Genomic DNA, 139,384 nt, shown 5'->3' on the forward strand with positions numbered 1-139,384 from the left:
TTTACGCAGCGTCATCGGGGATGATCTGGTCGCTTTTGCTTGCGCCGTGGCACCAGCCACGTTTAATTACTACCGCCCGCTGCTTCCCCGCCTACGTTGAAATTGCTTCGAAGCCACCTGCCCCAGTTCATTCCATTTGTTCTCTTCCGTGTGTGGTCAGGTTGCTGCCGTAGCCCGATGCTCTCAACCGCTCCGTTATCGACCTTTCTGGCGCCCTTCCCGATTAATCTGCTATTACTGCGGAATCCGCGGTCACATTTCCCGCGTCTGTCGCCGGCGCCAGCAAGACGAACAGCGTGGTTATACCCCATTCGAGAGTGGCCGCCTGCTCCAGCCACTCTCGTACTACGCTTTTTCCCGTCGTTCTCTCTCAACGCAGGATTCCCAAGATATTTCTCGGCCCTCTCATTCTACCCGACGCCGCCCCTTCGCCCACTCTCCCAATCCTTCGTTCGTAGCCCGGAAAACTGACAGAAGCAGGTTTTGGAGGGAAAGCTGCCTTACAAACAAACTGTACAATTCCTCCCGGACACCCGCCTGACATGCTGCAAGTACTGATCTGAGGAGTATAGGTTAAAGCCCTCATCGATACGGGTGTCGCTTATTCCGTCATTCATCGCAACGTGTGTTATCGTCTCCGCAAAGTGACAACACCGTACATAGGTCCCCCTCTCCGTGTAGCCAACGGTACTATCAACACACCCTTAGGGCAATGCACAGTGCGTGTATCGTTGGCCAGAGGCATCATGTTGAGATTATGGTGATTCCGTCATGCGTTCATGAACTGATTTTAAGGCGAAAGCCTTTAAAGCCTCACAGTTGTCAGCAGGAGCTTACGGCAGCGGCTGTCGGCAGAGGGTATCATACTTTCGAGGGAGGTAGTTAAAAATAAATAAATAAACCTAGTCTCTATGTTCACCTGTTTACCTGCTGTCCAATGCATCGATGATGCATTGGACTTTCTCCAATGAGCTGAGTATTTCTCGAGTCTCGACCCGCGCTCGAGATATTGATAAATTCCCATGCATGAATCTGACAAGGACAAGAATGCTTTTGCTACTCCCGATGGTCTTTATGAATTTATGTGACGCCATATTGGGCTGTGTAATGCTCCTGCCACATTCGAGCGCTTATGATCGACACCGTGCTTCGAGGAATGAAATGGAAGATGTGCTTGTGTTATCTAGACAGTATTATTATCTTTTCGTCAGACTTCGCCCAGCACTTGCACCGTTTCATAGTTCTCACATGTCTGGCACAAACTGGTCTCCAGCTCAACACTAAAAAATGCCACTTCGCAAGCAAAACTATCAAACAATTTGTTATCAAGGCGGGCATATAGCTTGATTCTAACGAAATTGCAGCTGTAAATAATTTTCCTCGGCCCAAATACCAGAAACAACTCCTCAGCTTCCTTGGGTTTCCGTCGTACTTCCGACGTTTTATCTGAAACTCTGCTTTTATTGCGGTCCCTTTACACAACGTCCTGAAGTTTGGCACGCTTTTCTTATGGTCCAATGAGTGTGAACAGGCCTTCTAACCCCTCAAGCAAGCACTCACTTCAACTTCTGTGCTTCGACATTTTGATGAGACAGCGCCCACCATTCTCCATACTGACGCCGGTGGACAAGGCATCGGTGCGGCTCTTTTGCAACGCAACGCTGCGTCTGAAGAGCAGGTTGAGGTATACGCTAGCCATTCTCTGACAGCAGCTGAGCCTAACTACAGCATTACGGAACAAAAATGCCTGTTTAATGCCTGCTCTAAGCACATGTACGCATTTTCCATTGCACGTTTAAGACAGCGAATAAGGGTATTTACGTTTCTATAAGCGTTTTCCAGTCTGGCTAGGAAAGTTTCTTCATTAGATCTTCAACGTTAACCTACCTGAGAATCTCGCGTCTCCACTCCAAGTAGAAACAAATACTAAGGGGTCCGTAAGCTATGAGCAGTCATAATCTCTGAATGACAATTTATTGGTTTTGTCGCAGCCTTCACCGCTTACACAAAGTTTAATAATACAGTACTGACCTCGACAGCAGTAATGACAGATGTCAGATGCTTTACCGACTGTTACGAGCTGACTCCCAGCTGAAAGCCAGCTAAACCCCATTGATTCTACTTGACCACAAATTGGTACCAGCTGACTTTTAACTGGTGTGCACCTGGAACCAGTTAATGCCAGTTGAGTACCAGCTTGGACCAACTGAAACCATTTAGAACCAGTTAAAATCATTTTACATTTGCTTTCCTCAATGTGGGCGAGTACAAATGTGTGTGCTTTGACTGGCAAAATATGAGACTGGTTTTGGGATTAACCTTACTGCACGACGAACAGCTTTTAAAGCGTCCGATATTGTAATGCATAAGCTCTAACTTTAATCATGGGAAATCAGAAAGACGTTTGACTATTTTTCGGACCAAACCTATAAATCCGCCATTTCTTCCAGCTCTCGGGGAGCCCTTCAGGACGGAGGGCTCGGTTAATTTGAACCCTTTGAACCCTGGATAATCCGGCCCTGAGTCCGCAGCACGCCCGCGGCAGTGCGCTCTGGGGACAAGTAATCTCACGGCCCACTCTCGCGGTCGCTTGCCTTGGGAGAGTATTCGTTTTTTCACCGAGCCCACGATCAACTCATCGTTTTTCCTCATCTTGTACGGCCCCCGCTAGCGATCAACTATGCAACTACGACGCCTCATCGAACAAGAAAGCCGTGAGAATTCTTTTCACCACAGACTGTCGGTTAAATGAATATTGTTTTTGCCTTTGTTTAAACCTCGATCTGGCTTAGTATTTTACGATGTGTTTTCTGTGTAACTCTTGCCCCTACTTTCTATATCTGGAATAGTTGCTTTGTTATCTTTATAGCCTTCTTTTATCGTAATGTTTGTTCGTTGTCGATTTTCCCTCTTGTCATATATCGAGTCATCTTTTATCCCTATTGTGTCTTGGTGTTTTCTTTTCTGTTTTGTAATATTATTACGCAGTGTAATTTTGTCTACTAGCTATAAATATCAAATTGTTTTAAGAAAGTGACTTTCTTGAACTTATTCCGCAATCACAAAACTACATACGTACTTCACGGGTTGACCGGCCTGACTTTCAACTGTGTCCTCAAAACTTATAGAGGGACGGCGGGTAACCGTATCGGATCCCGCGCCTCTGCTGACTGTAAGGGGGGGGGGGGGGGGGGGGGTTGTGACACACAGGCGTCCGCAAAGGTCACAATATAAAATTATTATAGCTCTAAAACATACTAAAACAGTCTACAAAGATTTCGATTAGCCAAGATTTACTGACATTACAAAATTGAAAACAAAATTTTGAAACAGACAAAATCCATGAGGTGTGGTGTAAAAAGAGTCTATAGTTTTGCACTAAAAATATATCAGGTGTATATTGTTACTATGCATGACGTCAAACGCGGAGGGAGTAATTACATCACTTTTTTCGATATCAGGTGACAGCATACATAATATAGGGCTTATTTAAGAGCTTGACCAGCCACCCTCTTGCATATGTGGGACCAGCATTCATAACCCTTACTCATTTTATCGCGGCATGTAAATGAAAGAGAAACACGTTCATCCCGAACAGTGTTATTTCTCATCACTGTTGAAATACGAATTATTTCACATACGTTGAGTGACGCTTTCGGTACTTAAACATCCATGTGCCCTTCGATGCATGTGTCTATGCAGTTCCCAAACAATAGCAGGCAGGCCAATTTGAATTACACTTGTCGGTTCTTAAAACACCGCCATGCGCCGTTTCAACATAATCTTGCACTGAAACCGTGGAGCGGCACCGAACTGTACACAAGCCTGCGCAGAAGCAATGCTTGGCATCGCAGCTTACACCACCGAGTACCGATAAGCGGGCACTTGTGGTCTAACCGCCAATGCGTCAAAAGACAGCGTAATATGGGTTTGATAAAGATTCCTACACAATGATTTCCTGCATCCTCACAGCAACGTTCGCAGAGAGAATGTGATGAAGAAAGGCCATGTTCCCCCCTTTCGCTAAAATCAGTCTCCTCGGTCCAGAGACCGTACTCTCGCCCTCAAGTGCCCTCTTCCTCCTGTAGAGAGAAGAAAGAAAACGAGTACAAGCTCGCCGCCAATACACCTGCTAAAAACCATTAACTGCTATGGGGGCGGGGAGGGGGGAGGGTGCTAAACCCTGCTTCCTCGCTCTTACCACTGCCGACAAGAAAAGTGGGGTGAGAGGGCATTGTGAGGGACCGGGTGATGACGATGATAATTATTATGATGATAATGATGTTGTAGCTTCGCCCTTTCTATCGGGTTGGTGCAAGAATGTAATGGAATGTACCCTAGCCGTTAGCTGGACGCGTTGCGCCGCCTCTCGACGCTCGGCTCGTTGCTGGAATGCACTGGTGCCAGCCGGCGCATTGGAGAGCGCCGTCTATGGTTGGTTCGTGTGAGAATGCTTCGCTGCTCCCATTTTTTCGAGTGACGTTGTGCATGATTATGTTCGGTGAAACAAAGTCTGGGCAAACACGTCACGATGTTGGCTGCTCTAGCAGCTACTCAAACTCGTGGGACGCTTCTAAGTCGATTCGTTTCTACCAGTTTTCACACAAGAATGAGCGGCGGGTGACCTGGACACGGTCGTTCAAAGACAGAGGCCCATATTTACTGATTTGGTTACTGTGTGGTGGTGAAAAGTGCGAAACTATTTAAAATTTTAGTGCAACCGAAAGCTTTGTGCCTTCTGTTTCCTTGGAGCGACGGCATGGTAGACTCAGAGCCAAAACCGCACTCCAGAACCCGTAATCGTCATTTTGGAAATCAAACTAGCGCACTTCAAAACAAAGACACAGGAAGAGAACGACAACACAGCGCTGTGTTGTCGTTCTCTTCCTGTGTCTTTGTTTTGAAGTGCGCTAGTTTGATTTCCAAGATGATTTACCAACTAGCCCGTTCTTCCACCCTTGCATCATCATTTTATCGGCAATTGTAGATCAGAAGAATCAGCCTAAGTTACAACGCCAGAATGTTTCCGCCTGTGAACAAGTAAAGGCCGGCATTGAAAAGAAAAAGACAGCCACCATCGTCGTTCGAGCCGCATACCCTCCTCAGTGATGGGAAAAAAATAATGTTTGCACACCTACTTTAGTTAGCATAGTTATAGCATATTTATATTTTTTTTTTACAGAAAGAGAAGATAGGAGACACGAACACTGCTATTCTCGCGAAATTTTTGTACTCTTTCTTCTCTTCTTTCGTCAACCAATGCCAGCGTGCTAACCGAGTCAGCGTTGTGACTCTTCGTATTTGTTCAGCTTTGCCTGTGACACGCCCTTCCTACACAATAAAACACTCATTTCAGAGCTCATTCAATACTATACGTGACCACAAAGGCTGCTATCAGCTCTATATAAAATGCAAAAAGAAGAACAACGAAATTTTAGTTGATAAAAACGAGCAGAAACTGACTCTCTATTTTTTGTTTCATTTCCAAGGTACGAGGTCTCCGTTTGGAATGTTTATGGGCCCCGCGCACATTTTTTCCCGAGTAGAAAATATGTCTCAGTTGTTTACCAGATATTAGCATTGCGCGTACTTGACACCGATTTATGCAATTTCTCAGCTACGCCCTTTTCCTGGCGCGTATAAGTACGGTGTTTCTCATCAGCCTTTTAGTGAGCGTGAGATTTCCAGATTAGGTATTAGTAACACAATGCCTTCTTACCTGGGAGAAATTTCAAATATGACTGACGCTATAAAAAAAAAAAAAAGGTTTAACGGCACTCCAACAAGCCACGGTTCATGTGGTACGTGCAAATTCATGGAACGCAGAGAAAGCAGAACACCTTAGCGAACGATTCATTACGCAGCGAGTAATTTAGCAACAAAATGCTCTTTTAGTTTTTGGCGGCCTATCTCCAACACATCGCGCTCTCTGTTTTTATTCGATTGTAGTCTACGGTTTTGGCAGTACTGGATTACTGCCTTCAAATGAGACAGGTGCAGTCAATCGCGATGAACTTCCTGCGCTTGGAGAAGGCCTATGAGTAAAAGCAAAATATTCTTAGGAGGGAATCTGTCACAGTTAGGTTTCAGGAAAATATTGTCACTCAGAGTAGTAAAATTACCTTTTCATTTTATAATCTCCGCAGCATGTGGAGAGAAACGTATTCATATTATAGCATCTCCAAAGTCAGTTACCTGTAGCAACTCAGAAGTGTTCCACCGGACCATCGTATCTGTACAGATGATGCTTCACTTCGTTCATATGATGATTAAGTTTGGTGGTCTCAAGGCCGGGTTCAGTGAGCCATGGTAGCATAACCGTGCAGGGATGTCACTGAAGTTTGTTGCTTCACTTTTTCTGCCAAAAAAGATCTATACGTCTGCCTTGTTTGTTCATTTTTCAATTTTTCCAGCTCTTGATGCTAGGCTGAAGCTAAAAAATAATCGGATATCGCTCTCTTAGGAATCGTTTGAGCCTTTCTTTTTTCATTTTTCATAAACTAGCTCCGGACCATTGTGACTACCACTACTACGGCGTCATCGCTTCATGGACCGGTGGTATTTGATCTTCTGGTGAATTTCGAAAAAGAAAACAAGATTGCCGTGCAGTGCAGGCGCAGTTCGTGTCACCGAAGTAGTCTTCAAAGGAGTTCTCAGCACATGGCGCGCAATCGCCCGTGCGGCGTATCCGAGTATGTGAGAGAAATGTCATGCACTGGGCAGTTTCGAAAACATTCGTTCCCTGCCAAGGACCACTTTTCTATTTTTCAGGAATATCCTGGTCGAAAAAACTCCGTGCGATTACTTCAGCTTTGAAAGCTACACTGAAGAACAATGGGTAAATACATGCCTACGTATGCCTCGTCGAACGGAACCGGCTGCGCCGCTCCTCGGCATTTCGCTAGCGTGCGTTTCCCTGTGGGCGGCGCTGTTCCACCGACGCGACAATGGCGCCATACAACGGGCGCCCGGTCCCTTAAAAATGCGTGGCTCTTGGTTGGTTGGTTGTACAACTTTTAATTCAATCGGAAATGGGCGTCCTCTTACTCTAGGCCTCAGGTCATCCTCATGAATAAAGGTTTATGAATCAATGAACTGCACGGGAGTTTGGCAGTGCTGGGAGATGGCACGTCTCCGACGCGCGGAAACCGCCATCAGAGGAAGCGTGCTACCGGCAGATGCCGATAGGCAGCCTTCAGAATTAGCAAACTCTTTACTTATTTATTTACTTCTTTTACATACTACAAAATGATTAGAGAATATGTGCGATCACGTATAAGATACCAAGGAAACCAAAAGTAAAAATAGGAAGGGCGCTCTAACCCGCCAGCTTGCAATTTACTTTTGATAGTCCTCAGTAGAGCACTGCATGGGCTCGGGCCAGCCCGCGGGCCGGGCCGGGCTCGGGCTGGGCTCGGACTTGAAGTGGCGGACCCAGGCCGGGCTGGATCTAGATGTGTACAACTTTTGGAAATCAAGAAATCCCGGGGATAAAATCGTTTCAGTGGTTTATGAATAAATCACTACTAGTATTTGACGCCGAAAGAAAGCGACTTTGTAGACCGAGTTTAATCATCGCCACTCAGATGTTTGTCGACACGAGCAAAAATGTTAGAAGGAAAAGCGCAAAACTTAACAGCGCGCTCCGTTAGACTGTAGATCACACAGAGAGCTGCAACGCATTACACACGTCTCGTTTGCACGAGCACGCGTCTTCTAAGTATGCAACAGTGACAACACCACTAGCGTGAGATTTTTATGCTCTCAGTGAGCACACTGCGTTGGACCTAGTAGAAAGGGCTTTATATTTTCTCGGTTTTGCAGCGAGAGTTACACTGCGTCAGCCGCTTCGCCTCTTCTCCGTGATCGCACTTTCGTCGAGGTCGCACCTTGGCCGTGGTCGCACTGATCATGAGCTGTTGCCTAGCAACTGCTAGAAGAAGGAGAAAAAGAAGAAGAAGAAGCCTTAAGACAGACGTCATGGTAGGCGTAGTATATCCCCCGCTAAACTCGTGCACTAGTCAATTCATATCTGATATGGAACCCATTGTTCTCCCTTATTATATTGACCTATCAAAAAATGACTGTCCTGATTATATATTCTTGTTGGAAACATTCAATCTCAAGAACGTTATCAACGTGTCCACAAGAACTACTGATCAGTCTGCAAAAATTATTGATCCTATTTTATGTAACCGTAATATGAATGTCTGTGCTGGGGTTTGTGACCTAAACATTACTGGTCATTGTTCAACGTTTTTGTTCCTGCCACGTTTACTGGAATCTATTAATTTCGAAAATTTGTCCACAGTGACGTTCATACAGAAATTGCTAACTGCGTATCTGCTATTTCTGATGCAATTACAAAGTCAACACGGGAGATTTCGTGACGCAACTATAAGCATGTCAGACGTCCTTGGATTACTGAGGAAATACTCACAGTGTTAAAAAGAAACTGCAATAAACTTAAAAAATAAACAGAACAACGTCAGGCAGTTTAAGTACTACAGAAATAAGTCCGTGGCTCTGATGAGAAAATCAAATAATTCGTATTATACTAGGTTGGGTAATCGTCAAGCAAATGGTACTAAGCAGGCATGGAATATTGTAGAAGTCACTGGAACAGTTAGAAGAAAACAGATTGTTCCTGATAATGTCTCAGTAGAGACTGCCAACCAGTGTAATCAGTCTTTCACAACCTACGGTCTGAATAGAGCGCAACCTACTTCTTTATCATCAGTAACATCAGACATTTCTCGAGTTGTTAATGAATTCAAGTTCACGAACATTACCAGCGAATAATTTAAATGTATTGTTGCAAATGGCCACGAATAAAGCGACCGGACCAGATGGCATACAGGCCAAGATAATCAAGGACAACGTAGATTTGATTAGTGTCCTATTATGCAGAATAATCATTCATGTGATAGACTCTAGCTTACACCCCGATACTTTAAAAGCTGTGAAAGTTGTGCCGATACACAGCTGAAAACATTTCTGTTACTAATCATATTATTTGTCCTCAGCAGCATGGATTTGTCCCTAGCAGGTCCACGTGCACGGCTGTATTTACTCTATCACAACTTTTTTATCTGCTCTTCATAACCATAACATAGCTGTAACATATTTATAGAGATAAAGAAAGCTTTCGAGACTGTTTCACACTCCATGCTTTTAATGAAATTGGAAGCATATGGTGTCGTAGCAGAGCACTTGAATTCTTTAAAAGTTACCTATCCTCACGACAGCAGCAAGTCGTCTTTAAGCATTTCAAATCTGCATACCAAAACATAACATGTGGTGTACCCCAAGGCTCAGTTCTGGGAACTCTTGTTTTCCCTCTTTATTATTGACCTCCCGAATGCATTACAGAGTTATCAAATTTTGATGTAGGCGGATGATGGTAACTCGCTTCAGTCAATGCAAAATGCAATAAACAGTGAACACCTGCGTATCTCCACTTGGTTTCATATTAACCATCTAGCTTTAAACTCTGAAAAAAAAAAAACAAACAAACCAAATATGTTATTTCTTGTTCAAAACAAAAGTGGTATTGATTGAAGAATTTTTTTTTTTTAGATTTGTGTAGATAGAAGAGTGTGTCTTTCTTCAAATATTTAGGGGTTATGTTTGATTGCCCCTTGTCTTGGAAGGAACATGCGCACAATGTGTGTAAAAAGGTTCCGTACTATTGTTACACTTTAGCAAAGGCATTGCAGCACTTTCCACGTGCTATTCTTAGATCACTGTACTTTTCATTATGTTACAGTCATCTCAGTTATTGCAGTAAATCATGGGGAACCACATACTAAACGTATTTATCTCCATTGTTGAGACTACAAAAACGCTCCTTCTAACAATAAAATTTTGGACGCACTACAAATCGTGCCGTTCGCAACTTACGCGACTACAAAATATTTCTTATTGTAAATAATATTATAAATATTAGTACATTCAGTATTCCCGTCCGCAGCAGTAGGCAAGCCAGCAATGGCAATTACAATCTTCCCGTTTGTCACAATGGGTACAGAGAAAGATGATTAGAATTTGCAGCAGCGAAAATTTGGAACTCGTTGCCAATTCATATAAAACAAGCCAGTCCAACTGACATGCAAGAGACATACGAATTTCATTTTTCTTCAGTGTGTTTGCAATGGCTGACCTACATCTCGTTTTGTATTGGACCGCTGACTAGCCTTATTGGCTATCGGTTCAAAAATCAGTGTATAAATTTTTATTTGTATCATTGAATAAAAACTTCTTGATCCTTGAATCTTGAAGAAGATGAAGAAGAAGAAGAGTTGGCAGAAGCTGCCAATTCGGGTATCTCCTTTCATATGGGAGTGTGATATCAGAATCATCCTGCCAAGACCCTTGCATTCACTCTATATCTAGGCCACGCAAGCACGTTTGTACGGCTCGGTTAAAGCGGGGCTTTATATGTTGGCTGGTAGCTTACGCTATCGCGTCATCGCGAAGGTGGCAGTGAAAACAGAGAAAGAGGTGGTGTAATGGAAGGCTTCGGGCCACAGCGCAACAGACGCTTTCACCTCATCGCACTTTAGTGGTCAAAAGTGCTCCCATATGTATAGAAGGAGGGCAGACACCAGGACGCCACTATAGCTATCTTTATTTCCCGGCTGCTCACACGATTCTCAATGTGACAACATGGCGCTCAGTCTCTATCTCGCCCGCTCCCAGTCCCTCAAGCGACTTCTTCCTCCTCGTCCTTCTGCTTGCTGATTCCTATTTCGAATCTGCAACATGCTCCGCGCCCTGAAGTAAGACAGCTCGAAGCTGGAACAGTGTCACCATACACTTCACTTTAATGGCCACCATTATGAAATCGTTACTGACAACTCGATCGTGGCTCTCGTCAGTCAGTGATGGCATGCTCCACTAAGACCGGTTTCCAACTTCCACAACCGGACACCACACTGTAAACAAGATGGATCCGTAGCGGCATGGCGGCACTGGTTCGAATCACACTGTAGCCCACACAGTGAGTCCAAATTCTTCCGAGTATTCTTCTCCTATATGCCCTGAAACAGACTGTGCTGATTAGTCGGCGCTGATCGACCACAGTACATCAATCTCTTATCGCTGATCTGTTTGATCTGCAGTGACAGTCTCAATGCCAGCAGCACTGATGCTTTCATCCAGTTCCCGCTGAACCTCTGGCTTTAGGCTCACTTCGTAGAGCTCCGGCTCACTCTTCTACTTCTTCGTGGTGGCCCCCGTGTAATGCTCGATGACGCCAAGGTGGAAAAATCCACCTTGTTCTTTTTATGCGCCATGGCTTTATTTTTTTTCTTTCTGGGCTTCTCAAACTGTTGCCACCACTTTTCTAGGCTGTTCAGTGGTTCGTTGTCTTTCTTTCTCTTCCTTGTGCCCTGCATAAGTTCTTGCGGCATTGCCCGACCTCGTTCTTTCGGTTGTGCAATAACAGTGATGACAATATTTTCGTTTGCCACCTAGGCCTCTCTCGCAAGCTCTACAGAAGTCGGCGTGTCTGATAGAATCATTGTCGAGGCGTCTTTCTTCTGCACGTTATTTTCAAAAGTTCCACTTGTGAGTTCTTCAAGGTAGGCTCTCTGCTGCTGGATTTCTTTGTCTTGCGCAGAGGCATTGAATACACTTTTGTCTTTCGCTATTGTTTGCTTCTGGATTACTTTCGTTGGTCGCTCCGAGGGTATAACATCAGGTACACGATAAACATGTTGCTCTCCTTCACAGTCTTCTTTCGATGGCGGTTCGAAAATAATCTCGCTTGTGCATGAAACAGAAGCGTCAGCCAGCCGTTCAACGCTTGCAACTTGCTCGATGCTTTCTTTACTGTAGGAGAGCCTCGTCTGGGTAGGTTCGAGATTGTAATACGCTTCTTCAAAAGGTCGATCCCACAGTACGACAGCCACTCCTTGGTTACTGCTGACGTCGCTTTGGGCCCACGTAGAATCATCACTCTTATCAGTCACCATCCGCGATGTTTCGGTGTACTGGGCCTTCTGAGCTGGCTCGTAAAACGGAAAGTCAGGCATTAGTGTCATCGCGGTGGTGCTTTCGACTTGTGTCTTTTTAGGTACAATGTGAGAATCGGCGGGTGAGTCTATAGGTGATTCGGCGAACAGCGATTCAGGCTTTGAAGGGCTTCTGCGGACTCCAGCTGGAAGAGGCTCGGTGGCTGAAGTCGTCTGGAAAGATTCGAAATCTCTCTTCGCGCCGTTACATAAACTCTCAATACGCTGAGTCACTCCTCTGAAACTTTCCTTGCAGCTTTCTAGCCATCCCGAGAATGACTTCTGAACGCAAGCATTGTTTTCCCGCAGTGAGCGGAACGTTTCCGTGATATTCGAACGTGCTGCTGCTTTCGTATAGGATGCGGCTTCTGCAGAAAGCTCCACTCCCGTCTTCATGAAACAAAGACTTTGGACAGCAGGCGCCTTAAGGGGCCTCGATGTGGCGGCTGAGGAGACTCATTGTCCGTGTGGCAGTCTCCTCGTACTCTTCCTCGTAGACGTCGACTTCAAAAGCATGCATTTTCTCGTTAAGTACACGTAGGCTGTCATTGCATGTTCCCAACCTCGCCTGCATAAGCTTTAATGTAAGAATATCTACTGCGTAATGAATACGCTTGTGCTAGCAACACATATGATTTTTCTTTCCCCGAGCAGTAAGGGAATGGAACGCCTTAGATAAATCTGTAACTGTGCAGCATTCGTTAGAAAAATTCATGGAGCTCGCAGCCTCAGCAGTTCTGTCATCAAGCCAGACTTGATGACCATCCAGAGTCTGTATGGTCTTATGTTTTTTCTCACTCGATCATGTACCCAGTGTATGATTACATTAAGGAATGCTTTGAAACGTGTCTGAACGCATGCTTTGAAGACCAGAGTTGGCTATCTTTTATTTGTTTCTCACTCGATGTTTCCGCATATGAATGCTGATTTCTCGTTTTTTTAAACCTCATTGTTGGCTTTTGTATTATTGTGTTGTTGCCTTGCATCTTTGTTGTCTATAAATACACTCCTGTAACGGTCCAAAAAGAGGACTAACGGTATGTTCAAATAAAAATAAAAAAAAATTAAAAATTCAAAAGTTCGCTGCCTCATGTAATAGCCGGACCAGAAAAGCGCGTTGGACGACGCGTTTCCTCATGATGCGTTCCATGGCGTACCGCTGAAGCCCTCTTTTCTCTGTCCGGCGAGGTTCGATGGCGGAGCTCCTGGTATCTTCTTGGAAGGTCATTGTCGTTCCTCTTGTAACCTCCAGGAAGGATCGATGGAGGTGCTCACATTACCTCCCGGGTTTCGGCACCATAAACTATAGAAGAAAGAGGGCAGACACCAGGACGCCAATTTATGGTAGCTATCTTTAATTCCCGGCTGCTCATACGATTCTCAACGTGCCAACATGACGCTCAGTCTCTATCTCACCCGCTCCCAGTCCCTCAAACCACTTCTTCGACCTCGTCCTTCTGCTCAAATAAAGCTCTAATCATAAACTACTATGTCTTTACTTTCAAGACGAATCTAAGCGTAGCCATGCAAATAGCACTCGCGTAACTCCAGGTTTAACCACAAGCTAAACCACAGCTAATTTTTAGGTTACCGCCAACGACTGGATATTTGAAGCCTCACAAGAGCCGCTGTTTACCAGAAGGTAACATAGGACGTTCCAAGTCCACCGCTACGGTTGAGGGTGGCGCTGGTGAACACTCTCAAGGTTCGTATACAGACAACATTAATACCCAAGAAAGTAGCAGGGGGGACAGCGGCCGATGTAGCTCAGTTGGAATAGCACCGGACGCGATATTCGGAGGTCGTGGGTTTGGTTTCCACCATCGGCACGTTGTTTTTCTTTCTACTTTGTCGTTTTTTATCTTTTCCCTAAACCGATTAGATTATGAATTTATGTGATTACCAAAGTAAAAATTAATAAAAAAAAAAAGAAAAAAGGCAAAGTACAATCCCCACTGCTTTCCTTGATATCTCTGACTGTTGGCTTCTTTCATTCATGTATTATAACGAGCACCCTCATTTCCCCTTCATTTATCTGCTTGTAGCTTACGGGGGTCTCGGTTCTGGCAGTCTTGAGGCCATAGGTAGCTTAAGAAGTTTCTAGCACAGCTTTCGCCCTCGCTCTTGATCACGTTCTACGTGATGCTGGCGGTAACACAGGATGTTCCACGTCCACCGCTATGGTTGAGGGTGGCGCCGCTGAACACTTTCAAGGTTTGTATACAGACAACATTAATACCCAAGAAAGTAGCAGGGGGGACAGCGGCCGATGTAGCTCAGTTGGAAGAGCACCGGACGCGATATTCGGAGGCCGTGGGTTCGGATCCCGCCATCGGCACGTTGTTTTTTCTTCTACTTTGTGTTTAATTATCCTTCCCCTGAACAGATTACATTACTAATTTATGTGATTATCGAAGTAAAAATTAAAAAAGAAAATAAGACAAAGTACAATCCCCAATTCTTTCCTTGGCCTCGCCGACTGTTGGCTTCTTTCCTTCATGCTGCTTAGTATTGGAAATGGGTGATTGCACTCCCCTTGACAGAATGACGAGGCGGCGGTAACAGAGCAATGCTGATAACGCGCCTCTCTGTCGCTGAGCCTCGTTGACGACAGGCGTTGGCGGCGGCGTTGCGCGACGGACCGCTATTGGCTGTCTCCTCATGCGGTTACCGCTTTAGTGTGTGATGAGGCGAATAACTTGCCTCAAGAGCTAATTGCTGATAAGAAGCCATATTTAAAGTGCATATAAATGCTCCAAGAATTTCTTCCTCAAGCCTTTGTGCTTTAACTGCGCACTTCTTTGCTTAGAAGAATATGTTGTAAGATTTTTCTCTCATCTTGATTTGTTCTTTTGTACCACATTGAAAACATTATTTATTAATTTAAAACGACAATTAATATTTTTTAGTACTAAAATGGGAGTGGGTTGGTTTCGTCAAAAGTACACACGTAATAATAATTGTCGTGACGCTGGGACTAAGTCGACCCGGCCTTCACTTGGTAGCGTGCAGAGACTCCGGTTTGATGAAGGATTGAATCTTCGAAGTTGGTAAAATATATACAAGCAGGTTTAATGGCACACCCAGAAAACTCATTTACATGAAAAAAGGGTATATCAGCAAAATGGCAAGCGTTAAAAGTTCATAGCGAGAAGCGTCTGGAAGAGCCGTTTACCCAGGGCTCAGAGCGTCATTTCGTGCTCTGCAACGTCTTTAAATCCCACTATGTCCAGCCCCTCTCTGAAGATGCTGACCAATCAGTTCCAGGGCACACCCCTCAGATATCGGCAACCAATCGAACACATCACTGCACTGATGGTCTGATGCACTGACTGGTCCAGTATTGTTTCGTCGGGCGTGGTCACTTGTTGGCGGGTAGAGCTTGGGAACGGCGAGGATGTAAATTTCGATTCTTCTGTAAAGATTCGCTATGTTGGTTCCGGCAAGTGGATTTCCTTCTCAGAAACCCAAGTGTACGTGCGCACCACGAATACTGCTCCCAGCATTTTCCCTTTCCGACAATTACAACTATTTCCTGCATTCCCGGGAAATCCTCTAATGGCCGTAATCCTCATGCTCATTTCTTCTCCTGTACGTCAGCGGACGTGTCACTCCGATCGTCTCCTTTGGACAATAGGCATTCCTCACTTGACAATAGCGCCTCTCGACGGGAAGGGTGAACAGTTTAACAAAAACAATTCCGGCTATTTCTCACAGGGCGACGTTTCTTTGTATTTTTCTTGACGTTCCCTTGACAGGGCCAACTTGGCAGTTGTAGGGTCACGACAAAGCAAAGCATGCTCCCACAAAAAGATTCATGAGAACAGGCTCACTTAGAGCCCGTGCACCAACAGCACATATCAATACCATGCCCACAGGCGAACAATAATGCGCGCAAGCGCGAACCATGCACGGTCACAACAGCCTCCTCCCCCGCCAGAAGAGTCACGGAGGGCAGCAGTCGCAGCTGCTGCATGAAGAGACGACTTAATGACCTGCACATGAACGCTTGAAGCTCGCTGTCGCTTGTCGCGTTGTCTTGATTGTCGTAGGCCAAATTGTTCCAAACTCACCTTGTAGGTGTCGGCCATCTCGAGAGCTCGGTGGACGTTCTGCACCCCTATGCGACCGTGGAGGGGCGTCTGGTAAGCGACGTCCATGATCAGCTCAAGGTTGTCTCTTGATATCTGGGACTACCACGCGTATAGGTGGCAACCTCTTCTGCGGCTTCTGACCGTGCTCTGTGGCCATCGTAATCTTTCTGGCAGTAAATTCGTTGTTGATGCCGGCGAACCTAATGGAATGACGGGGCGAGATATGCGTTGAAAAGACACCACTTCTCGCAATAACTCAGGAAGCATTCTAGGTTGATTGAGCAGAATGAAAAAGTTTAGTAAAAAAATAAATAAAACAAAGGATAGCGCAGACACGCTGAGGCTCAAGAATTGTGTGGTACCGAAGTTGGTCCACGGAATACGTACGAACATATATATATATATATATATATATATATATATATATATATATATATATATATATATATATATATATATATATATATATATATATATATATATATATGCCGGCACAGTTCTACACACGTTTGCCCACTAAACGCGAACATGGGCCAAATTTTGAATGGGCTTTAAAGCAACTTTTCTGCTCCCACCTAAACACTTCGTCTTGCCAACGTCGCCTAATAATGGGCTACCATAACAGCCACGACACTATGTTTCCTCTATCGCTGATTCCCCACTCATTCGGCTAATGTGGTTTCACGAACGCTCATGTGATTCTCGCCTGCTGACGCCCGAATGCCAGGCACTACGAAAGGAAGAAAAATGGGTCCCTGATAACCGAATTAACAGCCCATAGACGTACTGAGCACGCCAATCCGAACACCGTGAATAGGGCCTTACTCATCGACACCACGTATATCAGTAACAGACACTAACAGGTGCACAACTACTGACTGCGTAAGGGATTTTGCCGCTAAAAGGCACAAAATTTTCTCACCCTTAACGCGGAGCCGGCGAAGAACATTCCGTCACAAGGAGCTAAATTGGCCGTTATTGAGCGCTTCACTTACACAGAATCAGTCATCATGCAGTTAGTCGCATGCTGAATCAGCTATTTCCTGGTCAACAGACGTGAACGGTTCCAAAAGGCACTACGTGTTTTCCTGAACCCAATGCGAAAAGAAAACTGAATTTGTCAATAAAGGGCGAAAATATGTGAGTTACCGGGCGCATTGATCAACTTGACTACCGCTGCGTTTACGAATGATGAGCTCAGAATATTTCCGTTATACCGGCGTATAACGTTTGTTCTTACTGACAGACATGAGGCCCTAACCGACATTGAGCTAATAATGAGGAAATAATGTGACCGTTATTGGGCACGCAACGCAGCTCAACCACTTGAATTACGGACTCTCGGAGTATATAATGACGGCCACATCCTGTGTCAGTTAAAAAAAACATACAATGTTCTCACTGGGAGGGGAAATCCTAGCAAGAAAAGAGCGGTAGCTCACCTGGATGCCATGACAGACCGATGAGCCCACACCTCGCCTCCATCCGCAGACTCGAAGACGACGTCACATCTATGATGCTCCTTCCTCTCTTTTTTGAGGCCGGCGATGGCACGGGAAGCGGCCCCAGGGGCGATTATCGGCGTACAGTCATCGCTTTTGAAGAGCAGCCTGGCCTCGGACGTAATGGTGGTGAGGTTGTCGACGTCCGCGTAGGCGCAGTCGGTAGCCACGGCCGGACAGCTCATTTCGTATGGCGGTGCCCAGCAGTGGGCCAGAGAGAAAGACGGTGAGAGATCGGTAGGTCCCGGACAGCCGGTCAGAGACGCAGGTCCTGAGCAGCAGGGCAGAGAATAGCAGGTCAGAGAATAGCAGGTCCCGGGAAGCAGGTCCCGGGAAGAAAGTACCGTGAAGTGGGTTCCGGGCAGCAGGTCCCAGAAAACAGCTAGAAGTGATCACGTGAGAGTGCGCTGATCGCAAAATGCCGCTGATAGGCAGACAAACTGACCAAGCGGTTTCAGAACCGCGCTTTTATACCTGGGAATGTGCGTTAGCCGTTTGCACAGCTGACAATGTTGATGTCTTCCGCGATCCTAATGCTACTGAAGCCATTCGTCGCTTGTGCTCGATGGCGCTAGGACTTCCCGTATCTTCCTTAACGCAGCGCGCCCCATTGCATCTCGCGATGATCAGATTTCTTGCCGCGGAATATAAAAAGGAAAAATGGATGGGGGAGGCATCGTCGTTGAAATGTAATACAAAAAGAGGTTACTTTCTTCTTACCAATAGGAAACTCCATTTGAATTTAAAGGAATGAAGTACTTTCTAGTTGATTGCCATTACATTGTCTGATCGTTTGAGACTGGTCGGCACTGCGAGTGCCTTTTGTTTCTCCGATGAAGTTGTACTTCGCATCGTGGATGTCTTCTTCGAATATGCATCAGAAAAAAAAAAAAAATCGTCCTCTGAGCTGGCAGAAAGGCCTCCCGATTTCGGCCTGCCCCCAGTGCGTGTATTTGGCACTGTATACCCTGTTCCCTTAATGCACATCTTTATATGCCTTATCAACAGAAGAACTTTACTTGCTCTGATGCTATGGGAGCTGCACAGCTGTAAAATTGCGCGCTAAAATGCTGCATGCAATGTAACAATTTTTCCGTAAAAAAGACAGTTTAATGAGTAATTCGAGATGCAAATTTTCTGTGATCTAGGACCGCCATTTTTGGGAGGTGTTCATGGTTAGTTTTCAACACATTACTTCCGTATAGATGCGTACAACAAAGCTGTCACTGAGGACTTTTTTCTTCAATTGCAAATGAGAGATGAATTTCAGCAAAAGAGTATGCCTCACTTCAATGGTGTACATGACGGTAAATGGCACCTAAGAAAAATATCTTCATCTGTTGGTGATTTTTTTGTGTGTTGATCAGTGTGAATACAGTTGATCATACAGTAGAAGAAAACAATCACATGCTGCTGATGTGATGTGATGGGGTTGTTTTTATTCGAATCTCCACACACACACACACACACACACACACACACACACACACACACACACACACACACACACACACACACACACACACACACACACACACACACACACACACACACACACACACACACACACACACACACACACACACACACACACACACACACACACACACACACACACACACACACACACACACACACACACACACACACACACACACACACACACACACACACACACACACACACACACACACACACACACACACACACACACACACACACACACACACACACACACACACACACACACACACACACACACACACACACACACACACACACACACACACACACACACACACACACACACACACACACACACACACACACACACACACACACACACACACACACACACACACACACACACACACACACACACACACACACACACACACACACACACACACACACACACACACACACACACACACACACACACACACACACACACACACACACACACACACACACACACACACACACACACACACACACACACACACACACACACACACACACACACACACACACATACATACACACACACACGCACACACACACACACACATACATACACACACACACGCACGCACGCACACACACAGGTCCCTTATGCTTTCCTTGGTGTCAGCGGCGGTTATCTCCCTTTGTACGTAATCATAACGAGTCTCTTTTTTTGACTACGTCTGTTTGCTGATCCGGCATTTCGGATTACCTTTAATCACTGGTTCATGTTTGAACGAATTAAATGACTTAAGTCAACTTGCACGAGTCTTTCAATTGTTGGAACTGTCTCGGCTAGGTCGAGGCGCACGGCGCGTGGCGCCGGCAGAATGCATGCGAACGACGACGAAAACGTCGGTCAGCGGCAGCCATTCGGGGAGACAGCAGGACACGGCGCAGACATAGCAGCTACGACCGAAGAGTCATGGGGTTAACCAAATCCACCCAATGGCGCCTCCCCGGTGACGAAATGGTCGAACTGGTGGAGTGCACGGGACTAAATCCGAGCATCCTGCGGCGGTGGCACCGCGAGTTCCTCACGGACTTCCCTCGCGGGTTCTTCACACGAGAGGAGATGAAGGTAGTCTTTGGATCCATGTTCCCCGACGGCCACCCTAACGCTTTCATGGACATCATTTTCAACGCCATGGACAAGCGACGCATCGGGTGAGCAATTTTACGCGTCCAAGAGCGCTGCACGGGGGCTCAGCCAAGCAAGGAAGGAGTGGGGCTTTTCGAAAAGCCAAGATAATTGAAGTGTTAAATATGTGTTACAGCTTGTCGCGATGCTTGTGTTGCATGAAGCGAAAGGAACGTTCGGGATAAATATCGCTTTCAAAATAGTAGAGAACATCGGGGTGCTGTGAAAATTCGTCTCAGCTGAACCATTCCCTTGATGCACTTTGTACAAAAATTTACGAATCGGATAAGATGAATATGTCTTATACTGTGTTTCATAAAGCTGTAGCTGAGTTAACACAAAATATTGATTGAAGCAGAAAAAGCATACTTATCTCCGCTATTTTTAAATCAAAGTATTCGTTTTTAAATCCAGGCTGATGAAGACTTGCTATCAGTTTACTAATTCGTTTCTGACTTCTTCCGGTCCCTGCCCTACCAACCATGGCCGACTGTTAGGGCGGCATACTGCCGTGCATAATGGCAACAGTATGGGGCTTAACCTTCCAGAGCGACACAGGCTGCACGACACCTTAGTAGAGGGTTGCGCAAACTTTGACCACCTCATGTTATTTAACGTGCACCGACATAGCACGGAACACGGGCGCCCTACTTTTCGCCTCCATCGAAAAGCTCCCGCCAGGGCCAGAATCCAAACGGCATTATAAAAATATTGACTCGTGCATCATTTAACCGGCCTAAAATCACGGATTAAACTTCAAATCCTTAAAAAAGAAACATGTGCATTAAATGACTACAATTCGACCTGCCAATAGGAATATTGTCATATTATTTTGTAAAATATTTCTTTAACTTATTACGTTCGATGCCTCGGGCGCTGATTTTGTGGCAAGAGTTACGCGACGAAAGAAACGCTTTTGAGTCATGAACGAATTCTCAACACATTAGCACCGAGCTTTGAAGGCGGTAGGCTTGTGCAAACCAAAGTATTTAATGGTAACTGTTAGAAAACATCGCTTTGCTGGTAACCCGCTTGTCTTTCGGGAATCGCAGTGATCTCTAACCAGGGCAATAAAACATAGGTAGCATTTCCGTTGCTGTGTCAGGGAAAATGCAAAAGCATTCTCCGATGCTAAGCGTATCGGATGTTTTCGAAACGCTGCAATTGAAAATAGGGAGGTGTCAACGATGTTGTCGGGAACTAAGTTCGAGGACCATACAAGTGTCACCTAAACCAAACGATGTTGCAGGAGTTGCGAACATATCAAAAGGAATCGACCGATATGTGTGCACCCGGCCTTTTGCTGCCATCAGTGGCGCGCTAACATATGTTCAGTAACTAATACCTGCGGCAACCTTGAAAGCCGATGTGCACGTTAATCACCAAAATGGCCAACTGAGCTTCAGCAACCATCATACGTCGTTTCCGTCCTTTTATTACCATCAAAGCGAGAGAGTAAACATCCGAACAAAAGCGCTAACTTCTCTTTCCCGCTTCTCCTCTTGATTACTTGGTTCACATCCAGAACTAAAAATCTCTCGATTCTCAGTCAGGCGCATGAGTCCAGTGATCTGACTGTGAATGCATTCCATGGCACGTACTGATTCCTAGAGACAGAAACGTTTGAGAACCCTTGGCCTAGAAGTTACACTGGAAATTCTGTGCGCTGAAAAAAAAAAAAAAAAACACTCAGAATAATGGCATTTTCATTCGTTCCTGTATCAACCACAGATACGTGACATTTCGAGATTTTGTGAAGACGATCGCCATCACGATGAGCGGGACCGCTGATGACAAGCTCAACTGGGCTTTTGACGTCTTCGACCAGAAGGGGGACGGCTTCGTGACGCTGGACGAGATGATCAACGTGGTCGAGGCCTTGTGGCAGCTACATGGCGAGTCAACCGACATGGAGGACTACAAGGTACAGTTCATACGGCGCCGCACGCGCAGGATATTCCAGCGCCTGGACGCCAAGAAGGACGGCCGAATCAGCAGAGACCAGTTCCGAGAGGTGCTCAAGCAGGACCCGTGGATCGCGAAGAACGTGCTCCACGTCTATTCCTCCGCCATGGGCGCCTTCTCGAGGGTGGTGCAGACCAACTGAGGGACGGAACCGGCGCCTGCAACTGCTCTCTGTGCCTCAAACATCGGCCTGTGCGGAAGAGGCGTGCAGAAAGGGCGCGGTCCGGTGCCGCTTCAGGCGTCGCCTCCGGTCCGGCGCACTGACGGGGGGAGCAAACCACTGAGCTCACCGCACCGGTTGGATCTTGCCTTGGCTGTAATTAACATTAAATGGTGCCGACGTTATGAAAGTAAAGCGTATCGACAGTTTCTAGGGATGATTCGTGGCATGACATGCTCGGCCATTGTTACAATCATTAGCAAGTAAAGTGCAAAATCGTTTATATTGGGCTACTTGGCGGAGACAAGTGGGTGATATCGATCGCATGAAAGCTCGTGTCGCTCAGTGTCGATGTGTAAAGTAAATCGATGAATTATCAGTATATATTATTCTCCATGCACCAGACTTTTACATCTCGAGAACTTTTCCTTTCATTAAAATTACTGTGACGGGCATTTTGCTACATTCGTCGTGAGAACTTGACGGTTTCTATCTGAGCCATATTCCGAACCCTGCAGTGTGCCGTAAACAACCGCGACCTCGTTACAGGTAGTGTTAGTAATTTCACAACGTTCTCCTTGATTCAATTATGATTGTGTAGTTTGCATAGGTTCAAATCATGCCTGCAAGTTCGTTTTGAAGATTATCACAATGACAGAGGGGAATGCGTGAGCCGGCTTCTCTCAGCCCAGAGAGGAGCAGAACCGTGGTGGTCAGCCTTACTAGGGAGCCCTGTTCTTGAACTCGTCGTTATGTCTTAGCGTTTTACATTGGATAGACCACCCTCTAACGCAATTACTGTATGAAACTTTATACAAGAAAATGTGTATAGAGCTGGGATAAGGTCTTCACCGTGAGCAGCTTTGAACATGCCGTGAGTTTTCAAGGGGTCTCCGTAATGCGCTCAGCAGAATCTTATCCGCCTGAACTGTGGCTCCTCACGAACTAGCATGCAGCTAACACTGGTCACATGCCGTGTCCGCTGTTGGATTTTCAGTGCGCTCCGTACGAATGCGAGTAGAAAAAAGGGAGGGGTTGGTGGCTTGCTGTCTTAAACGCTGCGGCTGAGAAAATGGAATATAGAAATCCCGTACGTCACAGTCACTGTTTACGGGAATTTATTTCGTGGAAACAAAGATTATATCAAAAGAATGCCACAATATTAATCGTCCTTTTATACACCAAGCTTAAAAGTGGCAACGTCAATAATTCCAGGACAATTTTGCACATATGTGCGCCTATAGAGTGGAAAGGTAGCTACGATTCAAAGCCAGAGTTAAGGGGGTAAATGACGGAAGTGGTTGCTTTGAAAAAGGACAATAAAATAAGGTCCTCTCCTGCACGAAAGAACAAAGCTAGTGCGCCTTACTAGCGCAAGAAGTAAAGGCAACGACTGGAGAGGAGCAAATATGTGCTGCAAGATTGCAACGAAGGAGAGTAATGTATACCCCTGCCACACGGTAAACTTAATGTCATTTCCATCGAATGACATTCATCCAAAATGACATTTGCTTGATGTCACTCGAACATATATAATGACATTCTATTTAAACGACATTAGATATCGAATGAGCTTGAATAACTCATTCGGATGCGATCAACGAGGACATATGGTATCTCGACACTAGAGACTCGGTGAAAATATACATCCAAAGTAAACTACAAAAATGCCGCAGGCATTATAATACTACTGTGCGTCTATAACTTTATAGCTAGTCATTAAATTATGTGAAACATGCCAAATACCATAGGCGCAAGGAAGCTGAAACTCTCGCAACCAGCCAACCATCCACAGCACTCAGCGCGGGCGGCAGCGGCCGCGCCTGCTGCAGTCCATCGCCGCCGACACCGCGGATCCCTTTCGCCACCGTGAGAAAAACATGTTAAAATCTGTTGATAATAAATAAATCACGATTAGATAAAGTAATGTAAAAAAATAATCGTTACTGAGGATCGCTGATATGTAACCAGGGCGATTTTCTGCTCACATCGCCGTAGCAGCTGCTGCACCGGTGTGAAGCAGCTCATCCGATCTCGTGCTGTAGCTCCGCTGCTAAGGCGCCGCCGTAATTGCACTTTCCGTTTACTGTAAGACAATTTGTGACACAGTAAAAGTTATATTAAGCTGCTTCCACAATAAGCAATTCACTATTTCCAAAGCGCTATCAGCTGCGGCTTCGATGCGAAACTGTTTAAGCCTCGGCGAATATAGGCGCTGGCAGCACCGTAGCGCCAAGCTCGCGGCATCCTGTGTGGCAAGCGTTGCTATTTTGTAGCGAGAGCTACACTGGCCACAGGTTCGTCATTTCGCCGTGCCTGTTCGTGCCTGTCAATGCCTGTCCGGTTCCTGTCCAGTGGCTGTATGAAGAAGAAGAAAAAAGGAAGAAGAAGGAAGAAGATGGAAGAAAAAGAGAAAGAACAAGAGAAAGAAGAAGGAAAAGAAGAAAAAGAAGAAGAAAAAGAAGAAGAGAAACGAAAAGAAAAAGGAAAAGAAGAAGAAGAAGAAGAAGAAGAAGAAGAAGAAGTCGGGGGAGGCGGTAGAAGGCAGCTGACATGGCCAAGCACTAACTGGATGTAAGGCTTCCTGACATTACGTTTGGCAGGAGCTGCCAACGCGGGCATTTCCTTTCATACGAGAGGGTGATATCACAACCAGTCTGCCAAGACCCCTGCATTCACGTTATCCCTAGGCCACGCAGGCACGTACTACATACGACTCGGTTAAAGCGGCGCTTTATATGTTGGCTGGCAGGTAGCTTACGCTATCGCGTCATCGCGAAGATGGGAGTGAAAACAGAGAGAAAAAGATGCCGTAGTGAAGGGCTTTGGACCACCAAGCGATAGAGGCTTTCGCCTCATCGCACTTTAGTGGTCAAAAGTGCCCCCTTATGACATAAATAAAGCTTAAACCACACAGTAAACTACTATGTGCAATAGCCATGACTTTACTATAAAGCCGAACCTAAGCGTAACCACGCAGATAGCTCTAGCGTAATTCGAGGTTTAACCACAAGCCCAACCACCGCTAATTTTTTCGTCTGCTATCTTGATGAGGCTGAAGTCCGGCATTTTTCGGCAGGCATTTACGCCGAGCAAATGATCTTGCGAAGACGGGACTCGACAGGGCTGTGGTACGCTGTGCTGTCGGGCGATACTCGAAGATTTTATAAAAGTGCCGTCACTCAACGCACTAGACACTGCCTATTTTATGTGTTGCTTTTGACGCGTGGATTAGTGTGCAAAGTGTACGTTGTTGAAAGAACTCGAGCGCTTTTCACAACCGGGCGCCGACGCGCTCACCTTCGCTACCCTTTCGTAAACAAACGCCACCGACGCAGCCGCCAACTTCGTAATCATCATCATCATCATCATCAGCCTGATTATACCCACTGCCGGGCGAAGGCCTCTCCCAAATTTCTCCACTTAACCCGGTTCTGTGCTAGCTGCATCCGCTTGACCCCTGCGAACTTCTTAATCTCATCCGCCCACCTAACTTTCTGCCGCCCCCTGCTACGCTTTCCTGCCCTTGGAATCCAGTTTGTTACCCTCAGCGACCATCGGTTATCCTCTCTTCGCACTACATGTCCTGCCCATGTCCATTTCTTCTTCTTAATTTCTACTAGAATGTCGGTAACTTGAGTTATTTCTCTGACCAACTCTGCACGCTTTCTATCTCGTAATGTTACCCCTACCATTTTTCGTTCCATAGCCCTCTGCGTTGTCCTCAACTTAAGTAGAACTCTCTTGGTTAGGCTCCACGTTTCAGCCCCATAGATGAGTACAGGCAAGATGCAACTGTTGTATACTTTCCTCTTGAGCGATACCGGTACTGCTAGTCATAATCTGCGAGTGCTTGCCAAATGCGCGCCATCCCAATCGTATCCTTCTTGTTATTTCCTTTTCGTGGTCCGGATCTGCGGTTACTACCTGTCCTAAGTAGACATATTCGCCTACTACTTCCAGTATTTCGTTACCTAATGTAAACTGCTGTTCCTTCCCGAGGCTGTTGAACATTACCTTAGTCTTCTGCATATTGATTTTCAAGTCTACCTTTCTACTTTTCCTGTCTAGGTCATCAATCATTATTTGCAGTTCATCCCCCGAGCTGCTTAGTAGGGCAATGTCATCAGCAAATCGCAGATTACTGAGGTATTCTCTATCTACCCTTATCCCTAACTGCTCCCATTCCAAGTCTCTGAATACTTCCTCTAAACAAGCTGTGAATAGTACTGGGGAGATTGTGTCTCCTTGCCTAACACCTTTCTTTATGGGAATTTTGTTACTTTCTTTATGCAAAACTATGATTGCTGTGCAGCCACTATATATATCTTCCAGCACTTTCACGTACGGCGCGTCTACCCCCTGATTTCGCAATGCCTGCATCACCGCCGAGGTTTCAACCGAGTCAAATGCTTTTTCGTAATCAATAAATGCTATGTATAAGGGCTGATTATATTCCGAGAATTTTTCTATCACCTGATTGATGGTATGGATATGATCGATAGTAGAGTACCGTTTCCGAAACCCTGCTTGATCCTTTGCTTGATTGCAGTCTAAGGTTGTCCTGATTCTATTAGCGATTACCTTAGTAAATACCTTATACGTAACAGACAGTAAGCTGATTGGTCTGTAATTTTTAAGGTCCTTAGAGTCCCCTTTCTTGTGAATGAGGATAATGTTTGCATTCTTCCATGGTTCCGGTACCGTCGATGACACCAGGCACTGCGTATGCAGGGTGGCCAGTTTTTCTAGCCCGATATCCCCCCCGTCCTTCAGTAAACCTGTAGTTATCTGATCCTCTCCAGCTGATTTCCCCCTTTTCATAGTTTCTAGTGCTTTCTTGACCTCGTCCTTCGTCACTGGTGGAACGTCTGACTGTTTTTCCCTACTGCCAATCTCATTACGGTCCTGACTACTTTGGCTACTGTAGAGATCTGTATAGAACTCCTCGGCTACTTTGACTATCTTTTCCATATTAGTGATGACGTTGCCCGCTTTGTCCCTTATCGCATACATCTGGTTTTTACCTATGCCCAATTTCTTCTCTACCGCTTTAAGGCTTCCCCCGTTCTTTACAGCATGCTCAATTTTCTCCATGTTATACTTCCTTATATCGGCCACCTTGCGCTTATTGATTAGCTTTGATATCTCGGCCAATTGGATCTGGTCTGTTGGATTGGAAGCTTTCATACTCTGGCGTTTCTTAATCAAATCTTTCGTCTCCTTAGACAGCTTGCCGGTATCCTCTCTAACTATCCTACCGCCCACTTCTACCGCGCACTCAGTAATGATATCTCTGAAATTATTGTTCCTTGCCTCTAGGGTAATGTCGCCATCCTCAGTTAGAGCTGAAAACCTATTCTGTAGCGAGACCCTGAACTTTTCTGCCCTCCCCCTCACCCCTAATTTGTTGATGTGTTTCTTTCTTACTAATCTGTTGCGTTCCTTCTTCAGATTTAGGCTAATTCGGGACCTCACCATCCTGTGGTCGCGGTGGCAGCGGTGGCGTAGCGGTAGAACATCCGCCTCGCATGCAAGAGGACCGGGGCTCAAATCCCGGTGCCGCGCAATTCTCCCCCGGATAAAAAAAAAAATCCGCGTGTTGATGGAATTGCATAAACAGGTTTGGGGTGCGACCTGATGCCGGTGAACACCTCCGGCAACGCACTCCCTCACCAGAACAGGAGTTGGCCACCCTGGTGCAGTAATTGGCCGCAACCTCCTATGATAAGCTCCATAAAACCCCGGCCCTCAGTCACCAGCGGCTGCGGAACAACTGACCACGACGGCGGTCAGACCTGTGACGCAGCAGGGGGTGCTAAGAAAGCCTGGCTCCGCTGGACAGGCCGCCATTGGAAACTGACCCTGGCAACGTTTAATGCTAGAACGCTAGCTAGTGAAGCTAGCTTAGCAGTGCTGTTAGAGGAACTAGAGGGCATGAAATGGGATGTCATAGGGCTTAGTGAGGTTAGGAGGCCGAATGAGGCATATACTGTACTGAAGGATGGGCATGTACTGTGTTATCGAGGCTTACCAGAGAGGCGACAACTAGGAGTAGGTTTCCTTGTCAATAAGTATATAGCGGGTAATATAGATGAATTCTATAGTGTTAATGAGAGGGTTGCAGGCAGCGTAATTAGGCTTAATAAGCGGTATAAACTGAAGGTTGTACAGGCCTATGCACCTACATGTAGTTATGATGACCAGGCAGTTGAAAGCTTCTATGAAGATGTAGAATCGGCAATGCGAAAAGTAAAGACGCAGTATACTGTACTAATGGGCGATTTCAATGCCAAGGTAGGGAAAAAACAGGCAGGAGACAAGGCAGTAGGGGACTATGGCATTGGTTCTAGGAATAGCAGGGGGGAGTTACTAGTTGAGTTTGCAGAGCGCAATAACTTACGAATCATGAATACCTTCTTCAGCAAACGGAAGAACCGGAAATGGACATGGAAAAGTCCTAACGGAGAGACTAAAAATGAAATCGACTTTATAATGTGTTCAACCCCCGCCATTATGCAAGATGTAGAGGTAATTGGGAAAGTGCGATGCAGTGAACTTCGTAATAGATAGTCGTAATCAACAGGTTAGTTACAAGGCATGCAAGACTTGAATATGAATTTAAAGGCTGCTTTCGTTCACAGCGCAGTCATTTTTGCAACGTATTGAAGGTGCACCAGCATTTGTGTATCCATCGCAATGGCCAACATTTGCAAATGATTTTAGTTTTGGTCGTGTAGCACCGTGTCGAAAAAATGACATTGAACTGAAAAAATGTCATTTGATGGGAATGACATTAAATTCCCTGTGTGGCAGGGGTAAAAGTGCAATTAAACCTTCATTTCTCGCTAAATGCCTGTCCTAACTGTCCCTTATATCTTCGACCATTTTTCCAGCGCTTTAGAACGCACCACTCCAACGATCTGCTCAGTTTTGAATAAAATACTGAAGTAGTTGTCCATTGCATAAACGACGATGCAGTCAATAACGCCGAGAAACTTGGGAGAACAGAAGGTGGCAGAAGAAAGGAAGGGTAGAGAAGGCAAGTAGGTTTAATGGTCTGGATGAATACCGTATACGTGAAAAAGTTCGATAATATAAATACAAAAACACGTTACCAAAGTAAAGGCTCCTGGTCCACTTAAAAAAGGCTCGTATTCGCACTTTCCTATAAACAAAACTGGAAAAAATGCAGCCCGAAAATCGTCGTCGAAATAGCCCTCAATACATTACACACGTTGACCCGAGCATGCATACAGCTGCTTTGGTCACAAGTTATCGGGGGCGCATTTCATTCGCGAGTTTCGCGCCTCGGCGAACTCCGATTGAGGAGGCATCTCCCTGATGCGAAAACGCGTGACGGTATCAACTAGCGGGCTGCTTATAGCGCAAAAAAGAGGGCAGTAGAAGCGGAATCGTATTGCTGTTAAAGAAACCCTTGTAGATTATTCTCTGTCATGCTTAATCCTAGTTCGTAAAACAGTTGTTACTGTATTCGGATACAATTCAAGAAGAAAGCAGCATATGCCCGCTAAAGGAAGCCCTTCAGCCAATGGCGTCTACCGACCCTCATGATGTCAAGGGTAATCATTAAGCCGTGGGGATCCTTCTACCACACCCTGTTTTGTCCCGCTGGCAGCTCCAAGGGGATTATTCGCGAGAGTGGATCGACGCCAATGACTGCAAGGGGGAGGGGGGGGGGGGGCGGGTATTTTTAGGGGCAAATGGCGCTTTTTGATTGAACTGTATCAAAATATCGTTCGTCCATCTTCTATACCTTGCAAATTCACCACTTAACTGCGCCGAATGTTTATCTCTGGGGACGATAAAAGAGAACCAGCGAACTCCTTTTCTCAAGGAACATACACGTATGCCCCGTGGAATGCGGAAGAGATAGGACGGATCCTGGCGGGAGGCAAACAGCCTCATCAGGCCTATTTCATTTGAAGCCAGGGCTGCTTTGGTGGCAAGATATTGTAAGTCTATTGCAGCTAAAGTCGACCTCGAAAGAGAACACAAAGATCGAGCCTCCAAATGAGCTGGCGTCAATTGGCACGCGACTATCACTCCGATTGGTACTGTTCGTGGCGCCCTGTGACTTGACGTAGTCGGTTGTACAATTTACTGTATCATTTTTGTTCTAATGGCCATAGCTTCAGTTTGGAACCGTGGTGCAGTCGATGCTCGCTCTAACTAAATGGCTTATAGCGAAGGAGTGAATATATTAATAAGAGCGAGTTGGCGGGCTAGTTGGTTTTTCATATTTAAGGAACAGCGCATAGGACGGGACACAGAGACACAAGAAAGCACAAACACAAGGCGCTGGGTATCAATTGAGGTTTATTACAAATAGGCAGAGATTATGCAGCGAAGAGAACTGGGGGTGGAACATCGATACAGATAGTGCTCAGTCACCGGCCGTCAGAAGATTGTCACGTCACTATGTTAAAACATTCCAAATGTTTTGAACAGTCTAAATGGCTCACCGACAACGACAACAGTGGGAGCCTGCTCCGGTTCCTTACCGAAAATAAGTTACATGAGTTTCTATAATATGCCTTCTGGCAAGCTTGCGTACAAAAAAAAAAAAAAGGTAAAACATTGGCTAATGGTTGAAATTGTGGTGAAAAACAGCCATCGATGGAACACAAGATAAACAATAGATTAACAATAATGGAATATGAAGAGGAAAAGCAATGGCGGTAAGATTAATAAAACATAAAAGTTAAAAATTGAGATTGTGGTGAAAACAGCCGTAGATGAAACACAAGATAAACGATGGATTAACAATAATGGGAGATGAAAAGCAATAGCGACAAAAATCTATAAAACGTGTTTGTGCTTTTTTGTGTCTCTGTGTCCCGTCCCTTGCGCTGTTCCTTGAATATGAGTGAATATATCTAAGTTATAGCCGTTCTTCCGTCGATCGAGGATCCCATAGAAGCCTACTCATATCGCATTTCTACGAAAAGTATCTCACAATGAAATCTTAAGCAACTGCATGGAACCCTCCTGACCATATCATGCTCTGTATGTTAAAATGTCAATTTATAACAATGCCAAACACTTCCGTACCGATTCTAAACGACTATTTGCAGGACGGTTGTTCTCCAGCCTCCTCACTGCACACAGCCCGCTGCGGGAGGGCTCTGCTTCCCTGGTTTTATGGTCAGTTCAGTTCCCGTTTTCGCATACATTTGGTTGCATGACGAAAACCGCGTGGTAGCATACTCAATGCGTTTGTTGATGTCGAGCTCCTACTAAAGGAGATATTTAGCATAGCGGAGACGTACAGGCGTAGACGCATACCGGTTCACCGCCCACCGGCTGCGTACTGGCATCATCAAAATTATGAACTTTATTCTCATCGAAATAATAAAAAAAATTACAGAAGGCTTTGAGGACCTATATAGCCAAAGGCTAGAGACAGTTTTGACAAAAAAAAAATGAAAGTGGATGTACAGACAACAAATAGCGCAAAGCAGATGACAATGAGAAAATTTCACGGAAAAGATGGCAGGTTTGTTTTTTGCACAAAAAGGGAACAAAACGAAGGCTATATAAATCTTCAACATCCGAAAGCAAAAAAGAGAGACAGAAACAGTTTAACGGGGGAGGGGGGGGTTGCAAACGAGTAACGTAAAACGCTGATGTTACGCATTAGCGTGTGAAAAGAAGTAGTATCATGGCGTATGCAACAATGCGAAATGTAAAGAAAGGTGTCGATTCAAAACGGTGTGAAAAAGCAAACAGCACCCTTCACTGCGCAAGCTGAAAGGTTGTTCTCCGTGATAATGCAACGAAATAGATAATATAATAGGCATGTACTGTTTAAGGTGCAATTGAATTAATGAAATCGCGCGAGAAGAAGTTGTTGCAGATAGAATTCTTGAGTCCCTTGGAAAATGTTGGGAGTATTTTATAGCGAACGTTATTATGTCCCATATTCTATTTCCCGTTGAACATAAATATATTTAGTATTGGAGGAAGATTTGTGTTACCCAATGTGGCATTGCTTGCAGGGCGAGCTTAGGCGTGAAACGCTTGCAAATTACGAGCGCTGCGACGGAGAACAACAACGAGAGAGTAATGACTCTCTCGTTGTTGTTCTCCATCACAGCGCTCGTAATTTGCAATCATGTACCAACTAGCTCAACTTTCCGTGAAACGCAGTAGCAGGAAACGGATGGTTAACCATCAAAGCATTATACAAACTCTCCGCTATTCTTAGGTATAACGTAACTATTCGAACGGTAAAAATTTTCATCTCAGAAAATAATGACTTTCTTAAGACAGCGTAACTATAATGTGTCATTATTCTGACTGCATGCTTCTGTATTTTTATGAGATCTCCTCGCCACGGTAGTGCAGTGTGCACTGGTTAGAGCACTCGACTGCTCTGTCCAAGGATGCGGCATCGAGTCGCGGCCACGGCGGCCGCTTTTCGGAGGAGGCGAAAAACAAGGTGCCCGTGTGCTGTGCGATGCCAGTGCACGGCAAACAACCCAAGGTGATAAAAATTTCTGGAGCCCTCCACTACCGCGTCCCTCATAGTCTGATACTCAAGCTTTGGGGCGTTAAGCCACCAGAAAGCAAACCATTTTAATTGGATCAGTGTAGGTTTTCTATGCCCATTCCAAAGTTTCGACACAGTATATTAAATTACGGTAAAAAGCGAAATATATTTCGCGCAATACACTTACTTTAAATTAGTTCCGTATTTTAAACGAGGTATAGCACCTATAGCTACCACCATAGCTGTGTGAATGAGCACGGCTCTACGTTATCTGAAGCTGGTGTTGAAATTTTCACAGTATCTTCATGACATTAATATTTGGTAGACGGATATTTTTCTTTTTGAGTGTGGCTGATAACCTCATTAACAATGTACCAACTCTCTTTTGTATCGTCCGCTTTTTGTCGAATCTTACGCCAGAGAGGGAAAGAGAGAAAGAGGGAAAGGGAGATTGAGAGAAATGATATTTATTGAGAGCAGGCGTGAAATATTCGCCCCAGATGAGCAGCCTCCCCAGTCCAGGAAACCATGGACCCGACCTATCTCCCTAGTCCGGTCGACGAGAGCACACTGGTCATCTATACTGGAGCTTGACGGCTGGGTCTCCCATTGCTATTCAGTAAGTCTCTGTTGGTTATGATACCATGTTGTCCTTTGCATCGCTACACTATTTTTTACAGGGTGTTTGTCATGTTGCAAAATGTTAATTCATTTGTGTAGGGGTGGGTGATATCTCGTGTAAGGTGCCGTAGACGTGACTGTTGGTTTGTATTCCTTCTCTGGTTAGTTTCGGGTGAGGTTGGGAATATGTTCTTCTGCCAAGTCTGTGATGCAAGAGGATGTCAGTGTATTTCTTGGGTACATCCACGAAGGAGTTCAAGTGCTAGGCTGGAAATTCTTCCCTTTTGGTAATTTCTGCATGCATACCGCGAATCACTGAGTATTATGGTATGCTCAAGACACGTCGAGATGGCTAAGAAAATTGCAGCACCTTCTGCAGCATCTGTCATTTTGTTTGAAAGTTGTAGATACCTTTTCTGTAAATGTGGAATCCATGACGCTTATGGAGTGCCTTTCCAGGTACCTTGTTGATTCAGTGTATCTGGTTTCAGGATTTGTTCTGTGCACTTTGCTAATGGCTCGAACGGTTTCCTGGCGCCGGTATTTGCGGCTTTAGGATGCATATTCCGCGAGATGGGGGCTACGGTGATGTATAAGTTGATCTCATCCAGGGTGAGCTGCTTGGTTCACGCATCCCATCTTACGCCAGTAAAAAAAAAAAAAAAATCCACTCTGATAGTATTGACTGATTGCGAAGTCTTTCCCATTGTAATTAGAATTCATTTCCTTTACTGTGTCTCCATTTTTGACATCAGTGAGCTTTACGTTTTATACATTTATGATATTGTTTTGCCATCCAAGGACAAACAGGTGTATTTCTAGCGAGTGCTATTATTTATTGCCTTGTTAAGTAATGGGCTCCCATTATGGAACTTTACCGCAACATTTTCTTCATATAGGAGGCATTCGGGTGACATCACGGGCGCAATTTTGTGGTGCAGAACACGCATTTATCAGTGCACATGGCAATAAGGTGATTAGTTATGCCCGCAGCATTTCGCCGCGCTACGTGCACCACAAAATGACGGCAACTGAGACGTAGATGCATGCTCACTGTACGATGGTATAATTCATTAATAGATTGTTGTGCAGCACATCATAAACAATTCTAGTTATTTTGGCTGCAGGTCGATTGATACTACCAGTGTTAGCAGTGGAAGCGAAAATGGAAAAATGTCAGAGATCGTCTTCGTATATACGCCAGCCTGCATTCCTTTTCTGATGTTACCTAATGCACGTTCAAGAAGTCTTGCCGACGTGTTAGTAACGCGTATTGACTCGAAAATAAAATTTCGAAAGTAGACAAATTCCAGCACAAATCTCTGTAAAGCATGATAAAGGTATCAATGTTCAAATCACCTACAATAACTACCAGGAGGCTGTGCTTTTCATGCAATTTGCAAAATACCATTTTAAGTTTTTTGTTTTTTAATGCCACTGAATTTCATTTCGGTGGGCGATAAACGACCACAATCATGAGTCGACCTAGAAGCTGAACAAAAAAAGTTTCATACTCAGAAGAGCTGCTTCTGACTGCTTCCTTGCTTTTCGCATCCACCGAAAAGCGGGCGCCGCGGCTGGAATTAGATCCCTCATTTTTGGACACTGTAGTCGAACTCCCCTAACCGCTCCAACACAGCGATGGGGTTGCACCGCTAAATGTTAAGTATAAAATGCGCCTCAATTTCACCGCTTGCTAATTCGTGCTGCGATTCAACGCATGGAGTAGAATGAAGTTGCATTTGGTGGCCTCATCTATTCAAATAACACATACTTGCCTGATTTAACCAGAAATAATTCAAAACCAGGGCAGCGGTGGCGTAGCGGTAGAACATCCGCCTCGCATGCAAGAGGACCGGGGTTCAAATCCCGGTGTCGCGTAATTCTCCACCGTATTAAAAAAAAAAAAATCCGCGTGTCGATGGAATTGCATTAACAGGTTTGGGGTGCGACCTGATGCCGGTGAACACCTCCGGCAACGCACTCCTTCACCAGAACAGGAGTTGGCCACCCTGGTGCAGTAGTTGGCCACAACATCTCACGATAAGCTCCATAAAACCTCGGCCCTCAGTCACCAGCGGCTGCGGAACAACTGACCACGGCGGCGGTCAGACCTGTGACGCAGCAGGGGGTGCAAAGAACTTCTGGCTCCACTGGACAGGCCGCCATTGGAAACTGACCCTGGCAACGTTTAACATTACAACCCTAGCTAGTGAAGCTAGTTTAGCAGTGCTGTTAGAGGAACTAGAAGGTATGAAATGGGATGTCATAGGGCTTAGTGAGGCTAGGAGGCCGAATAAGGCATATACTGTACTGAACATGTACTGTGTTATCGAGGTTTACCAGAGAGGCGACAACTAGGAGTAGGTTTCCTTGTCAATAAGTATATAGCGGGTAATATAGATGAATTCTATAGTATTAATGAGAGGGTGGCAGTCATAGTTATTAGCCTTAATAAGCGGTATAAATTGAAGATTGTACAGGCCTATGCACCTACATGTAATTATGATGACCAGGTAGTTGAAAGCCTCTACAAAGATGTAGAATCGGCAATGCGAAAAATAAAGACGCAGTATACTGTACTAATGGGCGACTTCAATGCCAAGGTAGGGAAAAAGCAGGCAGGAGACCAGGCAGTAGGTGACTATGGCATTGGTTCTAGGAATAGCAGGGGGGAGTTACTAGTTGAGTTTGCAGAGCGCAATAACTGAAGAATCATGAATACCTTCTTCAACAAACGGAACAACCGGAATTAGACATGGAAAAGTCCTAACGGGGAGACTAAAAATGAAATTGACTTTATAATGTGTTCAACCCCCGCCATTGTGCAAGATGTAGAGGTAATAGGGAAAGTGCGATGCAGTGACCACAGGATGGTGAGGTCCCGAATTAGCTTAAATCTGAAGAAGGAACGCAACAGATTAGTAAGAAACTCATCAACGAATTAGCGGTGAGAAGGAGGGCAGAAGAATTCGGGATCTCGCTACAGAATAGATATTCAGCTCTAACCGAGGATGGCGACATTACCCTAGAAGCTATGAACATTAATTTCAGATATCGTTACTGAGTGTGCGGTAGAAGTAGGCGCTAGGATAGTTGGAGAGGATAGCGGTAAGCTGTCTAAGGAGACGAAAGATTTGATTAAGAAACGCCAGAGCATAAAAGCTTCCAATCCAACAGACCAGATCGAATTGGCCGAGATATCAAAGCTAATCAATAAGCGCAAGGTGGCTGATATAAGGAAGTATAACATGGAGAAAATTGAGCATGCTGTAAAGAACGGGGGAAGCCTTAAAGCGATAAAGAAGAAATTGGGCATAGGCAAAAACCAGATGTATGCGATAAGGGACAAGGCGGGCAACGTCATCTCGAATATGGACAAGATAGTCAAAGTAGCCGAGGAGTTCCATACAGATCTCTACAGTAGCCAAAGTAGTCAGGACCGTAACGAGATTAGCGCCAGGAAAAAACAGTCCGATGTTCCACCAGACACGAAGGACGAGGTCAAGAAAGCATTAGAAACTCTGAAAATGGGGAAATCAGCTGGGGAGGATCAGATAACTACAGATTCGCTAAAGGACGGGGGGGGGGGGGGGGGGGGGGGATATCGTGTTAGAAAAACTGGCCACCCTGTATGCGCAGTGCCTGGTGTCATCGACGGCACCGGAACCATAGAAGAATGCAAACATTATCATCATTCATAAGAAAGGGGACTCTAAGGACCTTAAAAATTACAGACCAATCAGCTTACTGTCTGTTACGTATAAGGTATTTACTAAGGTAATCGCTAATAGAATCAGAACAAGCTTAGACTGCAATGAAGCAAATGATCAAGCAGGTTTTCGGAAACAGTACTCTACTATCGATCATATCCATACCATCAATCAGGTGATAGAAAAATGCTCGGAATATAACCGGCCCTTATACATAGCATTCATTTATTACGAAAAAGCATTTGACTTAGTTGAAACATCGGCGGTGATGCAGGCATTGCGAAATCAGGGGGTAGACAAGCCGTATGTGAAAGTGCTGGAAGATATATATAGTGGCTGCACAGCAACCATAGTTCTGCATAAAGAAAGTAACAAAATTCCCGTAAATAAAGGTGTTAGGCAAGGAGACACAATCTCCCCAGTACTATTCAGAGCTTGCTTAGAGGAAGTATTCAGAGACTTGGAATGGGAGCAGTTAGGGATAAGGGTAGATGGAGAATACCTTAGTAATCTGGGATTTGCTGATGACATTGCCTTGCTAAGCAACTTGGGGGATGAAAGATCTACCAGTGACTAACAGGTGCCCTCACTGTGACCCTCCACCTGACGTCTGCGATGTGCGTCACTGGTTGTGGACGTGTCCATCAACGACTCACATTAGGCAACGGATAATCATAAAGGTGGGCCTGCGGTGGAATCGCGATAGTGATTATGAGAAATGGACAATCGCTATACTACCAACCTTCTCGAATACATAAGCACAACTGGACATCACTCCTTCTTTTAACCTTCTATCTCCTGCATCCCATTCCCCCTTTCTCAACGTATGCCTTGTGGCAAACTCTTCGAAAAAAAAAAAAACTGCAAATAATGATTGATGACCTAGACAGGAAAAGTAGAAAGTAGGCTTGAAAATCAATATGCAGAAGACTAAGGTAAATGTTCAACAGCCTCGGGAAGGAGCAGCAGTTTACATTAGGTAGCGAAGTACTGGAAGTAGTAGGCGAATATGTCTACTTAGGACAGGTAGTAACCGCAGATCCGGACCATGAAAAGGAAATAACAAGAAGAATAAGACTGGGATGGAGAGAATTTGGCAAGCACTCGCAGATTATGACTAGCAGCTTACCGGTATCGCTCAAGAGGAAAGTATAGAACAGTTGCATCTTACCTGTACTCACCTATGGGGCTGAAACGTGGAGGCTAACCAAGAGGGTTCTACTTAGGTTGAGGACAACCCAGACGGCTATGTAACGAAAAATGGTAGGGGTAACATTAAGAGATAGGAAGCGTGCAGAGTGGGTCAGAGAAATAACTTAAGTTACTGACATTCTAGCGGAAATTAAGAAGAAGAAATGGACATGGGCAGGACATGTAGTGCGAAGAGAGGATAACCGATGGTCGCTTAGGGTAACAAACTGGATTCCAAGGGAAGGAGAGCGTAGCAGGGTGCGGCAGAAAGTTAGGTGGGCGGATGAAGTTAAGAAGTTCGCGGGGGTCAAATGGATGCAGCTAGCACAGAACCGGGTTAAGTGGAGACATGTGGGAGAGGCCTTCGCCCTGCAGTGGGTATAGTCAGACTAATGGACTAATGATGATGATGAATTCAAAACCTGCATCGTCTGCTGCGACATAAAGCCTAACAAGGAGCATACATCGCAATGGTTCTTGGGCCGCAATCTCCACTAAATTAATTTACGTCGAAGTAAATTCGCTGCCACTTCCAGTTCAGACCGGTCGTTAACACAGAGGAAGCGAGGTGGATGAGAACCACTGCTGCGTGTGCTGCTTGATTTGGATCTCTGTCGCAGTAGAGGATGGGATTTTAAATTGATTTCGGCTGAATCAAGCGAGCCTCCCATCCTAACATGTTATTACAGAAAATGGAGCATTCATTACCACTCCATGCGTCTAATTGCCGCGCAAAGAAGCAACCGGCAAAGCTTAGAGAAGCAATTTACATGTTGCAGATAGTGATGCAACACTTGCTATTGATAAACAAATTGGGAGGGTGTACATATTTGTTCCGTTTTACCCAAGTATAAGCAATAGCATTGACGAGGAAAGAGTGATCGTTTTGCGATAAAAATGCACCAAGAAGGTGTTGATTTTTTCTCGGGCTTCATATGCTTGAATGAAATATCAGCATGCAATTGTTCATGCAGATTTGATCGATTTCAGATTTTGTGCACTACATTCAGATACAGTGTGACGTAACCAAAATTGAAGTTAGAATGGCAATGGATATTTAGAGTTAGAATGGAGAATGGGAGGATATTTGGAGTGGAATATATATTTGGAGTTAGAATGGCTATGGAGTTAGAATGGATATCCGCAATCTCTTTATCGCATGTCATAAGAACAACAGTTGGTTTTTCTCGCTTTTTCATGAGGACCTTACATTCCGACACCCATGCAAACTTCCACTGCTTTTCACGTTTAGTCTGCATAGCTTTTCCAAACGAAATCCTGTTTTCGCGACACAAGTTTTCGTGGAAGCATATTAGTTCATTTGTTCTCGTAACTGAGTGCTCATGCAGTGAGCCATTTTTTTTTTCTGGCTGCTTGCATGATCTCATCCCGGGGTTTCCTTGAAGTGAATTTCACAGCTATGTTTTTGGCAATTTCCTTTTGCCCTTGCGCGATGAACTGCACTAACATCAGTGTCGGCAAGTTCCACAGCATGAAAGCAAGCAGTAGCCTTCTTGAAGTTCTTATCCAAATCCTCGCTTTCATTGCAGGGGTCATCTTTCAGCTCAGATTAATTTCGCCTGATGTATTTTCTTAAGCTTGAATTATTTTTTAGTTGTTTTTCTAGTTTATCTTTGTCTTTGTCTCATTGAAGCCTATGGTTTTCTACTTCCGGCATATTTTTACACAGATTCTTGATGTCGTTCGTGAGTTTTTAAAAACTTTCATTTATTAACGTCACTGGCAGTCCGGCAGACTGTAACTATGCTGGCATGGCAGCGACCTAGCATAGACGTAAACCGGCTTACCGGACGCTTTCTTCGCAGGCTCATTGGCATGGGTATGACAAGGCGTAGATATTGCGCGTGTCCAGCCGGCGTCCGGTAAACCGTTTTACATGCGCCTGATTTGACCCTCAAAAGGTCCCCCACGCAGCCAATGGCGTCGACAGCTTTTCGTTAATATCCCCCCCCCCCCTCCCCTTTCTGACCTGTAGGAAGGACAAGGCAGGCTACGTGGCAGATGAAAGGAGGTACCACGCCCTAATCAGATTACCCGTGGCATCACAAGGGTCGGTCGACGTCCATATTCTGCTTTAATGGTGTCTGCTGTTTTTTACTTGAGCAGTGCGTCTCTGCTGTGCTAAATACCTGTATAACAGGTCCAGTGAAGGAAAACGAAAACAATTTCCATGGACCAGAAGTCGGCCATCATCAAAGTTCTGGCGTATTCATTTTATACAAGATCGTCCTACCATGGGATGATGAAGTGTTGTGGCACGTGAGCGTGAGCTTTGCGGCGAAGCCTAACAAAGACAATTGCTTGCGAAGAAAGACGTTGCGCTCCCTCTTTTCAGCGGCCTGCCTTTTACGTAGAGAATGCATTCTCAAGTAAGTCAGTCCCTCCCCGCCTTCTAGGAGATTCTTCATCCGAGATTCGTTTACTATAGTACTGAAACACATGCGGGCCGAGGTAAAAACGATCGCGTTTTGGCGAGGCTGAAATATTCGTTTGGTGTACATCATACAGTGCATTGAGCTACGTGGTGGGCGCTCGGTGCGAGGCCTGAAGGCTCCCGTCGCACATATATCGACGGCACAGTTGAACGCCAGCTTTGGTCCTCGCTATACACAGCGGCATGCAAACCCACTGGCAAGACATTCACGTAACTAAGGTCACGTACCACTATAACGAAGCACCGTCTATAGAAAAATCACGGAATTCTTCAACTTTGTTATAACGAAGTTCAAACGTATTCCCAGTCTTTATTTCTTCATGACACTACCATGTTATGCAGCTGTAATGAACATAATGTGATACAAGCATTACTCGGCTTATAAGGCTCCGAGATTTCATTTCAACACCTATCCTTCCTTGTACTTGTATCACACATATCTCGCTTCTTCCTCAATTGATCATCCACTCAAAATGATGAATATGTGATTAAATCTTCTACGTTGTCATTCGTGGGCAGGCAAAACGGCAGTGGTTCTGTTGAGAATGATTTTTTATTCAAATCATGAATGGACTTTAGCAATCGGGTGAGAACTTTTGAAACCTGCATGGTTCCAGAAGCATTCTGCTGTGCTCTTTTCTGAGCATGTTTAATCGATGCCATACTTCGCGGTTCTGCGGGAAAAATAAAATGTTATCACTTGACGGTCGCCTTGGACGACCGGAAAGGCGAACGCACTCAATACAGCGTATTATATTAAAAAAAAAAGGCAAATAAAACCTCACATGCGATTTTGTTCATTTGGTGATCTTTGCACAACAATCACATGGCCCGACATGTGTAGAATGCTGAAGAGAAAAAATTAGGCCAGAAAGATACAAGGTAGGGGAAATATACTTTGGAACCCCGTTGACACTTCCCTTTACCTGTACGATACGATAAATGAACTAGAAAAGCGCACAGCGGAAGCCAAGCGATGTACTTTAAAGCCATAGGTCTGATAAACAGTGTCTTTTTACAGCAGCATCCCTGTATTCTCTCCCTCTCTCATTTATTTCTACGGATGCCCCGTGAGGATGCAATAATACTCGCAGTAGTAAATAATAATAGCAGCAGGCATGAGGAGTAAGAAGAGGACTAAGATTATTGCGTTGCCAGCGTTCGGATATCGCTTTGGGATGACGTTGTCGTAGAGATAGAAGAGTGGTAGCTGCAAAAGAAACAACAGCACAAATAAGGCATGATAAGGCTTCATGCGTTCACTTATACAAGAAGTGATAATCAACAAGTTGTTGGCTGCTTTTTCCTACATTTCTGCAAAACTTTTTATGCAGTCTTGCACAGTCTCCTATTTACTAAATCAGACGCTTATAAGCTTGACTATAAATAATCAAATGAATTGCCGAATATTTGTCATCAAGGAGACAGGCTGCTGTTCTGAACAGTTTTTCTTCCCAACACACTTCAGTGACCTCAGTAGTTCCCCAAGGCTCTGTGTTCGGTCCGCTGTTGTTCTTGTTATATATTAATGATATTTCATTTGGTATACGGTCTTCCTTTAGATTCCATTAGAGTGGTTGCTGGTAATTGTGTTATTTATAGAGCAATTAGTCCAATTCTGATTCACAAGTCTTGCAAGATGATTTACACGCTGTAGCAGGTTGGTGTACGAGTTAGGATATATGTCATTAAATACAAATAAAACTATTCACGTCACCTTTACAAAAAAACGCACTTGCCGTACGTATATATGTATAGAATTGGTGAGATTACATAAAGCACAAGTAAGGAATTTAAATATATGGGTGTCTTTTTTACATCGGATTTATGGTGGAAGATACGTAAATTGTATTGCAAATAGGGTAACGTCAGTTTTGTGGGTTTTTTAAGGAGAAATTTCAGGCGTCTTCAAAGTAACTTAAGAATCCAGCAATACTTTAGTCATGTTCGACAAATACTAGAATATGGATGTGTTTGTTAAAACCCTCACACAGCTGAGCTTATAGGCAAATTAGAAAAACTCTAGAACAGGGCAGTCAGATTTGTTCTAGGTAATTACAGCCGGAAACTTAGCATGACAGAGAGCAAACATGAAATAAATGGCAAGAGCTAAGGCACCGTAGAAGAAATGTTAGATTAAATTTTTTTATAACATTTATTACTGTTAAACAGGCATCACCCGCGAGTATATCCAGGCACCAAATTACATATCAAAGCGATTGAACCACGACTTGAAGGCCAGAGAATTTTCTTGTAGAGTTTCTTGTAGAATTTTCTCGTCTTGCGTTACTCCTTTTTTTTTTGTTGTTGTTGTTGTTAGAAATTTCCGAGATTGAAACAGTTTGCCATCAAGCACTGTGTATATTTCGTTTACCATGCATTGAAATGATATGTAACATCACAGTTGAGTAGTTACTTGCTGTAGTGCCCTACGGGAATTTCAGGTATTCAATAAACAATAAACTGACGAATAAATTTAACTGCAAGTAAGAACTTTTTCTCTCCATCTTTTTCACAGCAATCCTAAGTTACCTAACGAAATTTTAACGCCCACACTGAAGACGCCTACACGCGAGCTCAGTTTGTAAAAGCCTTGTTGTAGCGGCCTATCTCTAACTGAAAAGAAAGGAAAATAATTGATCGGGAATGAGACAAGGAACTGCATTGAAATTGCGTAACTTACTTGCAAAGCCATGCCGATGAATGCCCAGCCGTAAACCCTCTTGAGCGGCAGGCTCATGATATACTGCAAAGCCAAAGATTTGCGTTAAAATGCTCATTTCGGTTCGCAGCTGCAGAGCATAGTGAGTCGCGTGTTCATATCTGATTTTTCTTTCCATAAAGCACCACCGCGACTCTAACAAGCCTCAGTGAATTTCAAGTGCCGCTGTTGTGTTGTCTTGCTCGGTCCTTCTTCGTCTAATGTCAGAGTGCGCCACTAGGCTTCGAGTAGGCAAAGAAAGATTGACTTATGCATCCGTCTACGCGTTCCCACCGGACATGCATTAACAGCTTACAATTTCTTCTGTAGACGCCGTCATAGTTTTGCAGTTACAATGCCTATTGTCTAATTTTCTCCTTCAATTTAAACACAAGTTTATTGTTTATTTCAGATATTTTTAATCCTCATTGGAATTTTTATAGGATGGGCATTTAATTGAACGCAGGCTTTAACATTGGCCAGTTAAACGTTGCGCCGATGGGCTAGTGACTCGTTCCACCATCGGACAACAATAAGTCCGCCTCGTACGGCAGAAGCCCATTATGCGGCCCTTTTTAGTCAATGACCCCTTTCCCAAGCATTTTATTCCAAAAGAACCGAACACCAGTACGGGGGAAAGCTTGTACCCATTGAAAACCGGTGAGTACCTGGCGGCACAGAGAATCGAACCTGGTACCTCCTGAATGCAGTACATATTAAGGTCACAATTCACGAATATGAAAAAGAAATCAGTTAGCAGGGAATAAATAATGTTATATACAACACATTTGGTAGGAAATAATGCAATTAATAATGTAGTAATGCAGTAGATTTCTTGTACAGTCATGTGAGTTACCTGTTATATTACTCTATAATCACTCTGGAGTAGCGTGTCGTCTAGCGCACTAGCTTGAAAGGGCACAGTATTTTCTCAGAACCCTGGGGCAGATTTTGCTCACTAAATGTACGGAGTGCTGTACTTTTGGCAACACAAGTATTTTTCTCACTTGTAATCATATTTATTTCACGCAATTAACCATGTCAGGATATGTATAATGACTGTGCCGAGTGTTCTGCATGATGTTAACAATTGGAAGACGCCCGCCACAGTGGCTGTGGGGTTATGACGCTAGACTGCTGAACCCAAGGTCGTGGGATCAAATCCAGGCCGCGGAGGCCGCTTTTCAATGGAGGCGAAAAGGAAAGCACCCGTATGATGTGCGATGTCAGTGCAGGTTAAAGAATCCTAGGTGGTCGAAATTTCCTGAGCCCTTTAGTACGGCCTCTCTTATAGCCTGAATCACTTTGGGGTGATAAACTCCATAAACCAAACCAGTTAGAAGACCTTAAAACATCGGTTGAAATCATGGTGATTGCTTTAGCTTCGCATGTTTTGAAGCAAAATTGAGCTTCCATTGTCCGCCATAATGACACCCGTGACGTCATTTGAATACCTCCTATATGCTTACTCATGTTAAGGGTCGCACAAAATTGCCAAAGCTCCATCTTCTGATTTTATATTAGCGTGCTCACAAACCGGCAGCACAATTCTGAACCTATACGTATTCGGGCAAACCTTCTAACGAGCAATGCATAAAGTTATTTTATTACAGCAGGCTTTTCCAAAAGGGCTATCTACTCAGTGCGCGATGCAGCTCATGCGGTATTCTTGCGCGGAGTTTCGTAATCTTCTGCTTTGTAGCTCTTTGAATAAACGGAACCTAACGGGTAGGTAGAATGTGCCAGGTGTTGCTAGCTGTTACTAATACAGTCATTCACCAACAACTTGATCGCACGCATCACGTGTACCAGGCCCGAAGAGGACTGGTTAATTACGCATTAGTCCGCTGTATCGTCCTGAATATAATATGGAGGATTAAGGTTGCAATTTGGACAACTTGGTACTGATTCATGGTTCAACCGCGCGGGAAACACAATACGAAGAAAACAAACAACACGAGCGCTTTAGTTGTGTGTGTTCGTATTGTGTCTACCGGTGTTGCGTTACATAGTAAACGGATGCTCCCTCTTTCCTGTACGGCCGACGGTAACAGAGAAACGATCACGTTCGTCACAAAAGCATGTCCGACAGTAGCGCCGAGGAAATCGAGCTTTCAAAATGTAATTACAGTTGTTGCGACGGCCGCAAGCCAAGGAAATTTGGATGAGCGCTTATAGTTTGAGGACCTGCCCAAATGCGACATGGCGCTGAACATCCAAGGCTAGCGTTGAATTTTAACGCAATATCATTAAAGGCTCCGTTCTGCAGTCAGTCCTGCGTCAGTCCGGCGTTGTCGGCGACGAGCATACATATGGCAGGTGGTGGCTGGCAAGTGACATTGCTGAGCTGCGATTGGTCCGCGGGTTGTGTGACGTCAGCAGACCCCATGACATCGATATCGCCGGCGCTGCCAGCTCGGCAGCTCCTTTGAGAGAAGAGAAGGTGAGATGAAAATCGAACCAACCGGGACTCTTGAATCCCAAGTCAGACACGGGCGCTACCCCCATGGAGGCAACTTCGTAGGGCTTCGTTATTAAAGTGTGGTTTTATATCTATACTGGACGATATTTCACATGAAATGTCCAGTCGGAAAAAATATGACAGAAATTTACTGTTGTCACGACGGAATTTCTGTGCGCTTTTTGACCGTTAACCTGTTGTGACAGCAGGAATTTCTCTAGTAAAGTCAGCACTTTCTGTAGTTAAAACAGAAAAGCATTACAGAACTATGGAATATTTTGTCGTATTTTTGACACGGTTCTATGGTCTTTTTCGACCAGATGGTAGTTTACGACTGTATGCTAATGAATATGTGGCAGATAATAGAGGCATAAATTAAGGAATTTGTGATAAAGCGAGTAGCAAAATGCATGCGTGCGATGGTAGTACCCCCCCCCCCCCCCCCCTTTGATTTATTCTTTAATGCAAAGAACTTATCCGTCATCCCTCTTCTCAAGTTTGTTTGATGCCTACATGACTGGTGTTAATAGGAACTGTGACGCCAGCCGTGTTGGAGCTACCGAAACAGCGAGTCACAACCTATACCTACTTTTGTGGCAGGTTCCCCTCCTGTACTGCATTGTCGTACGGCATCACAAACTCAACTTCATGTGGCGCCAGATGTCCTCTTTTTTTAATCAAAATTTGAACGCAATGGCGTGAATACGCCTAATCGTGTGATGTGAAATAAAGACGTTTAACATTTTGCCAAACCGTGCCGATCTCTCAATATTAAGCCGTCAAGATGTGGCCAAGCGAGATGAAGAAGTAAAGAAAAAGACGGGAAGGGGGGCATGATAACGAACTGCGAGGCTGACCATAATCGAAGGCGTGTTAAAAGCGCTGTTGAACCTGAGCGCCGCACCGCTTTCGCACGACCACTGGTTCAATGATGCACGCTAAACCTGCCTAGCTATGTTCTTTCAAGGTTTTGGTACCCCGTCGTTAATTTCTTGTGGACGACAGAGCTTTTTGGCGCTACCACATGCAGGAGGCGTTTTGTAAGTCATATTCTGGAGTTTTCGGAAAGACCACGCCAGAACTATCAACTTCATGCAGTATCGCAACGCGCTCTTTTTGCTTTCTCCTATCACGGATAGAAATGGGGTGGTGGTGGTGGTAAGAACATTTATTTACACAAGGATGTTTGGATCGGCCCGTAAGGGGCCGGTCCTTACAAACACTAGGTGGAGGTCCCTAGTTGGGGACCCCAGTGGCGGTTGCCGCCGCTCGGGCGCGTCCGACTAAGGCTTGTTGGGCCTGTAAGTCGTGGCAGCCGAGCAGGACCGCCTCCCAGTTCTCCCGGGTTGGGTTGGGGATGGGGGGAATAGACGGGTTGGAGGGGCAGGCCCACACCATGTGATAGATGTCAGAAGACACCGCTCCACAGTGTAGGCAGCTGCCACTAAAGGAGGGGTCAAAATGTTTTAGGGCTGCCGGGCACAGCAATGTATTGGTGAAAAGGCGGAGAAGGAGCCGCTCATCCGCCTTTTTGAGACCTTTACATGGGCTGGGGTAAAGGCGATGACAATTTTGATAGTACGTCCTGATATCTTTGAAGGTGTAGGCCGGATTAAAATCGGGTTCCTGATCGGGTAGGGAGGAGAAAACAGCCCGGTGAGAGAGCGCGCGGGCGGCTGCGTCTGCTGCCTCGTTTCCTGCCAAACCCTGATGAGCAGGGGCCCATATAAGGTAGCGGTGTGCGGGGTCCGTATCCCGTATGCAATTTAAGTAAATTTTATAGGCTAGTAAGGGAGTCCAGCCTTGTCTGACGTTCCGACAGGCTCCTCGCGAGTCGGTAATTATGTATTTTGAGTCGGAATGAGAGGCCGCGAGAGCAATCGCCACCTCTTCTGCGTGTGTTGTACTGTGGGCTCTGAAGGTGAGACCGTTAACCGTTTTGCTGTTGTGAACTACAGCGGCCGTGTACCATCCCCCGTGGTGAGGGCCGGAGGCGTCCACGTAGTATACTCCTGCTTTGTTGCCATAATGTCGGGCTAGGGCTTCCGCTCGTGCCAGGCGCCGACCATTATGATCTTCGCGTGACATATTCGCTGGCAGAGGTCGCACGCAGAGGGCGCGTCTCCACAATTCTGGGATGCGAAACCTGTCTTCCATGAGTGTGGTGTGTTGGATACGGAGTCGAGCAAGAAGGCGGCGACCCGACTCCGTTTGCGACAAACGCGTGTACTGATTTGTAAGGTGGGCCTCCCGGAGCTCCCGGAAAGTATTCACCACCCCAAGGGCCATAAGACGCCTGTTTGAAGTAGTGATGGGGAGGTCCAGGGCACGCTTGACAATTTTACGAAGGATAACCTCAAGGGCATCCTCCTCTTGTTTCCGTAGGTGGAGATACGGTGTCGAATATAAAATCCGACTGGTCACGAAGGCGTTTGCCAGCCGCAAGGCATCCTTACTTCGCAACCCCCCGCGTTTGTTTGAAACCCGACGGACCATGCGGCCCACCTGGTCCCCCACCTTACGGAGTTTGGCCAATGTAGTGTCTGATCGTCTGTGTTTGTGTATGTAGAGTCCGAGTACCCGTATCTCGTCAGCTTCTTGTATGGGACCACTGTCTAAAGATAGAGTGATTTGAGTTGTGCACTTTCGCGAGTGGCGGAGGTGCACAAATTCTGATTTTTGTGGGGAACACTGAAGACCACAGCGGCGGGCGTAGCGGTCTACTATCGTCGCAGCTGTTTGCAGGCTGGTTTCAATGTCCCCGATACTGCCATGCGTGGCCCACAGGGTGATGTCATCGGCATACAGGGCGTGCTGCACACCAGCGACACCATCGAGCTGGGCAGGCAGGTGCATCATAGCCAAATTGAAGAGCAGCGGGGAAAGTACTGCGCCTTGGGGGGTTCCCCGCGTGCCGAGTAGGTAAGGACCATGCTCATTATCTTGGATGCGAATGTAGGATTGACGATCCGTGAGAAATTGCTTGATGTATTGGAATGTGTTGAGACCACAGTCGGTCTGGCTTAGGTGGGTGAGTATAATCTCGTGTGTTACATTATCAAATGCCCCTTTGAGATCTAAGGCGAGTACTACCCGGTCATTATGGGGGCATTCGAGTGGGTCAAGGACTTCCCGATTGAGTTGCAGGAGGACATCTTGAGCGGATCTGTGTGGGCGGAATCCGAACATGGTGCCTGCGAATACATGTTTTTGTTCAAGATATTCAGATAGCCGGTCCCGCACCATCGTCTCCATTAGTTTGCCCACACAGGAGGTGAGAGAGATGGGACGGAGGTTATCTGTGTCAATTGGTTTCCCTGATTTAGGAATAAAGGTTACCAGAGCCGTTTTCCAGTCGCTTGGCAGGGGGGTGTCCCCGCGCCAAATCGCATTGATGTAGTCGAGGAGGGACTGGTATGCCGAGTCGGGCAGGTTCGTCAAAAGCTTGACGGTGACCTTATCCCTTCCCGGGGCAGTGCCTCGTTTCATTTTGGCAAGAGCCGCCCGCAGATCATGGAGCTGGAAAATTTGATCCAGCTCTGTGTTCTCTCTGCCTGCATAAGAGTATGATGATCCACGGGGGTCTTGGGCTGTACACAGATACTGGTCCCGGAGTTTCTGTGCCAGTTGTGTCGTGTTGCCAGAGAAAGCATGCATGGCTCTCTGCAAATGTTTCTGTGTTTCAGTTCGTGTTTGGGTTGGGTCGATGAGGGCTCGAAAGAGGCGCCATGTGTTGCGGCTAGACATTTGTCGCGCGGCCGTGTTGCATCTATCCACCCAGTTGGAGTCGGCGAGATGGGCCGCGTACTCAGCCGCTTTCTGGGTGAGCTCGGCAATTCGAGCTTTAAGCTTTCTGCTGTGTTTCTGGCGTCGCCAACGGCGGACGAGGCTGCGACGGGCTTCCCAGAGGTGTAGGAGGTGGTTATCCACGTCCGTAACCGCCTCTGAGAGCTGGATCTGTGTTTCATGCGAGCGAAGGTGTGTCAGTAGCTGTTGAGACCATGCTGAGTAGCCTTGCTCGGAAATGGGTGTGTTATCAAGTGAGTCAAAATTTTGCCTGAATTTCGTCCAATCTGGGATACGGGCTTGTGTTGTGGGACGTTTGAGCGGGCGTGTGTGTATTGTAATGTTAAGGATGCAGTGGTCACTACCGAGGGTTTCCTTGGTGTTGAGCCAGTCTGCGTGTCTTATGTTGCGAGTGAAGGTTAAGTCCGGACACGTATCCCGTGTCACGGAGTTTCCTAACCGTGTTGGGCAGACCGGGTCAGTGTGGAGGGTGAGGCCCAACGTGGACGCAAGTTCCGCTAACTTACGTCCGCGCGACTCCTCCTTGCGATACCCCCACAGCTGACTGGGAGCGTTAAAGTCGCCCACGATCAGGAGGGGATCGCGACCCGCTACTCTTAGCGCGCGGCTGAAGAGGTCTGCGAATGTCACTCGCTTCAGTTTGGGAGGGCAGTACACGTTGAGTACATGCAATGGCGGGTCCCTGCGGCGGAGTGGTAGGATTGTCACCATTACATAGGAATAATCTAGTTGGAGATCGAGATCCACTAAGTTGGCTGTGCATGCTTTGTGTACGAGAAGACAAGACGCGGGATTCTGTTGGAACGTCGTGTAATTTGAAAGTGTGGCGCCCAGGCCTAGCTCCTGGAGGGCAACCACGGCTGGTACAGACTCGAATGTTTCAAGGTAGAGGCGGAAATTGGCCCGCTTAGTGCGGTCCTTAAAACCTCTACAGTTCCATTGTGTTATTAATGTTGAGATGGCCGAATTGGAGGTAGAAGAGCGTCTTTGACTAAGGTGTCTCGCCATGATTGAACATTTTTGGAGGGGAGGAGGAGGGAGTGGCTGCCCCAGAGCCAGCTACCTGCGGCACCAAGGGGGTTGCGGCAGGAGCGGGGCAGCTTTCCTCATTGTCCGAATCAGTGATCTGACGGTTGAATTTTGCAGGACGGGATACGTCCCTAATGGGCCCCGACCGACGGAGGAGGCGGGGGTTGTCCGAGATGTGTTTTGAGACGACCGCGGGTATGGCAGTTATGACCTTGGTGAAGATCTGGTCCATAGCGGCCTCGATCATAGATTGCATTTTTGAGGATAAGCGTTCCTCCATCGCGGAGATCGCTGTCACGAGGGCTGGCGACAGCTCCGCATCGCTCTCCATCGCGTCCGAGTTCTGTGGGCTCGGAGCGGCGGACGCCAATTTTGATTCTAAATTTTGAATTTTGTTCAGTAAAATTTCATTCTGTGCCCGGAGCACGTCAATCTGCTTTTTGTATTCCGCATCGAGCGCGGAGACGGTGAGTGGGGAAGAGGGGGGCCGGGGAGAAGAGGAGGCGATTCCCGCCCAGTTGCTCACCTGTTTGCATTGTTGGGGCGCGGATGCCCGGGCGCCGGCAGCGCCACCCGTCTTGAGAGCCGGGAAGTGGTGGTTGTCCGTGCCACTGGGCGGTGGCGGTGGAGGCGCCTTCTTCTTCCCAGGCGGCGTTATGATGTCGGTAGCAGTAGGAGCAGGCGGCGTTCCGCCATTGCCACCTGAAGCTTGCTGCCTTGGCTGCCGCCGTTTTGCTGGGGGTTCACGGCGTTTGGCCTTGGGGCCTGGTACCTTCAGCTGGCGGAATTTTCCTGTGCAGTCACGTGAGTTGGTAGGGTGGGCTTGCCCGCACACTGCACAGGATGGAGTACATTCATGAGGTGCCTTGACCCCGTCGACGGTCGGCACCGTTTGGCCACACAGGCCGCACTTTTCGTTGTCCGGGCAGGGGCATGTGTCCGCCCGGTGGCCCAAAGTACCGCATCGCACGCAGGCCGGGACAGTTCGCTTGTACGCACGTACAAGGGTCACCTCTGAATTATAGTGAATGAATCGCGGCACCACTTTGCCCACAAAAGTGAGCGCCGCGACGTTTGATTTTCCAAGCTTGCGGATATCGGCAAGCTCTCCAGCACGCCACTGGATCTTGTTTTGGAGTGACTCACTGGTCTCGTAGTTGGCAACGGTGATGACGCCGCAACACACATCACCAGTCAGTTTCAATTGGCCGTACATGGGGAGGTGACCTTTGGGTGACTCAATTTCAAATTCACGCAGAAGCTTGTCAGCGACGTGCGGTTGTCGGGTGCCTGCGACGATAAGATTTTGCTCCCACGTGGGGAGGAGGCTGAGCGATGCTGCGGCCTGGGTGCCCAGGTAGGCCGCGAACGCTGCTCCCAGCTCGCCATGTTGGAAGACATCCTTGAGAGCGACGGTCACCCGGGGCTTCAGGATGATGACAATGTCTTCGGGGTGAAGCCGCGGAAACGGCTTTGGTTTCCAAACGGGTCCAGAGTTACGTGGGGGCCCGCCGTGAAGTGCTGCAGCGCGCGCAGCAGCGTTTTGCTGTGTTGAGGGGTCATTCAACTTGGTGTCCGCCTTCTTGGCGTTCCGCTTGCGGGAGCGGCGTTCAACCAATTTGAATAGCCTCGGGTTCTCGATGGGCGCAGAATCCGGGCTATCAGGCGCAGAAGTTGCCGAAATCTCGGACCAGGTCATGGTTGCCGGGTCGTAGCCACGTTGTAGCTGTTGAGCCATCTTGCCGCTGTTGGGCGACTCACCCACGGCCGGGCTGCGGCGCAGCCGTTAGGCCTAGCGTCGCCGCCACGACACGCAAGTGATGATCGGCCCTAAAAATGCCTTAATAGTCCCACCTGTGTGCGGGTGGTGTCCACAGGTAGCTGCCAATTTCACACAGACAGTCGCAGCTGACTTTAAGGGCACGACGCGGTATTGTTAATTTCTCCCCGTCTGCGGCTGCTCTTACCGATGCTTCTTCGTTTTTTTATATACGCGTTCCAACTCGCTTAATCTCTATTCCCATAATTTAAACCTCCATTTAATATTGTGCACATATTAATTGGCATGCAGTCACAAGTATACCCAGTTATGCGAAAGCTCACAAAATCACGCTTTAAACAAGTCGTACGGACGTAATCCCTGTGTGGCCTAAGTGTAGTGTGTCTTACTCATCGAAAGCTGGAGTTCTGTCTCACTCACTCATCTGAAAGTAGAAGCCCGAGTTGACGGCTGCTGCCATGTCACGTGGTCTCGTGGGCTCGCCCAACTCGTTGACTACTAAGTACCACGTCACTTGCAGACTACCACCTACCAGAGACAGGCCCAGGATTTTTCGCTCACAACACCGACAAGGCCGGATTTTCCGTAGAACGGGGCCTTTAACAATATCGCTATAAAATACTCTAATTGAATTACATCGTGTTAACCACTGGTGGCCCAGTAATGTCCAAGAAAGTGTCTCGCTGGAATTTCATCGAGCCACACAAATTAGACCATTGCATGGGCTCGAGTTGGCCCAAAAGACCTGGCATGGGATGGCCCGCGCGTAGTTCTGGGCCCGGAACGGACTTGGGTCCGCACATAGGGGGCCAATGTCCGATTTTTTTTATCTGCTATTGTAGAGTGAATTTGGGGGCTTTACAGCAGCGACACGCATAAAATAAAACTGTAGTGCCCTCTGAGAAGGAAGTTACTGTTTACTGGCTTGTTTGTGTACTCATTACCTGCCACGGTGTCTCAGTGGTCAAAGTGCTTGGCTACCAATCCTGGGTGCACAGATTTGATCCTTGCCTCGGCGGCTGCGTCTCGGTTGCCGCGGTTGCGAACGGTTGCGGTCGGACGCCTTAACCACCGCACCACCACGGCAGGGCAAAACACAAATACAAAGAGAAGCAACTTTAAGACAGGCGACGTCACAAAAACTGCCGACCAATCAGTTCTCAGGCATTCTACATGCCAGAAGCACGCTCGTGATGATGACCATGATGTGTGCTGTTCAAGATGCCAGGAGCGACAGAGATGCAAAGCATCGCTCTAACCAGCCGTACGAAAATCCCTGCTTGGCCTCGGGCAGCATGTCTTACTCGGGATCCAGTGGTCCTAGCACGCTACATTCGGATCTCACTCTCTCATCTCAATGGCTAAGCCAGCGTTGACAGCGCTTTCTGAAAGGTCAAAGGTCGAGCAACGCATAATTTAGAAGAACCAGTTAGAGCTCGTGAGGTATTGATTTCGCAGTAAAACAAATTTATTCAAGCGGTACTGTGATCTGAGCTCTTTTGTCAGTCCCTTATTTGTGTAATAGTGCCTGCTTGATCACAATAAGCAATTTGCCTTATGCGCTATTGTGCGTTACTTTATGCGTTACGGGGCCCAGGCTGGGCCGGCCTCAGTTTATCGTGCTCGAGTCTGAAATCAAGGACCTGCGCCGGGCTCAGGCTTTGCACCACGGGCTCGAACTTGGCTCGGGCCTCGATCAAATTGTGGCCTTGTAGTGCTCTAACCTTGATGTCCAAGGAAGGTGCGCATGTGACCGTTCCCGTAGGAAAAATGCTTTGTTCGCAAGTGCGGTATGAAGGGGTTGATAGCGTTCGTCACTATACGTAAAAGCACAGGTGGCTCGAGCGTTTTACGGAGAGACAACTCGTACAACGTCTCTCGACAGTTAGCAACACACATTCGAATATAGAAGCCGTCTTACCTCGTGAAATACGGCCGACACAGCGAATACTGCGAGTTGCGCGTGTAAACTGGAAAATCCCGCCTCGACCAGTGGCGCGTAGAGGTGGCGCAAGCACCAGTTGTGCACCGGCAAGTTCCATCGGTTCCAGAAGGACTTCACAGAGTCAGCGTTCCTGCACGCATCGCATACACACTCCTCAGAGGGGCCGGATACGCGCGAGAGCTAATACGCCTCATCCGGTCGCTGCAAAAAACATTTCGAGAGCGCCCCTTATAGCCGTGCCGTTGAAAAATACAAGCCAGGAGTAATTAACACACTGTTTTAATTTACTTCTTACTGAAAAAAAATTGAACCACGTTGAAACCATAATGACGGCTGCATTCAAAGTCAGCGCAACTTGTATTGGCGCTAAGCGACAAAGTTACGTAAATTCATGAATCTTACAATCAAAATAGACGTTTAGAATAGCGGGGACCTGAACATCTGCAGTCAATCCTTCTGACCTCGCCTCTGGCACTGCGTGTGCTCCGCCATGCTGAAATCCTGTAATATTGTTGACGAGGCACAGTTCACCACATAGCCTCTGAACAATAGAAATATGTTCCGGACTGACATTAAATCGTTTCGGGCGCTGGAACTTGTGCTTTGGCTAATATGCTGCCGTGTTTCACATAACTTCCTGTGGTAGTCGAGACCTCTTACTGCAATATTGAATTCTACTTTTCTTATCTGTGCGACATTTTATAAACAAACGAACTCGAATAACCTTCGTACAGAAACTGCGTGTAACCTCCGCCCTCTTGAATTTCCGCTCAAGATAGGCGAACTGTGCGCGTGAAGGCAGTGAAAGAGAGTCGAGATGAGACGCGAACTGAAAACGTGAAAGACTATGGGCACCGGTAGGCCAAAGTACCAGCATGCACCGCGCTGGTATGCCATAGTGCTACTGCTTTCGCAGTCGGCAGTAGCAAAGATGAGAGTAAATGAAGTCGTGGGAAGGCCGGCAACAGTGTTTTCATGCTAGCATTTTCTGTTGTTTCGGTTTCGTGACAAACTTCTTATTTCATGTATTTTGATACACCCTCCAAGATGTTGTCGGGAAGTTTGTATCAGTAATGAACATGGTGGCAACTTACCACCAATCTCTGTAAAAGTCTCTATCGGCAAACCGCAGTAGCTCGCCCAGCCAGTTGAGACATGTGTGGAAGAGCCAGAAGGACATGATAACCCAACAGACGGTGTTCCAAACCTGCAGTGCATGCATCATCGTAACAAATTCACCATGAATAAAAAAAATACGCAATTCAACTATACATAAAAAAGGAGAGAGATGCAGTTTACTGGTGCAACGGTGTTCAGGTTGTAAAGAAAGCTAAGCTCCTATATATATATGTTCAATGCAAAAAACACAATCTTCATGGATCATTTGCTGAAGATGCTCGTTTTCAGATAAAAAGGTAAGCTCTACCTTATGAATGGATTTATTGAAAGGAAAGGCAGAAAGGTTGGCCAGAATGATTAAAATCTGGCCTGCTACTCTGCACTGAGAAAGGCTTGCATATAAAAAAAAAACAGCGCAAAAAACACACACAAAAAAAACGAGGACAATGGAACACAAAACGACAGGACGGGCGCTGCCCATCGTTTAGTGTTCCTTTGTCCCACAGCGCCCATCCTTTCGTTTTGTGCTCCTTTGACACTGTTTTTTTTTTTTTGCACTGTTTTTATTATGTATTAGGCATGAACCAACTGGTCCAAACAGACATTTTGATCAAACGTACCTCTACCTTGTTAGCGATAGATGCAAATGAAGGCTACGCCTATTATACGGCATAAATTAATAGGCGCCCACAGCAGCATCACTGCGGGAATAATGATATCTGATCTGGTGCGTTGCAAGGCAAACAAGATGGTCGAGCAGGCCATATTTTGAGTCAAAAAGAGGCTCACAGCAGTTACCCCCAGCACTCTCACATATTGAAACAAACAATTAAGGGAAAAGGGGGGGGGGGGGGGAGGGGGTTGCCTGAGGCTTATCAGCATTTGTTTAGCATGCAGTCAGAAATTGTAATTGCCATAATTCAAAACAGAGCTGTTTCCTGCGCTGACCACTCTTATAGGCTAATAACGATTCGCTCAGCTGTCCTGATTGTACTTCAGTGTCCTACATAGTTTTCTATACGCTATGCTTTAGTGATCGCATCACTCCTCATTAATCGAAAACCTTATAGCTAACCCTACCGGGAGCTCATGTTTTTCATCACAGATGAATTACTGTGGTGAATTCTGCCACATGAATCAAGACGTAATGGCACCAGTAATATTACAGAGGCACTTACCACCATGTCTATGTAGTTCTTAAAGAGCTCCCACATGTCCATTTCCTGTCGAAGTGAAAACAAAAAAGGGTATATAGAGGAGCTGGTACTATGGCCACGCTGTTTTAAGGGCATACAGTGGAACTCATGATGGCAGTGATGTGCTAAACATACCATTGTTTTTTTTTTTCTCTCTTTGTCGATATTGAAAGACATGCTAGTCGCATTTCCGCCATACATTCCAGCGGTGGGCCGATACAGCGTCTGGAAACTACAGAAACGCTAGATGCTAGATGTTCCCTCTCCGTTTTCTTATTTTCGTCCTGGTTTTCGGGCCTATCGCTGTATTTAAAGTAGAGAACGACCTCGTACAGCAGATGTCGTTTTATAACTACACTAACCCAAACTAGAAGCTGGCTTCCCAAAGGCACAACAGGATGACACAGGAGCGCAAAAAAAAAAAGAAAAATAAATAATACTTAGACGTAGAAAGGGAGTACGAGCCCTAACGTGCGAAAGGTTTTATTTGCAGAACAGCAATTATATGTCAACATGCCCTGTTACAAGTACTTCACAGCAGGATATTATGCAGTCATATAACTCTGACGAAGATAAACGTTTCCCGAGTCTACTGGGTGGGAATATTAATAATAGCCTGCGATGATAATTCAAAACATATTGTCACTGCCACGGGGTTTTTCTTTCTCTCTTTTGGTTAAAATAAAAGAATTTGCTCTTTCTCTTCACATTCCCACCTGAAGGACACTGTAAGAGACGTTTCTGGATTACTTTAGACAACGTTTATTTAGTTGCCTGTGAAGCATAAATTCTTTCTTGTCACGTTTGCAGTTTTAGCGATACCAACTTGCCTTGTAAGCCTTCACAGCCATGATCATTGTGGGTTCTCCCCACTGGGTTAGCAGTATTCCAACCAGCAATGGCAAAAGTATCTGCAGTGGAAAGAAACCAGCATCAAAAAGGCAATTCTCTTACTGGGCAGACATTAAAGGTGCTAACTGCCTCGCTTTTAATGCGGAGCATATTAACGTAGGTTTCGGGCCTTCGCGCGACGCCCGGCGGTGGCCACCATTGACCCTGAAGTGGGGTCACGTGACATGACGTCACGTGATGACGTCACACCGGCTGCAGATGGGGCCTCATATCGCGCCGTCGGTCGCCTCCCGGCGGTGGCCACCATTGACCTTAAAGTGAGATCACATGATGTGACGTCACGTGATGACGTCACACCGGCTGCAGATGGGGCCTCATATCGCGCCGTCGGACGTCAGCCGGCGGAGGCCTCCACGCTTCTGCCTCGTTCACACGAGAGAATTCGCCGGCGAGAGCGAGCGAAATCCGCCGCCGCCGACAGGCTCATTCGTTCTCACTTCACAGCAAACACATCGCCGCCGACGCGATATCGATGTTGGCGCCATCTGACGACAGCCCATCAAAGCTGTTCTTTTCGCGCGTTTTCGCACGCGCGCTCTTGAGCTGCGGGCCGATCTGTTTTCGTTGACGCCGGCCGTGGCTGCACCGAGCGACACCGCTCAAACCTTCCTCGCCTTCCTATTGGCTGATGGGATTCGGCGGAAAAAAATCCGGCGGCGAGAATCGGTCCCGGACCGATTCGGCTTTCCGCCGTGATTTCCGGCGGATTCTCGCCGCGATTCGCCGCCGAATGCTCAAGTGTGAACGAGCGCGCGACGCGGCGGCTGCGCCACCATCGCTGCATCACGTGATATGTGACGTCACGCCAGGGATGAAGCGGCGCGCGCCCGCCGTCGCGTCAGTCTCAGTGCCCGCAACCGCGCCAGCGTCTTTGTGCCGAGCGTGTATGCGTAAGTGACGTTCAAACCAAGAGTCATGCATTTACGGACATATAAGAGTGTGTTTGTCGGGCTGCAAAGAATTAAGTACGACGATTAACCTAAAACCACGTCTCCGTTACTTAGCCCCATCCACACTGAGGCAGCTGCTTAACATGCTTCGCATCCACTGAGCTTAACCTTGATAAGCCCCCAATTTTTTCCTATTGGTATCCAAACCGCTAATAGCTTACGCAAATCAGTCAAGCGCCCTTACTGAGCAACACGGCTTACTTGACGTGCACTAGAAGCATAAATTGTCTAAACGGCTGACTATTCATTTTTCAATTACCTTATTAAGAGATGATAAAATAGATATTGGCCGATAGTTAGATATTGTTTGTCTGTCGCCTTTTTTGAAGACCGGAATGACTTTCGCTATCTTAAGGCAAGCAGGAAAAACGCCATTCTTTAAGATGATATTATTAGTAGCATTGTCCGCCAAACCTCCCCTGTGAATTACATCGTGGAGCCACTCACTCCCTCTTCGGACATGCGTCATCGCGGCCGCGAAACTGTGCATGTGAGCCGCCTCAAAACGTACTACGATCCGCTCCTCTTGCCCTCACCATAAGTCGCCAGGATGGCTCCTCTTCGCTCCGAGGGAAATTGTAGTGAACTATGCGAACTAAGGTATCATGAAGACGAGGATGAACTAGGCGAGGATATCATGAAGACTAGGAGAAGAACGACGAAGTGCCGCTGCGCTGCTCGAGCTCGCTTGTGGAGGCCTAGACTGCCTGTGTTCTTGTGTGGTTCTCTGTGCAACTTAGAGAGGACTATTATCCCTGTTAATAGACAGTAAACACCCCCTTTCACTACAAATATTTGGCGCTGTAATCTACGCCTTCATGAAAAATAAAAAATCATGTACACATTTTAGAGCGTAAGCTCTACTACTCGGCGTTCAGCTTCGGATTTCGCCCCGGTTTGACGAATTAATCATGCATTTTAACCTTGACCTCAATCCCCTTCACTTCCTTTACGGCGCGATTCAGGTGCCCACTAAGGATTCTGAGAAATACTGCGCCTTTCTTTTCCTTTGAAGCAATATACAAATCAAACCGTAAAATGAGATAGATACAGCGCCTTTTCTTTCCTGTAAATCGGTTAAATTAAGCATAAATGTCCACCAATAAGTGAGATACTGCGCTCTCCTTTCCCCAAAAACAAAAACAAAACTATGTGTTCGACTCGACCGCCGGCGGCTGCGTTTCGATGGAGGCGAAACAAAGAGGCAACCGTGTGCTGTGCGATGTCAGTGCACTTTAAAGATCCCCAGGTGGTCGAAATTACTCCGTAACCCTCAACTACGGCTCCTCTTTCACTCTTTCTACTTTAGCTGCCACCTTCCTCCCTTCCCTTACGGAATGGTTCAGGTTTCCACATAGACAAATGTGACAGATACCCCGTCGTTCCCTTCCTGTGAAGCAATTACTATTAATTATTAATAAAACTATGTTAAAGAATTGCGGACTGAAAGGATGCGTTAAAGGAGCTATCGCGTCTACTTTGCGGCAAGGTTTGAGCGTCCCCCTAACTGGACTCGTCAAATCATGTACAACCTTGTTAAGCTAGGCAAAACCACCCTTAACAGAACTTTCACTGGTATAACTATATTGCTCAAGCCATGCTTAAGTTCCCGCAATTTTTCGAACAAGAATATAAATCATCGCTTAAATTTTAAGAAGCACGGGAACACAAGTGGATTAGACGGCGATTAAAAATACTTGATAGATATATATTATGGCGAAATTGTGTACTGTGTGAATGTACATAATTAGGCGCTAAAACACCTCCCACTATATTGTTCATTTAGCTGTTGCAGCCCATCCAAGAAGACCGCTTTTTGTGTACACTGCCGCTTTAGACAACGTTTTTTTTTATTAAGTAAAGGAGATATTGCGTGAAATCGTTTATAACACATTGTTCCCCGTAACAATATTTCTGATTAGTTATTGTTAATTTCGTCAATTTTATTATTCCTAATAAAATTTTGCTATTCCGTATCACAGAACACTTTTTTGTTTTTGCTTACATTGTAGGTCTCTATCACAAAAAAAAAAAAAGAAATGAACTGCAACCATAACTAATTTCCATGACGCTTTGTATTAAACGATATAAAATTCAGTTACAGTGAGCGTTTCAGTATACGCTTTCATAAATTCGTAATTATAGTGATTCAGACTTTTATTCACAATGGATGTAGTTTATTGCAATGGTCATTGTGAATATATTTAACTAAAACTCGCTAGCTACACTTTATATAGCTACACTTTATTAACGAAGTTGGCTGATTAGTGCCAATCAGGAATTTGCAACCGTGAACACTATGCATATCAGCATCTGAAATGAAGAAAAACTGGTTTTCTAAAGTTCTGAAGTGCGAGGGGGAAGTCCGGAGGTTTTGTCTGATAAGTGGTCTTTGGAGAGGAGACCGAAGAAAGCACGAAGCGAGCACTTGAAAGCTAAATTTACTTGTCTTGGAGAGTAGCCATTATTAACCACGAACAAAATGTAGTTCAGCACACTGACGCAGTTTGCCGGTTTTGCCGTTTCGATTTCACACATTTGCATGCTTGCCTCCATGTTGCGATTAGGGTATGGGGAAATATTCTTGCGTGTATATAGCACTTGAAACCACGGTCTCAATTTAAATACACGTAATGGTACAAAATGGAAGTGAACGGAACGAGTGACCGTGGAACTTCCACTTCCGGCTTACCAGTTCCGCGGTTCTCTGAAGCAGAAACATTTTTCTTATCTTGGGCCTCTGAGGGAAGTTTAGCTCGTAGCACAGCGTGGGAGCGAACATGAAGTACCAGATGTCTGAAGAAAAAGGAAACACACAAGCGAACGCATAATTCAGGGGGCTTCTCGATGCGCATCTTCGAATGCAGAAGTTTTGTTGCCCGAATGCCAGGCCATAACTTACTCCGGTAAGGCACTGGATGACTCGGATCAATAACTGGCACGATGCCTCCTTTGATCGCGTTAAGATACTGGTACTACAACCCGATGTCGCGCTTTCCGTAGGCATAGTACATGAGTATGTCTGTGTACATACTGTGCCCTGCTGCATGGTCGACACGAAAAATCCCTGCTTAATGTAGGAGGATAGGCTGAACTGAAACTGATTACGCATTGGGATGTGTATGCTTATGGAGGCCTATACCGATGTCTGCTGCAGAAAGAGGCAATTTAAAATAAAGTGCTTAGGGTGCCTTCCCTGGCCGTCCCAACAACCAAATATTACCCTTTGCATACGTAGGCCTATAGGTTGTAGCCAGTGCCTGACACGACACCACAGGGATCTCGCGCTACATGCTGTTTGCTATCATCCTGCGCAGCAGGCGTATTTCTCGTATGTAAGTGTTGGTGTTGAGGTGACCATAAAGAACTGAAAGTCTTATGCGGTACGGTGGAGGATTTACGGCATATATTTCACTGCAAGGCACACGAAGTTCCTGCTTTGCATACTTTATGCGCCTTGAGAAATCATATATCCCTGTGCTCTGCTGTTGCTGGATGTGTAATTGCATAATAAAGCAATTAATATGAACTTTTGATCTAGATGTATAAAAAGTTTCGATCTGTATATTGGTTTTGCTCTAAAGTAATAAAACACTAATTGTCCTTAACAACTATTTTTCAGTACTTGTCTCTCTTGTTACCTGGTAGAGCTTTTACGTATTCGCCCATACAGGGCATGCTACTCCTGCTTCGCGCAGAAGAATACGATATGCTGCTCTTGAAATGCCACGGAGTACAGCTACATTAGCACGATTCATTAGGCGTTCGCCTTCAAGCAAGAAGCCGCAAGCCCAGAAGCCCCACGCCACCTCCTTGGTGAGAGTAAATTATACGTCTTACCGGCAGCGTATAAGTTGTTGGGATAGACAACAGGTTTGGCGATGCCACCGTTGGGAGTCACGCCATTGGTGTACTGGTGTGTGGTACCTGTTTGGCCGGGCAGAACAAAAATACATTTTATTACTATCATAATCATTACCCCAATCATCACTGAGCCAGCAAAAGGTGGGAGTGCGTGAGTGCAGGTGCACGGATGGCACCGCGAAAGAGATGTGTAAATAATTGTGTGTTCTAGAACATGTGAATCGTATATCAGGGGTTTCAAACACAGGGCTCGGGAGCCCTACATTACAAGCACTTAAAGCATCACAACTGACGTTTACCGCTACTCTTGTTTTCCAATGAAAATCAACAAAAAGGCTTCTATCGCCGATGGCACGCATCGGCTGCCCTCAAGACCGCACAAGGTGCTCGGCATCGGGCAATCCTCCCTCTTTTTATTTCTCAAGACTATAATTATTATATTAAAGAAGCGTTTTACACTTTCAGTGGCTTTCTCTAAACAATCCTGAACTGGTAACCCCCCATGACCCCTCACGACTCCCCGTGACCCTCCGTAGTCTACGAAAGGGTACACGCCGCTTTTCTTTTCCGGGAAGAATTGGGAAGGGTGTCACCTGCTGACGAAATCTTTTCGTTAGTTTGTTTGTTTACCCTCACAACCGAAGGCATTATAGAAGGAAGTGGTCAAAACATACAAAAGAAATTAATAAAAATCCAGCAAATCTTTACAAAAACAAGCTTCTTCTAATCGTATATTATTCGCTGTATACGGTTGCGAAAAGGAGTGGTTATTATCGATAGACACAATATCAGCGGGTAGGTGGTTCCATTCGATAGAAGTAAGATGAATAAACGACTTAACAAAGCGACCAATTTTGTGAATGTTATTAGTGCGGTAGGAGTAATAGAGCGGCTAAAAGATTAGTTCATTGCGTATATGTGCTGTACCAGCTCCTTACAATATTTAAGGTATTTTGCAGAGCGCTATCATTATTATTGTCACATATTTCGCGAGAAATAATGCAGTCGTCAACAAAATTATGAATATTATAGGACACAATATTAGTAGTACGAAATTCATTAAATTATAACTAAGGAATAGAAGTGGCCTGGGAACCGATCCTTGCCGCATACCAGAGTACTCATGCATGAATGGGGAGTTAAGGCTGTTAGCTGCAGCAAATTATGAGCGATTAGTAAGAAACCGTCCGATACTTTTCAGGAGATTATAGTCAGTATATAGCTCTAAAACTTGTGAATGACGAGTTTGTGGGGAAACTTGCCAGATGATATAGAGACACCTAAACTAATATTCACGAAAAAATTATTGATCAGAATCGAACATTTCCTCCCGTGAACAAGTTTATGAGATTGACATTCTAGTGTTCTATGGTCATCTGTCGACGAGTTAATTGTGTGAGCTAACATCTTGTGAGGCTGGGATATAAGCTTCAGAGGTTATTTATACGAAGGCTAGAGGGTATCAGTAGAAGCAAGTTTGACGGCGTGATAAAGACCTTTATTTTTGTTAGGCGTTTGATGTGAGTGTTAAACCACTACGCATCGATATTAATCGTGATGCTAAAACAAGGAATGTGTTTTGGATAAGCTCATAAGCTTTGAATGGAAACATTTCTCAGTTAGTATTAAAAGAGCAATCACCGAGACCTTCGAAGAAAAAGTGAATAAGTGAAAAAAACTAATTATTTATGGTACCAAAGTTGACTCTCTCGTAAACCCAAATGTTCTGATCTTCGGCTGTCTTTGACACATGGCCGTCTTTCAGGCACGGTGATTGCTGACCTCCATTTTTTTTTTTTTTTTTTTTTTTGCAGAGCCACCTGGTGTTCATGGAAAAAACTAAATGCTGACTTTTTTTTTCTTTAGTGTTCTCTGAGCACACGCCAGATGACTGGAGGTGTCTGTAGGATGTTAGTGTTGTAAAAAAACATGCCTTTGTACCCGCCATATCAATTCCCGCAAGGTGGTCATCTACACTGACCACCATGCATGAACCATGCGTTACAGGTAGGACTTATATTTTATCGTCCAAATTCAACAATGAATGTAAATTTCGCGTTCAAACCTGCATTTCAGATGTTGAATGTGAGAATATTCCATTTCCAGGATATTCCGCAGGATATTCAGAGATAAACAGCGATAAACTTCAGATATATTTGCATAACCTTTTCGGCATCATTTACTTATGGTATATTGTTATTTTTGTTTTTAATATTGTTTCAATTAACCCACGCATTCTTTCTCTGGTTTCTGTTTTCTTTTCTCGTTTTTTCCATGTTTTCCTGTTCTTGTTCATATTGTATATTGAGTTTGCTCCCCCTTATGTAATGCCCTCGGGCCTTTAACGGAAAAAAAAAAAACAAATGAAAATGAAATGAAATGAAATAAAGGTGTGCCATAAAGAGACCCTTCCAGCATGGTGGTCAGTGCTACTGACCACCTCTATGTTCTAAAGAGCAATAAGTAATTTTTTTTCTACTTTCTGAAATAATGTTTTTGTGATCCTTTTTTACAATTTGTGCAATAAAATCGAAATTTTAATGACATATAAACTTCTGTGCATGAAAGAGTTAAAAAAATTGAAAGCATGCAGTGATCATTCACCCCAGGTAGATATAAGAACGGAGACGCGTGGTCAGAACGGCTGGTCGGGATTAGATTTAGTGGGATCTAACAGTTAGGTATAATTTTATTGAGCTGCAGTACTAATTGAAAGACGAGAATGTATAAAGAGAATGTAGGAAAGATCTAAGACGCTGAGGGTGCACCTCGCATTGCGTACAATACATTCCTATGTGAGTACATCCCAAGGGGTGAGCGGTTGCTTTTATTATTTTTTTTTTGCGCAGGGGCGGGGAAGCAGGTAACGATTCCTGCAGTACTTCCCAAGTTCTGCAGGCATTAACTCCTGTAAGAATAGATTCCTCAGTGAGCAGCGATGTTTTCAGCCTCGATGGGAAGGAACAACCATCACAAGCACGGTGCGCTGGCTGGGAGGAGCCGTGACGACAAAATGAATCAAACGAACGTGTTTGTTGGAAAACAGCAATACTTTTTTTCCAAAAGTCTGTTAAAACAGCGGAAGATTCAGTGTCAGTAAGTCTTAATATTTTTCACCTGAATGCAAAATCTACAAAGCTTTCACTAATGAACCGTTATTTGTGAAAACCTGCTCGCTGGAAGCGCAGGCACTATTGGTTTCAGCATGGAAAGGGCATCCGAAAAAATAATCATTTCACCCAATACCGCTACGGAGAGAATTACTGAAACGACGTTGGATCTGTCAAGAACGCGACAGCACGTAATGACGAAAACGTGACGTTGCAGGTAATGCCCAGTGTCTCATTTTCGTGAGGGCGTATACAAAAATATCGACATAACAGAGCAACAACTGGACTCGATACCAATGGGAAGCGCCAATTCAGGAGCGGACATCATTTCAGTGTCTAAAGGAGTCGTTGAGCGCACTCTCTTGCAAGGCGAGTGGATAAGGCGGTCCACCAGTAGTCGGAAGCAGCAGTGGTCTTATATGACGTTTGTTAATGAAGCTTGCACGGTTCAAGGTCAACGAATAGTTTATAGCTGTGCATTGCATCTTGTGCCAAAAATCGCTATGCAGCAAGACACTAGATATTTCGTGGACATGTGTTTGGTGCAGTAGACTTTATTCGTTCAAGAGCGCCTAACCACCGTCAGCTCACTTCTGTTACAAGAGAAAGAATCGACGGACATCGTCCGCGTCAATCGTGCCTTTCATTGTTTTGACACCAGCAACCCTGCAAGCGGCTTTGGCACGAAATGAAGCCCAGCAGCCGCATAAGATGAAGAGAGCGAGGTCATGTGGTGACCGACTGTGCTCTAGGTTCGGCCGTAACAGGTTTAGTAACGATATGCTTTTCTATTTCACTTTTTTTTTTTTACGGATAGGCGTGTCTAAACAATATTTTTTAAAAGCCAAATTGAGTTAGAATAGTGCAGTCTTGCCATCAAATATGAATAGTCTGTATCTAAGAACTGAATCGGATATGAATGGTCTATTCGAGTGAAAAGTGCGAAGCGCTAGCGGTGAAGCTGAAACAGAGTGCCATAACTCGTGGAGTTACAGCTACTGCTGCCGAAAGATGGAACGCGGATGTTTCATAAATGGGTCAAAACAGACGTTATTCGCGCGAAGATTCGCGACGCTTGTTAATGCCAGAAGCAGCTTGCACGTGGCACATCGCGACGTGAGAGGCAAGCATATTCGAGTGCCGGCAATATTGTAGCCACGTGCCACTAACTCGATCACGTTCGATCTTGCCTTAGGCGCTTTCCACATCTCGTCTCAAAAGTTCTTCGCCACGGTATGGTCTCTAGACACGGGCCCCATTCTAGACAATTCGCCATTTTATTGAAATTGTGACGTACGCGTGACGTACGCAGTCGGACGGTGCCAGGCTACGTAAGCACTAATAGGGTTACGCATTCTGAAGAAAAACAGAAAAAAGTGAAACAACAACAACAACAAGAAAGCTCTGTCGTCTGCTGCTATATTTTTGCGCCAAGTATGAAAAACGATGATGCTCCACAAACCGAGCCGCTGCGGTGAATTCTGCGATTCGGAAGCCTCGGGTTGCAATAAGAGCGAGCGAAGTATGTTGTGGCGTTGCGGTCTCAGTTTGTCATGACATACTTGCGGTCGGGAATTCGGCAGCAGCTACGCACGGAGAGGCTGTGCGAGTTTCAGCTGAAGGACAAGAACGGCAACGGAATATTCGCAGTGGGTTGGTGCAAACTGGGAGCTCCCCATAAACGCCGATGACCTCTCACATTCACTTATCAGTGGCATTTGGATGGAGGAACTAAAACGTTTAAGAACCTCGTCGTAAACAGAAGGAATCGACAGGTTTGCGAAGTATATCCAGCACTGGCGAAGAGGCGCCCGCGCAGCAGGCATGGTACATCTCCGAGGACAACGCTTGCAGTCTTAAAGTATCATTGTTAGCTAATAGCTGTCCAGCCCACCTTTTTTGAACAGGCGCATTATGACCAGGTACCGTCAGGTCAGCAAGCCTCCTTTTCTAACATCTTGTGTCGGCTTGAGCTGTGTAGAGTGCGGAAAGCAGCGCAAGAGAGAGAGAGAGAGAGAGAGAGAGAGAGAGAGAGAGAGAGAGAGAGAGGGTATGTCTTCCACACACACGCAACCGACTAAGTAGAAGGCCCACGCTGGGCCTTACAAAGTTGATTAAATTTTCATGTTCTGGCGCGTGCAGAGGGGGATAAACAGAGAAAAACGAAATAAAGCGAAAAATGATTCAAGAAATTGCGACATGAAGCAAAGTCGACGCCGCGTGCGTGTATATCTCTTAGCGTAGAAACGGTAAAATGCAAAGCAATAAAGGGATAATATTTTCCGGCTGTATTGAAAGAAAGCAATCAACTCAATAAGTCAATTAACTGCATATGATTAGACCATATCGTCATAACACGCTCTGGGGTGCTTATTTTTGCTTTCTAAGAAATAAGCGAATAGTGAGCCTACATGTATACTTGAGCAAAACATTACATAAAACATATCACATGTGGCAAGCAAACATGTGCCATGTACATGGTACATATATTCCTTTATTAAAATAAAAGCTGTCAGTAATTTTGTTTGCTTTTTCTATAGGCTCTTCATTTCCTTAACGTTGAAGTGAATGCATAGTGCTAGGCAAAAAAGGCAGTGTTTAGGGCCGTCGTTTAAGGCAGTCGTTGGTGTTCCCTTGCTGCCTTTCGCCGCGAAGTTCCTTGTACAGCCGCTCACCATAGATAATTCACAAGCATCGCGGTGCTGTCAGAAATGCCTCATCGCGCGCAGATCAACCGCTTGAGTTAGCAGTGTGCCGTTGCTGCGCTTTGGCAACAACCGCGCGGATCAATGGTTTCTCTCTGAGGGCTAAGCGTTTGCAACGTGAGGGCAGCTATAGGGCTCTCTTGCGGGCTGTAAATTTGCGTTTTCATTATTAATCCTCTAAAAGGTTGCGCAGCTGAAAAGTACCTCTATGCCGTCGTTTCAGTGCTTTCTGCAATGACAAGGAGTCCCAGCTTACTTTAGCAGTCAGACTAATTGTCTACCAAACTGCGGTGGGCTAACAGCAGCCTACACTGAACGTCAAATTCGCATGTTTCTATGCGCTCGCCTCAATGTGGTACGAAATGTGGCGCCCAACTTCTGCTGCTTACGGCAATGGCAGCAGTCAGCATATCCTTTACGCCATGAGGCGTCATTTTGACATCGCCGTATAATGTGTATGCATGACGAATTTCCTGCTACACAACGTCAGCCAATCACATTTCAGGAAGCGCCCTTTGACAGCAAGCAGTACATGAGACCCAATTCCTAATGCAAGCACAAGAGCTTTCCTCCCTAGCACATATAACTTCTTTTTCCCCCACAATGACTTATATTTACCACCCAGAAAGCGCGAGTAGCTCTGCTAAAAATTAATTTGCAAGGTCATTTTGACGTCACCGCATAAAGCCATTTCGACAGCTCAACATTTGGCGCCACAAATTTGATACACGTGACTATTCTAAGAACCAATCAGAAAAACAATATGGCGCCGAGTGCGGCCATGCGTGTCACTAGCGCGGAAAAGTTAAATTTTCTGCGCCCTGAAAACGTTCTTTCACAAGACGCAAAATATTTCACGAAACGCCAAAAAACAGCGTATCATTAATTTCTCTGATTTGCTGTGTGAGTGCGTGTGTGTGTGTGCGTGTGTGCGCGCGTGTCTGCTTGTGCTATAATCACTTGGAATATGTCAACTGTAGGATGAAGACCTTTCCCGAGGGTCTCTGGTTAACACGCGCGTATCCTGTCCAGGAAAATTTTATAATCTAAACATCCCCTCCCCCTTGTAAATTTCTGTACAGGACAAACAGTTAGTAACGTACGCCTTTTCTGATGAGGATATTCTACTCTCATATACCCTTACTTTTTGTCGCTATTTTTCTTCAGAAAACGAATTGTTGTTTAGACGTATCAGGTAAATTAATCAGACACGAATGCTGTGAACATGCTGTGAACATCCATTAATAAAATCAGTCTCATTGTGAATTTTTACCTCAGTTGCGAATGGAAGACGGTATGTGAACAGAGAGAGAGAAAAAAAAAAAAAACATTATTTGTCAGCGATTTTGCCTTGGGCTGCATTCAGCTGCTCCAGGTGGCCGGCAGTCCAAGTCTGTCAGCGATCTCTTGCGCTCTTGCTGAGGCCTGGGACTGGACGTCTGAGTCCCGGCTGGCGAGAACAGCTTCCCAGTGTTCCAGCGAGGGAGATGGTACTAGATCTGCCGGAGGCGGATCCTCCGCGCAGTCCCAGTTTATGTGGTCTAAGGCGGCAGGCTTGCCGTACTGTTGACAGTACGGATTAACTACGTCGGGTAAGATTTTTGCATACGTACAGGGGTTTGGCTGCGACCGCGTTTGCAGCCGCCGCCATGTGGTAGCCTGTTCGCGGCTGAGCGAAACGTGCGGAGGAGGCAGGCTCGCCCTGAGCTCCTTGTAATAAGTGGTAATGGACTGGCACGTATCCAGTGATTCACCCCGTCGGGCACCCGCGTCTAAGATACCTTCACCAGCTCAGCTGACAAAACCTCGAACATATTGGTGAGCGGCCTCGTTCGACGGGACGCCCGAGTGAGCCGGGACCCATACGAGATCCACTACGTTCCTATCTTTTGGCAACGCGCTAAGAATTTTGAATGCAGCGGCGGAGATACGACCCTTGGCGAAGTTGCGAAGGGCCGTTTTGGAATCACCGATAATGGTGCTGGTTCCGTTTTGAACCATTCCATAGGGCTACTGCGACCTCTTCTGCCTCTTCTACTCGGTCCGTGACCACCGTAGCTGCTACCCTGCGAAAGATGCTCACCGCGCTCTCAACGAAAGCCTCCTTTCTTGCAATGTTGTATTCTGCAGCATCAACATACACGGCATTATCATGCCCTTGATACTTTTTGCCTAACATCTTCGCCCTGGCCCTCCTCCGAATTTCGTGGCGATCCGCTTGCATGTCCTTTCCAACAGGTGCAACAAGGTTACGCTGGAAAGGTTGTCGACCCTGATCCAACCGACCATACGGCTAATTAAGCGCGTGGCGACTAGGCGACAAGGTATGGGAGAACGCGACGCATGTTGGCTCGTTCAGGTTTTTGTCCTCAGTCGGCTCGTGTATGCCACCCCCTACGTGGACCTCAAGAAGGCCGATAGTGAAAAATTGAATTGCCTTATAAGGCAGGCATACAAAGCGGCTCTCGGTCCCCCAGAAACACGTCCACCGCGAGACTGCTGTCACTATAGGGATCCACAACACCCCCGAAGGGCTCATTGAGGCACACTTGACGTCGCAAGAGCAGCGGCTTAGGCAAACTGAGGCGGGCTGTGTATGTGAATAAAATTCTCAGAAGATGAGGGGTACGTAATACCATTCATGGCCTGGCTTGTTTGAAGCATGCGTAAACAAGCTAGATTAAACAATTACGTTTTATTTTCCAAAAGGTAGCCAATATAGCCGTCAAATCTACTGCCTAAAATTTACCGACTAAGGCAGCTTTAGTGTGCCTTTATTTTTCGGGTTGCTTTCTTCACATGCATGCTTTGCAGAAGACTTGCAAGCAGTCTGCTAAGATTGAGAAACAAAACATCTAGTGAGGTGCAGCCAACTTACGTTGTTTTTCACTGGCAAAGTGTTCGTCTCCAGCTTTTTGGCCAGCGCTGCTGTCTCTGCGAGACCAGGCGTTCACCATGTGGTAAGACACCAACTTCAGCCACACAATCACGGTCATCCAAATACAGGTAGCAGAGGCCACTGCGAGAAGCACGTCGAAACATAAAGGTTATTTCATTGCACAGCGAGTATTACGCATATATTAATGCTATTGTATTATTGTTGTCTGCACACAGAAACCCCGCCGCCCTTCGAGACGAAATTCCCTTATGGTAGGGACACTGATAACGTCACAGATATTTCCTGAAGACGTCACAGATTTCATGTGACCACAAATCACAGAGCACCACCCACAGGAGTGCTATTCAAAAATCGCCACATGGCATGCCCGAAAAAAATTGGGACCCTACCTAATCCACCAATGGGTGCTGGGTGATGTGCTGACGAATGCAGCAACGAAGCTTATGCAAATACACAAGAAGAACGCTACCGGATTCCCTCTTAAGGAGTCTGAAGTGGTCTTACAAATTTTTCCTCTTTTCTTTCGTTTGCGACTGAATGAGAGGTTCATTTTTTTTTTTTTTCCGATTACGTGTCTCCAAAGTGTGGATGATGCATTTTTTTTTTATACAAGCAAAGCAGATACTAACCTTTTTGGTGTGACCGTATAGGATAATCTGTAGACATTTTTTTTTATGGAACACGTGTGAAGTGCACAGCTCTTGCGCTGCTAAACACGTGGACGAAGATACTAGCACCATAAAAAAAAAAGAATTTCTATAGGTTCATTCTTTATTTAAGCATGCATGACTACTACGTAGTGCTATTGGGGAGTCATCCCAGTGCCAGAGTGACGTTATTAGTTATGTTTAGTTGGCCAGCTTACATAGGGAGAAATTTTACTGCCAACTTTTGTAGTCGCTTTCTAAAAGATTTCATTAAACGCTGTAGGTTTAAACATTATTGTGCTGATTTTCGCGATTTAGATTCCTCACCACACATTACCGGGCAGCAAACTCGATGAACAGTATACCACAGCAGAACAGTTAGAATCACAAAGCGACATTCTTGCTTCAGAGAAAGCAGGATAGCACTTCAGCATGCACCCGTGCTCCCTCGAGAGCCCGACTCTGCAGCGTCTGAGAATGCCTTCAGAATTCTCGCTCCACCTTCTGCATGTGGACAAAACCGCAGACGCGCCTGCTCAACAAAACGCTCTCTCGCCTGTTGCCGTGGCCAGAATGCCCGCGGGAGAGAAAAAAGCACTCACCTACATTGGTTCGCACTGGGAGCAGGCACACCGGAGGAACCACAAGGAGCACCGCCACGTTCGCCGCCACTATGGCCAGGAAGGTTTTCTCCCCGATTGTTTTCTAAACGATCGAGGGTAAACGAAATCGAACGCGTAAACGTGCTTGCAGGAAACTCAAACGAGATGAAACTTTATTGTTTCAACTACTCTGGTCATGCAGGGGTCGTCAATGGACGCACCGACAGCGTAACTGAGAACAATTGTAAAATTGAAGTAGCTAGCGGCTCTGACACAAGCCAAGAAATCGCTCGAAATTTCTTTTTGCATCCCCAAATATTACCTGATAGGCACTGCAGTGCAAATTTTGTTGGTTATATGTGTAGCCTTGCTCTGAGCTGTTAAGGAGGCCCATCATTCTTGATACCCATTCAGCGCTTGCCACGTTTCTTCTACGCCTTCCGCATCAAGCCAGATTACATACATTTCATAAAAAGCGAGCGACGTAAGGCGTAAATTGTTGCTTAGAAGTAAGACCGGATAACACTGATGCAGATTCCCATTGGCTGCTAGTGCATTTAGCAGAGCGCAGGCCTGCAGTTGATCATACGAATGTGTTACTAGTGCTTGCATGACTTCTCGAGTTAGGCTGACGCTAGCAAGGTGTCCTTTTTTGGTACAATAAAAATAAACCTGTTTTCTTTTTATGATGCTTTTAGGCACTGCAGTATACCATGAAGGTGCAGGACTTAACGACCCATAACTTTAAATGCAATTATTTCTTCAGTCAGCATTTTGCCTCAGCCTATAGAATTCTCAAAGAAGTCAGTTCACGTTTGCCCTTGTCGCATAAGCGTGTTTAAGGCGTTTCCAGTGCAGCCATAAAAATTAAAGCCAGATTTCAAGGTCCTCAAGCACGCGAGATCAGCCCATGATTAGAAAAAGAATTCCGGAGCAAAAAAAAAAAAAAAAAACGAAAATGAGGCTAGGGACAGAGAACATAAAACGCATTCCTTTTTATGTCAAAGTTTTCATCCCAAGCAACTGTAGAACAACCCGCGAACAAGTTCAGTTCGTCATCGGTCGAATAGGCCGGGGCATCGCACACTGACGGCCCCAAGATGTCGACAGGCGCACGCACTCTTTTTGCTCGCGTGCGCACGGCATATTGGACAAGAAACGAGCACACGCGGGCGCTGGACATTAGAAAAGGAATGAGGCGTCCTTGGGCGCCCGTTGTTGGCACGAGTCAAGGATCGCACGGAGGAGGGAGCGGCGCCGCTCGCGTGCTTACCGCGGCCAGCAGCTTTTCCGCCCGGAGGGAGATGAACGCCGCGACCAGCAGATCTGCGAGGCCAGCCAAGAGACACGTGCGCACACTTTAACCCCTGCAGTCTTGTCGCAGGTACACTCAGTCAGAAGGAAAATAGAGTTACACGATCGTTACCCGCTGCTGCGCCTGGCCACCGGGAAACCGCTCTCTACACGTTTTTCAGTGCTTCTGTTTATACCTCAAAAAAAAAAAAAAAAGGTTTCCGACTTAATTACGGTTCCGTTCCTAATGGGATAAGAACATCCACTTGTTAGTGCTGATAAGTGTACATGTTTCTGTGCACACTGAAGTCAGACACCAAATGGCACTTCAAATCGCCAATAATGATCGAAGAGCTCAACAAGTGTTAAATAATCGTACGATGGGAGCATAAGCAGTCAGATAAACATTTTTGTTGTGCAGAAAAGGTACACCTGAAATATCCGAAATGTGATCGATCTCTCCATGCACGTTTCTGTCACTCGCTGCCTGAAAGTATGCGGTGAAACTACTAAAACGTTAGCGCTTGAGTGACGTCAGTAGGACCTCGCTTGTACCGCATCCTAGCGAGCAGCCATCAATTCCGGTTTACTCTGAGAAATAATAATGCGAGTAGTGCGAAAAAAAAACAACAACATATATAAATTAACCGCCGGAACTCGCAGCCTTTTAATCTCAGGTCTTTTTTGAACTCTTAGTTGAAATTTCAAGGAAGGGTATCAGATTAAAGGCGTTCATTAAGATCATAATTTACTGATAGATCAGTGCATAAGAGTACGAAGAGTTCCACGAAAGCACTGTAAGAAATGTAATGCCCTCTACGTGAGTGCTTTTGCCTTTAGGGTTCTTTTTCTTTTGTGTGTGTGTGGGACGCATTGGAGGGACTGCGTGCACTTAGCCGAATGCCTCGCAGAGAAGATTAAAAGCACCTATCTTGCACGATCTTCCATCGCGTTGCGTGATCAAACTACGAGATAAACTATATGGGAGCTAAAAACCGCATTCACCTGCCACCTTCAGAACCGGGTGTTCTGCCCTTGGCATAAAAATATATTCTTCACTATGTTTAAGTTGTCATAGTACTACGGTCATTCAATTCACCTCTGGAGTATTTCAGGCACCGTTACCAAATAGTTGCATCCGATTAGTAAAAGTGGTAGGCGTAAGGAAATATATGACTAGTTAATGTCTCGCGTTCATTGGTCGTGCTCCTCAGAAACGACGTCTTATTCTTGTTTTAAAAGGAGGATATTTTTTGCGTGGATACAGCAGACCAGACTTACAAGATCCAGCCAAAAGAGGTGGGATGCTCGCAGTGTCAGCCAAAACATACAGTAGCCATTTTACGATTTCAAGGTACCTGTAAGACCTGTAATGAAACAAAGATAGCATAGTAACCGCGAATAAGATTCACTCGCAAATAATATGTTCAAGTAAACGACCATTGCTTTTTTTCTTTTTCCAAGATGTGCAAGAAGAACTTAGTTATGTGGGTTTTATGGCGCATAAGCGACTGTGGCTATCATGCGCCAAACACAACCACAAGAACTTAGGTATGTCTTCTGCTTTAGGTACGCAATTTCCGAACTCGTGAGGATGCATGTACAAGGTGCGCCATTTACGTTATGGGCATAATTGAAGAGTAAGCGCACTCCCCGTAGGGATAAAACTCGGCTAAAAATGAATGGAACCCGCTTCGCTAGCGTAAGCGAGTTTAATTGCACTGTCGAACTCGTTGCGGTGGATTATCAATAATTTCGAATGCATTAAATTCCAACTATTCGAGTAGATAAAATTGTTCACTCTACAAGTCATAGATTTTTTAGAGAAGCTGCCGACATAATTTCAAATAAAGCGTCATTTCTCTGAAGGTTCTAGGCCCTATAATGACTGAAAATGAGGGAGCACAACAGCTTTGTAGCCAATCACGATAGTTGACGAATGTAGTAATTTTGCCATCACGGCCAAAGGGAACAGCTCAAGCTAATCAAGAAGTGCGCTTGCGTGAGATGACATTTGCGAGCGTTGCTACGTGCTTCTATGCTCTGGATGTGAAACGCTTCAGCCAAAAGAACTGCGAATCATTCCATAGTCTCAGTTGCGCCGTGAACGCGCGATCGCTGGTGATGTCGCGACTTCAGTATGGACCTTAGGCTTTATATCTTTTTTCCCCTCAGCTTTCCTTTCAGATGACACTTCAAGATGCCATTTTAGATTTAAAGAAAAGTAATCAAAATCTATGTTTCTAAGGTGTATCGTTGGAAGGCAGAGTTTTTGTTTCTTCATGCGCTGAAATTGGCCCGGCACCGTTGCTGTCTCTTCTATTTCTTTAGCACCAAATTTTTCAAGACATTATATCGGCACTATAGAAGACCAAAGCTCTAATCTTGACAGAAAAACTATAGCGGGACAGCCATAGCGGGATAGCTTTATTGAAGTTTCTAAGCGTAAGCTTGGCTAGAGTTAGAGTTCACTGAATTCTGTGCACTTTGTATTTGAACAAGCCATGCTCTGGCGAAAGCTGAAAACTTGTTTGCCGTTTTTGGGTGCCAGGTATAATTTATGCGTTTTAAAGACAGGTGAAAAGCGAGGTAAGGTAAATTCTAGACCGGTGTAAAATTTTTGAGAACGCCAGGGCACCTGTGGGCTCTCCTAAAAAAGTAGTCTTCGTTTCGGTCACCACAGGGCACGTTTCTGGTGTATAGCTTAATGTTAGCGAAGTGTTTCATTTCCTTTCTCCCGTGCTACGACACCAGATAGAGTTATCATATGTGCTAAAGTGCACTGCATCGTCTGTAAAAATAGACAAGAATTAGTAAGTGTATGTGTTGCTTGAAAAGTAAACGAACTAAAACTTATCGGAATGACAAGCGGAAGTGCTCCCACTGATTCTGCACAAGTGCCATCTCGTTGCGTGCGTGTGCAAGAGGAGCTCGAACTTGTCAGTTGTGCGCACTGCTTTCATAAAACGAAGCACAGCCAACTAGCAAGGCTCGCAGCTGGACTCCGTTACGCTGCAGACTTTATCCTGTTTGTTCGAAATCTTGTGGCATGTGACAGGAAGTTTTTTATTCAAGAAAAAAGTGTTTGCGTTTCAACTAGCGCACCGCAAAATTCTCAAGCCCCCCCAGCAAAATATTCGCGCAGTCTATGAAGTGGCACACAAACGCGTTACGTAGGTGCAACACAACTTGTTGGTCGCGCGTGACCTCAGCAACAAACAGAAAGTGAGCTTATTTGTTGCCGCAGGTAAAGACAAAGCAGTAAATAAAAGTGTCGGCGAAATAGCAGCTCTGGGCCGGCTTGCACGATAAAGTCCGAGCTAAGTCCAGACTTAAATGGTGTCTTTAGAAAGACCAAGCTTATTTAAGACGGCTCGTGTTCCGAACGTCGAACGCTTCGGGTTCATGTTCACCAGAGTGGCTTCCCAGAACGGCCTCAGCAACCACTTGGGGCATTTTTCCTCGTAACACAATCTTAAGCCGCAAAAAGCAATGACACGGATTTTACACAACGCAAAATTGACGGAATGTGTACATCTTACAGCAGGGACAGTGCCAGCGCATCCCTGTATTTCCCTAATTTCTCTACTTACACACCTGGCGTCCTTGTGTCTTAACCAAGAAAGCACTAGAGTCGTAATCATACAAGTGCCTTATCCAAGTCAGGACTGAAGCCCAGTCTTGACTCCAGTCTTAAGCGGCCATGCTAGTGGCCTATTCTTTAGACTGCAGTTAAGTCTGGACTTAGCTAAGACAGTCTTGAGATTGTTTTGTGCAAGCGGGCCCTGTTTTTTTTTTTTTTTTTTTTTTTTCATGCGTCCCTGATGTTCTCCCTTTAGTAAAAGCATTGCGCAGGCACTCACCTCGATATGTTGTAAGCAGCCAACCTAAGATTAAAAAGTACCTGGAAAGAAAGAAAAAAAAAGTGCTTAAGTGAATGTGATAGTTAGAAGCGGAAACAGATGGTGGTCACAAATACGCAGGCAAGACCACGTAGTCTGAGCGGGTTATGACTCGGCGTTTCAATGCCCCAGACATTCAATCCTCTTTGAAGCGCTAACATGAGTGTTTTTTCACTCGTTGCTGAAGCTCACCTTGTGCATTTCATAGCTCTGATGCACACGCGTTTCAACGTATGTTTTCCTTTGCTGGTATCATTGGACCGCAGCGCCTATCACCTAAATAGAAAAATAAATAAATAAAAAGAGCTGTGACGTCCCAGCCTTTAATCGGCTATCTATGAGACGCAATACATAGCGTGCTTGTAGGGAGCACTCTAGTCGAAGCTCAGAGCGCCCGGTGCTTTTTTTTTTTTTTTTTGCATGAGCCCACCTTCTGATGGCGCTAATCGAGTTATGGTTCAACTATAAAGGACCACTTAATTTTTTTTAACATGTTGTCATTGAAACACCTCGTTATTGTAAACAGTATCCGGTGTTGGTGCGTGAATTCACCACCTTCCGGGCCTGGAAGATGCATCTCCAGCCTACGAACGCCCACCTGCCACCCATATACCAACCCCCACTCTCCAAAAGCATTCACCCACCTCATCTAACCTCCAAAAGGCTCCAATCCTACCCACCCACACACCTGCGGAAGCCTCCCGATGCCCTACGGTGAAAGCAAAAAAGCAAATTCATCAAGTGGGCCGTCTAGCCGCTGAAGCTGTGTGCTGAAAACGCAAACGCCAGACAGACTCCGACGCTAACGCATACACGGCCACATATATGGGATGATCGTTGTTGTCCGGTCAAGTTAAACTCCCAAACGCCATATTAGTGGCATGCCCACGGCTCGATGTGAAAGTGAAATGCGTTTCCTTGAATTTGAACATAAGCTCAGGTGCGCTCGCATTTGGCACGTGTCGAATAAAACGTTGCTGAGAGTAGCGACCAACCGCAGTCGTCGTCCCTACATCTTTGTATTTCTCTCGAAGTGCAGCTCCAACTTACAGATGAATTAACCTAGCGCCGGGTGGTACGGCCGGATGGTGTAGAATGCAGGTGGATAGGAAAGGGCGGCGTTCACCTACTCAACAGCACTGTTTTGTGAGCATTTCCGGCGATATGTGCGCGTGGATCTCTTCCCGTAATGTGATTGCTTCTACGAAGTGGGCTTTAGACAGCGTTCAAGCTGTGGATTCGTGCAGACAGTCCCTGAGGCTTTCGTGTGCATACGACTCCCGGCAGTTGAAGGACGCTTCGAAAAAGCACACCACCGTAGGCCATTAAGCAGCCCTTCATAAGTGCACCCAAGCAGTACTGAAAACGGTGAACTAACTGGCCTGGTTACAATAACTACAAGGCGGCCGTGCGATGTACTTGTATTTCAGTCATTTAGGCCTACCCATTATGCCAACTGCTTAAACAATGGGCTTAAATTACGAAGAAAGTAAAAAGCGCAATTACAGACAAGAGATATCTTTTGCTGCGTTCTTGCTATCTAAAGACACGGCGGATGTGTCCTATGAAAATTAACGTGCCGTGGGACAGCTAGAGTCATGTAGGGCCTTTTTACTTGCCTGCAGCTTCTTCGTTCTTGAACAAATTGTTTCTGAGTGTTTAGAAGCTAATTCATGCTTTTCTGTCGAGGCACAGTGCCGCCTAAAGCGACTCTAAAATCATTAGTCCAGGTTTATTCACTCTGAACTAAAAAGCTCAAACGCATTGCCAAAAAGAAGTTCAAGTTTTAGCTTTGTTTATGCAGCTTCCTATGGCCCCTTCGTGGAAAAAGCAAATCAGCCCCCTTTCCAGGATTGACAGTTCGGTCAAGTTGAGTCTATAGTCAACAGATTGCACATCCACTCAGCTTTCGATCATGCTTAGAATGTACATTGACATCTATCAGCGACTTTGTAATAACAGTCTAACATAACCTACCTGTGCTCAAATTGCTGCTGCTGCTTGATATTGGAACGTGGAAAGTAAAATGTATTTCAGCTAACTTTTGGTTAATTTTCTAGTAAAACAAGTACAACAAGTACATCGCCAACCTCGCACATCACTTCAACGCAATTTAAGTGATAGTAGAGAGAGAAGCAGCGATGAATCGAGGGACTTAAAGCGTCCGGCATGCTTACCCCATGCACTCCCCTTGTGCGCTAACGCTACACACAGGGAACTTCCTTTTCTTCAGTGTGATTTGCACTGAGGCATAAAACAAGCTGTACCTGTCGTGTATATCTCAATGAGCCAGCGTCTGTGACACGGATAACGTAAGCCATGCGTAGTTATGGCTTGTCTACAGCGCAGTAACCTAACGTCTTGCGGCTTTGCGAGCTATTGCGAAAGAGGAAATCTTACCTTAGCTCGCTCATTTCTCGCCTGCAAGCAACGCACGATAGTATTTCGCTAACGGGAAGGAAGACGACGTCAGGCATTACCCGCGCATCGCCGTTGTCGTCACGTCCTTGGGCAAAACGGACTGCATACGTACAGGTGACGGCAGGTCGTTTGCTGCGATTTCTAGGTGTGCAAAAGGCCAATACGGCCGCTTTTTCGCCCTTTTCTGCGTAGTAATCCCCGAGTTCCTCAAGGTCTCTTCCAGCACAGCATCGACGACATCGCGCGCAAAGCGCCACGTGATGACGAAACGGCTGTGATCATTGAGACAGACATCAGAGGAGGAAATTTCTGCCTTTGGGAAGAAAATGAAGCCGCGAGTCGCACGTGCATTTCCTGCATGGTTCGTGCGGATTCACCGGTGGCGGATACCATGACCACTTGCTTGGGGTAGTAAAAACTAGCGATACATGGGATTAAGACAACGGTTTAAAAGAATGGACTAATATACTTTTCTATTGAAAGAGCTGTACATCAAGCGAGCAGATGGGCAGCGGAAATAATTAGCAATAATTTTCTTTATTTCTAGAATGCCTTTAACGCTGCAAACATCCCCTCGCAATGTCCACAAATTTTCGTCCGTCCATCCACTCCGACCGAATTCCGAGCACACTTCCCTTGGGTGTCACAATCGGAAGCGTGTGCAGCGCTTGCAGAGCTGGGCTAATTTTTTTTTTTTTTTTGGTATAGCTGGAATATAATCTCCCTTTTACTTATTTCCGGACTTCCACAAAACCGTTCTATCAGATACAAGACTCTGAAAAACAACAAAAATAAAACTGATAGCTCTTATGGGACTGAAATTTCAGTTTTAAAATTCTTTAAGGTCTCCGAGAGTTCCACCTTGGACCGCCACTGCGGCCCACGCAAACTAGAGATTTCTGCTCTGCGACGAAACGAGATATGCCATCTAGGGAATACAGCCACGTTGGCCCCGCGTCCTCCTCGACGTGAGAACGAGCCATGCGTGAATGCCATAAGCATTCGAAGCCTGTCAGCGCAATAAGAGAAAATGAAGCCCTCCGTCATTTTCTATCATTAAATGTCGAATACCGTGTCGATCTAAAGGAAATTTTTTTTTGGCTATTGTTTGGGGGAACTTGTAAAAAGTACGCCCCCCCCCCCCCCCCCTATCCCCAGCGATGCATAGAAAAGCGTTGATCGATAGTTCCAGGTTTCTTGCATATTAAGGAATAACTTGTTCATGGCACGTAAAAGCCCTGTTACTCTAAATGCGTTTTGATTGGCGCAGTTCCAGTGTGTAGCTTGAAGAAAACGGCTGTCGTGCCCAAGAGAAGATTCTTTTTTCTCGCTTCAGGACACCCTGACTTCGCCCCCCTCCATTATGCAATTCTCTGTACTAAGGTACCGCCAAGACAAAATCTAACGCATTTCTGTACTGTTTTTCGGCTCCCAATTGGGATGTTGCCGCAAAGCATATATGCAAGTACTTTAACTGAAGTTGCGCTTACAAAAACTTGCGGGCGATCGATCAGTCCAACTGAGGCGAATTCGGTAGCATATGAGCTCCGATTTCGCAAGCGATTTGCGCTGACGAACTGAATTAATTCATACCATTGACACGGGTGAACGTATTAGATCAAGACAAATGGGTAAAAAGAAGTTCGTGGTGCAATTTCGCCCAGCGCTACGGACGCTAAGACGAAACAGCAGTGGCCCAGAGATTTCGATTAACCGACAGCGGGACCGCTTCGCAAGCTGCATGGGGAGAGCCGAGAAGCGACGACAATCTTTACGACTTCGTCTTCAGAACCTACTGCAGAAAAGCCTGTAGGATACCTTTCGAGAAACGGCTGCGACGGAAGGTTGAAGGGGGGAGGAGGTTTCGCTTGAAGTTGATAATTTCGTCGCGTTCCTATGAGACGGCACAAGACCACTACACGAATTTATGTTTACTGACAACGGCCGGTGCATGCATGATAACAGAACGTGGCACACGCACTAGAGTGTTGTGTATAGAAGTAACTGCATGCACCGATGCGGGCAGCGAGCGATGGCAGCCGTAATGAAACCATATTTCTCGGTGCTAAAGTTCAGGCTTTTAAACTTTCTATAAGCTACACCACAGATCGTGCTAAATAGGAAGAAAACGTTCAGCAAAGCTTTTCGACAGCATTAACTTCGAATTGCAGACAGAAAGACAGGAAGGCTCTTAGATGAACCCATTACGGAAGTTGGTCGAAAAATACGAAATAGATATCGCGGCCATTTCTCCTTATACTCCAGGCCTTCCTGACTGAGTAGACCCAGCGGGTTGATCACGAGGACGAAAATCTTGATTTGTCGATACTTATCGACATATCGCAAACAGGATTTATGCAGTGGGACGCATATTGAGTGTAATGGATGGGCGGTCATCACAGTTACGCCGAAAAAGTTTAGACGGCATTTTTCTACGCCACTAAGGCTGAGTTTAAATTCATGCCGTCAATGCAGCTAACCTGCCTGATTAAGTGGAAGTTCAAGTGAACAGACTATTTCTTCCTGACAGCGACCATAAAATGGCGTAGCAGACCCTAATTTGGACCTATCCAGAGACTTGCAAAATTGTAGTTTGCAGTGACGGCTGGGCCTTATATAGGCAAGTTGTAGCTTAAATAATGTAACGAAGGGCATGAATTGTGCCTCGAATATGAAGCGACCAGTTTCGATTAGCGCTCATATTGTAAAGGACTATTCTTTAGGCAAGAGAAAGTCAATGTCTAGTTGCCCTATATATATGCACGACTTTACATTTAATATTGTTTAACTCCAGAATCTGTATTTAATACAATTACCAAGGTACTAAGGTCAGATTGTAGTATTGCGGAACTGTTATTATTATTATTTTAATCAATCGGTGAAAAAAAAATATTACACGTTGTAATAGAGGGAAGGTCATTAAGATTAAGAGGCAACAAAAGTGCACTACCTTACGGTACATCAGAGAGAACTTTATATCAACAGATTCATAACATTTAGAAATAGTGCATTAAGAAGGCTTAGCAAAAACAGTTTGGATTCTTGTAAATTGTGATCAATATTTAGTGGTCTTATTTAAAAGCAGTAGTAGTTTACGACCCACACAATTTTGGCAAAGTATGCAAAAATTCGCTCAGCATTTTACGATCGATCAGCGTGGTTTACTTTTGTTTTTCCATTACCCGCAGAAAACCGGCGCAAGTCTTCGACATTTATCGCCTTTCATCGGCAAGGAACGTGCATTTGAACGCATGACGAAAACTCCATCGTGAGTTCACGCGACTTAATTTGAGAAATACCAAGTTACCGACCGAGAAACTTCCGGATTATGCGCGGGATAGGCTTACTAGAGGAAGTTCTAGATTCGTGCGTTAAGATATGCTCCCGCACGCAAGCACATATGTGAATTGCAACGACAGCTATAGGCCCCGTTCATCTCTTGTAGGGACGCCACTAAAAGCCGCTTTCTAAAGTGCGTTTGGGAGACGAGTTTCTGCTGCCGCTGCAAGAATAGCCGACATTCGCGGCTGAGATTTTTTTTTTATTATTTGTCTTCCAGCTCCTACCAATTTCTTCAGCTGTAGCCTGCAGCATAAAAAGGTATCCCTTTTTGTTAAAGCGAGAACATTGATGACGCTGCAGCATTGTGGCCGAATGTGCACACCAGGTGTCTCTTACTAGAAGCGCTAAATATAATGCGAAATCATTGCAAGTTCAGTGTCTAGTTCCAGTATGAGTTCTCCGTTTTGCTGCTTAGTACCGTTGCTTAGTTGCCGTTGCCGTTTCTATTGATCAAATTCGGACGAAGTCAAACTTTGGAGGCCAACGGGTCAAATATTTGGGTGACCCACCCCAATTTTGAGGCCGCCATTGAGTTGGCCTTACTCAAATTAGGTTATACATCAAATTCGGATGAAGTAAAATTTCTGGGGTCCAGGGAGCCCAAATTTTTGGCGGTCATCTCTGTATTTTTTATACTTAAATTAGGTTAGGAATCGATTTTGGGCAAATACTGACGAGGTACAACTTTTGGGGATACATGAGGCCAAATTTTTGGGGTGTTCCATCTCAATTTTGAGGTCACTTTGTATTTGCCATATTCGAATTAGGTTAGGCATCAATTTTGGTCAAATTCTGACAGGATAAATTTTGGGGGTCCAGAGGGCCAAATTTTGGATGTTCCCCATTCCAGTTTGGAGGTAACCACATAAATGGTCATGCTCGAATTATGTTAGAAATCCATTTTGGACAAATCCTGACGAAATAAAATTTGGGGGGTTCAGGAGCCAAATTTGGGGGGGGGGGGGGGCATCCAAATTTGAAAGTCACCATCGAGTTGCCCCTACTCGAACTAGATTTAATACTAAATTTGGTAATATATTTAATTTTTTAACCAGCTAATATATTAATTACCCATAGAAGGGATGATTGACAGTTCCGGTGGAGACGCTCTGTCCACAGCCCAGTTCACAGCTCTTGGTAACACCACTCATGAACCAAGGAATGCTTTCGCATTAATAGCCAGCAGCAATTGTGAGCCCATTCAGCTCCAATGTAGGTACGCTGCACCGTCTGATAAATCACTGGAAAATAGGAATTCGCTGTCCTTCGCTTTTAGTTTTTCATTTAAACACGCTATTGCATTGCACCTACCTTTCCTGTGCGAATACTGAGACGCCTCAACCCAAAGTGATCTCTTGCGCCGCCCGTCATTGCACAGTGCCAGCACCGGTATATATCAGCAGTGCTGTAAACAAGAGGCGCCCATCTATTTTTCCCCGTGTATGATTTCAGCTGTGCACCATTACTCCTTGGAGTGGTTGGGGCCTAAAATGTCGACGCAGAAGTGATTTTGGAGCCATAGTGGTGCAGGGCATCCACAAGCGCCTGGCATCGGCCTTTATGGTCTTGCCTGTCCATTTATATATAGTTGGAAGGGGTCGAACGTAGAGGGCGCGTCTCCACAGTTCGGGCACTCGGACCCTTTCCATCGTATGGCAGTCATCTGTGATATGTAACCGCTCCAAGAGGCGGCGCCTGGACACGGTATGGGTGTTACATGTGCTAAGGTTAAGGTGATGCGCCTTGCGTAGTTCTCGATATATGTTCACCAACCCCAACGCGAGAAGTCGCACGTTGGAAGTGGAGATCGGGAGATTTGAGGGCTCTCTTGAGCATTTTACATTTTACGGAACGCGGCGCGTACAGAACAGTATCCTCATCTCATCGCGTGAGTCAACCGAGCTTGGTGGGCATTCAGCGCGGTCAGAACACTGGACAACAGAAGTAGCAATTTGCTCAGGTGGCGAAGGAATAGGTTTGACTTCGAAGTACAGTCACCATGAGCTCACTGCTTTACTTAGACAAGCTAGGAGCAACGCATGCGCTGTCGACACCTCCATCGGTGTCGAGACGAAGACGTTCCCTCTGCCAGCTTCCACATCGCTTCTGCCGATTACGTATGGTGGAACATGACTTTAACGACAGCCTCTTGCACAACGTAAACACGCGTTTCTTAAACGTTGTCTCTGAAGAACTCATTAGATAATTAGATGATGAAATGTACTGCTTTCCTCTCCGATGTGTCATTCTGGCAATGGAACTTGTAAAAAAAATTAGGACGACGCTCAAACTTCGCGCTAATAATCGACGCGATAGCGCCTCTTAAGGGTCCTCCCTATTATAAAGGAAAGTGCGCGTATGTACGCGAAAAAGAACCGCAAGGAAAGCCGGTGAATTGGAGCCATAGACGCAGTCCCGTCATACATTGAAGGCGGAGCTTAAGTGTCCATCCTATTTTCTCTCGACACCACACGCCACAGCTTTGAGCGACCGAGCTGTATACGCTATTGCGTAATATTTATCTATAAAGATTAGAAGCTGTGTAGCGGAGCCTCATCAGTACTGAGCGCAAATTTGTGGTCTAATCTGTGCTATAAGCCTGGATTGCCTATAGTTCAGGAAATACATGCGTACTTTGATTTATTGGGCAGCCATATATACATAGCAGGTAGCCACACGTCAGTAAAAAAAGCTTTAACTCCCTCGTTCCTTTACATAAAAAAAGCGCGAGATTTGTTTTGATTTTCAGTTTCTGTGGTAGGTTCAACGTTCCAAATCGATAAGGCTATGAGGGACGCCGTAGGGAGGACTACGGAAACTTTTCGACTACCTGGAGATTCTTAACGTCCACTGGCATCGCACAGCACTCAGCGCCTTCCCGTTTAGCCTCCACCAAACCACGTTCGCCACGTCCGGGATGGAACTCAGGCTGTAGTCTCAGTAGCCACCAAGGTAGGGCCATTCTTTTGCAGTGGAGTCACGAGCACCAGGTGAGGCCTCTTAGGAACGAGGCCGTGAATGTTGGCGCAAGCACTGACTTTTAATATACGCGCGAGGCAGCAGAGGCAGCAGCGCGGCGGCTAGAGATTTCGATAGTGTGGTGCGTCTGCATCTCATGGCCACATGGATCAGAGGCGCACTCCGCTGCGCGTCAGATCCAGGCGGCTGATCTGCGCCTTTCACTGGCGCTTCTTTTAACGCATAACTGCGCTGAAGGTGTATCTAAGTATTTGGTGTCGTCTATCCCACCCGATGACTTTTCTCATGCAGTGGTGCACAAAGAGCGTCCGAGAAGCACTTCTAGGCGTTTGACGGAATCGACTGCGCGTCCTATCCGATGACAATGAAGGTGGCTCGACGTGACAAGGATCGACTGTTTTCGGCGCCCGTCGCAGATGCAGCTCTCCCGGTGTAAAAGCTGCAGCACTTTCAAGGCATCTCTCCGTGGTTATCTTGCGACGATACTGTGCACTGATAAAGGGACACAAATCTCTCCGTACGGTGTCTTTTATACAAACATCTGTTTTCTTGTGCTTCGCTCAGCACGAAACCAGAGACAGTTTTGAGCCACGCTGTAATTGTTCATGTCACAGTGATTGTGCTACTTGAGCACGGGCCCTCTGCATAAGCTTCTACGGCTTGCATACAGGGCGAAAAGAGCAGCAGCTGCGACGGGCTCAGTGCGCCGTTTTGCCAATATACGCCTACTGACACCTGGGTTCGATTCCCACTCAAACCTTTACTTTCCGCGTATGTCTTATCTTCACTAATTTTGTTATAGTTGGTACGGTCCGATGTACGAAAATCTGCGGACAAACAGAAGTAAAAAATAAAAAAATGTAACAGTCAAATGCATCCTCACAATGCCGCTATACTTACATGTGCCGCTTGTTCTGGAGGCACTATCGAGCGACAGTCGCGTGTGCTTGTCCGTGTAGCGAACGACCGTTGGATGTGGGCTGATACAAAATAAAGCAGTATTGCTAGGAGAGAAGCTGCGAGCACGTGGCTCGAGTGGCATTTAACTGCTTGCAATGCACCAAGGAGAAGACCTATTGCGTCCAAGAGAAACTATATGCAGTGTTTTTATAAAGAAGACTCCTTAAGTATGCACTGTGTGAGTGGTGTGGAAAAATTCTAGGTAGACGTAATCAACGAACGACATCGGTAGAAAAACTTTGGAAGTTTTCTGCATTACACATCGTTCAATATTCCTCGAAATGGCTTATTTGGGCGCCACACGCCTGATTCCAGAGCAGCCACCATACGCGATGTAAAAAGGTTAAATTACATTTAGCGGAATTCCCGTAGTGATTCGCCATTCACGTTGATTAGGTTTTTGTAGAAATTTGAGAAGCAAATTATATCCACTGACGCGAAACAAGAGAGTGGGAGAGTGCACAGAGGGAGAGTACCAGCAAGTTTCTGTTCTTGCCGGACCTAGATGCGTAAGGCCATATAGGCTTTGGCTGGCCCGCAGTATTTTGCGTTCCTAGTCTCTATTCGCAACACTATTATTATTGATATTATTATCTCACTCAATGGTCTGTCATTTAACCGGGAAATACAAGACTGATATGCTTCAGAGATCCCTTAAGAACTGCTGAAATCGCAATACCTGGGTGTTTGCATGATGCTCGCGGCCATTCGTTCCACTGTAAGCACACGATGACGCATTTCGCTAGCCAAAATAGCTGTTAAACCTTGCAACAGCTTAAGCACCTCAATGGGTTTGCTTCCTTTTCCCAAAGTTCAACGTTCCGTGTGCCGTTGCTCCATTGACGCTTGCTTCGTTTGGCTCCTCAGGACACGAGTTTTCATCGCTGCGTCGCGCTGTGTGTAGAGCCAGCCAGTCATCTCACTTTCAACGCTCATTATCTATCTGGGCAATGTATGTGTTACGAAAGCGTAAATTATTTTTTGATTGCCCATCATACGTTCTGTGTACAGCTAAATGATTCCCACGATCGCGTCACAATTGCTGCCACGTAGCTTGCGCGCGCCCATGGCGGAGGCCGCGGCGACCCGCGCGTTTGCTTCCGGCGGTGACTTAGCCAGTTATTTCGAGGAATGAGGAAAAAGGCTCGCCCGATACGACCAAAACACACGTCTGCAATTTCTTAAGACAAAGAAAACAACAGACTGTCCGAGGAAAACGAAGCATATAACGCGCTGTGTTTGAGGAAAAGAAACGGTGGATAATTGCGACTGTCTCGCGGATAACGAAACGAACGCGCGGCGCACTCCCGAGTGGCGTGCAAGCCAGGGCGGAAGACGAGCGACGTGACTCGACTCGAACTATGAACTCGCAACTTCAAAACTTCCCGTGGTACTAAGTTTTCTTTTCGTCGTGACTTCACAGTGTCAAAAGCGCTGCCGTGGGACTGCAGGGCACATCTGGCCGTCTCTCTAACATTGCATCAGCTGTTTGCGGCACGGTTGCCTGTAGAATACGCGCCGACAGATACTGGCTTGCAGTTTAAATTCTGGCACCATGCCGCGCCAGTGCAAACAATGAAAAATCCGTGCATTTTCCACTTCTCGCAGTCTTGTTTTTCTATTTCGTTCGTAACTACATTTATGAGCCTATAACGATGTTGATATCTAGAATAGTATAATCTAATGATCAGGAGAGCAGAAAATACTATCTTTTTCACCGAAATTAAAATTAAACCTGAAAAGAAGGCATCGAATGCTGCTATTATTCGACCATGTCTGTTTCTAGTACAATGTTATATCTCAGTTAAAGGCAAGCAGCTCGGGTTCTATGCTGACCTGAATGTGATTAACGTTGAGTAAATACGTGGGCAGGACCTTAGCGAACAAAAGAGAACAACGGAAGAAAAACTGATGCAACGCTCGAACGTAAGAGCATATCGCTCTTCGTGCCCGTGCAGTTGTCTGATGGCCAATGAGTCAGCAAACCGATCGATCGTCGTACCCTTGAAGGTGTAAAAATATCCCGACAAGCTTCTCAATTGCCAAGTGCATCAGATATCCTCACGAAGACGAAGCGGGCAATGGCAGGACGGCGCGGTCGCGCTGTAGGCTCCCAGCAATTAAATCACGCCGTCACCATCCGTCATCATATCATGTTTTCATTGCTTGCTGTGACCTAATATTAGGTGGAGATTGCGAAAATCTCTAATCTCTCATCATTCCGACATGGAGTTTCCACGTCCTGCGATTGCATTGGTCGCGTGTTCAGGTTCACGCCGCCCGGTTGTGCACCAGCCTGATAGACATGAAGCTACACAAACTAGCCTTCCACTTGGCTAATAGATGGATGCTAAATGGGGAGCGAAATGGTATGGCACCACCCTGAACGCTGCACAAAGAACGGTTGCGTCACAATCTTGATACGAAATCACGTCATATATTTGGCATCGCTTTCTAATCACATCACTCATGAGGCAGGTAACACTTTGGCCTTAATAAAGCGCGGAAGTACCCGCTTCTCCCGACACATAGTACTTCAGGAGTGGTCATTTGCTTTCAATCAATGTTTGAACCCCTTTCCTTTCCGTGACCGTTCAAGCACGTAGAGGTTTCCCTCATCGCTCGCCGCACTTTGGATTGCGTCTTCGACACGCGAAGGAGCAGGGTGCATTGTGCATGCTTTTTGTGGCTTGAATGGCTCAGTTATTGAATTACAGACGACCCAAACAGACGTTGCCTTTGTTTGGAAGCTCGCTTTGAAAGATGGGCGTGCAGCAGAAACTAAGCTTTCTTAAGCAGGAAAAGGCATCTTTAATTTGGCAAGCAGTGTCCTAGAATTCTGGCATTATTCTATTTAGGTCTCTTAGTATCACCACGCCGTTGCGACCTTTGCTAACGCTTATTAGAGGCATCCTTCGATCCCGTTAACATAAGCAGCAGTCGAGCTGCAGTGACGACGCGTTGCAGCGCATGAGCCTTTGACACCTGCCAGAGGTGAATCAGAGAACGCAGTAAGCTAAGAGGATCTACTGAGAGTTCACAGCTTCCTTATATATCCTAGGGAAGAAAAACTATTCCTGTTAGCTTGTTAAGCCGAACGAGGGGCACTATACAATATCCTTCTCAGGGCCTGAGCCAGGGATTTAACTCCTGATTTTTTTATTAAATTTTGCTTAAATATTTATGTGTTTAGGATTTATTATGTAATATTTTTAATGTGTGCTCTACATCTCAGCGCATTTTCTTAAGGTAGCACAGGGTTTATGCGACCCCTGCTCCACATGATCCAGTTTAAATGACCAAGTGACTGTTGCCGCGCACACACACAAAATGGATCGGTGGTTTCTGAACCCTTTACAGTAGCGCACTAGACTGTAAAGTGAATATTTACCATTTCTTAAATTCTTCGTAGCTATTCAATTAATTAAGCGGAATGGACAAAAATACTCCGAGGAGCGCGATATTACAGCGAAGGACGATAATATGAGTTAGTAACTCCACCGCTGCTGTTTCGCAACGCATTTCCACGCCTAAACCGAGCGACGCCACCTGGTGATATGTTTCGGCTAACGAAGTAAAGAAATAAAGATCCAAAATCAAAGGTAGGCGCACAACCTGCAGACGTTGCTAGGTTCCTTAAAAAAGCCCCTAGATAATTGCAAACAGAAAGACAGCTTGCTGCAAGTTCGTCAAATAGCGCTGTAACAACCGCAATTCGCGTTACCTTTTGGTCTAAAATGGGGCAGTTTTTTTTTTCTTCACAGTTGAGGATAAAGAACTTTACCCTGTCAGCATTCGGAGAAAAAATCGTGGCTGACGAACTCGTCTTTCTACCCCAGCTCCTCCTTCCCAAACGAAAGCGTAACCACGCCGTTCAAGCAACGGGTTAAGCCAAACGAGCTACACCAACTAATTAACTAGTTTCATGTCTAATGCCTGCATGGCCATCCAGATAAGCGGACAAGCAAATAATAATAATAATAATAATAATAATAATAATAATAATAATAATAATAATAATAATAATAATAATAATAATAATAGCTTGTGAAAGGTTGTTTGATTGCAGAAATATCAACTTGATGCTGAGCAGTTACATGTCGATGTATTAGAAGTGGAACAAACTTAAGCGGGGGAACAGAATAAAGAGCGGGAGCTTGAAACGAAAAAAAAAAATGTAAGCGCAAAAGACCAGCCGTCCTTGCCTGGTCGCTCTTTAAACTAGAGCGTTGCACTTTCGGCTGCAGGCGTCGTCCGCGCCCGACCATTCCCGCGGAGGCCATTTACTCCATCGTGGCGCCAGAGGCCATCGCAACGGAGGCCCTTCGCCAGATCAGACCGAGAGGGCCCACTCTGGGTGCAACGCTTCCTGTTCTGTTTTATCTTCGGGCGTATCGAACACTTATCGAGCAGCGCATATACATGAAGGTGAGCCTCTTTTGACTGGATGGACGTTTGGTTTCACACACGCTTGCTTCCTGACTCAAGTCAACGCTTTTAGAGTCCTGGTGCAGGGATAATGGATAGGAAATGACTGGAGAGTGAGAAAGAGAGAAAATGTCTTTCCCGTAAAAGCTCAGTGAAGCAGGCGTGGCATTCAAAAGCGGAAATGAACCAAAAAGTCTAAAAAGAAATTTGAACACTGCTCGTTTCCAAAGGGCACGAATACATTAAGCAAGATGCTTGCGTACGTTAACATACATGCATTAAAATAATTAATTAGGCACAAATTCAAACAAATTAGTCTGTTTGTACAGTGGCGCAGATCAAAGAATATTTTATTGAGAAGCACAGGAAACAAGCATAGTGTTACTCAATGCCTAAGGCACCGTCGGGGATCAAGTAGGTGGCGGCAACATCTTGGTTTACAAAAGATAACTTGCGGGCGCGACCCCGTTTGAAAAGGTGAATAAATCCTGCAGGATTTTTTTACAAGAGATTTCGCCGGACCCAGCATGTCGGCGCGAAAATCTAAAAAACTTTTTTTGTTTGTCGTTCAACAGAGCCAGCAAGCAGTTACAGTTACAAGTAGTAATGCAGCGACGGTGTCAAGATTGTGCACTTCCACCAACTATCCCAGGGACAGATTTATGGGCTACTCCTGGTAAGTGTGGTTTCATTTTTAGACATGCTGAGTCCAAAAAGGACGGTTTTGAATCCAAAAAGGACAATTTTTCATAGAAAAATTTCTAGCGTGGATAAATACGACCGATCCCCACCTTATCGCCCTAATTCCACCCTTGAACTTGCCCCGTTTTAAGTTTTGGTACCAAAACTGCACTTTCACTTCAATCCGGATAAATTTTCTGAGTGCTGATGGATAGCGAAGCATTGTCTTTAAATAAGCCTCGCTGTTTGTGCTGAGGGCAGAGTTCGGGAAAATTAAAAAAAAAAAACAAGCTGCTCGTTCTGCTACGTTTGCCTGCACTCCCCCATACACCAAGAGAACGAGGAAGTTGCGAGAAAAGGAAATGCGCGGTAACCGGGTCACTTTGGACGGACACTTCAACCGCACCTCAAAGTACGAAGGGGCTGCAAGAGGATAGAAAGTAAGGAGCGCCGGTAAACATGATCTACGAGGTGCGTGGTGTGATCCAAACGAGGTATACTCGGATCTAGGGCGTGGCAGTGCACCGTACACCTGCACATGGAAGAAGTCCCCGCAAGCGGGAGATGACGCGACCGCCAACCACATGCTACCAAAAGCTGCATGCGCCGTGTGCCTGGTTTGATGTAGTTGATAACAGTTATTGAGAATGTCGGCCCATAATGGGAGGGATAGGCGGCTGTTGCGCGTACGACACAAAACAACAGCCCCGCGTCTCTTATGAAGAACGGGCATTGGAATGGGCCTACCGAGAACGCGGAACAGCCACTGTTATCGTTCACGGGAAGTTCGCTGACAATCCGCGTGTGAGTGAACGTGCTGTGTCTGCCTTTGATTGATAGAAGAGTGCATCAGTACGAAGAGAGATCGGGCCAGGACGCTAGAGGAGCTGCACATAGAACGACACACGGGCTGTAATTGCACGGTTGAAAATGCCCAGCCACTTTGTTCACTGCGAAGTATTTAATGCATTCAGCGCCTATCAGGAAGCAAGGAAAAGCTGGGTCGTTTACAAATGCGTGACCTTCTTGCTTGACTGGCGTTGCACAAAATGGCTATCCTTCACCCAACATCATCAAATGTGCAGTGATGCTTAGTTATTCTCCATCGTTGCCCTCAGTGATAGAAAAAGAACAGTCGGTTCAACGTAGAAATGTTCTCAGCCGGCGCCAGACACTGAATTCAGAAGGCAGTTTGCCGAAGTGACGAGTCGATGGATCGGTTATTGCATCGTTCAAAATCGTGATTGCCAGCCGTTCATGAGTGCGGTCCCTGTTTGATTCACGTCCACTGTATCTTTCATATATCTGCACGATTTCGGCAAAACCGTACGTGCAGAAGACTGTCCAGGAGGCATGCAGGCCGTGTCCGGAAAAGTTTCATAATCAAACAATAGCCAGCCGAGGTATACGCTCCTCCGCTCCTTTGAGCTGTGGTGCGTCGCACTATATTCTGAACACAACAGCGAAACAACTACCGCGATTTCAGATTTTATTCTAATTGATTAACCGTGCTAATATTATGCGCGCAAGGTCTCTTGCGTCATTCTTCACACTTTATGGAACGTTTTCTGGTAGAGTACATCGCACAAGCCGTTAAGGACATTTTTATACATTAATAAGCATAACAACAACTGTGTGTGTGTGTGTTTTTAAAGAAGAAAGCTTGAGATTAATAGAACTCAGCAGACTAAAGTTTCTCGGAATTTGCGCGATAAGTTACCTGTGAGAAGAGCCTTATATACTAAATTAATTTGAATATTGACAGAACATTAAGTGTCTCCTTCCGGAGACGCCTGCATTGTGATTCAATAAAATTTGTCTGAAAGAAATCAATGTAAACTTATATGCAGGGCTTACTTTTCTGCAACAAAATGAAGCACTCGGTTGTCCCGCAGATCGCTTTTAATTTAAACTGACAGATTACCAATTGAAATATACGTAAACGAAGAAGAGCATTTTAGGGATCTCATTCGAAGAAGCAACCATCAAAAATGAGCTGAGGGTACAAATATCCGATCTGAAGCACAAGAAGCAATGTGCAGGAAGTCGCGCTGGCCGCGAGTAGAAGACTATACAACTCAAACATATAGCAGTAGAAACGTGTTATTTTCTGCCGTTACAGAAACAAAGTCTTCTGGATAGGAAACGTCAACGTAAATGAAACGCAAACAAGACGAAGAGGATTAAACAAGCTCATCAACAACAAAACGCTCGCGTGAACTCGTGCATGTCCGTTCTTGTGTTTGTGCGGCGGGTTCGTGAGTGCGTGCGTGCATGTTGCAGTTAACAGAGAGAAAACAACAATAACGAAATTGACAGTGGCAATCCTCAGTGCTACGTCGGAGAACACTGCCGCGCTTGTTGTTTACACAGCGATTTCAAAAAGGGCGAAAACTGTCTTTCACACAAGAAAGCTTATAGTCTCGGTATCAATTGCCTTGTGACGAGACTGCGAAACCTAAAATCACGAGCCGCCGTGAAGCTTCAGCGGAGGCGAGTTGAGCGAACTGAAGTTCCATCAGTGGGAAAAGCAGGTCTGCGTTATTTTACCTCAGCGTAAATGATGCCAGCAATAAACCAAGGTAATGCACCCAGAACATCATCCTTGAAGCATGGTTCAATGCGTTCACTTTGAAGCATGCTTCATAGGAACGCCGCGTTTTTGTTTAGGAATCGCACCAAAGCTCACAGGATATATTGAGCTGTGACACGGGAAAACAGCGACAGCAATGCACTCGCAAAGTGAGGTGCACAGACACACAGCCCGGAACACTTTTCTGCATAGATTCAAATCTTAAAGGGCAGATCATCATCGTTTAAGTCGGTAAGGCTAATTCCGTGGCGGGACAAAGGTGTCCGCCTGTCATATATCTCTAATTAGTCCTGTCCTGCCCCAGACTCTATCACTCTATCTTCAAATCTTCACCACCTGACACATTGACTCAATGCGCACATTTCCTCTCTTTGGAATCCATTCCGTTACACAAAGGAACCATCCGCGTTTATATGATCCAACCAAGTCAATGCCCTCCCACTGATTTCTCTTTGGATATTATTAGCTGAAATCAAGGGCAGTGATAGGAAGTTGAAAAAATACGACCATATTGTTAGTAAAATATACCCTTTCTGTCTTTTTTCTCAGAAAATGCCTAACAATCAGCTCTACTCACCATCAGCGCGATAACGAAGTTAGTGAATCCTTTCAGTTTGATGCAGACACCGGGTTGGCTGAGCAGTGAGTCCCGCGGCTTGTGGAACTGTCTGCAGAGATAATGAAACGAAGACGCAGACTTGGACAGGCTCCGGACGACGGCCGCTTTCTTACAGCACGTCGAGAGTTCCTCCGACGGAGCTGTTCTGCCCGCTGTTCCGCGGTTGCGGACGGCTGCCATGGCTCCAGCTATCATGGACGGACGACGAGTGCTGCACCAGCACTACCGGATGCTTCCAAGAGATCGGAAGAACGAATGCCTGAGTCGAGAACGACGCCTTGCGATATCACCACAGGCCACGTGGTGTGTGTCGATGTACCAGAGGTGCGAGTGGCTCTGTCAGTTGCACGTATGTCCCTTTGAGGGCTGTCAGGATATGACGACGGGTAGGATTCGGGACGCGGTCACCGAGGTTATGGATCCGTTCATTTGAGTCAGATATCAATGAGAACAGTTGGACCACCGCTGTCGAATAGTTCAGCGTAAAGAAGCTTCGTCTCGATCCCCAGTATCAGGGTTTGGAGCGATCCTATACCTGGCGGCCGCAGCTCCCAAATGAGCTGCAGGCGGCAGATGCTGGCAACGGGGCAGGCGCCGTTGCGTGATCGGCGAGTGCCGTCGCGCTTGTAACTGTCAGCTAAATGCGAGGGCGGCTACGACTACGTATTGTCACCGACTGCGGCTCCGGCGCCCTTACAGGTCTCATACGCGGCGGGACACAATGACGGCGACCGACTGTTGTTTATGCAAGCCTAATTGCGCCAGGAAAGACCAAGTTTTCCTTTCCCTTCGGCCGAACGATCGGTCCGATGCCGCAGCCTTGACTTTGAATTGCGCTAAGAACTTCCTTTGGCGCGCCTTATGGGGCGGCCGTCTTTGTCCCTCCTCCCCCTTACCGCAGCAGCAGTCGCGCGGCCGTGTGTCCACTGGCCACGCGCCACTGCCGGCAGCGGAGCGTTTCCTCGTTAGCGGCGCGCTCTCATGAAAGTCCGATGGCAGCCCCTGAATGGGCCTCCACACTGATCCGTCCGTCCTACAGCCGGGAAGAGGGCGTTATGAAAACATTACGCGAGCGAAGCCGAAGGCGCGAGCGAGTAAAAGCCACGTGGCCGTGAAGCGCTCGAATCGAGGCCCCGGCGCGTGTTTTGGTCTACTTTATCACTTGCCGAGGAAGAATCTGCGCGAGGAAAGGTGGGTGACTGAGCGCACCGGCGTCACTCCGATAAAGACGTATAGACGCTTCTTTACGCAACCCGACCGGTCAGATGATTCATTCGCGCTCATCGCACGAGCAGTCGCGCGAGCAGTTGCTTTGCCCTCGACATGCGTACCCTGCAGACCTGAGGATGCATTTGCTTGCAAAGCAGGCGACGATTAGCGATGAGCTCTTTCCAGAACGAGAAAGCAAATGAGGAGAACGGGCGGGAAACCTATCATTAGGACTTCAAGCGGAAAACATGACAAAAAAAAAATGTCGCCGACGATTACGATATTCGGTAATGCGAAATTTGAGCGAAGCTCTTTACGTCACAGAAAACCTGACGGCTTTGTCATCAGCGGAGTGAGCGAGAAGTATGCCTCCTTTCTGTAGTAGGTACAGTTCCACAAATCCTTAGCCACAATGAATAAGTGTATGGGTGGAAGGACGCCGGACGGACCGAAGAAGTCTTGTCCTAAAGCCACAGAAGCCCCAGACTAAGTGCCCTTCAGCCAATAAAACTAGTAAACGTTTTTCACCATCACCCATCCATCCATCACTTCACTGTTGTTTCTTCCTGTCGTCCCCGTTTGTTTGCGCTGTTTTTTTGGATGACTTCACCGATGTTTGCAATATTGAAGAAAAAAGTAACGGGGTGGCTACGAGTGTGTCACCCGAATGTTCGAGTCTTAACTGTAGCCTTTAGAGCAGATAATTTTTGACAGGCGTGCCCCCCCCCCCCTTTTTTTTTGTTTGTTGCGAAAGCAACCATACGACAGCCAAAGAGAGACCTCGGTTGGCCGCAGGCTACGTCGAGAAGAGGTGTAGCTAGGAGAAAAATAAGCAAAATAATCAAAAGAGACGACAAAGAAGAAGACAAAGAAGAAAAAAAACGACGAAGAAGAAGAAGGCTCGGTTACCCGCAGTAAATACTTTCGCTACACATTCGGTTCAGCAGCGTTGAACCCTTTTCATTTTTTTTTCTTTCGTGCAACATCAGAGTGCCTCAGGTTATCCCGGACTTTCCCTTAGTGGAAACGATACCACGATTCTGAACAACTTTGTAAATATCGCTCACAGTCATTACAGTTATCTCGTATGTCAGTTTAGACTGGCTGGTTAGCGCGTCTTCCACATTCCTCGTCTATCGCCATAACAGCTTCCTTTCACGGTGGCCACCTTCCGGGTTCTTTCTGCGGCAGGCATTTTCCAGTGAGAGGGAGATTTTCATCCACGGGGATTTTCATCCACGGGGGGGGGGGGGGGAGAGATTTTCTTAATCCACGGGGATTAAGTGGAGAAATATGGGAGAGGTCTTCGCCCTGCAGTGGGTATAATCAGGCTGATGATGATGATGATGAATTTTCCACCGGCCCGTTCTAGCAGGTGCGCTAACGCCGACGACGCCGACAGCGCGAAACGATGAACCAGCAATAAGAGAACGTTTTTACAGGCTAATTGGTGCATTACATGCACCAACTTCTCTATTATGACCAACTTCAGCGATAAGAGCTCACGCTTTAAAATGGGCATGTTATCACACGACGCGATGGGAGAATTGCACGTTTGCAGCGTTAGTCGCGCATTTCGCCTTTCACAAAGTCCTACATATCGCATTTTCCGCTGTTTCATCTCAGCTCTGCTTGGACCTCTGGTGGGTGAGGATGTGTGCGGGTGGTGCCCCTGGAAGATGGAGAGCTCGTTAAGTCAGAGTGAAGGTGGAGGCTCATAGTTGGAAGATACATTCTGGAAGGGTTTACGCACAGTGGAGTCTTCACACACTCCTGAAAGAGGACACACATGCTAACATAGCAAAATGCTTCACATAGACCACGCAGCCATACCTGAATCGCTTCTTGTAACTCTGTTACACTGGAAATAAATGTCATTCGAATCCAATGCAATTCAATTCATCGACTCTTCTTGGGTTTCTTTCGGTACTACAAAGCCACATTGTAAAATATAATGGTTGGATTTGGATTTGCATATATGGCTTCCTTTTGTAATGGGTGGTCCTTCTGAGACTCATCCGCAAGTGTCCTAGGCTAATTACGTAAGGGTACTACAGTCTTTTCATCATAATGGAATTTTGTTTCCACAACGTAAGACATTGTTTCGTATTTTCCATTCCGTGGTTACTCCCCAGCACCAACCGTGCCGGCTGTCTCTTCGACATTCTCAGAATCACTGGCAGCCACATCGCCATCGAGCAGCCATCGAGACGCATAGAGTTTCCTACACTCTTAACTAGAGGGAAAGCTGAGGGCGCTGCACTTCAGCCACCATGGGCGCGCTAAGAATCATGGGCCGGTGTGCTACGTGTTGCGGGACAGTCGGTTTTTCTCGGGTACGTGGAGTGGCGTTACTGTGATGTTTCTTTTTCGTCATCATCATCCTCTGAAGGTGCGTACATAGACCGCGAAAGCCATAGTAGCGAAGGCGCAAAAGCAGACGTCACCAATAAATGGTTTTTTTTTCCCCGAATTGCCTCTAAAAAGTTCCTTCAGTAATTGCACAACCATAAATATTTTTGTAACGTTTTTTCAATTCAAATTTTGCCTATTAAGTGCTAAATATCGGTATTTGTGCTGCTCAAAACTAAGCCAATAGGAGAAAGAGCCATCGCTTATATTGGATAAATCTCACACTGACATGCTGTTTCTCTCTCTTTTTGCAATTTATAGTCACGATATTCAATCTTAGGACATTATTTACTGCAGAACAACGTTTATCTTTGCATTAGTTTTGGCCAAAAGTTGTAGTTCTGCACTCGGTAGCTCTCCTGCCCATGATGCTTTGAGCGCCCATGGTGGCTGAACTGGCCGTCTGGAAACTCCATGTAAACTCCCATAGACGGCAGCACAGCTTTCCCTCTAGGTAAGAGTAAGAGAGAGAGAGAGAGAGAGAGAGAGAGAAAACTTTTAATGAGCATATAATCAGTAAATATTCGCAGGAGCTGGGTGGTCGGTGCCCCTAGTCCAGGGCTCCGCTGGCAGCAGCTGACTTGCGGACTAGCTGGATAATCCAGGCTTGCTGGTCCAGGTTGTCGCTGGTCAGGGCCGCCTCCCACTGCTCGTGTGTCGGGCATGGCACTATTAACGTTGGGTCAGGTTTGTCCTGGCATTCCCAAGAGATGTGAAAGAGTGTGGGGCTTGCACCGCACCAAGGACAGTAACTCGTGTATTTTGTTGGGCTTATCTTATTTAAAATTTGAAGATTAGGGAATGTGTTTGTTTGTATTTTTCTCCAGTCTATAGCGTCCGAGGAAGGAAGGTGTTTGTGTGGTGGTGAGAAAATTCTTCTTTCTAACCGTAGGTGTTCCAGCCTGTCGCCGTAGGGTCCTAGGAGAGGGGTGAGGTAGGGATGGGGATCCGCCCGGTTTGTAAGAGCTCGGGCTAGATCATTCGCTACCTCATTTCCTTCTAGGCCTTCGTGTCCAGGTGTCCATGTAATTGTGTGCGTCTGGGAGATGGAACGTAATATTGCACACGCTCTTTTGTGAGGTTTTCCGGCCAGGTAGTCCCTGCAGGCTGGTTGGGAGTCCGTCACTACGTGTGATGACTTATTTTGGTTGTCTTGTGTTTTTATGGTGATGGCTATTGCCAGTGATTCCGCTTCCGCAGGATCCTTGGCATAGATCGAAGCCTGAATAATTGGCCTCTTCTTGTGGTCAACTGCAGCTATTGTGAACTTGCCAGGTTCGCCGTAAGCCCCTATGTCCACGTAGACAACTTCCGCGTCTTTAGACAATTGTTTTTCCAAGGATTTGACTCTGGCTTTCCTTAGACCCTTCTGTAACTCATGGTGCATGTGCCTGGGTATCGGGTTCACATAGATGTTGTTTCTTGTGGATGTCGGAATTTGTGATTTGATCTCAGAAGTTCTTAGTGCCTGCCATAGCCCTAGTTTTGACAGGATTTCCCTACCCGCCTGCGTTGTTGTTAGGCGTTGTTTCTGACTCTCTAGAACCGCCTCCTTGAGCTCCTCGAAGTTGTTGTGCACTCCGAGTGCCCAAAGACGTTCCGTTGATGTTGTTGGCGGGAGGTTTAGGGCCGTTTTATAGGCTCCTCTTATGATAGTGTCAATGGCCCTTTTATCAGTGAATCTAATTTCATGATATGGGAGCCCGTAGGTAATTCTGCTAACGACTAGGGCCTGTACAAGGCGTAGGGTGTCCTCCTCCCTCATCCCTTTCCGGTGGCAGGTCACCCTTCTAATCATTCTGGAAATTTGGTTGACTGTGGTTTTGAGTGTTTTGATTGTATAATCTACTCTCAAATTGCTTTGCAACCACAGCTCCAAAACTCTGATCTTGTCCTTCTCTTGAATTATCTGGTCTCCTAGAGAGAGCTGAATTTCTCCTGGGGACTTGTAATTTCTTCTGTGTAGCCTGATAAGTTCGGATTTTTCTGGGGAGCATTGAAGACCACTCTCCCCGGCAAATTCCTCGACTAGGTCTATAGCGGCTTGCAAAGCTTCTTCTTTTTGCGCCAAGGATCCCTGAGTAGCCCAGATGGTGATGTCGTCCGCGTATAAAGTGAAGCCAATATCAGTGCGGGTCAACAGTTTTTTTGCTAAATTTATCATTGCTATGTTAAATATTCATTGGAGAGATTATTGAACCCTGCGGTGTACCTTTGTTCGGCATGGGTACTTTTGGTGATCGGATCTCTCCAATTCCTATGGTGGCTGTGCGATCTGAGAGGAAAGCCTTCACGTATTTGAAAATTTTCTCTCCGCAGTTGATATTGTTTAATTCTTGCAATATGGTTTGGTGGCCAATGTTGTCGAATGCTCCTTTGAGATCTAGTGCCAGAATGAAATTTTCGCCTTTTCGGGGTATGGTGTTGATTACCTCTTCCCTAATCCGGAGGAAAGCATCTTGCGTGCAGAGTCCCTTGCGGAAGCCCAGCATGCAGGAAGGAAAGATGTTGTTTTCGTCGATGTAATTTTGGAGCCTTAGGTGGACTACTTTTTCATAGAGTTTTCCCAGGCAAGAAGTGAGGGAGATAGGACGGAGACTCTCCACAGCCGGTGGCTTTCCAGCCTTTGGTATGGTGATGATATCCGCGTGTCTCCAAGCTGATGGGACCTGTCCCTTCTCCCACAGTTCTTCGTTGATGTACTTCGTTAGGTCTTGCAGATGTTCGGTGCTTAAGTTCCTAATCATAGCGTAGGTGACTTTGTCTCCTCCAGGGGCAGTGTTTCTTGTAAATGTACGGGCGGCTGAGTAGACCTCCGCAAGTGTTATGGGGGAGTCAAGGGAGGGGTTTGGTTGACCCGCATACGAAGTTTGGCAAGCCGGAGTAGGGTCTCCTATGTATTTCTTGTGCATGGCGGTGATCAACTCTGCATCTGTGCCCGGGTATTTATGGGCTATGGTGTGGAGGGTTCTTCTTGTGGCCGTTTTGGTTTTTGATGTGTCTATCATGCTTCTTAATATTGACCATGCTTTAGCCGTGCTTAGGGTACCTTTCAGTGAATTGCAGAAATCTGCCCAGTTTTGCTTGGCGAGCTTTATAGCATACTCTTGTGCTTCAGCCGTAACCTGTGCTATCTTCATTTTAAGTTTTCTATTTAATTTTTGCAATTTCCACCGTTTTAATAGACTTTTTCGGGCTTCCCATAAATGTAGGAGATGTCTGTCTACTTCTGGGGTTTTTGTCGTTGTGTTGATAGTCTTGGTCGTTTTTGCATGAGCATCCTTCAGGCTTTGAACCCAATCTTCAATTGTTGTGATGCCGTCGTGTGGCCGTCTAATTTGTCTGAACTTATCCCAGTCTGTTATTTTAGTAGAGCCAATGTTCGTTTTCATACGGGTTGTCATTAGGGATAAGCTAAGGATTTTGTGATCGCTGCCAAGTGTTTCTTCTAGATCGGTCCAGGTGCAATGTCTTATGTTTTTGGTGAAAGCTAGGTCTGAGCAGGTGTCTCTGCTTACACTGTTTCCTATTCTAGTGGGGGACATGGTGTCCGTCATAAGACAGAGGTCCAGCTGCTCAGCCGCTTCCAACAACTTGGTTCCCTTCGGGGTGTCCTTGTGGTAGCCCCATGCCGTATGTACAGCGTTTAGGTCCCCCATAATAATAAGGGGGTTCGTTCCCGCTATGCGTGTGCATTCCAGTAAAAGTGGCTTGAAATCTTCGTGCGTGTTGCTTGGAGGACTGTAAAGGTTTAGAACAAACACACTCTGCTTTCTTCTTTTTTGAGAGATGATCTCGATGAGAACTTGATTAATTTCACTGAAGGGAAGGTCGTGCGGTATGACTGTTAGTGTGGGGGCCACCAGTGTAGCTATTTTAGGTGCCGTGTCATGGGTGTATGTGAGGTATCCTTTGAGGTATGTTGTGCATCCTGTTTCTTGGAGACAGATGACGTCCGGAGTTATCGGTTGATTTTGAATAAACATCTGCAGGGAGCTGCGTTTCCTCTTGAAGGAGCGACAGTTCCACTGCCAGAGCTCTAGGTGGTTTGGTTGCCGGTTAGGGGAGGCAGCCATCAGCGTTACTCGCCACTGACTCGCAGTCGCTGAGATCTGTCATGCCAGCGGACCTTCGGTGGGTTTTTAGTCGAGGGTCATCGGGGATTCCCGTGCGTTTTCGCACCCCCTGAGTTATTATTTGGATTTTCGAATTGAATTCTTCTTGAACTGCCGCAAATTGAGTTTGCGTGGCAATTTGTTGGTCTTGGAGTTGTTTGGTTAGTTGTGTCATGGTCTGCTGCATTTGAATAATCATTTGTTGCATTTGAGTAAGAATGCTTGGTGCGTTTTCTTGAGTGTGAAGTCCGAGAGTTTGCGTAAGCGTTTTCTGCCGTTGCGTTTGGAGTACACTCGCCTGTTGAGGTTGAGATGCGGAGGTGTTTACAGCATTTTGTACCGGTTGTGGCTGTATCGATACTATTGATGAGGGTTGGGGGGCAGTTTGCTTCTGACCCATTTGTAGCAGTTGTTGTAGTTGTTGTTCCACCTTATTAAGGCGTTTCTGTTGTTCTGATAGTTTTATTTTCAGTTGTCTATTTTGCTCCTCGAGCCTAGTGCAATCCTGGCATGGACCATACCCATTTAGAGCAGTGGGAGAGGCAACCTGAGCCCAGCTTACCCTTTTGCTGTCGTGCTCTAGCTTGTCTGGCGTCGCCCCTATCGCTTCTGGTGGTCCCTGCTGGTTGGGCCTGATCTGTTGTGTCTTCTGTTGGGAATAGTAGGCTGTCAAGTCCCGTCCCTTGGATCTCGATCGGGATTGGGGTCTCTGTTTCTCTGCCAGCTGCTGTTCCTCCTCCTCCGATGAAAACCATGCAGCGGCGCTCCATCGGCTTGATCTGCTGATCTCTGCGGCTGACGTGCTGCTTGGGGGGCTTCTGTTGCTGATTGTTATTGCTTTGTTTAGCTTTGTTGCTGTAACGTCCGATATGTGCCCTGAGACGCTGCTTGCAGGCCTTGTCTCCTGTTGGGTGGTTTCCCTGGCAGGCCACGCACTTGGCTTCACAGGTGTGGTTTTCCTCTGGTTCATGAAGGCCGCAGTTCCGACATACGTTGGCGTTGGGTGTTGGGCAGACATCCGCTCTGTGGCCTGCCTTGAGACAGTCTTGGCAGATCTGTTGGGTTGGTCGATATGGGTAACATGCCGTCTCTCCCCCGTAATAGATGACGTAGCTGGGGAGAATGGGGCCTATGAATGTTAGCACTGCCGTGCGAGACTTTCCCAACATTCGTGCTTGAACGAGCTCGACCCCTTGTGTGCGTAGTCGGATGTTTAATAGAAGCTCCTCTGATGGTGTGTTCGGATCCACTCCATGAATAACTCCTCTGATGACGTCCTCAGGCACCGCCAGGTAGACGTTGACTTCGTAAGCCTTGTTTTCCAAGGTCAGACTCTTGATGTGCCGTATGGCGTTCGCAGTCTCGTCGTAAGGAGTGCTGACTATGATGATGTTCGATCCTGTGCGGGGTCTCACAATAAATTTGGAGAAGTCGCACAATTCCGGGTTGTTGCAGGCAGCCACGATGGCTCTTGAGAACTGGGTAGGAACGAATTTTCTGACTTCCATGCCCTTCTTGGGTCTTATTATCACCTTATAGTCAGTTTTAGGAAGGGGTGGTAATTTCCTCCTCTTCTGAGACGTTGTTTGATCCATAGCCGGCTGTACTGGTGATGCTATCGTTTTCTTCGGTTTCACGACGGTCTGCAGCAAGTGTGTCGGGGGAGCATAGATCTTTCCTGCGATCACGACTTGTTCGCCTCTTGCTAACCTTTGACGATTCTTCTTGCATATGTTTACGTGCCAGTTGGAGTAAAGGTCATCCGGCGTCCAGGCATGACCCTCTTCCATGTCATTAGAAGTTTGGATTTGGACGTCTAATTCCATTCCCTGGTGTTTAGCAGAGTGAGCTGGGTTAGCGGTTGTTGAACACAGACCACTAGATCCCGCTTCGCCTTGGTCTAAGGTATCCATGCGCTCTGGATCGGCATTACTAGGCCTCGCATCGCCTAGCATGGCCGCCGCCGAGGAGCTTCAAAAGCCCATTTTGATGTCCAATAAAACACTCACGGGTTTGAGAAAGGCCTCGGTGAATTCCGAATGACTTCAGGAAGGTCCCCGGAACAAAATTTCCAGGATTTCTTGGATTTTCCAGACAATTTCCTTTCTTGTTAGCCGAGCCCAATCGAAGTGCGTCCGCTCCCGTCGGCTTCTTCTCTATGATCGAGACGGGCAGTCAAGTGCCTGTTCGATCGTCATTCTAGACGGATGCTGCGGTTAGACCACTGCACTCCTAAACGATGGCGATGATCAGTGAAAGAAAAGAAAATGCTGCATTTAAAAAACATGAGTGCGCATAAGAGGCGTTTTAAATTACTGGGTAAGATTATAAAGCGAACTAGATATTTTCTGTGTGATATTATACTTCTTATTGACAAAAGAGCTAGCATAAGAAGAGGCAGACACAGTGCTAACAACTGATGAATTTATTACTTGCTGGCAATAGATCTAAAATACTAAGAAGTAAAGCCGCGGAATTCTCATTTTGTCACTCCTGTCGTAATTACTCATCCAAATAGTGAATTTATTTTTAAATCGAAAGCTTTGCTAGCCTCGTCGGGGCAAGGTCATTAGCGCGGAAATTTTGACCTCAGGGGCGGCGCAAAGAGCCAGAGCAGCGCTTCTATTTTTTTTTTTTTTGCGAAGTTTATTGCCTCAGGGCATAAGAGGAATGTCATGATGGATGAGGGATGTGGTCAAGTAAATGAAAAAAGGTTGGCTGATGCAATGAAATCGAGGAGTGAACGATGATGCGGTCCCAGTGTCCAAACAGCATATGACTCCGGATTATGGGGGGAGAGGCCAGCTGCCACCAGGTGCCGGATCCGCGTTGGCTTCAACGCTGGGCAATCCCACAGTAGGTGATGGATGTCTGCTTCTATATTTTTAGACTTGCAGATGGGGCACCCAGGGTGTGGATATAAATACCGAAATTGTGGCCAATTTCGGATCACTGCTGGTGTTAGGGCCACCCCAACTCTAATCCTCCGAAGCGCCACCTCCTCTGCACGGGTTAGACCGCGGGGGAGGCTTACCGTACACGGAGGTATAAGAGCACGTGTACGGCGCCGGAGGTGCTCCTTTCTTGTTAAAAGCAGGGTGGCATTGTCTAATTTTATGAGGTTTGATGATGTCGATGTCGAGTTTGATAGGCGGGTTGCAGCATCCACTTGGCTTTGAGCACCTAAAAGGTCACGCGGTGTCCATTCAATACGAATTGGATTTGGTATGCGAGCTGCTAGACTGTGTATGTTCTGGCAGATTTCCGGGCTATTACTAACTCGTCTAAGTAGCTTTGTCACCTGGAGGGCATCTGTACGTATGATAATATGGGCCGTGGGAAGCATGGGAATGGCGGTCACAGAGCGAAGCGCCTCTTGCACTGCAAGCAGTTCCGCACAAAAAGAAGATGGAGGTTCCGGTAATTGAAATGTTGACGTCTTGTTCAATGAAGATTTGCTAGGACAGTAAACTGCTGTTATCACTTCACAGGCTTTGATGCTTGCGTCGACGTAAATTATAATGGAACCATGTGGCAAGCGGGCGTCTTGTTCCATAATTCGGTCGCGAAGTGACGACGCCGTTTCTTGTGTTCTTGGTCGGCGTAAATCAGTCGGCTTATTATCGCTCAGCTGTACAAAACGCCAAGGTGGAAGAACTGGCAGTGGCGGTGGTAGTAGTGAATGTTTCGAAGCATAAGCCTTCAGAGCACACGTTGCGTGAGAGAGTGTGGCCTTAAGCTTGCGTGCATCACGTCGTTGCTGCACCAGTTCATCTATTTTGTTTAGTTGTGCGTTTTCTTGGAGTGCCACGATTGGTGTAATGCGAGGGAGGCAGGTGATGACCCTCATTGCCTCTCGATTTATAGCCTCAAGTCGATCCCATTGTGCCCTTGTCAAATGCTGAAATTGGGCTTGATAAACAAGGCGCGGTTGCACAACTGCCCGCACCAACTGTCTCGCAACATCTGAGCGAGCGCCGCCCATTTTTGGAGCAATGCGTCTAATCAAACCCAGTGTCTGTAACGCCTGTTTTTTAGCGCCAGACAGCCATGTAGTTCCAGTTCCTGACTCATGAATTGTTAAGCCCAATACTTTTACTGTTGGACTTTCTTGAAGTGGGGTTCCGGATAGATGTAGACGAATAGGAGTTGCCGATAGTTTACGGCGGCCCCAGCGGTTGGCGACTGATATGAACGTAGTTTTACTGGCGGTAAGTTCAAGGCCAATGGAAGATGCATATGTGCACGTAATATCTAAAGCTGATTGCAGGGCCGATGATTGAGTCAGTAGGTCGTTGTGTGTGCTCCACACCGTGATGTCATCAGCGTATATTAAGAATTTAACATCAGAAATTTCATGTAACCGCCATGCAAGTGAGATAAACGCAATAATAAATAATGTTGGTGACAACACCGATCCCTGGGGTACGCCGCGAAGAGGGACAAATGATCCTATGGCCTCGTTATTTAGGCGTATTGCGAATTGTCTATTTTCAAGAAAAGATTTTACAAAATTGCGTACTCTAAGAGGTAAATGAAGCATGTCCATTGAATCCAGAATGGCAGCATGACTGATATTATCGTAAGCCTTCTCTACATCCATGGCGAGGACGGTGCGTACATTGTGGCTGCGTGTTGATGATAATACGGAGGACGCCACGATAATACGGAGGACGCTTCTATTTCTTCGAACGTGCGACACGAGGAGCCGGCGGCGTTCGCTCCTTTTTCTTCTGCTTCTTCAGTCTATACTTCACACACCTGCTGCTTCTTCTTCACAAATCTGGCAAGCTTTATTCGTACCGGTACATATCTCCACAAATATGCAACATTACCTGAAACAATACGAAACAGCCAAATTCCCTCCCCTGCCTACCCTTTTCCTCCGCCACCACCTCTGCCCATCTCGCTCGCCTCCTGCGACCTCCACCTTCAAAGTGCCCTCGATGCCTGCGTGTCGTCTAGACCCGGCTGTGGTGTCCTTGAGGTTCGGAGGCAGCCATGCAGGACTTAACCACAGAAAACAGCGTTTGACCATGTTTAATCGCGCTTCCTCTCTGTAGACGACGTTCAGACCTGTATGAGTCTAACCTGGCTTGGCAACATAGCATAACCAAGCATAACAAAGCCTTCACTTATATAACCTGGCTTAGCCGAGCTAGGACCTAGCCATTTATCTCCTTAATGCCAGTGATGGCTTGCTTACGCATGTTGATAAGTTCTTATGTGTGATATACGCCTCGCATATCTCGTGGATGAGCTGCTGATTATAATTTCCGAATTTTACGTTGTTTAAATTCTGAAATACATTTGAAGTCTGGAATATACCTGGCTAGCTTGCTACCGTATCCTGTATCGATGTTGCCGACCTGTTTCATTAAATAAATGCTGATGCAGCGACCTGATTGCCCAACATAGAAGAATCTCCTATGCTACGTCACTGCCATAAGTTGTGAATTTGGCTCTGGGCTTTGTTTTGCACGGGGTTGTTTTTGAATAGCCTAGGTTTACTATTTTGCACAACCTAGGTAATTTGTTGGGATCGTTACGTATTAAGTTTACACCAGCCATCCTATCACTTTTTTTTAATGTGTGGCATGGCGCCACGTGCATATTGCATCATGTGTCTCCATCTTCTTTTCTGTGTCCCTTGACCTTGTGCGCTGTTTTGCCAAGAAACGTGTATCAACTGGCCCGGCTACATTCCGTAAAAGGGTTTTATCAGTGTCAATTATTATTCTCGACCATGCAAGAATCTAAAGTTTCTTACGACTCTTATAAATGTAAACGAAGCATTTTGGCTGACAAGGTGGAACGCTTATATATATATATATATATATATATATATATATATATATATATATATATATATATATATATATATATATATATATATATATATATTGTAAAGAAGACAAAGAACAGAAAACGCTGCGGCATCGCCATCACCATCGCTTGTCTCCGGCGCCCATCTCGCTCGCGCTGAAGCTGTGCCCTGCGGCTGGTAATTCGATCCCTTGTGCCCAAAGTACTGCCAGCGCTAGACGTTCCGACCAACCATTAAATCCACATTACACTTGTGGTAAATCCACATTACACTTGTGGCGGTGGTAAAAGAGGCAGTGAGGGGAACCAGAACAGCGCTAACGGGTGGGATGGTTGTGTCATGTGCTACGAGGAGTTTGGTCGCAAAACGAGGACACGGCTCGTGGAGCAGGGCATCAGACGGTGCATCACTCGATTCAATGAGCTCTACTTGAGGACTGGCGCAGTCAATGATAGCATGATGCTGGGACAGGAAATCCCAGCCAAGAATGACGTCATGAGAACATGTGGGGAGAACGACGAATTCGATGATGTACAAGGCTGCAGCAATGACGACGCGAGCAGTGCAGATAGCTGTCGGCTGTATACTGTGAGCGGATGCGGTACGAAGCGATAGTCCCTCGAGAGGCGTAGTCACCTTTCGGATGGAGCGGCAGAGTTTTTGGCTGATAACTGATACAGCGGCACCGGTGTCGACGAGCGCAAGAGTATGAACACCTTCAACGATGACAGGAATAACATTCGCGGGATTAAGACGAGGACTTTGAAATTCGGTCGGATACGCAGTTCGTGCCTCGCGAACTGCGGCGGTTAGTTTTCCGGCTGGGTAGCGGGTCGTCGGCGCATTGGCGAAATGGAGCGGCGACGTGGTGATGGCGAACGACGAGGGCGGAAGTCCGGAGGTTCAGGGGGTGCTGTTGGAGGACCCGATGGGACTGGGAACTGGGGGGCCAAATAAGGTGGCGCAGGCCGTGCAGCAAAGGCCATATTTATTCGGCGCCGGCAGTAGCGTGTAGTGTGTCCGGGGATGCCGCAGTGGTAGCAAATAGGCCTGTTGTCTGCAGTGCGCCATGGAGATGGTGTCTGACGCAAGGGGGGAGCAAAGGCTGTTGGTGCGGACCGCATGGGGGGCGAAGCATAGGCATATGCTGGCTCAGGCGGTGGACTTGAAGTGACTTCGGCATACGTGCGACGCAATACTTGAGGAGGAGCCGGCGCGAATGCTGGAGCGTAGCTCAGTGGCGCAACGCCGGAGGATGAAACTGTGGGCGTGAGTAACGGCATTGAGGGTGCGACCGGAGCTGATTGAGGAACAGGATTAGGGAGGACTTCAGAGACATGCTGCTGGATTGCATGGCGAAGCTCCGGAACAAGGCCAGTTGTTGACGACTCCTTAACATATGGCTGTAGGGACAGTTGGCGCGCGACCTCCTGACGTATAAAAGCCTTGATGTCTTCAGAGAGGCTAGATGACTCCCTCTCCGCGGCTAATCCAGCGAGTGATGCATCAGGCTGGCGAATCAAAGCACGCTCCTTGCGGAGTTCGTCGTAGCTTTGACAGAGGTCGTATATTTCCTTGACCGTATTGGGGCCTTTGGCGATAAGCATGTTGAAAGCGCCGGCATCAATTCCTGTGAGGACATGACGTATCTTAACGGCCTCGGTCATGGTCGGGTCAACGCGGCGACACAAATCAACAATGTCCTCAATATAACTGGTGAACGTTTCACCGGGCAGCTGTAGTCGCGATCGAAGACGCTGTTCCGCGCGGAGTTTTCGGACGGCGGGGCGGCCAAAGACATCAGAAAATTTAGTCTTGAAATTCGCCCAGGTGGAAAAGTTCGACTCGTGGTTTCGAAACCACAGATTAGCGACGTCGCTCAAGTAAAAGATGACATTGTTGAGCTTACGGTTGTCGTCCCAGTTATTGTGACGGCTGACCCGTTCGTAAGTGGTCAGCCAATCGTCGACGTCGTCATCGCTGCTTCCGCTGAAGGTAGTCGGGTCCCGTTGACGGAGCGCACCTGTGCAGGTGACGGGCGGAGGCAGGTGCAATGAAGTCGGCTCCGTCATTGGGGTAGTCAATGTTCTGCTGCGAAGTTCCAGGGCGAGATGGGTACAGGGAACTTCAGATTGACCTCCACCAAGTGTAATGTGGATTTAATGGTTGGTCGGAACGTCTAGCGCTGGCAGTACTTTGGGCACAAGGGATCGAATTACCAGCCGCAGGGCACAGCTTCAGCGCGAGCGAGATGGGCGCCGGAGACAAGCGATGGTGATGGCGATGCCGCAGCGTTTTCTGTTCTTTGTCTTCTTTACAATATATATATATATATATATATATATATGAAGGAAAGAAGCCAACAGTCGGCGAGGCCAAGGAAAGCGTAGGGGATGTTACTTTATGTCCTTTTGTTTCTTTAATGTTTTACTTGGATAATCACATAATTCAGTAATGTAATCTGTTCAGGGTAAAGATAATTAAACGCAAAGTAGAAGAATGTTCTTCTACTTTGCGTTTAATTATCTTTACCCTGAACAGATTACATTACTAAATTATGTGATTATCCAAGTAAAACATTAAAGTAACATCCCCTACGCTTTCCTTGGCCTCGCCGACTGTTGGCTTCTTTCCTTCATGTATTATAACGAGCACCCTCATTTCCCCTTAATTGATCTGCTTATATATATATATATATATATATATATATATATATATATATATATATATATATATATATATATATATATATATATATATTTGCATCGTTGCATAAACATCATCCGCTGCCAACTACGCAGCATCTCATGCAATATTGTTTTCCTTTGGGTAAATGTTCAAAAGCTATAAGAGTGCGCTGGAGATTGTATTTGCCAGTCCCTGCTCGGCGAGCGATACGACCGGGAGCGTACAGTTCGAGTTCACTTCTCGTTAACATGCCGCTTGTCGTTCCTGTCTTATATTTCGATATGAAAGCACATCAAACAATATCGGTGCATCTTCGTAAATTTTCTGACAATCGCTACCGTTCGCGTTTAAGTACAGGAAGAAATATATGCTACTTACTGCGTAAACCTGTACTAGTTCATTTACTTAGTGCTGTGCGGCATATTTTTGTGGCGCTTAATTTTTGAAGCCAATAATAGGTCCTTAGAGTATACTAAGGACGGATATGATGAGCGTCAGGCACGAGATTTAATGACCGCAGGACGGCTTTCAGTGGCGCGCCTATAGGCGGTGCACGGGGTGCATATCGGATGTCCCAGCTAAATGTAACCAAGGTTTAAAAAAATACTGCAAGCGCGGGCCCAGTGAAACCAATTCAGAGCTGTTCAGAGTCACCTACGCTAATCTGCAGTATCTGTTTCGTTCACCAAGGTTAATTAGTCAGTAAAGACTAATTAAGTATATATATATATATATATATATATATATATATATATATATATATATATATATATATATATATATATATATATATATATATATATATATATATATATATACTGAGTGGATAGCTTCCTTGGAGCCCCGCCGCGGTGATGCAGTGGTAAGACGGCCAACTACTGTGCCGGAGTACCCAGGTTCGAACCCGGCGGCTGCATTTCGATGGAGGCGAAACGAAGTAGCGTCCGTCTGCTATGCGATGCCAGTGCACGTTAAAGAACTCCAGGTGGTCAAAATTTCTGGAGTCCTCACCACCGGGGTCTCTCATAGCCTTAGTTGCTTTGGGACGTTGCACCAATCTTTTTGGAAGGTCCAAATAAAAAAAAAGGTAACTCACTTTAGGTTAATTTTAGCCTTGATGTTATTGGGTGCTACGGAGGACACCAGGTAAGACGGAGAGAGATGGCTTGAATTAGTTCGGTAGTGAACAAAATGCGGTATATAACTTTCTAACTTTCATTTTAGGAGATGTGTTGTATTTGCAGGATTGGAGCTCGTCCTTCAAAGCTTCGTTTTTTTTTTTTTTTTTTTTTTTTTTTTTTTTACTTTTTGGGGCACTTAAGACCTGAAGAGCGATAAGGCGAAAGCCTTTGAGGCTGCTTCTACTGTAGTGATTTTTTTCTTTCTTTTTTTGACCGAACCCCGCCGATCGTACAGTGCAGGATAGTAGCTTCTTCCATGCCAAATTTGAGGATTACGCCATGCGCCCGTCTGGATCTCTGGTGATGCCAGCAGAGGAACGGAATCTCTGGGTGGAGAGATCTACGTCGCAGGCGCTGTGGTAGTGGGTGTGGCGCTTGCGGACCTTGTGACGCGGGCTAGGTTTTTTAAAGGGAAATTCGTTTTCGGGGCTTTACTATTTGGAGGATGAGCTGAAATTCTGTAAATACAACATATCACCTAAAATGAAATTTTACAAACTTAGATAATGTAATTAGTTAATTAGTGAAATAATTGAAGCAGTCTGCATCTTACCTGTCTAACGTAGTCCAGAATATATCTCTAGGATGAAAATAAATATAAATCCTGTTGCCTTTGTCTTAAACTTTTGGATAAAAAACATACCCAGTATATATATATATATATATATATATATAATGTGTGTATTCAGATAAGAACGGTAATCGAGGTCCTATGACTCTTCCTTTTTTTTTTCAATGAAATTTGATATATGTGTTGAGCAAATCTCTTGACACCAAAGAATGAGCCTTAGGCGGCATCGTGAGGCGGCCAGCAAGGAACACAGAACCGAAAATGGTCGTGGGCAGGGCCGCTGCTGAGACAGAGTAGTGGCGAATTCCTCAACAGCCTACTTTGAGAATATTTTCACGCCTAAATTATTTTTTTTAGCAAAGCTCAAGAAAAAGAACTTTAAACATTGATCGTGAGCGCATTAGTTTTTTTTTTTTTTTTTGCTGCTGCTTTTTTTATGTTGATCGTCTGGAGCCCAGAGTATACATTCGGGTCGAGACAGAATTATAGAATGCCAATGAATTTCCCAAACTCATTCCATGGCGAACGCCATTCGTACCTAAAGATATTAAGTGTACTCCTGTAGCAGCCGATTAATGGCATTAGATGCCGATGTCAATTGATTCGAATGACATTAAATTTGCTACCGTAAAAGGATGTTAACACTTCGTTGTCAGACCTCAAGTAGATAAAACTGATCCTCTCAAAATAAACTAAAAATGTATAGATCGAGTGATCATGCTGGGTCCAATGGTCCAATTTTACACTCCAGAAGAATTGTGACCTTATTCGTAGTTGCATAGGCTGTGTGCGGCTAACTACTATTATTTATTTATTTATTTTTTTATTTATTTATTTATTTATTTATTTATTTATTTATTTATTTATTTATTTATTTATTTATTTATTTATTTATTTATTTATTTATTTATTTATTTATTTTGAGATACTGTCGATCCCAATCACGGATTTTTACAAAAATGGGTTAATTTGCTCAACAGGCATTCACAAATATATGTACAGAAGGGTAAAATCGAAAACTCTCACTATAAAAGAAAAAAAGAAAACGAGGCAAGCATATGAAACCCAAAATGCAAGATACAGTCATTCACAGGTTGACGTCATCACACGTTCACATTACACATAAAAAATAAAGCAAACACATTATAGAGGTCGTCACTTCCTCGTGGTTGACAAAACAGAATTTCCGGCAAGTTCAACAAATTTGTCGATAGTAGACTGTGAGACCACTTCCTGATCTAAAGAGTTCCAGTCCCGCACAGCTCGCGGGAAAAACGAGAAACTGTATGTGTTATTAGCGCAAAAATATTCTTGAAGTGTGAGTTGATGCTTATGACGGGTTTCTCTGGAAGTATTAAAAGAAATGTAGGTGTCAGGATTTATTTTAATCTCGTTAAGCAGGATGAGATACAGAAATTTGAGACGTTGTAGCATCGCAGGGCTAGTTAATGTATGAATACCGATCTCGACCAGCATCTGCATCGGCGAGTCGGTTCGCCTATATCTGTTACAGATAAAACGCACGACTTTTCGCTGGACAGCTTTGAGCGTAGATATTTGATTTTGGGTGAACGGAGACCACGCCACGTTCGCGTATTCAACTGTTGGGCGTATAATCGTCTCACAAGCCAAAAGCTTGGCTTCCTTTGTAGAGTAGCGCAGGGTCCTTTTCAGGAACATTAGCTTTCGCATATCTTTCTTTGCCACATATTCTACATGAGCAGCTCATCCGAGATCTGATGGTATCACGACGCCCAAATACTTATACTCAGTGACAGAGTTCAGGATGGTGTTGTCGCAACTGTACGAAAAACAGAGCTTGAATTTCTTTTTTTTGTAATTGACATTGATACTGTTTTATTAAGGTTGACAGCCATTTGCCAGTTTGTGCACCATTGGTGTATTAAAATAAAATCCGTGTTAAGAGCAATTTGATCTGACGCTTTTGCACTTCTCTATATAGGACGCAGTCGTCTGCGAATAACCTAATCTTAGATTCCAGCTCGCTAGTTATGTCGTTTATAAACAGAAGAAACAGGATAGGGACTAAAACGGAGCCCTCAGCTACACCCGAAATGACTGATGCAATTTGGGAAGTGTGGACACCGTACTGAACAAACTGGTGGCGATCAGATAAGTAGCAGCTTATCCATTGAACAATTAGCCCATCCTCTAAAATGTACGTAAGTTTTAATAGCAGTTTTGCATGGCAGATACGATCAAAGGCCTTAGAAAAGTCTAGATAAATTACGACTATTTGTGTTTGGTCGTTAATTGCTTTAGCGAAATCATGCAGGATCTCAACCAGTTGGGTAACGGTAGACAGACCTCTCCTGAAGCCGTGTTGGTAGGGATGGAGGATATTGCTTTTTTTCTTCAAAAAGCTCTGTAATGAATTTTAAAATTGTATGTTCTAAGATTTTACAGCAAGTACATGTCAGAGAAATTGGCCTATAGTTTGACTAGTAAGATGAATCGCCCGACTTGTAAACTGGCACAATTTTCGCAATTTTCCGTTCAGATGGGAGCCATTTTTTGAAGACTGATTTATTATAAAGTAAGCATAAAAATTTACTTATAGGTTCGGCATAACGTCTAAAAAAACAATTGGGGATTTCATCTGGGCCACTGCTTTTTTTGTCATCTAAATTTAGCATCGGCGAGAACACACCTGCTTCGGTTAAAACTGGTGCTACCATAGCATCATTTTGCTCCATATTATCCGGCCTGAAATCATGCGTGGGGCCATTATAAGGTGTAAAAACGGAACAGAAGTACATGTTAAACGCTTCCGCTTGTTTCTTTTCCTCGGTCGCTGATAACGGTTTTGAGGGGTTGTCTTTGTGACTGATATAAAGCCTGAATTGCTGTGGCGAGTGCTTGATAAAACTACTGAGCGTTGTACTGCAAAAGCGCTGCTTGGCTACTTTTGTTTTTTCCTTTATCAATCTGTTTAATGAATGCACTTTTTTGGCAGCAGTCTGGAAGTGGGCGTAGTTTGTTGCGTTTCCTCACCCTTTTAATTCTGCGTTTTAAATGTATCACTTCGCGTGTAATCCACGGATTGTGCTTATTTATAGTCTTTTTTACAAGTGGTACAAAGTGCCTCAAGCAGTGCATGATATGAACCTTGAACTGTAACCAGATTTCATCAATGCTGGCGGAGACCTCAGTAAACAGTTCATGGAAGTCGTAGTATTCGTGGGTAAGGTAGCTCATCATGGCATTATCATGTGCTTTGTTGAATGCGTACACGTGATTTCCCGTACTACACTGGCGAATTTAATTTCGGATCAATAGCGTGCACAGAACCATATCATGGTCAGATAACCCTTCAAGAACATCAACGTTATTCTTTCCTTTCAAAAAGTGATGTTAGTAGCTTACGATGTGAAACCACTGAGAAGGGCTCTGTATAACAGCTTTATCTGCAAAGCACTGCCACACTACAGTCCCAAGCAGGATTCGAACCATCGACGCCACAAAACGGAAGTTTCGTTTCGCGGTTCCTTAGACCAGTGGGCCAACATGCGCAGCCTATCGTTCAACGTGTTCCAACTAGCGGCCTCTGGCTCTCTGTATAAGAAATCTTTGTCTTCCACTTTCATCTCTTCGTTCGGCGACGCGAACGTTTGCTGAGGCCTGTGAGGACCCGAGAACTACTGCAGCGTGCAGTCAAGAAATAAATAAAAGAGAAATTCGTGTGCACGCGGCGGCATTTGAACCATCAAGAGCGACAAAGAAAGCCGAGCGCGTCCTCCAGCTATGAAGAGATGTGGAAGCACCTGCATTCTCGAAAGCAACCAGGGACACGTGCGCGCTGTTTAACTTGCAGAGCGGAAGCGGGCGATGGAGGGTCACATTCCGCAGCCCAACGACCTGGCTAATGCAACCGGGTGGGTTTCAGCCCCTATGAGCCACCCTAAAGAGCTACGTCCTTCCTGCGTCACATTTCACGCCCGCATCTATTCACGACAAGGAGACAGGCTTCGATATTTGTTTTTCTTTTTTTATTATGATTAGTGAAAGCCCAATGTTTAAGGGAACCCGTAAGGCGGCCCTAATTATTCGCTAGCATCCGCCCAAGTTAAGCGGTACAACTACAAATGAAAGCTATGCAACTTTCACAGAAACTTCACAGTTAAAGAAGTATTCATCCTAATCAGAGGCTCGAACTCGAAACGTTAGCCCAGAGCAGAATAAGGTAATCAACTTTCCTTATGAATTTTTTAAGAAAGCTGAGCAACTTTTCTTTCTGGCCGCAATAGCTGCCCTTGAGTGAATGCTAATGAGTAGTTACTCATGTATCGTGTATTGCTAACCTCTAAAGGTGTACATTTCATGCCAGTCAGTCTGGCATCGTGCTCGGAATCTTCCGGCATGTGTGGAATAAACGACAGTCGCTCCTCAGTCACTGAACGTGTCAGTCCCGTTCAATACAGAAATGCCAGTTCTTAAGGAAAATTAAGGAATTTTGTTTTCCGGATCAGCCATAGAGTAGCTTTATCCTACAGGACATAGCACGACAGGCATGGAGAGTCATACAATGCTTCACGAGTGTTCACTCTTCGTTTTAAGTGTAACACCTACATTCGCAGCAAGGTAGCTATGTGACCGCCTAGATCATCTTTATCAGCAGCGACAGTAAAATCTGGCGTGGAATTCGCTGCTCTTCACCTCCTAGGCTAGCTGGAGTGCTGGTGTCTCAGTCAAGAGTGACATCCAGGCAACAAGAAAAGGAGCATCCGCTTGTTCCAATTTTTAGGAGGAGCAGCGGAAACTTCCGCAGACCACCGTTCTCTTGAAGACATGAGTGGTTGGCGCAGAAAAGCTCGTTACCAAATATACAACACTGCACACCCACAGCCCACGGTCATCAAGAATCCGAAGGCTTCCCAATCGATTGGTGTTACCAGAATTAGGACGCCTTGTCCAGCATACCATCCAGCCTCTTGTGTGTAACATTTCTGTGTAGTCAGCTTCTCAATGTTTAAAGAAAACACAATGCATAGCGTATCAGTTACAGCTAAAACTGTACAACTCATGCCAGCCAATCTGGCAACCTGCTCGGGAACTTTCGGCACGTGTGTCATAAACGTCAGTCGCTCCTCAGTCACTGGACGTGTCGGTCTCATTCAATACAACTCCCTCTTACGGCTGAAGGGACGGGTTGTATTGTGAATATTGCTCAGTCATCTGATTTATGATGCGAACATCATCTGTTGTCGAGTATTAAGGCGAAATCCTTTTTGGCTGATGAGAGGCGTGAGCAGATTCTGTGCGAAGAAAGTGTCCACCATAGTGGCAATTAGAGAAACAAATCTATCTGCACCGGGGATTGGGCCAATATCCCTCCGATTCACAGCCGAGCGCACAAACCACTACTCCACGCCGGGCTCGGGACAAACAGCGCAATTCTCCTTGTCTAGCAAGCCTGCTGTCTCCATGGCAACGCAGGGGTGCCGCTGTGCCTAAAGCTGTGCCTCGGCGGAGGATATAAGGATAGAGATGCGGTAGGTGGACACGTGACGACTACGGAGGAAGAGGAAGTGTGGCCGGCCATAGCCGCGCATCGACTAGAATTACTGTGAAGACTGCCAGAGTTGCGCGTCCCTCTTCTTTCGCCACCAAGCAACCATGGAGCATCGTGAAGCCAACCCGACGGCCACTCCGGCCGCATTGCATCATCCCTCGTGGGGAAGGCGTGCTGCGCTGTGTGCGAACTGTAGTGAAAGTGACTTATTTCGATTAGGACAGCCGAAGTCATCACTTCTCGACTGCCTTTACATTCTTGCTGCTCGTCTCCTGCAAAGATGACGTATGGCTTCGTTGCACAACTTGGTTACTTATATAGCACCTTCACGCAACTCTGGTAAAGCCTATATAGGAACACTAGCATCAACCACCGCCGCACGCCATCTGCCGACAGCTCCGAAGACCAAGCGGCGCAACGCGCATGCCATTGCCTCCGAGTGGAGCTGCTGACCTCGAATCCGCCACCGAAGAAGCCGCTCTCCAGTCCTGTATCACCTGCGCGCCGCCTCGCCCGACCGGTGCGATTGCCGCGAACTGAGTTCCTCGTCCGAGGAGGGGGCAGAAGCCCCGTGACCGTGCCATTGCCCAAGTAGGACCTTCGACCTGAATAAAAACCTATCCATCCACCTGGGAGGGGGATAGGGGATCTTACCGAGGACGTCAGCGTCGGATGTATGATGATAGGTTGATGAGTTATGTGAGCTCCTGGGACGCGGCACTTTCGAGTGTCAAGTCCTGTTCCTGACAATGGAAAAATAAGGGAGCTCTTCTTTTGTTCCCAAGGATGCGTGTTCGAATCCCGGCAGCGGCGGCCGCTTTTCGATGGAGGCAAAAAGCAAGGCGCCCGTGTGCTATGTGTTGTCAGAACCCCAGGTGGTCGAAATTTCCAGAGCCCTTCACCCTACGGCGTCCGTAATTGCATAAGTCGCTTTGGGACGCTAAACCCCAAAAGTCAAACCAAACATTTTCTCTTGTATTGTCCAGCTGTCAAATATTTAGACACGCAATACCATATTAAGCCAACAAATATTTAATTATCTTAGTTTGGCTCCAGTAGTAAATATGATACCTTTTGCCACGGACAGCTACATGCATGCGGGTCAAGTTGAAATACCTCGCCTAAAACGGATTTCGTCTTTTTAGTTTGCACACAGACGTCCCGGAATCAGCATCAGCAGGATTGATTAGAAATTAATTCCCATTTTATACACCCGTTTTAACCGGAACAAAATGTAGCTCCAGAGTCGAACCCGGAACTGAGCCCGAAAAGCATAAGCTCGAACTGATCCCAAAACACAATTACGGTTGGACGCCCAGGTACAAATAAAAAAGTTCGCAAAAAATCATTCGCACGCACTACTGTTCGCTGAATAAAGGTTGTGGGACTGAAGTGGAAAGTTAACTTTACTTTTCTTAACGCAAATAGGCTTTCATTTCATTTTATTACCCTAAAGGCTCAATTGGGTATTACATAGGGGGGGAGAAGTCATAAAAACATTGTCAAAACTTACATAGTACCATCACATGTTAACAAAAGAAATGAGAAAAAAAGTAATATACAGAACTAACAGACAATTACAAAAAATATTACATACGCAGATCAATGGCAACACGAGCACAAATTAGAGAGAGAAAAAAATAAACGATCGTAAAAACTTAAAAGAGGCGCAGTTCTCAGTTTGTTAAGCATTTTTGACTAAGCAGGGAACATCGCTTCCAAGGCTTCTCTAAATGTTTCATGGTTCGTGAGGCAAACAATATTTTTATTTAGATCGTTCCATTCACTAGTTGACAGATGAAGGAATGAAAACTGTAACAAATTTGTTCGCGCAAAAGAAGGTTCCACTTTGTGATCATGGTCGCGGCGAGGAAAGATTTGAGTGGCCGGTTTTATTAGGATACATCACGCAATTTACAACGGATAATGTGTGCTCTTCTTTTGTGTATTTCCGTGTAGCGCTGCCACCTACCCTGACTTCCCGGCATACTATCTTCCAGTTCTTGTTCGCGTGCATGAAAATGCCAATTATAAAGCTTGTGAGAAAGAACATGTACGGTAGGAAAAGCACAGTGACACATCTAACTCCGTGCCCATTGCTACGCACCTCTTTTAGATTATAGCAACCGCGACTAAGACTTGAAACGTTAGCTTAGCTATTGCATATACAGGGAGGCAACTAGCAAAAAAAAAAAAAATCTCCCGTGCTAAGAGCTCATTCAAAGGCAGAGGTAGGCAACCTCAAGAAGTTAAGTTGAAAGCTCATGAAGTTGCCCACCTTCATTCATCGCTATATCAGGGTTCTCGATATTGTGTAGCTGTAAATGTGGCTCTGGGAACCTTTCTTTATATGCGCGACAAACCGACAAATATTCAATGTAGCTTCGTTGCTGCAGGTGACGAAATGGCTACTTTGATTTTGGACAACCTCATGATCGAGGCTGTCCAGCCCTGTTAAAAGGTTTAACATTGAGTCATTTTTCAAGAATGAAACTTCAATGAACAAATTTTCATCGAAGCTTTACCCTCTTGGATCGCTGCACCGCCCAGGCTCATTACATACTCGGAAGTGGGCGTCAGCGTGTGTACGATATTTTCATTACTCGAAGGAGAAAAGCTCCTTTACGATGGTTGATTCGAGGTTCAAACCAGGCACAGCGAAAGCGGAGTGTGTGTCACCTGCGCCGCTCAAAGGAAGTAAAATATGTTACAACGTGGTCGGGACTAATCTTTTTCCGGAAAGCGCTTATCCTTATTTATTTTGGCGAAGAGTGCCACACAAAAGACGTCACAGATTAGTCAGCTACCTTTCGTTCTGCATCCTTGTCTCCTCTGCCCGCAGGCTGTTGAGCAAGAGCGCCAGTGCTTGGGTCGTGTGCTGTCGTTAATAATGCGCGCAGGACCAGTTGAGCACAGCTCCAAATCAAGCTTTGTTCTGTACTAGTTGCGAGGCGAATTATACCACACCGGAATAATTCATAGCGCGTAACTAATAGTCAGTTGCTTGCGTCATGTGCTGCCGTTAATAACGCGCTCACGACTGGTTGGGCACGGTTCCAAATCAAGCTTTCTTTTCTCCCAGTTGCGAGGTGAGTTATACCATGCCGGAATAATCCATAGCACGTAACCAACAGTTAACTGCTTGCGTCATGTGCTGTCGTTAATAACGCGCTCACGACCGGTTGAGCACGGCTCTAAATCAAGCTTTGTTCTCTCCCATTTGCGAGGTGAGTTATCGGACTCGGGCACAGCTTTGAAATAGTAAAGGTGTATTAACGGTGACACTGATCCTGATGGCCGATGTATGTCACTCCTTGTCGAAGACACTCTTGAGTTCTGGATCGCGGCTGGAAGTAGCAATCCTCAGCTCCAAACGCCCAGTTTGTGTAGCGGTCGCGTTACGACATATGCATGCGTCCTTGAAGTAGCTCTGGGGACGTTCGCGTGCGTGATAGTTTGTGTACCTTCAAGGCAATTCATGAATTAATTGAATTTTGGCGCGTGCGAACCATCGCTAAAGTAGCTTGTAGGTTCTATAGGAAGTGGTTAAACCTCTTCTCGCCATATGGTGAATGCGTCCTGCTTGCTAAGAGAATTTACAAACCAAACAATCCTTTTCAAGCGTATGATTTGGTTAAATAATGCCTTCCGCACAAATTTTTTTTAAATTTCCTTTTAATGAATTTCTTATATTCTCGCACTATTATCATGGCTCAGGCAGCAAATAAATCGCGCCCTGCATGTAACAGTGGGTGCCTCACCCTCACCAACCGCTCCGTGTGCCGCTGCAGCAAATATGTTTTCAGCGTTATACTTCTTGTCTTTCGGACTCGCGCTTGGGATCGCACCTTTCACATTACCGCAGTTTTCGTACTCCATATTCGCCACTTTCTGTGTTCTTATATCCATCACACTATTAGACTATATTAGTCATCTTTATTGCTCTATATATTTAATCCATATTTATTGCTTTCTTTTTGCATTCTGCAGACCTAATTGCAGCCTCGCGCACAATTCAGAAAGAACGATGGCACTGCCGACTACGACACTCGATAACGCGAAATTAAATTCGAGTGAAGCTTTTTACGCCGCAAGTAACTTGGTTCCTTCGTCGTCAGCAGCGTGAGCTAGAAGCATGCATCCGTTTTGTGAACGGTACAGATCCGCAGTACTTGCGGTTGAACAACCTCACCAAGCAGCCAATAGGAAATTTTTTATGGGGGGCGAATTATAGCGGCATTTCTGCAACTTTCGGTTCAGCAGTGTTAACAATAGCGGCAAAGAGAATTGAATAAAACTAATGAGAACGCAATGTGATAGCGCTGCGTTTTTAATGCAAAAAGTGGTAGTTCAAATCCTCTTCTACTAGTTCCTCCTTCCTTTCTTTTGCGTCACTCCACTGCATATTTTTCTGAACGGGCAACAAAACTTGAGGGGTACACTTAAGCTTCGCCCTTAAGTGTAAGACGCGATTGCGTAAAGGAGTCCCTCAGGATCCTTTCGCTGCCGTTGACCAAGTTGTCCGAGACGTCAGGGACAATGACAATGGAAGGTTGCCCGAGGCGGAGCAAAATCCTGATCCCCAAGTTGGCCTTTGTCATTTGCTACAAGAAGGCCACCCGTGGCACGCTATCCCGGGTACACTTAAGCTTCACTGTTATTGTACGCCGCTCTAGCGCCTAAGTAGTCCAACAGGATCCTTTCGCTCTTTCGTTGCCGTCGACCAACCTGCCCAAGACTTCCGTGTTCTGTAAGACACTGGAAGGGTGCCCCAGGCCGAGCAGGAACTTGATCGCCAAGTTGGCCATTGCCACTTTCTATAATAAGGCCACCCGTGGCGCCCTATTCTGAGTACATTTAAGCTTTGCCTTTAATTGTAGGCCGCTCTAGCGCTTAAGTAGTCCCACAGGATCGTTTCGCTCTTTCGTTGCCGTTGACCAAGTTGTCCAAGACGTCAGTGTTCTGTAAGACACTGGAAGGTTGCCCGAGGCCGAACAGAATCTTAATCTCCAAATTGGCCTTTGCCACTTGCTATAAGAAGGCCACCCGTGGCACCCTATCCCGGGTACACTTAAGCTTCGCCTTTAATGTGTAGGACGCTATAGCGCTAAGGAGTCCCTCAGGATCCTTTCGCTATTTCGCTACCGTTAAACAAGCTCCGAGAAGTCAGTGTTACGAATGACAGAGGGAGGTTTTCCGAGGCCGAGCAGAACATTGTGTTCCAAGTTGGCCTCTGCCAGTTGTTCTATGAAGGCCTACCGTGGCACCCTATCCTGGGTACGCTTAAGTTTCTTTTTTAATTGTACGCCGCTACAGCGCCCAAAGAGTCCCAGGATCCTTTCGCTCTTTCGTTGCCGTTGGCCAAGCTTTCCAAGACGTCAGTGTTCCGTAAGACACTGGAAGGTTGCCCGAGGCCGAGCAAGTTGGTATTTGCCACTTGCTATAAGGCCACTCATGGCACCCTGTCCCAGGTACATTTAAGCTTCGCCTTTAATGTGTAGGACGCTGTAGCGCTAAGGAGTCCATCAGTATCATTTCGCTGCCATTGACCACGCTGTCCAAGGCCGAGCAGAATCTTGAGCCCCCAAGTTGGCCTTTGGCACTTGCTATAAGAAGGCTACACGGGGCACCCTAACACGGTTACACTTAAGCTTCGCATTTAAGTTTACGGCGCGGCAGCGTTACGGGTCCCTCAGGATCTCACCGCTATAATTCGCCAAACTGTAGGAGATTTCTGTATTGTAAATAACCATGGCGGTTTGCGGGCCGCGCTACGTGCCACGACGTGGAGTCCACAGCATTTCAACTTCGACACCTGCTCACATCGACCTGTAATCAACCCGCGTGCTTCATCCCACTAGTCTTCGAGGGTTATCGAAGAGTGAGCCTCGATATACGTCGAGCGCTAAGCGGTTTAGGTGGCACACTCGTCCTTGCAACGACGCTTGCAATCATTACGGCTGTGCGATTAACATGGAACATCCCTATAATCAGTGGAGCGGGGAACTTCCGCGAGCATCGCCTCACCAATGGCTTAAACAACCTTTCATAATCTCAGGCGCAATATAGGCTTCCAAAGCACCGTCGAGCGGCGCTGCTGCTCCTGACAGGAAGCGCCATCTCTGACAGAAAAATAGAAACTGGGGATACACGCAGCGGCACAATCTAGGCAACCCGTGCAAGTTTTCTCCTTTCGCTCGCTGGCTTCCGCGCACGTGCAGACGTCTCGCGCTGCTTTGTCGCGCGGACAGAAAAGCACACACTGGACGCCGCCGGCTCAGCTCGCTGCCTTCACGGCGTGCACCGTGCGCTTTCTCTCGCACGAGCACGCGCCTTGACGCGCCCCCGCAGGCACACCGCGACATGCCGCCTGCATTCCGTCTTGATTGGGCAACCTGACGCGTATTTTCATGAACGATACTTAATTATAGGCGGGAAACTTTTTATTCACGTCTGCACTGTAGAGCAGACAACAGACGGGGATGAGTAAATATTGATTGTGAATGCGTCCCACGTTAGCAAAAACGTAGGAAGTGCATCTCGAGGTAAGTCCACTATGTAATTATATTTTCGGATATAATATGTCTAAAAACTGCTAAAGTATCATCAGTACTGTGAAATAAAGGGGCCCGCTCATTGACCATCGTTTTGGCCTGTAGCATGCGATCTATATACGTATTTGTTTTTTACTATTACGATGTTACCAAAAAAAAAATCTTGCAGTAGAAGAATAAGTATATATAGTCCGAAGGAGGCGTTTCTTCAAGATACAAAAACGCTAGCAATCTCATAAGCACGCATATAAATGCGTGCTCCGTGCGCTGCACGCGACATAACCGGCTCGCTGGCTCGGAAGGCAGGTGAAATCTAAGCTTGTACTACATTGTGTTTTATTTCGGTTCTTATTAAATGGTTGTGCTTCATTTATGATAATATTTGGTTTGGACTCACGAACCTTGTGACGCGAATGGGGTGCTTCGTGCGAGTAGTGTCAGTCGAGCCAAAGCAATAGGATCACTTTTGTACTGCACTTCCGACATGTCTTCGTTAATAATAATAATAATAATAATAATAATAATAATAATAATAATAATAATAATAATAATAATAATAATAATAATAATAATAATAATAATAATAATAATAATAATAATAATAATAATAATAATAATTGGTTCATTTATTGGCCAATTTGCGAAAATCTGTAAAAGCGTCTCAGCAAGGCATGTTTTCCAACGCCTCCCTCACCCCCGAAAAAAAAAAAGGCCTCGTTCCTAGACATTTTCTTGGTCAATCTAAAAATGAAAAGGCAGCTGTGGACACTTAGGGCGCATTCACACATCAGTCTCGATCGCGGACGTCGCATCTGTTGATTTGGTTGCTTTCAGAGCACTCACAAAGCAGGGAGAGAGCACAGAAAATCGGCAAAACTAGACACGCGAGGAGCGAAGAGCAGGATAATCTTCCATCCTCTTCACTTTTTATGCATGGGGTTAAAGCACTGTACTTTTTTGATGCCTCTCCAAGCCGTCTTTGTCAACTGTCAACATTTCTGAGTTTACCAAGAAAGGGGAAATTGGCTCTTTTCGTTTCCACAAAGAACGCGAGACTTCTCAGAACGCTGTCATGCGGTTGGAAAACAGGTCTTGCGGGCACGCTTCCAAAGGAATCTGCAAAGTTTCACACGTGAGCCTCATCTTTTGGCGCTTCGCCTGCTATTGTGGCTTCCCATGAAACAATGCTACTTAATACATCCGTTTCGCATGAGCGGAAGCGTTTTTGTATCGCCAAATAACCGCCAGGTGCAACGCGATCGCCGCGCGTGCACAGGAAGCTAGCGGAGTGTCTGCTCCGGCGAAGTCCCATCGTTTCACATTTCGCCACCACGTCAGTATTGCGGCGCTGCCGTCGCGCGGCGAAACTTGAGCTTGGATTCCCTATAGGATGCTCAAAGTTTATCTAAACTCCGAATCTCTCCGAGCACTGCGCCACCCCGCCGGGGTGGCGCAGTGGTTACGGCGCTCGACTACTGTTCCCAAGGACGCGGGATCGAATCCCGGCCTCGGCGGCAGCTTTTCGGTGGAGGCGAAAAGCAAGGCGCCCGTGTGCTGTGCGATGTCAGTGCACGTTAAAGAACCCCAGGTGGTCGAAATTTCCGGAGTCCTCCACTACGGTGTCTCTCATAGCCTGAGTCGGTTTGGGACGTTAAACCCCACAAACCAACCAATCAAATGAAATTCAAACCCCCGAAACGCCTTCCGGTTTCAGTGATTTATCTAGAGTCAATCTGGAGTATATCACCACATGGACGCCGTTTCATGGGCTTCGTGGCCAGTCAAAAAGCGCGAGTGGCCTGATCGCACTTTTAGTGTATTTACCACTTGTTTATTGTTCCACCGACTGCATTACTTGGGCATTTTAATTGTAGAACAAGCATTTTTAGCTCCATGTTATTACACGTTTACAGTATACTTACAAGCATTTCATAGTGCGAAAGGTGTGCACTGAATGCGCTTCAGCACAACTTGTAATTTATTACATTTTTCTTTGTCCGTGAGGGAAAGCTACGGTCACGTGGTCACCTCAGGTGGCTTCTATTTCACGCAGAAATTTCATTAGTGACGAAGCATCCTCTTGCCAGGCCATCTGGCAAGAGGATGCTCCGGAGGACTATTCTCACACTCACACAGAGCAGGACTATTCTACTCAACTCCTCTGTGAGCAGTTTTAGCTCGAGCTCATGGCTTAGTCAGAAAGCGTGTTAGAGCTGAATCTTTACTCTCCGGGCTGCGACTCCTTAGTTCGCCGGGTGTCGGCGAATTACCTTGAGCTCTTCGCGAGGCCCCATCTCGTCTTCTCCTTAAGACCAGCCTTGGTGATGTAATGGTTAGGGCGCTCGACTACTGCGCCCAGGGAAGCTGGATCGAACCCCGGCCGCGGTCGCCGCTTTTCAATGGAGGCGAACAGCAAGGCGCCCGTGTGCTGTATACGATGTCAGTGAACATTAAGGAACTCCAAATGGTCGAAATTTCCAGAGTCCCTTAGTACGGCGTCTCTCATAGCCTGAGTCGTTTTGGGACGTTATAAACCCCACAAACCAAACCAAACCTCTCTGAGTTAGGATTACAGTATTTAAGAGCGAAATCTACCCTCCGGACTGCGAATCCCGAGTTCGCTGGATGTCGGCGAATTACCTCGAGCTCTTCCCAAGGCCCCACCTCGTCTTCTCCTTAAGCCATTGATGGGCGATAAAACAACCTTTAAGGCATCAAAATTTCAAACAGAACTTGGTGCTTTCACACTACAGAAGAAACAATCGGAGCTGACTTTAACCCATCAAGTTCGAACGCTGTACTCGGGTTGAGTAGCCGAGCGTCTAAACCACTGAGCTACCACCAGGATGCTTTCGCTCGTTGTGGCCAGGTTTAAGTAGGTTGGTTGGTTTTGGGGGTTTAACGTCCCAAAGTGACTCAGGCTATGAGAGACGAAGTAATGGGAGGCCTCCGGAAATCTCGACCACCTGATGTTCTGTAACGTGCACTGACATCGCAGAACACACGGGTGCCATGCTTTTCGCCCCCAGCGAAAAGCGGCACCCGGTATATATATATATATATATATATATATATATATATATATATATATATATATATATATATATATATATATATATATATATATATATATATATATATATATATATATATATATATATATATATATTGTTTTTTAATCGACCTTGTTTCTCTTAAAATTTCGTCTTCTGCTGTTGAATCTAAATACCTGACCTCGCGAACATGACTGGGATACGTGGGATACACATGTAGTCAGCATGTAACCGACGCCAAAAGCCTTTCGGGAGAATGCAGCAAACAAGAATGGCACAGCAGGGCTTCTGGCGACATCTCCTCGTGCAAGATTCCTCGTGTGTTCGTCGCACCGGTTCCACTAGGCTGCCTGCAAGCTGGAATTCACTGGCGGCAACTGCAAAAGAAGGTGCCAATTTTTTGCCGTTTGCTTCTCGCTTTGCGTTTCCTCAAAATATACTTGCTCTCAAATCTAGAGACAATGAAAGAAATGCTCGTAATATTATGCATTATCCTTCAAAGCATTCGAAAGAATGGCATGTGCACTGTTTGGCTTCGAGTTTGGATAGACAAATGATGACCGAAAGAAGTGACACGCCCTCGCGGAGCCCGAAACGTGCGAGACAAGCGGCTTGAAGCAACTGTGTAGACAGACAGTGGGTAAGCCAGGATGTGATTTTGATTCTACATTCAAGATAATAAGCAGCGCTGGCGGATATTGCTGAGAGTTACTAAACAGGCTTCGCCACAGTAGCCCGAAGGTGCCGCATAAGCAACCACGTTGTGCCGCAAAACCACGCGTCGTCTTTGTAAGAGTCGACAAGCGAGACTGGAAATGCAATCGAGATGTGATTACTTTGGCTGTCTTAATCGAAATAACTCACTGTCGCTACAGCTGAAGTATATACCTGCACATTGTGAAAGACTCGATAAGTATCTGCACTCGCGCAGTCAGGTAATTCCTAAATAAGGCCAAAAAAAAGTCTGAATTGTTGCTGAATTCCCTCTCTGAAAGCAACAAAACACTCGAGAGATTTCCTTGTATATTGGATGGAAAAATAGCGCAAAAGACAAGCACCAGAGCAAAGAAACACAAGACAGCGCTCGTCTCGTGTTTCTTTGCTCTGGTGCTAGTCCTTCGCGCTGTTTTTCCATCCAATATGTTCCACCAACTCGCCCGTTTGGCTATATTGTTCATCGTATATGCTTTCCCCTCTTGAAACGCGCTTTTCACGGGTGATGCGTCATAACAATTACAGAAGGCAATGAACCATGGCTTTTCCGCGCGGTGCGAAACAAAACGGTTTGGCACTTTTCGAGCCGTTGGTGCGGTTCGAATCGAAACATTCCGCTACATTGGCGGCTATGGCACCAACGAAAGCAAGAAGCGAATGAAAAATCACAGTTACAGAATTCACTGTGATCGTAGAGGGCGTCGGTCGAAGAGCGTCAAGCTTCATCGGTCGCTCGTCCGGCGACACATTTTTGGTCGGAAGCAGACTTGAATAAGGCGGTTTATTCACGGTAGGACAGAGGCAGCCGACACTCTGCACACTCTATCTGATTTCGCGCCAAACCATCCCCTTAAGTAACCTTTCCTAGAATTCTGGAGCACATTTCACACATCAATCAGAACAAGCTTCTTATGGCCAATGAGATGATTTTAGCGAAAGGGAAACGGACCAATGATGTTCCGGTGTTAATCGGCTTGTTTTTAATTTCAAGCTCCGCGCACATTCCCCGAAACCGTCAAGCGTCTTGACACATGGCTATAGCCCCGCGCAGCGACACGAAAAAGCACTTCTGTGAACAATGCATATGGGCAACAGGGCGTACGTACAGTCACAGCGGTGGTCCCCATTTCCTCTGTTTCTGGGGCCGGCGCATCTTCGAACGGCCATTAATCATGTGCACATTACCTCAAAGATCCCAAAGGACTCGCGCGGCCGGCTGTCTTCGCCTGTGTTGCGTGTCCAGCACAGCAGCAAGGTTTGGTTTGATTTGTGAGTTTAACGTCCCAAAACGACTCAGGCTATGAAAGACGCCGTAGTGAAGGACTCCGGAAATTTCAACCACCTGGGATTCTTTAACTTGCACTGACACACAGCAACTTGCACAGCACACGGGCGCCTTGCTTTTCGCTTCCATTGAAAAGCGGCCTCGGCGGCCGCTTTTTGATCCCGCATTCCTGGACACAGTAGTCGAGCGCCCTAAACACTGCGCCTGGGTTCAGTGGCAAGGAGTAGACAAGTTCCGAGCAGACACAGTTTAATATTTCATGCTTATGGGTTGGTGGTTCCGACGCAACAGTCACTGCTAACCAGGCGACGCGTTCTTGGCACATGCGCACAATGCACCATGCTCTGCGACGCTGCTTTTAAGCGTTCTTGTGAGTGGCGCACACATACACGACACTTCCTCCCTTCTTAGTTACGCACTGCCCCAATTAAAGGTCGGCTTGGAATCTATCCGATGGACGCGGATAACGTGTGGTGTAGCGTCTTGTCCCGGGTGCTTGAGTCGCTTGACACGTGCCCGGAGTACTTGTAGATGGTGGTGACATGAGGGGTAGTCGTGTGCTGCCACTTTCAGGAAAGGCCAGGAACTCACTGGCATCAGCTTCAGCAGTAGGTACATGAACGGGAGAGGGGCCACGCACAGGACTTTGCAGCAGCTGGTCATTGTGGTTCCCCTGGGAGTGGTTGTATGAGCTCGGAAAGAGACAGGTCTAGTTTGGGCAATAATCACAGCACGAACCCACTTAGGCTTTACATAGTAATTCCGTGCTAAAACTTTCTCGCCCACCACAAAGTGACGCGCACGACGAGGACGAGTTAGTGCCTGCGTGAACTGCTTGTGGGCTATATACTCTCTCCCCCAACGCTGGCTTCGCGGCATCAAGCCCACTGAGCTAACGCCGACCTAGAAATAATGCAGCTGGTGATTCCTTGCTGCGCTGCGCGCGGCCGCGTAGCTACCACTTGACCTACATCGGCGCACTACGTGATATGACGTCACAACAGCTGTGAAAGCTGGGGCTCAACTCGTGCGCTCGCTCGCGGACGCGCAGCCTCCGCCGGCGGCCTAACTCCCGCTCCTACCGCTAGGAGATACTGACGTCACGCAATTGTATAAAAGGCGGCGCACTCGTTGAGTCAGTTGAGCAGCGAGATGTCTGCCAGGGAGAGGGCGGCACGCCAGACCGCAAAGCGCAAGTTACAAACAGCCACGGAAACGGGAGAAGAATGAGTCGAGACGCACTGACCTACGAGCCTGGCGTCCCATCACGCTCCTGAACGTCGACTACAAGCTCATAGCCAAGTGCCTGTCCTCTCGGTTAACTTCTTTTCTTCCAGACATTATAGGTCCATATCAGGCTTGTAGTGTTCCTGGTCGTTCCACTCAGCTTCACGGTTTTGCCCTTAGGGACCTTTTCCTCTGGGCTCAACATAGAAATCTTCAGGGTATTCTTTGTTCGTTTGATCAGGAGAAGGCTTTTGATGTTGTTAGTCATTCCTACTTATTCCAAGTCCTGGAGGAAGCTGGTATAGACTCTGATTTCCAGCGCATGGTCAGAGCTCTATATACCAGGCCAGTTTCAGCCGTTACTGTGCTAGGACGCACCTCCGAAGTTTTTGACGTGAGCCGTGGAGTCAGGCAGGGATGTCCCCTATCTCCTGCCCTCTACGTGCTCGCATTTGAACCCCTGTTACAAAGGCTCTCTCGAGACAGTCGCATAGCTCGCTTTCCGCTCCCGCCAGGTTCTCCACCAGCTCCCATCTTTGCCTATGCAGATGACCTAACCATTGTCGTCCCGGATGAGGCTTCTGTCTCCTCCGTTCTGGATGTCATGGAGGTGTACTGTACGGCGAGTGGGGCTAAGGTTAATAGGTCGAAGAGTGCCACCCTCTATTTTGGGTGTGCACCATCCAGTCCTCAGCCCGCTCATGGTCTTCCCGTGAAGGCTGAAGTCCGTCTCCTTGGTTTTTATTTTAATTCACAAGGCCTTTCAGATAGGAATTGGTCCTCTGCTCAGGAGAAAATTGAATCGAGGGCAAGAGAGTATGAGAAGCTCTTGTGTCCGCTTACGGCTCGAGCCACTATCACTCGGTCCCTCCTGTTCTCGGTGCTGACCTATGTCGCTGGCGTAACACCTTTGTCAGCACGGACGAAGCTTCATCTGGAGCGGATCCTTTTCCGTTTCTTGTGGAGTGGAGCTCCTGACAAGGTCAAAAGACTTGTGGTGAAGCTGCCTAGGGAGAGGGGAGGCCTCGGCATCTCCGACCTTGGCATCGTAGCCTCAGCCTTGCACGTCAGGTGGACCCAAGTGGCATTGAACTCGGACATGCCTCTGACTCAAAGCCTGACTTCGTTTTTTCTGAGTACTCGACTCCGCCTTTTCGCCCAGAGCACATATTCTCATTGCGTGCCACGATCGGGCTCTCCTTCCCCTTTTTATGCTCAGGCAGCTACCTGCCTTGAGCGTCTGCGTAAGGAGGAGGCGGACATTGATGTGGTTTCGGTCCCCCTAAAGGAACTAGTTAGACTTCTGACTCCTAGTCTCCCCCCTCACCTCCGTCTTTACGACCTCGCTAATGTTAAGCCCAGCTGGCAGTATATCACAGCGGATTTTTTGGAAGCAAGCAGAGCGTCTTTTATGTACCGCTTCGCCAGGGGAGTCCTCCCCATTAAGGCGCCGGCGTTTACACGGACCAGCCTGCGACCAACTTGTCCGACTTGTGGTGGTAGAGAGGACACTGTGCACATATTCTCGCAGTGTCTCCTTCCTGAAGCGCTTCTCCGTCGTGTAGCTAACCTCTTCCAGCTTCCGGGTATACCGTACCAGACCGTGCAATACCTGAACCCGTTGCCAGGCGTGGCCGTTAACCAGTTCGTCCTCTTGCTCGTGGAGTGCGCGTACCAAGTATGGCTGGCACGCTGCGCGGCCGCATACAACAGCAGAGTTCCGGGCCTCCATGAAGTAATTGCAAAAGTACGGAAAGAGGTCTGGTTCTGCCTGCAGCGGGAACGTCGCATCCTTGGCGAGCAGAGGTTCTCGAAGATTTGGTGCGGACCGTCTGTGATTTTTTCGGTTAAGGGTGGAACACTCTCTGTGTCATTATGATTTTCTCACAGGGATTGGTTGTCCTTAGTGACACTTGTGCTGTCATGAAGGTTCGCCTCGTCGGCTCGATGCCACGATGGCGCTGCAGGCCGTCTTTGCGTTTGATGACACTCACTCCTGTGAGGGCATCACGCGGCGGCCCCCTTGTCCGGGTAGGACCCTCACCTCGAACTAAAAAACTCTCCCAGACCCCACTTGGCCCTGGGGGGGACTTTGCCGGAGGTGTTGAATGGATGATGATGGGCTGATGAGTTATGTGTGACTCTGGGGCACGGCACCTCCGGGTGTCAATCCCCCTCCCCATCTGACAACGGCAAAAGAGCCATTACTTTACTGATCATCATAGGGTATTTATTGGTTTGAGAAAAATAAAGGAAGAAGCAGAGTAACACATGAGTTGTTCTTGTCTATGAAATGGCTAACCAGGTATAGCCAGGTAATGTCTTGTCTATGAATGGCTAACCAGGTATACGCAGGTAATGTTTAATTTTTTAGGCTAGTATGCTTCGCATCCTAGGCTTAACCATAAGCTAAGCCAGACCCATTTTTTTTTAAAGCTGGTTATAGTTCATTTCAGCTGTAGATAACGTTTGCGAAGCGTAAGCAGTTGGCCGGGCGCTTCCATACTGAAAAACGTGAAAGAGAACAGCACCAACGCCATGCTGTGACGCGTCGCATGACAGCTTCAATTTCCTTTCGGGGTCATAATGTGCACGTGTAGGGTAATGCTAACAGGGCTTTAACTTGACGGAACGCTCCTCGACAACGCGCGTCCCAGTTCCATGCTACCTTTTCCTGTAGCAATCGGTAAAATGGTTGCGCGACAGTTGCCAAGTGAGGGACAAACTTGCCGTAGTAGTTGACCATGCCCAAGAACGATTGTAACTGTCGCTTCATCTATGGCTCTGGAGCATGAAGTAGTGCGTCGACTGTCTCCGATGATGGAGAGACGCCGTCAGACATAGGTAGCGGAGTTCTTTCTGAAAAAAGGGCCTTTTTCACTCTGACGCCGCGGTGTAGTATCCGCTTCAGTACAGCTTCGAGATTGGCTAAATGTTCGTCGGTTGTCTTTCCTGTGACGAGAATGTCGTCCAGGTAGCAGCAAACGCCATTTAGACCTTTCAGAATTGTGTCCATAACCTTTTTAAATATACCTGGCAAAGAAAGAATTCCAAAAGGCGATCGCAAGGAACATTGTGTGTATTCAGCGTCAGGTATTGTTTAGACGATTCGGACATTATCACTTGCTGATATGCGCGGTTCGCATCGATCTTAAAAAAATGTACACCGCCTGAAAGCGCTGAAAACAAGTCGTCAATCTTTGGCAAGGGGTAACGTGTGACATCAAGGCAAGGATTCACTGTCGTTTTATAATCGCCGCAAAGGCGTATGCTTCCATTCTTCTTGATTACAGGTACCACGGGCATTGTATAACTGGATGTGGTGACAAGTGTTATGATGTCCACGCTTTTTTATCTTTGACAACTCAGCCTCGACAGCTCGTTGGAAACGAACGGAATGTTTCTTTGAGGAACTTATGCTTGTGATCTGGCTTGAAATATAATTCTGCACGTTCTTCTGTGACGGGCTCATTTTAATCAGGTACCGATATTTCGAGAGCAGAGAGTGCAGCCTTCCTTCTGCAGACAAGCAGAAAAGGAATTATCTGACCTTGATATTCGGTGAACGCTCCAGATCTTGTTCTAGTCCAGTCGAATTACATGTAGCCACTCCCGGCTCAGCAGTGAAGGTCCCTCCCGGTCGACCACGTAGAGAGGAAGGCTCGATGTATTTGCGCCGTGTTTCACGTTAGCCGACGAGACTACTATCAGCTGGACCAGAGCTCTCGTGTAGTACATACGTGCGAGTATTGACAGCAGTACGTTCCAGGCTGCTTGACGAAAAAAGTCTGCTATATTGCTCAAAAGTCATGACAGACACAGCGGTACCAGTGTGTAGCTCCATGCTGGCCAAAACCTCCTTCACGCGGTCGTCTCTACCATAACAGGTTCAGTTTTAGAAGACACGCCCGTTTCTGGTTGCGAAACAACATTTCGCGCCTTCACTTTTTCTCTGGCTGGCCGTTTCTTATGCGACGCACCGCCGCCGCTACGGCAGACCATTTGAATGCGCCCCTTTCGGTTTCATCGATATCACTTATCGCCTACGTGGGGGCAGCCTTGGCTTGAACGATTTTGTTAGCCACAGCGGAAACACCCTCGCTGCTTGGTATCCGATGCCGCTTGCCCTTTGCCCACTGATGTAACCTGTAACCACTGACAAAGTAGTGCGAGCTTCGGCATTGCTTTTTGTTGCTTTTACCATAGCCATAGCGCGCTCTACAGCCTTTTGAAACGTAAGTTTGCTTTTTTCGGATTCTGTTCTCTTAGCAGACCCCACACGAAACGATCCCGCAGCGGCTCGTCTAAAGCGCTTCCAAAATCACATGTTCGGGACAACCCGAACGGCCGGCAAGCTGTCAGGTACCGTGCGCCCCTAACCTAACACAGATCTACCCAACGTTTCAAAATTGAAATGTAAGCCACTCGCACACGGGGTGGCACGCCGTCCCCTCGAGGCATGATGCAATGCGGCTAAAGTGGCCGTCGGGTTGGCTTCACGATGGTACACGGTTGCTCGATGACGAAAGAAAAGAAGCGTGCAACTCTGGCAAAGCATATATATAGTAACTCTAGTATTGCTCAGTACGCTATATTTGAAAAAACGAAACGGCACGCGCAGGGTGCGGTCATGTAGCTTTATCTCACAATTTTCTTGTCTGATGTTTTTTAGCTTTTCACGCTATCTGCGTTCACTGACTGCCGTCGAGCGCGCTCCAATAAAAATCGGGTGAGCGCAGAACTGAGGGCATGCTGCATAGCGCGGCGGTACTAAGATGACTACGCGGCCAGTCCAAAACTGTCGCCCTTCACAAAACTTGAACGGCAGTGCTATGACTATGGAATTTCATGTTTCTTTTCGCCTTTACGGTAGGTATGAAATTTTGAACATTTTTTCTACATTCTCGGAGCTCTAACGACTTTCTAAGACGCAGCGCGGTTCTAATAGAATATCCTTGAACCTTAGTTCGTTTACTCTCAAATTCTTGGTGCATGTTTCGACCCTAACAGATTCGGAGTAAACTTTTATGATTATTAATTTCGTGGTTCGTATATCCCATGCAGAAAAAAAAAATAGCTGAGGTTTAGCTTTAGTTAAACCCGGTAGGTTGCGTAAGCAAAGCCGACGTAGCTTCTTCTTCTTCTTCTTCTTCTCCTTCTTTCTTCTTATTCTTCTTCCTTATTCCTTTTTCTTCTTCTTCTGCGGCACGGCGTGGCTACCGGCCGGGTTTGCTCGACGGCTTGAAGAGGGGCCCCATCTGAGGTCACTCTTGTTGCTATGGCAACGACGCGCCATCTGACGCGCGGCGTGGCTACCGGCCGGGTTTACGCGACGGGCTGAAACCTCGCGTAGTATTGCTTACGCAAAAAAAAATAGTGCATATGAGTTCGTAAAAGATTTCTGACAAACGAAACTGCAACATGCGTATACAAACACACAGGAAATGCGATGGCTATTACTTGATGGATTCAAAAGCGACACCCATGCTTGAACTTCCGCTATACGATGCATGTCGACTGCTGTGTGATCGAGCGATGTGCGCAGTTCAGTGCTGTGTAGGCTGCTTTAAATTTGCGCACACTGAGCTGCTCTGTTTGCTCATGCCAGCGGCTGCATTAAACGCAAAGCTTGGCCAGCGCCTGATGGTGTATTTAGCAACAGTTTCAAACGGTCGACTGCGACCAGTGAACGTCACACTGAAGGCACCTTTTGTGATTGGCGCACAGTGGCGGGTACGCTCCGTGTCTGCTCTGGGACGTTATGCAGCCGCTAGCCCCACACCGGCTGCTTGTGCAGTGTGCGGCGCGCGCACGCGGCTTTGTATTTACAGTGTTTTACGTATTCTGAATACTTGACTTGGTTTACGCCTGCCATAGCTCGAATTCTTAAAATATAAAATGGAAAATTTTCTTTATGTTTTTGCAGCGAAAGCTACACTACTGTAAGTTTTCAAGCCCTCGGCGTGGCACCGTAGAACCGTGGCACCATGGCAGGAGCTGCCAACTTGGGTCTCTCGTTTCAGATGGGAATCCGCATGGCCAGAATCAGCCTGCCAGGAACCTAGCGTTCACTTTGCCCCTATAGGCCACTAAGGCACGTTCATACGGCTTGGTTAAAGCCGGGCTTTATATGTGGGCTGGTAGCCTACGCTGTCGCGTCATGCCCTTAAAGGAGGAGCTTAACCGTCCCCCATATTTAGATGCAATAAACGCCTTTACCCCCTACCACCTAAAACGCCGGTGAACTTTGATGCGTTCAACGGAACACGGGTTGTGTTCGATGCAACGCTCGGTCGCCCACAGCCAAAGCTTTCGCTTCACGGTTCAGCGACGTTGAGCCAGTGTAATTTTTTTTTATTGTTTCATTTACCTGAAAACTGTAAGGAAGGAGACTGAAGTTCATGTACTTTACGGAGTTGCTACAGAACAACACATTCCCCTCGACATTTCTTATAATGTGCAATTAAATGAAAAGAAAATGACAAACTAAGGGAGGGATAGCGCAGATAAAGTCGACTCTCTGCGCATAAAAGGATGCATGCGTACAAGTTGTGAGCGGTCTTTTGTTGACCAGTAGACCTGAAGCACTGAAGCAGAAGTCGCGTAGCTATCTGTATCATTGATTGACATGCCCAATGTTCCATTGCACCCCGACGACTTATTGCCCTCGGCAATATGCCTGCCGTTGAGCGTTGAGTCCTGGACAGAAGCAGAAGAAGCGTTGAACGCTTTCATGGCGTCTGCATTTGTCGAACGCTGAAGTGATAGAAACGGTAATTAAGCTCCAATAAGCACTAATTAAGCTCCAATGAGTGATAGATGTTGAGTGGCAGGTGCAAGTTTGGAAGGGTTAAGGATGCTTAGACGACCAGACATTCCACGCTGGTGCGCAAAAGTTCCGACTGCGCGCACGCCTCTTCTGGTAGCGTCACTTGTCTACCACGGTATTTGAACTGCCTCTGGGATACTGGGCTGCTCCATCAGTGAAGTAAGTGCAGCTGTGAGCTAATATATAGAGAGAAGCGATGGAAATTCTATGAGGGTGGCTGTGAAGGTGGTGAAAACATTTATTGAGGCACAGAGGAAAGTTGCCAAAAGCAAGTTGTTCCCCTGTCCGGAGCTCCTGGGTGGAGTTTCGCTGCCATGACTCGTTCCACTAAACTACCTTGTTCACCCGGTTTCTTAGGTC

General features: G+C 46.2%; 2 protein-coding genes across 2 annotated transcripts; one reads left to right on the plus strand and one right to left on the minus strand.

Annotated features, from left to right (window-relative positions):
- The first annotated feature begins 20,044 nt into the window (after window positions 1–20,044).
- On the plus strand, window positions 20,045–22,367 carry LOC146203250 (neuronal calcium sensor 1-like). The gene is made up of 2 exons (XM_084585420.1): window positions 20,045–20,286; window positions 21,992–22,367. Exons 1-2 carry the CDS (start codon window positions 20,045–20,047, stop codon window positions 22,365–22,367), a joined length of 618 nt encoding a protein of 205 aa, XP_084441546.1.
- Window positions 22,368–41,277: 18,910 nt separating this feature from the next.
- On the minus strand, window positions 41,278–96,006 carry LOC146203251 (diacylglycerol O-acyltransferase 1-like). Its single transcript, XM_084585426.1, has 14 exons — window positions 95,785–96,006; window positions 77,765–77,805; window positions 75,183–75,268; window positions 73,882–73,934; window positions 72,609–72,711; window positions 71,339–71,479; window positions 62,622–62,708; window positions 61,474–61,577; window positions 57,750–57,830; window positions 56,902–56,946; window positions 55,699–55,811; window positions 54,581–54,734; window positions 43,565–43,627; window positions 41,278–42,091 (listed from the first exon to the last, which is right to left on the minus strand). Exons 1-14 carry the CDS (start codon window positions 96,004–96,006, stop codon window positions 41,939–41,941), a joined length of 1,446 nt encoding a protein of 481 aa, XP_084441552.1. The 3' UTR covers window positions 41,278–41,938.
- Window positions 96,007–139,384: the final 43,378 nt, after the last annotated feature.

The sequence above is a fragment of the Amblyomma maculatum genome, chromosome 1 (genome assembly GCF_055883805.1).
Source record: "Amblyomma maculatum isolate TAMU_Amacu chromosome 1, ASM5588380v1, whole genome shotgun sequence".
NCBI lineage: Eukaryota > Metazoa > Arthropoda > Arachnida > Ixodida > Ixodidae > Amblyomma > Amblyomma maculatum.

Excerpts from the sequence above, each read along its gene's own strand:
- LOC146203250 (XM_084585420.1), top strand. The coding sequence starts at position 20,045 with ATGGGGTTAACCAAATCCACCCAATGGCGCCTCCCCGGTGACGAAATG. Across the intron at positions 20,287-21,991 it reads ATGGACAAGCGACGCATCGG|ATACGTGACATTTCGAGATT; the intron begins GTGAGCAATTTT and ends TATCAACCACAG.
- LOC146203251 (XM_084585426.1), bottom strand. The coding sequence starts at position 96,006 with ATGGCAGCCGTCCGCAACCGCGGAACAGCGGGCAGAACAGCTCCGTCG. Across the intron at positions 77,806-95,784 it reads ACTTCGTTATCGCGCTGATG|GTACTTTTTAATCTTAGGTT; the intron begins GTGAGTAGAGCT and ends CTTTCTTTCCAG. Across the intron at positions 75,269-77,764 it reads GCTGCTTACAACATATCGAG|GTCTTACAGGTACCTTGAAA; the intron begins GTGAGTGCCTGC and ends GTTTCATTACAG.